The sequence below is a fragment of the Suncus etruscus genome, chromosome 11, assembly GCF_024139225.1.
Source record: "Suncus etruscus isolate mSunEtr1 chromosome 11, mSunEtr1.pri.cur, whole genome shotgun sequence".
Lineage (NCBI taxonomy): Eukaryota > Metazoa > Chordata > Mammalia > Eulipotyphla > Soricidae > Suncus > Suncus etruscus.
In genome coordinates, this window is record NC_064858.1 from 53,692,489 (window position 1) to 53,836,667 (window position 144,179).

Sequence of the window (144,179 nt, forward strand, 5' to 3'; positions counted from 1 at the left end):
GCAGCATCCCCCCCCCCCCCAAGGATTACTCCTGGTGGAATTCAGGGGATTATATGTAGCAATAGATAGATCTCGGCAGGATTCAAGAAACCTTATGTGGTGTTGGATCACTCCTGTGGTACTGGGGTTGAATCAGGATTGGTCACATGCAAGGCAAGTGTCCTACCCCCTGCACTATCACTCTGGCCTAGCAAAAAAAAAAAAAAAAAAAAAAAAAGGATTGCTTTATTCTAAGCTGCCTTCATCTCTGTTTCTTCAATAAATTTTCAATACAGTGTTCAGTGTTCTTCCAAAAGGGTTGTAAGGTCCTTTCTGCTTCCTCAAACAAATACAAAACCAACCTGACTAATGCAGACTCCCATCTATTACAGTCTGTGCCAGCACAAACAACTTATTCTTCCTATCTGCAGGGCCAGCGCAGTCCCTAGCATATATCACTTTTTCATGAATGCTGAAGTTCTGTGCGCTCTGGGAGATTCTCTTTTTTTCCACGTCAATGGGGAAGTTCTTTATACTCTTTTATGTTCAATAAAAAAAATCTGAACATGGGCCAGAGAGATAGCACAGTGGTAATGCTTTTGTCTTGTATGCAGCCGATCCAGGATGGACGGTGGTTTGAATCCCAGCATCCCATATAGTCCCCGGTGCATTCCAGGAGCGATTTCTAAGTGCAGAGCCAGGAGTAACCCCTGAAGGCAGCCAGGTGAGACCATCTCAGTCTTTTGTTTGTTTGTTTGTTTTTGGGCCACACCCGGTGACTCTCAGGAGTTACACCTGGCTATGCACTCAGAAATCACTCCTGGCAGGCTTAGGACCATTTGGATGCCACAAATCAAACCCAGGTCGTCCCAGGTCAGCCATGTTCATTACCATTGTGCTATCTATCCGGCCCCATGTCTCCATCTTGACCTTGATTTCTTCCTGTGTTGTCAGCTCTGATTGTCCTTCAGAGACAGCATATTACATGCTTGCTCATGATGTGCATGAAATGCCCAATATCTCAGATCTCAGTCATCCCAGAAACACTACCCTTGACTGCAGGCCCAGATGAAGAGTTGGAGCATCCTTTCTTGACTGTGCACCATCTCTGCACTGAGCTACAATGATGCCAAGTCTGGCTCATCCTGACAGTGTCATTGTCCCCAGGAACTCTGAACCTCAGGGCATATTATTCCTCTGCTCCTGGATCTCCACATCTTGTGGTGGGAAGGAAGAATTAATCATGGCCTCTCTGCCCTGGGTGAAAAACAAGAGTTCCAAGGAGATTTTACCTTATCTATATAAAACATAGTCGTGGCTAATGAAGAAAATGCTTGTGTAGTGAATAAATAAGTGAGAATTGATGGGATGGTGGACCTCCTGGGAATAATAAATTAAGATTATGAGCCACATGTTTCAGGATGGGAGTAATAGTGGGGTGGGGTGCTTGCCTTGCACACAATAGTCCTGGATTGGATTCCTAGCATCCTTTGTGGTCCCCACAAGAGTGACCCCTGAGTACAGAGCCTGAGCACTGGGGGTGGGGGGCATGAAAAAGAAATTTTCTAATTTATAAAGCATTTAGAAAGAGACTGGTCCACAGTCTCTCAGCCTTGTTCTCTAGCAGATTTAAGACTATTATTGGTGCAGAAACAGCACTCTCCATACAAATGGAAACAGAGATAACAGATGGGACTATATTAAGCTGAGAAGCTTCTGTACCTCAAAGAAAATAGTGTCTAGGATACAAAAGCCACCCACAAAATGGGAGAAACTATTCACCTAAAACCCATCAGACAAGGTGCTAATATCTAAGATATACAAGTTACTAAAGAAAAAAAATGTAGGGGCCCGGAGAGAAGCACAGTGGTGTTTGCCTTGCAAGCAACCGATCCAGGACCAAAGGTGGTTGGTTCGAATCCCGGTGTCCCATATGGTCTCCTGTGCCTGCCAGGCCCTATTTCTGAGCAAACAGCCAGGAGTAACCCCTGAGCACCACCGGGTATGACCCAAAAAAAAAGAAAGAAAGAAAAAGAAAAAAAAATCTAATCCCATCAGAAAATGGGGAGAAGAAATGAACAGACACTTTTCAAAGAAGAAATACAAATGGCCAAAAGGCACATGAAAAAATGTTTTCCACATCACTAATTATCAGGGAAATGCAAATCAAAACAACAATGAAGTTCAATCCATAGAGACTGGCGCACATCATAAAGAACAAGAACAATCAGTGCTGGTGGGGATGTGGAGAGAAAGAAACTCTCATTCACTGCTGGTGTGAATGCCATCTAGTCCAACCTTTATGGAAAACAGTATGGAGATTCCTCAAAAAACTGGAAATTGATCCAGTTATACCACTCCTAGGAATATACCTTAGGAACACAAAAATGCAATACAAAAACCCCTTCCTCACATCTATATTCATTGCAGCATTATTTACAATAGCCAGACTCTGGAAATAACCAAGATGTCCTTCAACAGATGAATGGCTAAAGAAACTGTGGTACATAGACACAATGGAATATTATGCAGCTGTCAGGAAAGATGAAGTCATGAAATGTTCCTATACATAGATGGATGGACATGGAAACTAATATGCTGAGTGAAGTAAGTCAGAGGGAGAGAGAGACACAGACACAAAATAGTCTCACTTATCTATGGGTTTTAAGAAAAATAAAAGACATTGTAATAAAGCCCAGAGATAAGGGCCAAAAGGACTGGCTCATGACATGAAGCTCACCTCAAAGAGAGGTGAATGCAGTTAGATAAATAATACACTAACAACTATCATGACAATGTTAATGAGTGAGAAAAGTCGAATGCTTGTCTTGAATATAGGCGGGGGTGTGGGAGGAAAGAGATGGTGGTCACTGGTGGTGGGAATGTTGCAGTGGCAAAGGGGGGGGGTGTTCTTTTTGTGACTGAAACCCAGTATCCTATATGGTCCTCTAGGAACCACTAGGAATTCCTGAGTGCAGAGCCAGGAGTAAGTCCTGAGCACCACTGGGTGTGGCCCCAAAACAAAACAAAAAACCTGAGGCAGAGGTGACAGTAATGTATCGATCAGCCTGCAAAGTCAATATGCCAACTGAAGATGTACCTCAATGATAGATACACAATACTTACCTTGCATGTGTGAAGTCCTGGGTTTAAGTTGCAGCACTATGATAAATGAAAAATTATCTAATTGTCAAAGTAAATTCACTTACATCAATAACTTGTTAAAATCCACAAAGGTGGCATAAAATTCAGAAAAGAGTGGACAGTCCAAGATATATAATTATTAGTCTCCTTTCTCTCTATTTTTAAAGTTTAGAGTCTGAATAAAATGGCTTGGAATTCTCTTCTTGTGTAGTCATAACCATGTGCTGTTGTTGTTGTTTTTTAATCTTGGACTATGGCCAGACTCTTTCATTGTGCTCAGCTGCATTTCCTTCCAAATCTATTGGTAAAATGATATTTGATTCTACTCACCATCTGAACACTGGCATCTCAGCATTGTTCTCTATCCTGCCCTCTAAGAAGCAGTTCTAGATTTTTGAAATAGTGAACTTAACTGGTGACCCCTTTCCAACTCTAGTAATGCTAAACTCAATGATGTTCTTGATATTCCTCTAAAAGTCTGAGTATTGCTAGTATTAATTGAATTATTCATAAGTCTTCATATAAGACTTACTTTCTCTAATCAATTATGAGAAAAGGCCAAAATGTCCTTTTAGATGAAAAAGAAAAAAATATGAGACTGAGAGTAAAAATCAATGATAAAGCAAATACTTTGCCTGTATGAGATCCACAAATCAACCCCTGGAACCATGGAGAACAAAGTAAAAATGTGCTATTTATTTATTATATTTTTATGATCAAATGTTGAAGGTAGTAGGCATCTGGAAAACTTGGGGGAAAAAAAATCTACCCCATAAAAAAAAGAATTTCCATTTTGTGACCTTCAAGGGACACAAGTCATGTTGATTTTATTTCTCAGAAACATTTCTGTATAATCCTTTCCATCAAAGCTAAAAATTGGAGTCACCACTCCCCCACTGTTACAGCACAGAGGAACAGAGATAGACTCTGTCCATCTGGAAAATAGAGGAGAGCTTTCATAGTTAACAAAGGCGAACGGAAACTCAGTAAAACTTCCCCCTGAGGCTGCTGCAGTACTATAAACCTTGATGCTATACAATTGTCATATTCAACTTTATGATTCCATAATGTTGAACATTTAAGAAACATATGAGTTTAAAAATAATTAAATTATTGACATCTTAAGCAAAATTATACTCTCAAAATTTAGAACTCAGCATGATACAATCAATTTATTCAGAATATTATTCTTCTATTACTGAGATAATAAAAATTGAATTGCTTTCACATTTTCAAGAATTTGAAGAAAGAAAATAATAACAAACTGCAGGGGAAATCACTTTAGTATATAATTTCTCACAAATTATTTTTATGATAATGAAAATGTTCCTATCCACTGTAGAGAAATTTTTTAAAAATTTAAAAATATAAACCTTTAGGAATCAAAGTGTTTATTGAAGTTTTTATAAAAGTTGCATAACACTTTTATTCCACAGGTCAATCTATAAATTCCTGTATAGGAGGACCAAGGAGAAGTACAAAACCACAGGTTTAATAAAGAAAAGACCCAAACCCCCCTCCCGCCCCCAAAAAAAAGAAAGAAAAGGTGTGTGTCAGCTCTCTCTGCCTTTTCCCAGGGGCGGGAGAGATAGCATGAAGGTAAGGCATTTGCATTTTATGCAGAAGGTCATCAGTTCGAATTCAGACATCCTATATGGTCCCCCGAGCCTGCCAGAGCAATTTCTGAGCGTGCTGCCAAGTGTGAACCCAAACCCCCCCCAAAAAAAAAAAAAAAAAAAAGAAAAGTGTGTCAGCTCCCTCCTTCTCTTCTTCTTTCCCCCCCTTTTTCTTCCTCCCCCTCACCCCTCTGTAAGTCACTGACTCTCAGTTGACACTGGTGCTTTCCAGTATGGCACAGCCCCAATGTCATAATTAGTGGCCTCTGACTTTGATCTGATTTATTTTGAACACATAATTACTACATTGAGGATTTGGAGGTAGGGTGTTTTATTCCTTATGGTTTAATTATGAACTGGACCACTTGTTCATAATGTGATGAAGAAGATAGGAGGCACTCTGTGCATGCCCAAGAGGGGACCATAAATTCTTTGATGACCTGTTGGATTACATCAAAGCCCTAAGCAGAAACAGTGACTGTTGACCGTTCCTATGACTATTTATTTCATTTGATAAAAGTGTTACTGCAATGATCAGTCAATTGGGGACATAAAAGTCATCAATGGAGATGACCTCTTAACTTTAACTTGAAGGAAAATGGAAGACAATATTGACACTGACAAAAACAATGCAGGTTTTACTTGTCCAAGCAGCATATTCGCAAAGATAGTCAAGTTTGTCAAACTTGCTGGTGAAGAGGACCCCTCACAGTATTGATTTACCCAACTATAAATTTGCTAGATTTGAAATTCCAGACAAGTTTTTCATGGGATCTGCCTTTAATTCTAATGAATACTTCAAGGAGTTAAATCATGTTTGTATCATTAGCAAAATAGAAAGGCCAAATACAAAGCCTAAGATGGAATAGTCCAGTTCAATATGGAAACCTGTAATTTCAGTGAAGACACCACTCAAATTAGCAAATGTTATAACTGTGGTCATCTATCTGCTTAGTTGAGTTTATTGCATGCTTTCTTCAATAATTGTATCTGTTTGGGATCTTGGAAATATCAGTTATTGCATTCCTGACTCTTTTATTTGCACTTATGACTCAGTTTTCTTTGGCTGGATTGCTGTTTGATTCATGAATGAATTATCTTTCAAGTGACACCACTACTGAATGGAACTATTGAAGTTGTATCTGCAAGAAATATTAAAAGAGAAGATATATTAGCTTTATAATTGATAGCTTTTTATATATTCAGGAAAGAACAGAAATGCATGATGACTGCTAATGATGCTACACAATGGTTGTTTAGTAAAGAAGCAGACAATTTGTTCAGTAATGATAAGCACCTTAGAGGAAGTGTTAAGGGCAGATAAAACATGCAGTCTGAAATTATTTTAGTTATGTTTTAATAATACTGTTATTTCCATTTATTCAAATTATTTCTGGTGATTTGTTAACAGTTGTCTTCTTCAATATCCAAATAAATAAATCCTAGAAACGAAAAGAAAGAAAGAAAGAAAGGAAAGAAAGAAAGAAAGAAAGAAAGAACGAAAGAAAGAAAGAAAAGAAAGAAAGAAAGAAAGAAAGAAAGAAAGAAAGAAAGAAAGAAAGGAAGAGGAAGGAAGGAAGGAAGGAAGGAAGGAAGGGAAGGAAGGAAGGAGGAAGGAAGGGAAGGAAGGAAGGAAGGAAGGAAGGAAGGAAGAAGGAAGAAGGAAGGAAGGAAGAAGGAAGAAGAAGAAGAAAGAAAGGAAAGAAAGAAAGAAAGAAAGAAAGAAAGAAAGAAAGAAAGAAAGAAAGAAAGAAAGAAAGGAAAGAAAGGGAAGGAAGGAAGGAAGGAAGGAAGGAAGGAAGGAAGGAAGGAAGGAAGGAAGGAAGGGAAGGAAGGAAGGGAAGGAAGGAAGGAAGGAAGGAAGGAAAGAAAAGAAAGAAAGAAGAGAAAGAAAGAAAGAAAGAAAGAAAGAAAGAAAGAAAGAAAGAAAGAAAGAAAGAAAGAAAGAAAGAAAGAAAGAAAGAAAGAAAGAAAGAAAGAAAGAGAAGAAAGAAAGAAAGAAAGAAAGAAAGAAAGAAAGGAAAGAAGAAAGGAGGGAGGGAGGGGGGAGGGAGGGAGGGAGGGAGGAAGGGAGGGAAGGAAGGAAGGAAGGAAGGAGGGAAGGGAAGGAAGGAAGGAAGGAAGGGGAAGGAAGGAAGGAGGGAAGGGAAGGAAGGGGAAGGAAGGAAGGAGGAAGGAAGGGTGAAGGAAGGGAAGGAAGGAAGGAAGGAAGGAAGGAAGGAAAGGAAGGATGGAGGAAGGAAGGAAGGAAAGGAAGGAAGGAAGGAAGGAAGGAAGGAAGGAAGGAAGAGAAAGAAGACAGATGTATCACCTTTTTTTGCTTCTCTAAAAGGCTAACTCCTAAATAAACTCTCAGATCTATGGACAGTTAATCTATGATAAAAGAGCTGAGTGCAGGCAGTAGAACAGAAAAGCCTCTTTAGTAAATAAATGGTTTGGGGAAAATTAAATAACCACATGAAAAAAGAAAAGAAAAGAAACTGGAACCACAAAAGTGAATTCAAAATGGATTCAATATCTCAAGATTAGACCCAAATCCATAAACTACACTCAAGTAAAAATAGAATTTTCTGAGATAAGGACCTCAGAGTTGTCAATCAGTGATTTGACCCCATGGCAAAGGTAACAAAAACTGAAATAAAAAAAAAAAGAAAGAAAGAAATGGAACTATATCAAATTTACCAAAAAATTTTGGCCAAATTAAAAAGACATCCTACTGAAAGGGAAACGATATCTACACACCATTCATCAGATAAAGAGTTAATACTCAAATACATAAAGTACTCACAAAACTCAACAACAGCAAAACAATAATACCATCAAAAAAATGGGGAGAGAAATGGATCTTTCTCTAAAGAGGATATTAGAATTTCCAGTAGGCATATAAAAAAGTGCTCATCATCACTGATGGTTAGGGAAATGCAAATAAGAATGATAATGGAATTCATCTGACACTAGTGAGAATTGCTTATGTCAAAAATATTGAAAACAAGGCCAAAGTGGTGGATTAGAGGTGAGGCGTTTGCCATGCATGCACTGACCTAGGACAGACCTCGATTAGATCCCCCCGCGTCCCGTATGGTCTCCCCAACCCAGGAGTGATTTCTGACCGCATAGCCAGAAGTAAGCCCTGAGCATCAAACGGGTGTGACCCAACAAAACAAAACAAAAAAAAAAAATATATTGAAAACAACCAAAGTGAGCAGAAAAAATGGTGAAAAGGAACCCTCTTCCCTGTTGGTTGGGAATGTCTCCTGGGTTAGTTTCTATATTGAAAACAGTTTGGAAAGTTCTCTAGAACATAAGAATAGAGCTTCCACATGGTCCAGTGATTCCACTTCTTGGCATCTACTTCCAAAGTACTAAGACATTAATCTAAAAAATATATATATATATATGTGTGTGTGTTTGTGTGTGTGTACATCTATGTTCACAGAAGAACATGATATGGAAACAACTCAAATCTCCAGGAACAGATAAATAAATAAGAGCATGGCATATGTATTCAATGAAATACTATGCAACATAAGAAAAGATTAGCTTGTGGTGTGACTGAAAATAGTATGGAACTAAGAGAGTACCATATTAAGTGAAATAAATTAGAGGGAGAAGACGAACGCCAGATTGTCACATTCATCCCTGGTATACAGAGGAACAAAACAAGAGAATAGACAATATCAAACATTGGCCCTTTGGCCAATAGGTTACAACCTTTGGCCCTAGGTTACAAAACTGACTGTGGCGAATGGGGGTGAGAGAATGAAGAGGTAGACTAGAATTGATATAAAGACAATGAAGGGTCGTAATGGACACTATGATGTTAGTGAGTTCAATGTACAATAAAAACATTTTTATTAACACTATTATAAAACTAGAACTTACACTACAATTTTACAATTATATATACATATTATATATACAATATAATATATTATACATATATACAATTATACATATATATTTGGTTTTTGGGCCACACCTGGTGGCACTCAGAAATTTTCCTGGCAGGCTCAGGAAACTATATGAGAATAAAAAATAATTTTAATTAAATAAATAAATATTTCCATCTTAATCTGTATGACTTAAATCTTAGTATTGAACTGTTTCTAACAGTCTGGAAGTTTCCTCGGAGCTTCTCTTATTTAAGTTTTTCAAGTTTTACAATTCGGTTTGTAGCATTAAATCAAAAACACAAACTTGAATACACATCTCCTTTCCTGGAGCCCTCCTGGAGAATGATCCTTACATTTATTTTAAGGAGACTGGTACCTCCTGGGGGCTCTTCCTCTTTTCCTCATGTGTGGCTATCCAGAAATGCGAAGCTTACACACACACACACACACACACACACACACCACCAGAGATGAGACTTGAAAAGTGGAATCTGGCAACTCCAGTGAGCACTGGGCTGAAGCAATTGCCAGGAGACTGACAAGAAAAACCACACCCCCACCTCTCCTCCAGCTGGGACTCAGAGCTTGAACCAGATTTGTCATCTGGAGTAGGAGCCAAACTGTGAGCCCAACAAAGCAATCAGGTTCCAAGAATTCTGCTGACCCAAGAATGGCTTGGGAAGGTGATTGAAAACCCACATAGCTAAGCTAAATTAGTTAGCTAAGCTAACTAAACCAGAGTACCAGTGTGAACATTCTCTGATAACAAATTAGCTTCTGATAACAAACCCAAGTGGTTCAAGTAAGTTATAACTCTATCCTTTCTTATATACTCAGGGCCTGAGCAATAGCACAGCAGGTAGGGCATTTGTCTTGCATGTGGCTGACCTGGGTTTGATCCCCAGCATCTTATATGGTCTCCCAAGCTTTCCGGGAGTAATTTCGGAATGCAGAGCCAAGAGTACCCTCTGAGCACTGCCAGGTCTGGCCCAAAAACAAACAAAAAAGAAATATTGGGAACTGATAGCTGATAGGGCACTTGCCTTGCATGTAGCCAAACCAGTTTTATCCCCAGCATCCCATATGGTCCCCCAAGCACTAGCAGGAGTAATTCCTAAGAACAGAGCCAAGAAATGATTCTTTTTTTTTTGTTTTGTTTTTTGAGTCACATCCGGCAGCACTCAGGGGTCACTCCTGGCTCTCTGCTCAGAAATCACTCCTGGCAGGCACGGGGAACCATATGGGATGCTGGGATTCAAACCACCATCCTTCAGCATGAAAAGCAAACGCCTTACCTCCATGCTATCTCTACGGCCCCAAGAAATGATTCTAAGCATTACTGGATGTGGCCAAAAAACAAAACAAAACAAAACAAAACAAAAAAATATTATATGTATTAAAATGTACCTTGGACTACTTTTATTTAAACATTTCTTCCTACAGCTGGATTTTTTTTGTTTTGGGGGGCCACACCCAATGGTTGAGAGCAGTCATTTCTGGTCCAAAAATTAGAGGACTGGCATACCCAGCAGTACTTGAGTGGCCATGTGACCCTGGGCTCCAAGACTTTGTGTAACCTCCTCAACTCCTACATAGAGATTTAAAAAAAAAATTATTTTTTTAAGAAAAATTTTAAGAAACAAAAATCAGTGCAAGGTGGCACTGATATCATGTGATCAATTGGCAGCACAACCCAAGCATGCAATCTTGGGTATCACAGCAACCTTGGCAAAGAGAAGGAAGATGGAGTGGGATTAAGTAAGATTCCTCTCTGGCTTATCCTCAACTGTAGCTCAGAGACCTAGCTCACAAATGATTTCCTGGAGTCTTGAACCATGCTTATATGTGAGTAAAAACAAATTCTCTTTTTTTTTTTTTTTTTTTTTTGGTGGTTTTTGGGTCACACCCGGCAGTGCTCAGGGGTTATTCCTGGCTCCAGGCTCAGAAATTGTTCCTGGCAGGCACAGGGGACCATATGGGATGCAGGATCCGAACCGATGACCTCCTGCATGAAAGGCAAACGCCTTACCTCCATGCTATCTCTCCGGCCCCGAAAAACAAATTCTTAACTGACTTAAGTAGCTGTTAACCAAGTTTTCAGTTTCTTGCAACCAAACAAATCCTGGAGATTTTAGGTTTTAGGAATTTTTGGAATTTAAGTTAAAATTCAAGGATAAGTGGAAATTCAAGAACATATTTAAACCCAGATGAGTGAGCCAAAACCATAGTACAATGGGAAAGGCACTTGCCTTGCACTCAGTAAGCCCAGGTTTGATCCTTAGCATCCCAAATACTGGGATACTTGGAGTTTGGCTCGGTTGGGCATCTGCAGAGATTAGTGGTTCAGAGATGAAGTTGGGCCATTGGTGAAGTAGCAACTGTAGGTGGTGAATCCAGTTGGTGAGGTTTCTGCAGGGCAGAACTTAGCCTGCCTCTCCTCCCGAGATTGCCCAATTTCATCTTCAAGATTCGTATACCCATGATTTTTCACAGCTTGATTTAAACCTCTTTCAAGAATAGAATGGGAGCTGGAGCAATAGCCCAGCAGGTAGAGTGTTGTTTTGCATGTAACCTACCCAGGTTCAATCTCCAACATCCCATGGTCCTTTAAGCCTGCCAGGAGTTATTCTAAGTGGAGAGCCAGGAGTAATCCCTGAGTGCGACTGCATGTGGCCAAAAAAAAGAAAGAAAGAAAAATACAAAATAATTGAGAGAACTGGCCAAATGCTTTGCCTATTAAAAAAAAAAAAAACAGAATTATGCTATGTATGCTCCTCTGTTAGGTTACACCTTATTTTACCTAAAACAAAGATCATCCCTGGTTCCTTTGTATGTTTGTTTACAACTTGGATTTACCCCAAACCAAAGATTGTCTTACTTGTAAACCTGGGTGGGACTGCCTCAGAATAGTCTGAGGTATCTATCCTTATTGCCCCACATAGGGGTGGTCTCTGTACTCAATAAAAAACAGCACTTCTGTCAGGGAGCTGGCTCTCTATAAGAGGTAGAAGACTGCCAAACTACATGTGTTTCACCCTCAGCCTGGTTTGGATTATTTCACATGCAACCCTAATTCAGACTCTTTCACCTGGGATTGAAGATACGGCACATAAGGTGATTTTACACTCCTCCATAACCTACCCTTCATTGTCTAATGAAACTCTTGAAACTTCTTTACATAAGCCAGTGCCAGGTTGAAATGTATTATAGACATCCCATTTACCAAGCTCTGAAGATTGCGTTTTTTTAGAGATGTTAACAACATCTATGACATATGTGATCTGGCCATTCTCCCTCAGGAAGTGGAGTCTAATTTCTGTACCATGGAATCTAGACTGATCTTGATGACTCACTTACAGAATAGATTATGGCAAAAGTGATTGACTATTGTGACTTCTGAGACAAGGTGAGGAAAGGCCATACAACCTCTCCAGTATCTAGAGCTATTTGCTTTCTCCGTGTTCTCTTCGCATCCACACACTGAGCTATGTCCTATCTGTCCTATGTCCATCTGGAGGTGAAATGTGAGAAGTAATATTTCCAGTAAAGCTCAGTCTTCAACTCTTCCCACTGAGTCTACAGATAGCACTCAATAGATGCAAACTACTACCACCACTTCCACTGGATTCCTTAGCCACCCAATCAGGAAGCATATGGAAATTATTACTTTATGCCCTGAGTCTTGATGATTGATTGTTCTATAGCAAAAGAAAAGCAGACCATGGGTCCAACCAATAACTAAGGTGTTACAGACTAAATGCTTATGTCTGTTAGATATGTGATGTTAGATAATCTCAAGCCCCAAAGTGACAGTATTCAGAAGTGGGACATTGGCATATAATTGGGTCATAAAAGTGTAGCTCCCACACCTCATACCTCTTATAGGTGAGGTTTAGATCCTTCTGCCAGATCAGGGCCAGAGAGATTTCTCCTAGCCAGTAAGCCGTGACACCAAATCACTACTGACACTGGATCAGTCACAGTCTTGATTTGTCTTCCCAATTTCCACAACCAAGTTGGTGAGTCTGTAATATTCTGTTGTAGCAGGAAAGAACAAAGGCATCGAGAAAATTAAAACAATGTTGTCTGACTAAAATTACTAGTTAGCAAAATAGATTCTGAAAAAAAACAGCTAATACAGAGGTTAGCCAGATATAAGGTCAGATAAGATCCCCAATATCACATATGATCCCCCAATCACCATTAGGAGCCAGCGTAGTCAGGAGTAAACCCTGAGTAGTATCAGGTGTGCCTCACCTCCCACCCAAAATAAAATATGTATAGTATAATGAAAATCAAATCCAATTGTAAAACATCTTAAGGGGCTGGGGAAAAACTTATACCTTGAATATATCTCTACTCCTGCCACTTCTCTTTATGTAATTTTGTTAGGTGTGGTTCCCTAGTATTAGACACTTTATTAAATATCAAAATCACATTAAGGGCCAGAGCGATAGCACAATGGTAAAGCATTTGCCTTGCATGCAGCCAACCAAAAACAGATCCTGGTTCAATTCCGGGATCCCATATGGTCCTCACAGCCTGCCAGGAGTGATTTCTGAATGGAGAGCCAGCAGTCACGCCTGAGTGCTGCTGGGTGTGACCGCCCCCCCCCCCCCCCGCAAATTTTTTTTTTCCAATGAGTGCTGGAGAGATAGCACAGTCAATGGCAGGGCGTTTGCCTTGCACATGGCTGACCTAAGAAGGACCCAAGTTTGATTCCTGGCATCCCATATGGTTCCCCAAGCCTGCAAGGAGCGATTTCTGAGCACAGAGCCAGGGGTAACCCCTGAGCACCACTGAGTCTGCCCCCCCAAAAAAAATTTCACCGAATTCACATGAACCTTTCATGAAATATATTCCATGTCCATTTAGAGATGATAGCTCTGAGGATAAGCAGTTAATCAGTGGAGCAGAGAGGCATGTGCCATCCCAATGTGCTGCCATTGACTGGAGCACCTGCAGAACAGCTCATGTGGCACAACCAGACCACATATCCACCAATCCCCTGGAAACAGAGAATATTCATGGCATCTATTTATGATCTGACTTATTCATGATCATTCTTTTTTTTTTTTTTTTTTTTGGTTTTTGGGCCACACAGGGTGACGCTCAAGTGTTACTCTGGCTATGTACTCAGAAGTTGCTCCTGGCTTGGGGGACCATATGGGACGCCGGGGGATTGAACCACTGTCCGTCCTAGGCTAGTGCTGGCAAGGCAGACACCTTACCTCTAGCGCCACCATGCCGGCAATCATTCTTTTCTTGATGTTATACTCACTCCAGCAATGACTCTGCCAACCTTCTGTTGAAAGAAATGTTTCTATGAGCATAAAATCTTGGGGTTTTTTTTCAATTCTTTATTTAAAGAAAATGTATCACATAGTTGACATAATTGATCATAATACATATTTTCAAGATAAGGAAAAGCAAAGTTATTGAAAAAATAGAAAGAAAACTAAAAAATGAAATGGAAGAGAAGAAAAAAGAAATAAGAAAACGTTCAGTTGCAAGTATTAAAATCTTGTTATTGGACAGAAATAAACACCAAAATCAGGTTCACACTGAAGTAGGACCACTAGGAGTGACTTCATCCATATAAAACATTAAGTAACACAAGCATCAAAGGATCCAAATTTTTTTTATCAACAGCAATCTAAGAACAAAAAAACTGTGCAATTGGGCCAAGAAAATAAGCCCTTCCCGGTACACAACAAGGAAGGGTTTTTATTTTGTTTGGCATCTACCTATCCATGCTCAGGACTTCTGCATTCAAGAATCAAACCCATGGTGTTACCCAGGGAACTATTTGGGATTTCAGGGATCAAACCCAGGTTGGCCTTGTGCAGGGCAAGAACCGTGCCTTTGCTATCACTCTGGCCACCAACTAAGGTTTTAAAGAGGGAAGTTGCATTCAACAGATGGAATGTACTAAGGACAGGGTGAAGACAGCAGAAATAGATGATGGCAAGACTTCATTTGCAATGCCCAGGAAACAGGCACTATGAGGCCAACTGCAGAGAAGAATCAAAGGTCACCTCTAAAAAAATCCCCCACAACCATCAAGACATCAGTCGTTTTTTGGGAAGGTGGGGGGGAGATGCTTTGGTCCCAAGACACTCACCCTCCCCTGTGGGCCTACACCTGCACATGTAAGGTCCAGGTTAGATCCACAAACATTTTTTTTATTGTATTTAAGGTGCTTACTTGTTACTCTTCCTCTGTTTCTATAGGACATCTTGTGCTGGAGCAAGGGGTCCCTGAGGATCCTGAATAAAGTGGGGGAAGGGTAGATATGAGTAGCCTCAGGTGGCACTTGTCCCAGGAAGGGTCTGGCAGCTGGGCCACTGTATAATGAAGTACTGAGGCTCAGGAATGCTTAGTACTTACTTCTGGCTCAAGAATCATTCTGGACAGATGAATCATGTGCAAGGCAAGCACCCACCCCATGTTCTTTTTCTCTAGCCCAATACATTACTGCTAGGTGCAAGAAAATGAAATTTATTAATATCACAAAGGGGATGGGAAATGAATCTTTCCCTATGTTCTACCAGGTCCTTACCAAATCTATACCTTGATATCAGCCTTAGTGGTAGTGAACAAAGGATTCAACTCACCAGATCTATATCTTGATATCAGCCTTACAAGGTTTGAATAAAGGATTTGACAAAAAAAAAATGCACTGGACTCCTGTGTCTCTGAACACAATAGGACAAGAATAGATCTTTTTAAACTGCTTCCTCTGTGGGAATTAGTTGCATGGCAACAGAACTAACTTGTCCATCATGCTCACTTCTGAGTGAGATGAGAATATTCACTTCACAGCACGGAAGAGGTCAGCTCGGTCTCCTGACAGCAGGAGAGGACTGTGCCTCCTTTGCCTTTCACAGATGCCATCTCATCTCCACCTCTCACTTGGAGATTTTTGTAAAGAGCTGAGGCAACCAATGACTACAGAGAATAGGAGATACTAGCTGAGGAGCCGCAGCTGTGGACAGACACAAGGCCTCAAGAGCCAATACAAGAGGGCCAAAGAGATAGGACAGGAGCTAGGGCCCTTGTCTTGCACGTGGCTGATGTGGGTTCCATCCAAGCATCACATAGCATCCCCTGAGCAGAACCAAATAAGCACCTGTAAATTGCTCTCCACTCCAAAAACCAAGCCAAACATAAAGGCTGCAGGGAGGTAACACAGGAATATAATATAAGTAGAGGATCTCAAGCATATGAATGAGGGAAGTGATCATATGTACCAAAACTATAATTGGTAACAAACAAATAATGTGGAGCTAGTTGAATGGAAGAACCGTTGGACTGGAGGTGACATGGGGAATGGAGAAAAGTCGTGGGTACTTCGATGTCAGGGATATGCAATGACTTGGAACATCAATACCAGAAACTTGAACACTATTATAATCATATTGCCTAAATTAACATATTGATGTTAATTTTTAAATAACGTTAACTTTTAGAATATTAATTCTTAATGAATCTAAAACATTTTTTAAATGAGTACCTTCATACTCTCTCCAGGGTCAGAAATAAATTTCTTGCCTTGTATGCAAGAAGCTCAGCTTCATTTCCTGGAACCATATGACCTCCTCTCTGTCATTGAGATTCATCCAAGCACAGGGGTAAACCCTGAGCACAGCTGAGTGAGGGAGGGAGGAAGGAAGGAAGGAAGGAAGGAAGGAAGGAAGGAAGGAAGGAAGGAAGGAAGGAAGGAAGGAAGGAAGGAAGGAAGGAAGGGAGGGAGGGAGGGAGGGAGGGAGGGAGGGAGGGAGGAAGGAAGGAAGGAAGGAAGGAAGGAAGGAAGGAAGGAAGGAAGGAAGGAAGGAAGGAAGGAAGGAAAGGAGGGAGGGGAGGGGAGGGGAGGGGAGGGGAAGGGAGAGAGGGGGAAGAAGAAGGGAGGGGAAGGGAGAGAGGGGGAAGAGGAAGGAAGGGGAAGGGAGAGAGGGAGGGAGAGGATGGAAGGGAGGGAAGGGGAGAAGGGAGGGAAAGGGAGGGAGAGAGAAGGGAGAGAGGGAGGTGAAAGGAGAGAGGGAGGGATGAAGAGGAAGGGAAGGAAGGAGAGAGAAGGGAGGGAGGAAAGGAGGGAGGTCTTTTTTTAAGTAATAGTCACTGTTTAGATTTATTTGTTGTCTTAGTTGGCTAGATTGGTTTTTTTTTTAATTATGACAACAATGGCTAGATTGTTTAATTCAGTTTTCTTCTTTACATCACATGACAATGGAGACTCTTCTGATGCTCACTGTACATAAAATACAATCATTCAGAACAATGCACAGGAATGTCGATGTTGAGATAACACACTGATCCAAGATGTGACTAACAGGAGAAAACAAGGTTGGACCAGGCATGTTGGGTGAAGGAACCAGAAGTCTCGTAATACACTAGACACACATCTGGTGTGGCAGATGCAGCACAGGCAGCTTTGTCAGTGGTGCCTCCAAGGGACTGGAATTACTTTACACCAACCAGTTCAAAATTAAACAGGTAACATCCCTAAGAAAGAGATAAAGTTGTCAGGGTGCTATGAACCATTTCTCCATGTCTAACTTTAGGAAACTGTTTTTTTTTTTCCTTGTACTGTCTTCAGAGTACTAATTTAGAAACAGATCAGATGAAAAAGTATCCACAACTCCAAAAATCTAAACTCTAATAAAACCCTGAACATTATGACAATGAAATGCAGCTTCTTTTGGGTTCCCCAAAGTGTATCTACACTGTGCTTCAAACTGGCTTCCTTTTCCGGTGTCAGAGTTTCCTTCACATCCTCTGAGATTCCATCTGTCTTCAGATGAAAGGCATGCTCAGGAAGACGTCACCTTTTATCCCATAGAGACCCTTAATCTCGGGGCCAGAGCCATAGCACAGGGTAGGGTGTTTACCTTGCATGTGGCTGCCTAGAACGGACCTGGGTTTGAGCCCCAGCGTCCATATGGTCCCCCGAACCAGGAGCAATTTCTGAGCACATAGCCAGGAGTAACCCCTGAGCCTCACCGGGTGTGGCCCAAAAAACGAAAAAAGAAAAGAAAACTTAATCATGGTGGAGTTGGACACACTCCCCTAAGATAAACTTCATCACACTTTCTGACAAATCTGCCCAGAGACCCCAATAACACGGGATGTGTCTATACAGCCTTTCAGTGGTCACCTCACATGCACTGCTAACCACTTTTTTGTGAAATTGTTTTCACTGTTCCTTATCTGCATCAGGGTGCAGATTCTTCAGGGCAAGCCCAGAAACTCTCCCTTCACTCTATTCCACACAGGTGCACTAAATTTTCCATGCTCCCCATTAACCCACCCATGTCAATTTAATGGGTGCACCCCCCAGCCTTTTCCCTCATGAGGTAACAAAACCGGGCTGAATCTAGATTGCAACCACTTCCAATAACATAGTTTTTGGAAAAACCACTTATCTTCCAAGCCACACTGGTCAAGACATCCACTGCACTGGAAACAACAAGTAACTTAAAATTTGGGCTGTATTTCACTTTAGAAAGGATGAATTGAAAATGTTCCCATTTCTCTGGACCAGATTCAGTCAGCTTTCTCCCTCTTGCTGGTGTACACTGGCAGTTATAATGACCAGCCTAAAGTTTGTTATCACACCATAGACTTTGCCAGAGACAATTTTTGGTGTTTTAAGGAAGAGGCTGCCATGTTGGTGATTCATCATCTCTCCTTTCCATTTGTCTTCCACATCAACAAGAGCAAGCTTATCTGCCATCTCCTTCATTAACATCCTGATGGTACAGGCCATGCCAACAGCACCAATTCCCACAAATTTACCCTTATTCTCAGGGGCATCGTCTGCCAGAGGTTATGAACAGCAAGCAGCCACGGTCGGGCAAGCAGCCAGGATTTGGACTTGTAGACCACAGTTCTGGTACTCTAGAATGGCTCTTAAACATAGGAATGTAGGCTCAATCTCCTTTATAATAAGAGAGATGCACATTCAAACTCCCAGACTGGCAGATAAAATTTCTGATAATACCATGTGGGTGAAGGTTAGAGAAACAGATGTTCTGGCATATTGCTAGTGGGAGTGTGAATTGATTCTGTCCCTGCAGAGAACAAGTTGACAATAGCTACCAAAATCTAAAGCACATATTTTGGCAGGCACCATTAGTTGTATACCCCAAAAAGTCATCCCTCCATATTCTTTGCTAACGGAATCCAGTTTCCGAGATGGCAATGTGCCAACTTCTAAGCTATGAATTTATGTATTGATTGTTTTATTTACCATTTACTTCATTGTAGATACAAATTCCAGTACTGGGAATGTAATAACAAAGAACATTGACCAAATTCTGGTCTTCATAATGATCTGGCATCTACTTGAGAGGGTTTCCAGAAAGAAAGGACAATGGTAGAATTTGGTTGTATATTCCAAATACTAGATGACCATATAATTTTTTATCCAACTTGGGCCATTTCTGAAAGTGAATGACATGTTATAAATAAAATACAAGTGAATAATAAGTGCCAACTGGAAGTGTCCTGAGCACACTGAAAAAATATTGGATGACCCTCTCATAATGGTGATATCAGAATTGGAAAGATAGTACAACAGGTAGGGGACTTGCTTTGTACTCAGCAGACTGAGGTTTGATCTCCATATGGTGCCCCCCACCCTCATCAGAGTGATCTATCAATGCAAAGCCAGTAGCCAGTAGTAGTAGCCCCAGACCTGAGCACTGCCCAGGGGGTTTCTTTGTGCCCAGGTGTGGCACATAAAACAACAAACCAAAAGGTCATAAAGGTGATATCAACATTGACTCAGTTGTAACTCTAAATAATGCTTTTTCATTCTAAAATGATCATAGCAAAAAAAATAATAAAAATAAAAATAAAATGATCATAGCAGGAAACTCTAAAAAACTATGACACAAACTAGCTTTGGAGATTATATAAATGACAGGACATATGAAATAAAGTTTTCAACCTCTTTGGGCCCGGAGAGATAGCACAGCGGTGTTTGCCTTGCAAGCAGCCGATCCAGGACCAAAGGTGGTTGGTTCGAATCCCGGTGTCCCATATGGTCCCCCGTGCCTGCCAGGAGCTATTTCTGAGCAGACAGCCAGAAGTAACCCCTGAGCACCGCCGGGTGTGGCCCAAAAACCAAAAAAAGAAAAAAAAAAAGTTTTCAACCTCTTTAAGGGGGAAAATTGGAGTACAATCAATAATAAAAAGGTGTTCAGTGCTCGCTTTGGCAGCAACCTATACTAAAAATTGGAATGATACAGAGAAGATTACTATCCTGTGAAAGGATGAGAACGTGATAAGAATTTCAATATAGTTTTGTACTTTAGTTTAATCAGAAGCCATAATGTTGTACATAGATCACTTTCGGAACATATTTTCTGGCATAAAACTGATTTTAAAATATTAGTTCTAGGGCCATTCCAGCATTGATCCCTGGTATCCCATAAAGTCCCCTGAGCCTGCCAGGAGTAATTTCTGAGAGCAGAGCCAGGAGTAACCCCTGAGCACTGCCAGGTGTGACAAAAAAAAGGAAAAAAATCAGTGCTAAATTAAGGAAAAACAATATTACATTAGTAGAATTCAGTTCTCTTTTTTGTTTGTTTTTGGTTTGGGGATCATACCTGGAAATGCTTAGGAGTTACTCCTGGTTCTGCTCCCAGGAATCACTCTCAGCAAGTAGGTGAATTATATGGGGTTCCAGGTATCCAACCTGGGTTGGCAGCTTGCAAGGCAAGTACAATACCTGCTGTAAAATCACGCTGGCCCCATAACTTTCAGCTCTTAAAAATGGCACAGAGAAGTAGAATACTAAAAATTGATTTGATAATTGCTACACATTTTCTACCGCTGGACATTCATTTTCCCAGCTTCCTTGGGACTCAGTAATATCTAAAGAAACGTGGGAAACCAAGTCTGGGTGACTCAGGGAAGACGATCTCCCTCTTAAAAGTATCAAAGTCAGGGGAACATATTTGAAAAGTACTTGCCTTGCATGTGTGAGGCCCTGGGTTCAATTCGTGGGATAGGAAAATTTAAAAGTGGTGATCAACAAAAGGAGTTTGGAACTAAAAAGCTCTGAAGTTCATGATAGAAGTCCAGGTTCAAACTTAAACACTGCATTTCCTTTCTTTATCCACCCCAGCATAGAACTGGAGCAGCCTGTGGCCCAAAGACCAAAATAAAATAAAATAAACAAGTTTACTGGAGCTACATCTTCCTTCTTCATTTTCTGGCCTTGAAAGTGGCCACGATTCTTATGATGCTTGAAACTGAAGCAACTATCTAATTACCAGAAAGTCACAATCAGAAAAAGACAACTTGTTAAGAGTTGCAGAAAAGCTCAAGAGGAAGAAGAAGAACAAGCCCAGCTGTTGGACATCACTTGAAAGCAGTAGCTGTGGTGTCAAAGCTGGGAGAAAAATCTATCCACAGTTATGTTGTAAGTCCCATACTGAGTTGTGTGCAGAAGCTCAGGAAAGTAGCAATATGTATGTCTCAAATAGCAAAGCATATCGCTAACATGTGCGTGACCCTGAGTTTGATCCCAGCAACACATAGCCCCCCAAGTATTATTCGGTATAGCCTTGGTGACTGCCAGTGCCCCTATATATAAACAAAGAAAATATAAAATATTCTGAGGTCACACAGATAATACAGCAGCCATAGATAATACAGTACCTGTGCAACACTTTTATGTCAATCCAGTAGTTTTGCAGGAAATGTGATAGAAAAGTTGTGTAGGAACCTACCAATCTTAGTGAAACTGAACAGTAAACAGAAGGCTCAACTATCACCAACCATAATCTAGTAAATTCTTAGACACTGACTTTAGTAACACCATGGAGAGATTAAACAATCATTTCAAATTTACCTGTTTTGATTTAAGTTTCAATAATTCCATTTGCCTTTGTGTTGTAACAAACAATATGAAGTAAATTTGTTTGTACCTGCATGGAGGCAGGCTTGGGTGGTGGGTGGGAAGTAAGGGACATTGGTGAAGGGAAGGTCACATTGGTGGGTTTGGTGTTTAAACATTTAATGCCTGACATGACTGTAGTGTTATGATAAAAATTAGAAAAAAATATGTTAAAATAAAGGTACTTGAGAAACAAGAAAGAAGCTCTGATCACGCCCTTTTAATTCCTGAAAGCAGGAGATAAGGTTTCCACACTTGGCCAGACATTTGCATGCACCAGGAGCGAAGAAATACCAGAGGCAAGGCAAGGAAACCAAGAGGACTCTGAATGCGCACATCTTGTTTTATCATCTTTTAGCCTCAGACTATTTGGATGCTATTCCACATTTGTGTCTCTCTTCTCCAAGTTGCCACGATCTTCGCTCACCTCTGCAGGCTGCCATGATCAGCTCAATTTCTGCAGCTTCTCATCTCTTAATTCCTCTTATGTATTTCAGTTCCCAAATTTAGTTTTCCCCACACTTACTCGGTAAACAGTAGTAGTGCCTAGGAGCTTTATCTAACCTTAAATCTTTAAATAAAAAAACTTTTTTCTTTTTCTTTTTTTATTTATTTATTGTAGTGGTGATGGTTTGGGACTCACACCCAGTGAGTGACTCTCAGAGATTACTCCTAGCTCTGCATTCAGGAATTATTCCTGGCAGTGCTCAGGGGACCATATGGGACACCGAGGATTGAACCTGTCCAAAGCAAGGGTACTACCAGCTGTTTATCTCACCAGCCCCTAAATTAAACAAAAAAAAATTCTTTGTCTATATGGGTTTAACTTGTTTTTGCATCTGCATTTGTCGAGATTCAAAATAAGAGAGAGAGAGAGAGAGAGAGAGAGAGAGAGAGAGAGAGAGAGAGAGAGAGAGAGAGAGAGAGAGAGAGAAGAGAGGAAGAGAGAAGAGCGAGGAGAGGGAGGGGGAGGGAGAGAATCTTCAGCATCAAGTCTCACGTTATGTTGATAAAACTCAAAAATGGCTGAAAGCCTTATCGGTGATCTAAAGTCTCTGTATGGGGATCCCTTCCACCTAGTTTATTTGCAGTTTATCAGAAACATTAGATTGATGTTGCAATTATACAACAAAATCTGCCTTCATTTTAAAACCCAGAAGCCTGTGCCAAAGGCTTTGAAAATGTTTTTTTCAGACTTTTAAAAATACTCAGATGCTTATTTTCATTTACGGAAAGAAAAATCGGCACCCACACCGCTATCGTTTCTAGATAAACTAAAGCAGCGGGCATATTAATGTAAAAATTCTTCTAAAACCGCCAGGCCTGGTGGCTGAAATGACTGTTAAGCTATGTGATCCTATTCCTCACTAGGACACCAGAGGGCGCGCGACCGGCCGGTACATGTTTTTCTTTAAATCCCGCGTGCGTCACCTTCGGTGCCGAGAACAACAGAAGCGTCTGAAACGCTGGGGCCCGGGAGACAAAGAGACTAGGCTCGGGGAAGAAAAGGCGCACGCCCAGTTTTACTGGCGTTTAAATTGTTCCCCGCCCCCTCAACTTCCCCGCCTTAAGGAATTAGAAAGCAGCCGTTTAAATCAAAACAAGTCCACTTGGATCTACAAGATGTGATACTGTAGGTCCAGAGATTATGGCAGTGAACCTTGAAACTGCCGGCTTTGTCGAATCATTGCATTAAAATGTTGGTGTTTTTTTTTTTTAATACAAGAATTTTTGCGCGTAGAAGCAAGAACAGAAAGGAACATACTTTGGTAAAACTAATTGTAATATTTTTGAGCAGTTCTTTCCAGACTTTTCTCAATATTGATAAGTGCACAGAATTGCTTTTCTTCTCATTTATTAAATCCAAATGATAAAATATAACAGAACATGAGTGAAAAAAGATAGGGGAATAAAATATGATCAAAAATCTACAGGCAGCTTTTTGTTGTTGTGCACTTGGCTAATGAAACTGGTGAAAACTAAAATGAAGGCAGAAATTATTTCACCCCACCCCAAATTTTCAGAATGAGTTTATCCTTCAAGGGAGAGTGATCACTTTTTTATCTTGGTTTGTTTGGGGGATTTTTCTGGGGGTAAGGGGAGATTTGTGGGAGGTTTTATTTGTTGCTAGTGGTGGTGGTGGTGGTGCTTTGGGATGGATTTTTTTCTTTTTCTTTTTCTTTTTTTTTTTTTGTCCACACCCTGCAGTGCTTCGGCTTGCTTCTCAGAGTCCCAGGGTGCTTAGGATCAAAGCCTGCATGCCAGGGCCTGGCTTATGTTGCACGCGGCTGAGTCAGGTTTGATCCCCAGCACCCCATTTGTTCCCAGAGCCCCAACAAAAGGGATTCCTGAATGCAGAGCCAGGAGTAAGCCCTGCACACCGCCGACTGTGACCCAAAAAACCAAATGCAAAAAGAGAAATATGCACACCATCCCTTGGCACCATCTCTTGGCGCCCAGAAAAACCTTCTGACCTGGGCGGGTCAGCAAGTGTTGAAAAGATTTCTCATAGAAGGAGGATGTTATGTCAGCACAAGGACAGAGAGCTCGGGGCAAGATGGTGCCCAGATCTGCTGGCCTGAAAGGTACAGTGGCATCTGAACTCTGATCCTAGAGTCCTCAGGGAGCTGCAGCAAAGAAGAAGAAAGGATGTTCTTGAATTTAGGGATTCCACAGGAGCTCACCAGGCCATATGCTCCTTACATTACTGGAAAAGTAATGTGGCCATCAGCTTCTCAAAGTCTTTAATACTAAATTATGTCAACTGTGTGTTAAAATGAGAGAGAGAGAGAGAGAGAGGAGAGAGGAGAGAGAGAGGAGAGAGAGAGAGAGAGAGAGAGAGAGAGAGAGGAGAGAGAGAGAGAGAGAGAGAGAGAGAGAGAGAGAGAGAGAGAGAGAGCGCAAAGTGGGGAAAGTGCTTGCCTTGCAGGCAGCCAATAGGGATTAGATTCCCCAGTCTGCCAGGAGTGATTACTGAGCACAGACGGGGTATGTGACCCAAAAAGCAAAGAAGAAGGCGAAAACTACTTTGCCTACTTCTACAACCCTGCCCTGCATATCTATTCTGCCCACTTACCCAATCCCCAGATACTCTTTCAACGTATCTGTGCTGCAGGCATCTTACGCCTCAGCATCTCTAGTGGGGAGCAAATCCTTCAAGGAGAGGAAAACGGTAACTCCTCCTCCTCCTCCTTTCATATGAAATATGAAATAATGAAACCACACAGAGAGTATGTGAGGTCAACACACCTTCTGGCAGAAGTGCGACAAGTTTAATTTTTTATTTTTTTTTTTTTTGGTTCTTTGGGCCACACCCGGTAACGCTCAGGGGTTACTCCTGGCTATGCGCTCAGAAGTTGCTCCTGGCTTGGGGGACCATATGGGACACCTGGGGATCGAACCGCAGTCCGTCCAAGGCTAGCGCAGGCAAGGCAGGCACCTTACCTTTAGCGCCACCGCCCGGCCCCCAAGTTTAATTTTTTGAGCAGGAGAATTTATAGGGGCAAAATTAGCCATAGGTGAAGAATAATTATAATCACAAAGCAGAGTACAACAGTAACAATACCTAAACTATGGGTGTGACTGTAAAAATTCTAGGATACAAAGGAGAAGGTTACAACTCAAGGCAACTCTTTGCAAATTTATTTTAAATGCAAAATTAGGATTAGGAGGGAATAAAAAATATTTAGGAACTTGATCTTTACTGGACTGGACTCGTAAAGGGAGGAGCCAAATCCCCAAAAGTGAGTTTCCCTATTTCTAAAGGAGAGTTAATAGTTTATAGCCAGGATCTGCATTCTGGTTAAGCCCTTGATTACCAGAAACTGCAGCTGCAAGGACATATTAGAAAAAGAAAAAAAAAAAAAAAAAAAAAAAAAAACATTGTCTTTGCTTTTAGGGCTAAATATTATCCAGAGAAGGGGTTCTCTTAGTAACCTTTGGTGCTGGAATTTCTGAGCCAAATTATTTGATAGAGGTCATAATTTTGCCTGATATTTACAAAGGAGAATACCCAAATACTGACTGAAAATGTGATGCCAAGCATCTCTTTGGAAATTATTCAACCATCCACGCAGCAGAAAAAGGCATCCACAGCAGGCCTTTTGAGGAACTCCATGGGAGTTATTTTATTTCTCCCCACCAGGAAAATCTGAGGATACATTTGGTGGACTGAGCACCCCCTAAAACTTTATGTATGTGTGGCATATCTGAGTCTTTGCTTTAGTGCCAGCTTGTTTTAAAGGCTCTGGAAAACATCTACTACACTCCAAGTTTCTCCATTGAAGTCCATCCATTCTTGCCTGTATTATCCCTGTAGTTTAAATGTACATCCATCACTTTCTACCTGTGGGCCCTTAGTCTTATGTGCCCCCATTTCTTCCTGTGTAAAAGGGGGAGAATGATTATGCCAACATAGGACTGTAATCAAATTAAATGTAACACATTTAACACAGCCCCTATAGCAGGGGTCTCAAACTCAATTTACCTGGGGGCTGCAGGAGGCAAAGTCAGGGTGAGGCAGGGCCGCATAAGGGATTTCACACACACACACAAAAGGGGGGGGACAGCGGGCAGGAGCAGCGGAAATGACATCTGCGCTACGCGCAAAGTATTCGCGATCATTCGCTTACCAAATATTCGCAATAAAAAATCGCATTAGTGGGCCCGGAGAGATAACACAGCGGTGTTTGCCTTACAATCAGCCGATCCAGGACCTAAGGTGGTTGGTTCGAATCCCGGTGTCCCATATGGTCCCCTGTGCCTGCCAGGAGCTATTTCTGAGTAGACAGCCAGAAGTAACCCCTGAGCACCGCCGGGGTGTGGCCCAAAAACAAAACAAAACAAAAAAAGAGAGAGAGAGAGAGAGAGAGAGAGAGAGAGAGAGAGAGAGAGAGAGAGAGAGAGAGAGAGAGAGAGAGAGAGAGAGAGAGAGAGAGAGAGAGAGAGAGAGAGCGAGAGAGAGAGAGAGAGAGAGAGAGAGAGAGAGAGAGAGAGAAGAGAGAGAGAGAGAGAGAGAGAGAGAGAGAGAGAGAAATCGCATTAGTAAAAAAAAAAATTGCATTAAACATTTGTATACCCCGAATGGAACTGCTCGGGATATGCGAATGTTTAATGCGATTTTTTTTTCTTACTAATGCGATTTTTATTGCGATTCAGTAAGCGAATAATCGCGAATACTGCGATATTTAAAGGCAGGCCACGGGCCACAAAATGTTGTACGGAGGGCCGCAAATGGCCCACGGGCCGCGAGTTTGAGACCCCTGCCCTATAGGGTCTCAACAAGGAGGAACTATGCCTCCTCCACCTTCCCACTTACAAACAGTAACCTGTGACCCTTCAAATTTGACTCCCTAGGAAAATAGGAGCTGCTTGAGAGCAGAGAGAGTCTTTGGTTTGATTTGGGAGCCACACTTTGCTGTGCTCCAGGCATACTCTTGGTTTTATGCTCAGGAAATACTCTTGCCAGGGCTCAGGGGACCATATGCAGTGTAGAGGATTGAACCTGGGTTGGCCATGTGCACGGCAAGTGTTTTAACCCCTGTATTACTTCTTTTATATGTTTACTTTATGGTGGTGGTGGTGGTGGTGGTGGTGGTGGTGGTGGTGGTGGTGGTGTTTTTCTTGCTGTTGTTTGGGGGGGGGGTCAGCCTCTGTGCTTTCTCTCCAGCCCTCACTTTTACTTTTTTTATTTCAATAGAGTTCAAGTTTTTTTTAATTGCCTCACCATGAAATACAGAATTAAAGTTGTGTATGCCTGAGTTTTAGTCATCCAATGTTCCAACACTCATACCTTCATCAGTGTTCATTTCCATCACCAATTTCCCCAGATTCCCTCCCTTTGCCCCCATCTACCTCTATGAGAGAGACCTATCTTTCTGTTTCTGTCTTTCTATCTCTTGCTCTCTTTTTCCTTTTTCCTTTTCTTTTTTGTTTGTTTGTTTGTTTTTGTTTTTGAGTTACACCCAGTGTCCTTAGGGGTTACTCCTGGCTCTGTACTCAGAAATTGCTCCTGGCAGGCTAGGGGACCTTATGAGATGTCAGGAATTAAACCAGGGTCCGTCCTGTGTTGGCCACATGCAAGGCAAACTCCCTACAGTTGTGCTATCTCTCCACCCCCCCCCCAAATATGGAACACTTCACAGCAGGGGCCATGCTAATCTTTTCTGTATCATTCCAATTTTAGTATATGTGCTGCCGAAGCAAGCACCCTTTTTCCTTTTAAACACAGTGGTCTGCAATACTGTTACTGAATGCATATTAATTTACATCCTTTCAACACCCAGTTCTTGCCCAGAGTGATTATTTCCAACAATTGTTGGCATAGTTTCTCTGCCCTAAATATGTTTCCCCTCTTCCTCTTTTCTATTGTCTTTGGGTATTATTCTCATATTATGTTTTTTGGGGGAGGGTTGTTTTTTTTGTTTGTTTGTTTTGGTTTTTGGGTCACACCCAGCAGCTCTCAGGTGTTACTCCTGGCTCTACGCTCAGAAATCGCTCCAGGCAGGCTCGGGGGACCATTATGGGATACTGGGATTCACACTACCATCCTTATGCATGCAAGGCATGCTTTCTCTCCGGCCCTTCATATTATGTTTTTTTTGACTATCCCACAAATTACTATTATCATTCTATATCTATCCCTATCTTTCTGACTCATTTCACTCAGCATAATACTCTCCATGTCTATCCATATAAAAGCAAAGTTCATTATTTCATTTTTTTCTAATAGCTGCATAGCATTACATGGTATAGATGTACCATAGTTTCTTTATCCACTCATCTATTCTCTAGTATTTGGGCTATTTCCAGGTTCTGGCAGTTGTTAATAGTGCTTCAATGAATATAGGTGTATAGATGTTTTTTCTGCATTGTGTTTTTGAACCCCTAGTGCATATTCCCAGGAGTAGTATTGTTGATTACATGGAAGCTAAATTTCTAGTTTTTTGAGGAACATTGTTCTCCAAAAGGGCTGGATCAGTCAACAATAAACCAAATTGTGTTCCCAATGCTAGGTACAAAGGATCATTTAATGAAGTTTTTTTTTTCAATAAGAAATAAGAGTGGAGGCTGGAGAGATAGCATGGAGGTAAGGCGTTTGCCTTTCATGCAGGAGGTCATCGGTTCTAATCCCGGCATCCCATATGGTCCCCCGTACCTGCCAGGAGCAATTTCTGGGCCTGGAGCCAGGAATAACCCCTGAGCACTGCCGGGTGTGACAAGAAAGAAAAGAAAGAAAGAAAAGAAAGAAAGAAAAGAAAGAAAGAAAGAAAGAAAGAAAGAAAGAAAGAAAGAAAGAAAGAAAGAAAGAAAGAAAGAAAGAAAGAAAGAAAGAAAGAAAGAAAGAAAGAAAGAAAGAAAGAAAGAAAGAAAGAAAGAAAGAAAGAAAGAAAGAAAGAAAGAGAAAGAAAGAAGAAGAAAGAAGGAAAGAAGGAAAGAAGGAAAGAAGGAAAGAAGGAAGGAAGGAAGGAAGGAAGGAAGGAAGGAAGGAAGGAAGGAAGGAAGGAAGGAAGGAAGGAAGGAAGGAAGGAAGGAAGGAAAGAAGGAAGGAAAGAAGGAAGGAAAGAAGGAAGGAAGAAAGGGAAAGAAAGAAAGAAAGAAAGAAAGAAAGAAAGAAAGAAAGAAAGAAAGAAAGAAAGAAAGAAAGAAAGAAAGAAAGAAAGAAAGAAAGAAAGAAAGAAGAAAGAAAGAAAGAAGAAAGAAAGAAAGAAAGAAAGAAAGAAAGAAAGAAAGAAAGAAAGAAAGAAAGAAAGAAAGAAAGAAAGAAAGAAAGAAAGAAAGAAAGAAAGAAAGAAAGAAAGAAAGAAAGAAAGAAAGAAAGAAAGAAAGAAAGAAAGAAAGAAAGAAAGAAAGAAAGAAAGAAAGAAAGAAAGAAAGAGAGTGAAGTATTGATTGGAAAGGTACTTATTTTGCCAGCTTTTTTTTTTTTTTTTGGGCCACACCCTGTGATGCTCAGGGGTTACTCCTGGCTATGCGCTCAGAAGTTGCTCCTGGCTTCTTGGGGGACCATATGGGACGCCGGGGGATCGAACCGCGGTCCGTCCTAGGCTAGCGCAGGCAAGGCAGGCACCTTACCTCCAGCGCCACCGCCCGGCCCTTTGCCAGCTTTTTAAATTAAATGATTGTTTAAATAAAACAGGTGGCAAAATAGTGAAGTATGAGCATCTTTAATAGCTCTTCTCCCATTAATATTCTAAACTTGTACCCACCTTAATAATCTAAACTTGTACTCAGGTTCAAATCATAAACAATAACTCTTAAATTTTAATGTTTATGGATAGCAAGTTTCCATATGTGTGTAAGAAGGTTTTACATTAGTTGAAAGTAGTTTTTGTGAATACATTGAATTATCCAGTCAAAAAGCTTTGCAGGAGCAACACAGGCACTTTTTTTTTCCAAAGAGGAGTAAAGGGAAGAAGGAAGGTTGGGTAGAAAGCTGATCCAAGTTCTTGATTACATTATATTCAAAGATTAAGTTAAGGACATGAAAATAATAGAGTTAATGTGAGGAAACCAAGAGACAGCTCATGTATACTCAAAATCTCTTAATGGTTTCCATTACTCTTAAAATATAAAGATTTATAAGATAGTTAGGGGGGGCCGGAGAGATAGCATGGAGGTAAGGTATTTACCTTTCATGCAGAAGGTCATTGGTATGGTATCCAGGCATCCCATATGGTCCCCCGAGCTGCCAGGAGCGATTTCTGAGCGTGGAGCCAGAAGTAACCCCTGAGCACTTCCGGGTGTGACCCAAAAAACAAAACAAAACAAAATAATAATAATAATAATAAAGATAGTTAGGGGAGTGTAGCTCCTAAGATATATTATCCGTGTGCTAATATATATATATATATATGTTATATATATATATATGTTAATATATTGAGATACACTCATCCTCCTTATACATGAGGGATACTTTTAAGACCCACAGTGTGTGTTTCAAACTTCTAGTAACACCAAATCTTATAAATACTAAATATTTTCCCATACCTACATATCTCTATTATGTTTTGTTTTGTTTTTAAGTTTGGAGCTGGCAGTGTCTTGGTGATAGAGAACATGGAAGTGAGACACATTCACAAAACTACATGTTATTTGGTTCTGTTGATATGACCTTGGAAGTGACATGCTAAATGAGCTTTAAAAATCACTACCTGTCTGAAACTTGAAAGAGGGGATTGACTTCCAGGGGCACAAAGAAACTATCATGTTGAAAATAACTTGAAAATAGCCAAATTTTATAAAATGATACACCTAAAAGGTGAATTTACTGTCTGCAAACTATATTTTAAGAACTGTATGAGATTTATCTAATAGTGATGAGGATTATCTAATAGTGAATTATGAATGAGTAATGAAGGAATGTTTAGTAACAAATAAGGAGAAAATTATCTTAACATACCCCTAAATGATTTTCCTCATTTTCTCTGTCACTTTATCCTTCTAAACTCACCGTTTTCCTCAATTTTTTTTTTTTTTTGTGGGTCACACCCGGCAGTGCTCAGGGGTTTTTCCTGGCTCCGCACTCAGAAATTGCTCCTGGCATGCACGGGGGACCATATGGGACGCCGGGATTCGAACCGATGACCTTCTGCATGAAAGGTAAATGCCTTGCCTCCATGCTATCTCTCCGGCCCCTTTCCTCAATTTCTTAAACCTTTGTACATCTAGCTAGATAGCTAGCTACCTCTACCTACCTAGAAATCTCTTCCCTCTACTATCTCTGCTGTCATCTTATTTTTTGTGTGTGTGATATTGTTCTTTCAGAAGCGATTTAGGTTGTAGCCATAAATGAAGGCTCCTTAAAATTATCTTCTTTTTTTTTCTTTTTTTTTTTTATTTAAACACCTTGATTACATACATGATTGTGTTTGGGTTTCAGTCATAAAAGGAACACCACCCATCACCAGTGCAACATTCCCATCACCCATGTCCCAAATCTCCCTCCTCCCCACCCGACCCCTGCCTGTACTCTAAACAGGCTCTGCATTTCCCTCATACATTCTCAATATTAGGACAGTTCAAAATGTAGTTTTTCTCTAACTAAACTCATCACTCTTTGTGGTGAGCTTCCTGAGGTGAGCTGGAACTTCCAGCTCTTTTCTCTTTTGTGTCTGAAATTTATTATTGCAAGAATGTCTTTCATTTTTCTTAAAACCCATAGATGAGTGAGACCATTCTGCGTTTTTCTCTCTCTCTCTGACTTATTTCACTCAGCATAATAGATTCTGTGTACATCCATGTATAGGAAAATTTCATGACTTCATCTCTCCTGACAGCTGCATAATATTCCATTGTGTATATGTACCACAGTTTCTTTAGCCATTCGTCTGTTGAAGGGCATCTTGGTTGTTTCCAGAGTCTTGCTATGGTAAATAGTGCTGCAATGAATATAGGTGTAAGGAAGGGATTTTTGTATTGTATTTTTGTGTTCTTAGGGTATATTCCTAGGAGTGGTATAGCTGGATCGTATGGGAGCTCGATTTCCAGTTTTTGGAGGAATCTCCATATTGCTTTCCATAAAGGTTGAACTAGACGGCATTCCCACCAGCAGTGGATAAGGGTTCCTTTCTCTCCACATCCCGCCAACACTGCTTGTTCTCATTCTTTGTGATGTGTGCCATTCTCTGTGGTGTGAGGTGGTATCTCATTGTTCTTTTGATTTGCATCTCCCTGATGATTAGTGATGTAAAATTATCTTCTATTTCCAGCATTGAGCACTGTCCTTGGCCTATCCAATGAGTATTCAACCATTGTGTGCACTTATCCTACATATCAACCTGAACACTGAAATGTTCAACCTCAGAACTGAAATGCTGATCAACTCCCAGAAGCTAAGCTGCCATGTTGCACCATGTCAAGGAGAGCCTTCCACAGAGCCTCAGTGTACATGGGGCCTAGCTCCTTCCCACCTCTACTGTTCCTGTGGATCAAGGGTCCTCAAACTAAGGCCACATGTGACCCCCAGAGAACATTTATCCAGCCCTGGATGTTTTTGCTGCTGCTGCCTGTCCTGCTTAGCAGCTAACTCATCCTAAGCCTGCAGTTGCACATGTGTGGGATGTGCACCACACTCTTCAACTCTCCTCCTTATCTGTCTTTCGACTCCTCAGTCTTGGGCATGAGTATTCAAATTACAGCCCATGGGCCACTATTGTTCATAGTTTTTTTTTTTAACTATAGTCCAACCCTCCAACAGTATGAAGCGCAAATGAACTGGCCCCCTGTTTAAAAAGTTTGAGGACCCCTGTTGGACTATCGGGTGGATAGTGCTGCATCATCATCATCATCATCATCTAATCATAATACATTTGTATTATTGATTCCCCTTCACTTGGTGGCAATTCTGTCCTTCAAGTGATGAAGGACAAAAATGCTAGAATTATCTTTGGTTCATCTTATACTCTGACACTTCATAGTTATTCTAGTAGGAAATGTCAACTTTGCTTCAAGACACATTAGCACCTCTTGCTTCTCCCACAGCCTGGACCACCATCAACTTCCACATAAATTATTCCAACCACTCTCGTTAGTCTCCCTGCATCTGCTCTTGAATCTACTCTCACCCCCCCCAAACTTCTTTTATAACATAAATCAAGGCTTTATACTCCTGTGTTTAAAGCAGACCTAAGGCAGCAGTGTATTTTCCTCAGAAAAAAATGCAAAGTTTTTCCTGTAACATCGGACCTTCCAAATAGCTGGATCACTACTTCCCTATGTTTTTCAAGTTTGCTCAATTATTTCTTCCTTAAAATGAGGTGTCCTTTAGTTACCCTATTTTATTGTCATTCCCCCAAGCCCTCTTACCAGACAATTTCTTGTGGGACCACACCAGGTAATGCTCATGGGTTATTTATGATGGTGCTCAAAGAACCATATGGGATGCCTGAAGATTGAGCCTGAGTTGGCCAAATGCAAGGCAGTCTACCTATCTGACCCTCTGACCCCTTATCATGCTCTTTTCTTCTATTTCCATTCTTGTCACCATTTAACTTTAGGTGTATAACATATGTATTATATTTATTCTTTATTGTCTATCTTATATTTGTTAAAATATAAGCTCCATATGATGAAAATTTATCTATGAAAACCATCCATTATCTAAAACTATGTCTGACATATGGTAGGTTCAATGGCGAATAAAATATAGGGTCTGCTAAATAATTAGAAGTTCATAAGGGAGCGGAGAGATAGCACAGCAGTAGGATGTTAGCCTTGCATGTGGCCGACCCAGGAAGGACACAGTTCGATTTCCGACATCCCATATGGTCCCCTAGTCTGCCAGGGGCAATTCTGCGTGCAGAGCCAGGAGTGAACCCTGAGCGCCAATAAATAAATAAATAGTTTAAAAACTTGATGTTCCTAAATATTAATACAAGAACAAACATGATGCATGTATTGGTACAAGTAATAAAACTCCTCTCTGTGACATATTATCTTTATGGGCTGTGCAGCAGAGTGAACATTGCACAAGATCTGCAATCAGGGCTGAAATAACTTCTGTCTCTTAGTACTTCTGACTTTAAGACAATTCACAAGAATCTCTATCTACCTGAAGAGTAGGGATAGGAACACTTGCCTTTGCTCTCCCAAGGCTGCTGAGAAGAGGAAACAAATGTGATACTTTCTTTGCAAATGGTGATAAGGTAGATAAGCAGTTCTTTAGGTAGATCGAGATTTGAAACTTTCAATCATATCGACTGCTATTCTGCTATATAACTCCGAAGAGTCCAGTGCCCTCTGCACAGTCTGACATTAACCTTTGCTTGTTCTAGTGCTGACCTCAAGAAACCACAGTTCCCTTAGCCTTGCATGTTTCTCACCCTCTCCTTTCAGTTCCATTTCAGGAGCATGGGAAGCAGGTGCTGAATACCTGCTCCCTGCTGGCACAGGTGGCTCCCGGAGTCCCTCCTTACGGACCCCAAGGAGCTAAAAGAAGCCCAGTCACCAAGTTCTGAACAGAGGCATTGCTCCACCAGAGCTTGGGTGGGGAGAATGGTGGACAAACATCTTTGAGGGGACAAAGATTAAGTCTCTTTTCCCATAGTGTCAAAACTGGGGGGTGGGGGGTGGGGGTTGTGTGAATGCATGCTCATCACCCTGCAGATTTACTGAGAGACCTGAGCAAAGTTCTCCAATAGTAGCCGAAATAAGACATGGGTACAGTTGTCTCCTGCTGCCTGAAGCTGGCCAGAGTTCTCAGAGTGTCAGAAGAGGACAGTTTTATTGAGATTTTTCATGTAGCTAAGAGTAGTGAAAAACATGCTTGCGCCAGAGAAACAGTATAGCTTGGCTTGTACACTGGTTCCTGGAGGCCACCAGGAGTGATCCCTAAGCACAGAGCCAATAGTAACCCTGAGCACCACTGGGTCTGCCCCTACCAAAAAAAAGTGTAAAGACACGTGCCAAAGAAGGCCTAAGAAATTGCCGTTTTTTAAAACACCTTCAATAGCATGTTATTCTTCCACAGATGGACGCTGATCTATCAATGCTAACTCATTGCAGCAGAACACTTTTTTGAGGCATTGACTTAGTTTTATATATTTTAATTACCAATAAGTCAGTCTCATTATATTGTAAATAAAATTGTGCATTAGGGAAGTCTTTTTTAGGAAAAAAGCTTGGATAAAAGCTATCTACAGTTTTTAAATACAAAATATATCCTAGTATAACTATATTTCATATATCATTCACACAACTCTAATACTGCTTGTGTTTTATTGTTAGATTAAGTTATAGCTGTGGGGAATGATTAGACTTTAGTTTATTTTTTAAACAATTAAAATGTGTTCATTCAAAGTACTCTCACAAAGATAATCCTTGACAAGGGTTAACTTTCATTTGTATAATGAAAGTTTTCTGTTTTGTGACGAAGATTATGCTTATTTTGAGAAAAATGTCACGGGTTTACCCATGAGACCCTCATCAACCTACAAAACAGCGGCTTCATACTGTGTGTGAGAAAGGAGAAGCTTGAGAGAAAGGGATTCTCGCTTTCCTGTGTTTAATCAGAAGCACGGCTTATTTATAATGCTTTAAATGCAGCATTTCACCACTTCGTACTTATTTGCACGAATTTTCAACTGCATTGTAGATTTTGCAGGAGAAACTGGCTCAAACATTTCTGTGCCTGCTGGAGATCGAATTTGCAAACCCTTTTGTGTCCTGAAAGGCAACAGATAATCAAAAGAGGCCGAGGAAAGCCGCCAGATGATGCCCTGAACCTCAATCACAGAACGAAAATAGCAACTTGGGCAGGTGCAGCTCCTATTCCCGCTCCGCTTTTGATGCGGCTGAAAGGGGAACAAAAATCTCCTGCCAGAACCATCATCATCGGGGAATCGGTGTTCGAAGAGTCACACCGCTGAAGCTAGAAGGACATTCTGTATCATTTATTCTAAACCCGCTTTTTCTCAGTAACCAGCCAGGGTTTAGGGAGCGCAGGGCAAAACAGGGGGCCCTGCAGACAGACCCAAAGGCCCACGTTTCACACTTGGCTACAGGGATCTCCGAAGGGAGCCATCCTTGGGTGTGATCTCTTTTGGTCTCATAGAGACATTGGAGAGAAAACGAGCAGCCAATTCCTCGTTAGTATAGTGGTTAGTATCCCCGCCTGTCACGCGGGAGACCGGGGTTCAATTCCCCGACGGGGAGATGACTATCTTTTGTTTTCTCCAACCAAAGAGGGATTCTTTTTTTATTTTCTCTGCACAAACCTGTTTACAAATAAAACCAGCTAAGATACCATTTTAAGACTCTTTTTAAAAGACTCTGAACCTCGGTGCACACCGCACACAAAGAAAGGCTCCGTGAAAGGCCCTGAGAGCTCATTGGCCGAGGGGAGGAGATTTGAAAACAAACACTTGCAAGGCCCTCCTCCCACCGGAGCTCCCGGCCCTGCGTTGGCAGAGACCCACGCATGCGCAGTGGCGCCCCGCCAAATCGCTCCTCCGGGTCACGAACTCCGCGCGGAGAGCCAATGGGGGAGGGGAGAGCGGAGGGGGGCGGGCTCTTCGCCCCGAGGGGTGGGGTGGGGGCAAGAGCGGAAGTGGCTGCCCAAGAGGAAGGAGCGGTTTCCTTTCCCCTTGGGGACCCAACTAAACTGGGAACGACATTCTCCCGCCTCCTCAGATTTCGTCCGATCCGAGTAGACGGCGGGCTATCAGGAACATCTGGCGCCCAAGGAAATGTCTCTCGTTCTGATCAGTGCCGGTGGAGGAGCGGAGAGGAAACCAAAGGGGCGGAGGCGGGCGGCCGGAAGAGGCGCCATGTTAGTCAGTCCTAAGGAACTGCGCGAGGCTCAGCCCAGCAGGACCTCGTGGCGCAACGGTAGCGCGTCTGACTCCAGATCAGAAGGCTGCGTGTTCGAATCACGTCGGGGTCAAAGTCTTTTGGCTTCAGGCATAGTTTTTGCTCAGCGCATTGTTTTCCCGCCACTTTTTTTTTTTTAAACTTTAAAGAATAAGAAGGCCGGGCTTATCTTCTGTGGAAGGGTCTTAAGACTGATGTTTTTTTTTTAAAAACTGATTATTTTTTAATAAAATCTTTATTTAAGCCCCATGATTATAAGCATGATTGAAGTTGGGTTTCAGTCATAAACTGAACACCCCCCTTCACCAGTGCAACATTCCCAACACCAATACCTTCCCTTCCTCCTTCCCAACACCTGCCTGTATTTGAGACAGGCATTCTACTTTTCTCACTCACTCTCACATTGTCATGCTAGTTGTTAGTGTAGTTATTTTCCTAACTACACTTACCACTCTTTGTGGTGAGCTTTATATTGTGAGCCTGTCCTTCCAGCCCTCATCTCTATTGTCTCTGGGCATTATTACAATAAAGTTCTTTATTTTTCTTTTTTTTTTCTTTTGAGTTTTTTAAAATTAATATCTTTAAACACCTTGATTACAAGTATGATTGTAGTTGGATTTCAGTCATATAAAGAGCACCCCCCTTCAGTGCAACATTCCCACCACCAATGTCCCAAATCTCCCTCCTCCCCACCCCATCCCACCCCTCCCTGTACTCTAGACAGGCTTTCTGCTTCTCTCATTCATTCACATTGTTCTCAATGTAGTTATTTCTCTAACTGCGCTCATCACTCTTTATGGTGAGCTTCATGTAGTGAGCTGGACCTTCCAGCCCTCCTCTCTTTTGTCTCTGAGAATTATTGTAAAAATGTCTTTCATTTTTCTTAAAACCCATAGATGAGTGAGACTTCTGCATCTTTCTCCTTCTGATTATTTCACTCAGCATAATAGATCCCATGTACATTCACGTATAGGAAAATTTCATGACTTCATCTCTCCTGACGGCTGCATAATATTCCATTGTGTATATGTACCACTGTTTCTTTAGCCATTCATCTGTTGAAAGGCATCTTGATTGTTTCTAGACTCTGGCAACGAAGCTGCAATGAATATAGGTGTAAAGGCATTTTTGTATTGTAATTTTGTGTTCCTAGGGTATATCCCTAGAAGTGGTATAGCTGGATCATATGGGAGCTCAATTTCCAATTTATTGAGGAATCTCCATATGTTTTCCATAAAGGCTGGACAAGACAGCATTTCCACTAGCAGTGAAAGAAAGTTCCTATCTTTCCACATCCCCACAAGCACTGATTGTTCTTGTTCTTTGTGATGTGTGCCAATTTCTGTGGCGTGAGATTGTACCTCATTGTTGTTTTGATTTGCATCTCCCTGATGATTAGTGATGGGGAGCATTTTTTCATGTGCCTTTTGGCTATTTGGATTTCTTTGAGGAACTGTTCATTTCTTCTCCCCATTTTTGATGGGGTTAGATTTTTTTTTCTTGTGAAGATCTGTCAGTACCTTATATATCTTTGATATCAGACCCTTATCTGATGGGTATTGGGTGAATAGTTTATCCCATTCTGTGGGTGGCTTTTGTATCCTAGGCACTATTTCCTTTGAGGTGCAGAAGTGTCTCACCTTAATAAAGTCACATCTGTTTATTTCTGCTTCCACTTGTTTGGAGAGTGCCGTTTCCTCCTTGAAGATGCCTTTAGTCTCAATAGCATGGAGTGTTTTTACCTATGTGTAATAGTTTGGCCTATTTTGAGAAGGTGGATGGTATTACTGAGAGTATTACTAGCCCACTGGCAATGTAATGTGTATGCACATACTTAAAAAAATTTTCTGCAAATTAGGTTTAGTCCCTTTTGCCTTTGAAAGCAAGTACCATGAAGTACACTTTTTTTGTTTTGTTTTGTTTTTGTTTTTTGTTTTTTTGTTTTTCGGGCCACACCCGTTTGATGCTCAGGGGTTACTCCTGGCTAAGCGCTAGAAATCACCACCCCCGCTTGAGGGGACCATATGGGACGCCAGGGATCGAACTTGGCTAGCACTTGCAAGGCAGACAGACACCTTACCTCTAGCGCCACCCCGCTGGCCCCTGAAGTGCACTTTCTAATGCTTACAGTATTCAAAACCCCTCTATATTATAGAAGTCCATATGCTTTAGACAGGCACTGAGCAATTTTGATACAGTTTATGTTTTCACCAATTCCTGCTTGGCCGTGACTAGTCTTAGCAGTTCTGACTTACCAGTTTTATAGTGGAGAATAAAACGTACTTAAATCACAGGCACCTTTAGTACCAAACTCTGCATTTTAGGTATGTGGCAAGTATTTGTTGACAAAAAAATTAGAAGCAATATTATGAAAAATTTATTTTATAGTTTATGGATTTGTTCCATCAAAGTCACTCATTTCTTCTGTTTGATGCTTTGAAAACAAACTAATTATTTTATTTAATTCAACCTAGTATGAAATATTAGGTTTTTCTGCCTTGTGAGGCAGAAAAAGCTGGTTATTTCATCTCATGAATCATTTTGTTATTTGGGACACTGATGATGGTAATGTTGCACTGGTGATGGGGGGGGGGGTGTTCTTTACATGACTGAAACCCAACCACAATCATGTTTGTAATCAGGGTGTTTAAATAAAATATTAAAAAATATTTTTATGACATTGTTATGATCCTGTATTTTTACTTTGTATAATTTTTCATTCCCTTTTTTATTGGGTTAGGATAAGTCATCCATTGCTAGGAAATGTATGTATTGCTGCCTAAAATGAGGCTGATGTTGTGCTAGGCATTGAGGATAAGGAAACATGAAGTAAAAAAAGTGAGTTTGTTGTTTGTTTTGAGCAGTAGGTTATAATTACAGTTTATTTACTGTTTTTTTTTAGTTTTTGGGTCACACCCGGCGATGCTCAGGGGTTACTCCTGGCTGTCTGCTCAGAAATAGCTCCTGGCAGGCATGGGGGACCATATGGGACACCGGGATTCGAACCAACCACCTTTGGTCCTGGATTGGCTGCTTGCAAGGCAAACGCCGCTGTGCTGTCTCTCCGGGCCCTTATTTACTGTTTTAAGTAATATTTAACATTACTCTATATGAAATTTAATATTATTTAAAATATTTACAATTATTTCCTTTGATAGTTCAAGAAGAGACTTTTTAATGATGGCCTCATAAAGAAGAATTTTGAAAAATAATGCCATGAGTTTAAAGCATATGTTAGTTGATATATGGGAATGTCTTCTGTTTCAAGCATATTCCTGCCTTTCCAGTTCTTCAGTGATGAAAGTAGATGAAAGTATCTCTGTTTGCTATGGCTGTCATAGAAAAATTCCATGAACTCCAGACAAGCAACAAAAATTTTCTCACGGTTTGGGAGGCCTGAAATCCAAAATCTGAGAACACTAGATTTGCTCTCTTCTTCTTCTTCTTCTTCTTCTTCTTCTTCTTCTTCTTCTTCTTCTTCTTCTTCTTCTTCTTCTTCTTCTTCCTCTTCCTCCTCCTCCTCCTCCTCCTCCTTCTCCTCCTCCTCCTCCTCCTTCTTCTTCTTCTTCTTCTGAAATCCAAAATCTGAGAACACTAGATTTGCTCTCTTCTTCTTCTTCTTCTTCTTCTTCTTCTTCTTCTTCTTCTTCTTCTTCTTCTTCTTCTTCCTCTTCCTCCTCCTCCTCCTCCTCCTCCTCCTCCTCCTCCTTCTTCGGAGGCCTGAAATCCAAAATCTGAGAACACTGGATTTGCTCTCTTCTTCTTCTTCTTCTTCTTCTTCTTCTTCTTCTTCTTCTTCTTCTTCTTCTTCTTCTTCTTCTTCTTCTTCTTCTTCTTCTTCTTCAGATTTGCTTTCTTCTTTTATTTGTGCTGGGTTTATAGGTGGCCACCTTCTCATGATGTCTCACATAGTCTGTTCTTTCTGTTGTGTAATCCTGGTCTTTCTCCATGTGTCCCAAAGTTTCCTTCTTTTAACTTCAGCCATGTTGAAAGAGGGTCAGATCTATTCACGACTTCATTATCAGTTTATACCTTTTACAAGGCCTTTAATCTTCAAATACACACATTGTGGCACTAGGGGTTGGACTTCAACATATAAATTTGAGGGGAAGGACACCATTCAGACCTTATCAGAAGCCATGTTCTTACACACACATTCATACTCACACTCAACCCCTGCATTCTGTACATATACTACACATGTCTATAACATTGCTTATTTGGACCAAGTTCACATTGGACCAAGTATGTTAGCTCATTTGTACAAAATCTTGTTGTGAGGCAGAAAAAGCTGGTTATTTCATCTCATAAATCATTTTGTTATGACAGTCTCAGCAAATGAATAGTGTCTCTGGAGAACTACTAGTACTCTATTATGGCTGGAGGTGGGGGGGGGGGGGATAAAGAGATAAATCTGTTAAGGCCAGCTTGAACTTTATAAAGAATGCCAAAAAGTTCTCTAGAGCTGTTGTTCCCAGACAAGCACCCTGGGAACATGTTAGAAGTACAGTTTCATGCCACAGACACTAGACTTAAAAACATTCTGGCAGTGGATTCTAAAATCCTGAGTTTTAACCAATTTGAGAACCACAGACAGACTATAAAGCAAAGTCAATTTGGAGGCGTTTTGTCACAGGTTCCTTAAGATTAAATAAAATAAAATTCATCAAAATGTTTTATATTGGGTCTGGAGACATAGTACAGATAAGACACTTGCCTGCATGCTTCCATGCTGCTGACTTGGTTTGATCCCAGCATCCAATATGGTCCACTGAGCATTTCCAGGAGTAATTTCAAAGTGCAAAGTCAGGAGTAAAACCTGAGCATTGCAAGGTATGATACTCTCCCAAATATAAGGTTTTGTGTGTTGTAAAGCAGTCTACATATATCATTAATAGAACTTCCAGCTTCTCTCTCAAAACTGGACATTTGTAACTACTTACAGTGGCCTAATGCTGACTTGCTTAACTTTGAAATAATATCAAATCTAATGCTGCATTTTAACTTGAACTTCTACAACCATTTCATGGCATCATGTATAATCAGAAGTCAGCTCTGGATATACAAATAGAACAATTAAATTCTATGCAAAACTAAGACCACACTCCACAGTGGGCTGTGCCACTCATCATAGCTCACTACTATTTTGTGGCCTACATTGTAAAAAAAAATAATAAATTCTTTTTTTTTTTTTTTTGTTTTTGGGCCACACCCGTTTGACGCTCAGGGGTTACTCCTGGCTATGCACTCAGAAATCGCCCCTGGCTTGGGGGGACATACGGGGATCGAACCGCTGTCCGTCCTACGCTAGCGCTTGCAAGGCAGACACCTTACCTCTAGTGCCACCTTCCCGGCCCCAAATAAATAAATTCTATGCAAAACTAATGGAACCCCAAAAGTTAACTATGTGTTTAAAGACATTAAGAACTTCAAAAAGGAAAGTATAAAGTAGATGCAGTTATTCAAATCATTTAGGAGGAATATGTTTGGAAGCATTTCTTTTCTTTCTTTTTTTGCTTTTTTTTTTTTTTTTGCTTTTTTGGGCCACACCTGCTGACACTCAGGGGTTACTTCTGGCTATGCACTCAGAAATTGCTCCTGACTTTCTGACTCGGGGGACCATATGGGACGCCAAGGAATTGAGCTACGGCCCATCCTAGGTTAGTGCGTGCAAGGCAAACATCCTACTGCTTGCGCCACCACTCTGGCCCCTGGAAGCATTTCTGACAAAGTTACAGCAACAATCAATTTTAGGTTGAAGTTTCACACAGAAGCATTTTTGTTTTTCAAGGTTTTAAGTAATAATGATAAAGCATATAAAGAATTTTAATTTGCCTCAAAATAAAATAAAATATTATTTTATTTGTCTTTTGGTGAAGTAATGTGGTTTTAATTGATATTTACTTAAAAAGATGTGAGGGGAAAGTGAGAAAGTGTGTGTTTAAAGGAGACCAGGGGGGTTAAGAGCAAACTGAAATAAAATTTTAGATATTGGACTTCATTCTAGAGTCACCCACAACCCAGTACCCTGGGCCATAATTTCTCTGCCTTTGCTTTCTAGAACTCTCTCCTTACAATACCTGAATAAAACTATCTACTTCATTATATGTAACACACAACACACATATGCATTTATAATAAGAATAGAACACAAAATCCCAAGCTATTTTGGAAGGAGCAGTAGGATCACACTTGATGGTTGTTGGAGGGGGGGTTACTCTGAACTGGAGAGAAGATTTTTTCCCCTTTGCACTAGGGAGTAGATGTTGTTGGAGATAAAACTTGGGTCAGCTTCAAATTTCAGGTTTTGTTTTGTTTTGTTATTTTGTTTTCAGTTTGGGGTCAGACATTAAGTGTTCAGGGTTGTTCTTGGTGGTACTTGGGGGACCAGGTGGTTCCAGGGATTGAACATAGGCCTCCAGCATGCCTTCATGCAAAGCATATAATTCAACAATTGAGCTATCTCTCCTGGCACGCGTGCGTGCGTGTGTGTGTGTGTGTGTGTGTGTGTGTGTGTGTGTGTGTGTTTCAGAGTCTTCATCCTTGTAGAGAAAATCAGATCCAGAAGACAAATGGTAAAATCCATTCTGAGAGGGAATATCTTCTATTAAAACAAGAGAGGCAGGGGCCGGAGCGGTGGCGCAAGCAGTAGGTCGTTTGCCTTGTGTGTGCTAACCTAGAACAGACTTCAGTTCGATCTCCTGGCGTCCCATATGGTACCCCAAGCCAGGAGCAATTTCTGAGCACATAGCCAAGGAGTAACCTGAACGTCACCGGGTGTGGCCCAAAAAACCAAACCCTCCCAAATAAGAGAGGCAAAAGAAAAGGCTTGGCCATCCCAGGCAGGTGGTTTGGCCAAATGTGAAGCAAGGTCATCCACTGAACATGGGAGAAAATGGGGGAAAGGGGTATGTTAAAAGAAGAGGGAAGCAAAGAAATGGATGGTAATTCCAGAAAATAAGTAGCTTGCTAATCAGTACTGAGTACTTGTGTGAGGTCTGAGGTAATGAATTAAAATCAGTCAATTCAACTGTATGATTTTTCTCCAACAATCTTTGCCTTTTGGGTGCAAGTAATGAATCTAACAGGATTCAGTCCAAGTGAGACTGAGGTTCTCCCAAATAAGAGAAATAAAGTCACCAGAGTAAGAAAAAGTGTCCAGTGAAAATTACAAGTATAAATAAAGCAAAGTTGAATAAGTGAACATGAACACATGACTACAGTAGCAAAATTAACTTTAAGTTGTTGGGGCTACAGAGTGATAGCACAGTGGGTAAGGCATTCGCCTTACATACGGCCAACCTGGGTTTGAACCCAGGCATTCCATATGGTCCCCCAGGCCTGCCAGGAGTGATATCTGAGTGCCAAATCAGGAGTAATGCCTGAGTGGCACCAGGTGTGGCCCCAAAACAACAAACAAAAACCTTCTAATTCATCAGTTAGTACCTTTTGGTAGATTTATATAGCATGTATTAACATTATTAAAAGCAATTCCATTTTGTCAGCATAGTTATGATGTTCTTACTGTCTCTTTAAAAAGCAGTTATTATCAGTAAAAGGATCAATGAATATTTTTTAAAAAGAAGTTGTTGGGGCTAAAGGATTGGAGGTCTCAAATAAGTCAGTGAGCGCACAATAAATTGACAACTGAAATGCTTGGAATTAAGACTTAGAAGGTAAAATACTAAGTTAAAGTTGAGTCTTAACAGTTGATAGATGAGATGGACTAGAATAAGTTACTGGAGATAAAGAAATCAGAGATCTAATAGGCTAAGTGTTGGTGTCACATGGCCCATTCATAAAAACGTTGAATTATGCAGGTGGAATGGTGAGAAAATGTCAAGCATGAAGGAAATCCATTATTTCTGAGGAATGTTGTTCAGGAGGTTAACCAAGGTTAATCAAGGATAGTGGAAGAGATCTTACAAGGGCATTTAACCAGACAATATGAATTTTACATGGTTTTGAAGGAGGATACAGTTTGGAAGCAGTAAACTGTACTTTAACTAAAAAGACATTCATTGAGTAACATAATCAGCCTGAAGGAACAGACAGAATGAGAAAAAAAAAATCATCCCTTAGCATAGAAGACAAAAAATGCCTTAATTAAAAAGTGTTGAGGACCGGAGCATCATACAGTGGAAAGAGTGTTTGCCTCGGGCCCGGAGAGATAGCACAGCGGCGTTTTCCTTGCAAGCAGCCAATCCAGTACCTAAGGTAGTTGGTTCGAATCCCAGTGTCCCATATGGTCCCCCGTGCCTGCCAGGAGCTGTTTCTGAGCAGACAGCCAGGAGTAACTCCTGAGCACCGCTGGGTGTGTTCCAAAAAAAAAAAAAAAAGAGTGTTTGCCTTATACACAGCCTACCTGGGTTGAATCCCCAGCATCTCATATCATCCCTCAAAAACAACCAAGAGTAATTCCTGAATGAAAAGCCAGGAATAAACCCTTTGGCACCACCAGGCATAGCCCCAAACTATGGGGCCAAAGTGATAACAAAGCAGTAGGCTTTTGTTTTGCATTCAGCAAACCCCAGTCAGACTCCAGTTCGACTCCCAGCATCCCATATGATCCTGAGCCTGCCAGGAGTAATCCTTGAGCATCACTGGGTGTGGCCAAAAAAAAAAAAAGAACAAAACAAAAAACTGTTGTGAGCAATACTTGGGCACACCTAGCAGGATTCTTTTTTTTTTTTTTTTTGGTTTTTGGGCCACACCCGGTAACGCTCAGGGGTTACTCCTGGCTATGTGCTCAGAAGTTTGCTCCTGGCTTGGGGGACCATATGGGACACCGGGGGATCGAACCGCGGTCCATCCAAGGTTAGCGCAGGCAAGGCAGGCAAGGCAGGCAAGGCAGGCACCTTACCTTTAGCGCCACCGCCCGGCCCCCACCTAGCAGGATTCTAAGGCCCAAATTGAAGATTCATGACTAAGTAGTAGATGTAGAGAGGCAATCTCAGTGTTGTAGCTTACAAAAGAATCTTCAAATAGGGGCCAGAGAGATAGCATGGAGATAAGGTGTTTGCCTTGCAAGCAGGAGGACAGTGGTTCGAATCCCAGCATTCCATGTGGTCCCCCAAACCTGTCAGGAGCGATTTCTGAGCGTAGAGCCAGGAGTAACCCTGAGCACGGCCAGGTATGACCTCAAAAATAACAAAACAAAACAAAATAATCTTCAAATATCCTTGTGTTGAGAGAGTCTAAAGATCTTTGTGTTTAGAGAGTCCAAGGGCTGGAGTGATAGCAGTAGCAGAAAGGTATTTGCTTTACATGCAGCTGACCCAGGATGGACTCCCTGCATCCCATATGGTCTCCCGAGATTGCCAGGGGCAATTTGCAGAGCCAGGAGTATCCCCTGAGTGCTGCTGGGTGTGACCCAAAAAGCAAAAAAAAAAAAAAAAAAGAAGAGAGAGAGAAATAGTGATAATTAAATGAAAAGTATGCTCATTTTGGCAGCACATATACTAAAATTGGAACAATACAAAGATTATCATGGCCCCTAAAAATAAACGAAACTAGGGCTTTGCTCAACGAACATTCATTTCTGCTATCTAGAATGCTTTTCTTCATGAGTCATATTAACGTTGACTTGTAAGACATAATACTGTTGTCTTTTTTTTTTTTTAATTTGTTTTTGGGCCACACCTGGTGATGCTCAGGGGTTACTCCTGGCTATGCACTCAGAAATCGTTCCTGGCTTGGGGGACCATATGGACTGCAGTCCATCCTAGGTGTGCTGGGTGTGCCCCCTCAATTTTCTGATGCAAAGCTCTATTTATTTACTTTGTTTTTTTTAGCCCAAACTAGGGTGTCCAGCAGTGCTCAGTAACATTCTGGGCCCCATTACTTCTTTAGCTTAGGTAATTATTTCAGAATTCCTGGAATAGTGGTTATTGTTTCCCAACTTAATGGAGCTAACCAACTTTGTTGAAGATCAGTGAGAAATCACACTGTCTCAGTAACCCTAGCTGACACACATGAAGGAACTACTCCCCCCAACCCCCAGAAATGGTCACTCTCCTTCATCTTCATCCGTGCAGAGGGGCCATCACATGATACTGAAGTGAGTAGAGGCTGTGCTGTTGGCCTCAGGCTGGTTCCCCCAACACCTGGCAAAGTCCTACTGTTGAAAAAAACAGAATTCCAGGACAGCATTAATCAGGTGACTCTGGAACTAGAGCATTACACTCTATTTACATCAAATTTATCTGCAAGACACAAGGATGTTTCCACTGAGTATTCACTTCAAGGAATTCGGAAACCAGGCTGGTAACATTGACCCTATACAGCACTGTTGGGAATGATTTTCTGAGAGGTAGAATACTACCCCACCCCCCACCCCCGTGTGGCCAAAAAACAAAGAAAGTTATTTTCACTTTAAAAGCCACAACCAAACTCTTCAGCAATGTAACAAAATAATTTGCTAATTCAGTATGGGCAGATCCAGCAACAGTGGCTTTACAGAGATAATGTTCAGAACTTCCTTGCCTAGTTCACTTGTGGGATTGCCTAGACACTACAAAATGTCTTTCAGTTTAGTTCCCCCTTCGAAGAATAAAATATCTTGACACCATGGAAACTGAGGACTAAAGAAGGTGGTGGGGAAATTAGGTAACTTTTTTTTTTTTTACCCTAAAAACTTAGAGTTTGCTAACTTGAAAGCTACAGTACTGAATTTACTGGCCCTACTTAAATACCGAGAATTTTAGGAAATAAAATTGACTCTAGGGAAAAAAATCATTGAAAGAATGGTCTCAATCTGAGCAACACAGAAGGACATACTTAACTCAGAGTAAACATTTTTAGTGAAGGTTTTTGTTTTGAAGGTACTCGAATTTAAACCAGCCTGCAGAAACCCGATAAACATTACGAAATTTTCTAACAGCTTATAAAGAACTTCGGAGGTCAGATCGTGAAAAACAAGCCACTCTAGAAGATCAGCGTTCCTTCCTTCCTTACGGTACAGCTTTTTTGAAATATAAACCGGCACCGGCATTCTCAAGGAACGTAATTTCTCGACACTAACGCTTATTTGAAGGCAAGGAGACACTGTAATTGATGCAAACTTCCCAGGTTTTCATTGGTATGTGATTAATGCCACTGTATATAATTTAGGAGTACAGGAAAATCATAGGTCACTAGGTTAATGTTAGAAATCCAGTATTGTGCCATCGCTGTAAAACGACTCCTTAGGAGTATTCGTAGGCGTTGTTTCATTTTGTTGTGTAGAAGCAGTTGGGGGTAAGTAAAGTCCCTGCAGGACGCTTTGGGGGGAAGAGGACTAGAAACCGTGCTATATATATATATATATATAATCTAGCTTGGCCACCCGAACTCCCAACTGTCCAAAATCGTTCTGAATTTCCTCAACTTTTAGAGGGCTCTATTTGACCATGCAAAGCAGTCGCAAAGCTCGGGGTTGGGGAGGATTTGCAAGCCTCCAGTCGACACACGTCTGGCTTTTCCAGGATCCCAGGAACAAAAGAAGCGCTTTCGAGCAGAGCAGGGTTTAGTTTAGCGGCCGCTCTCCCGTCCCAGGAGCCACAGAGGGACAGACACCCAAGCGCCGCTCAGCAAACACTCTGTGCTCCCCTTCCCCGTCTGGGTCTTGCTTTTGAGGAAAGAAAAGCTGCGCTTCTGCTCGGTGCAAATCAGGGTCCTACAATTAATTAATTGCTCGAGGCCCAGCCTCAGCTTCTCGCCAGTGGAGGTGCCGCCTCGGCCCAAGCACGGACCCCAGAGGGAAAGCAGAGAAGCTTCGTCTGGCAGCCGGGGCAAGGGGAAGGAGAGCCGCGCACGAAAAGCCTTGCGCAAGACAACGGGTCTCTTAACCAGTGAAAAGAAAGAAAGCAACAAACAACGGGCGGGGAGCCGAGACGCAGGGGCCGAGCTCCCGCGGCTCCCGCTCGAGCGCCTTTTAAACTGCGTTTCCACAGCCTCCCGCTCGGCGCCGCGGCTAATGGAACCCGCGCGAGCCGCCCCGCCAATCGCGGCCGCGCTTCCTCCCGCCGCCGGCCAATCGCGACGCGTGTTGTTGGGGCGTGCGCGAAACGGGCGGCTCGGCGCTGGGCCTGTGCTGTGCGTCTGTGTGTGCGCGCGTGTGGGCTGGGGTTGGTGCGGGCGCCCGGCTCGGCCTCCGTCGCGCGGGACTTAGGCTTGCTTGCTCGCGGGGGGCGCTTTGTGTCGGCTCCGGGCGCGGTTCGGGGGGTCTTGCCGGGGCCGGAGTCGGGCGAGCGGCGGCGGCGCGCAGCGTCTCCCTCGCTCCCTCGGGTGTTCCTCCCCGGCCCGAAGCAGGCGCGCGCCGGCGTGAGCGGCGGGAGGGCTTGCGGGGCCGGGCCGGGCCGCCACGATGCCGGAGTTCCTGGAAGACCCGTCGGTGCTGACCAAAGACAAGTTGAAGAGCGAGCTGGTGGCCAACAACGTGCCGCTGCCGGCCGGCGAGCAGCGCAAGGACGTGTACGTGCAGCTCTACCTGCAGCACCTCACGGCGCGCAACCGGCCGCCGCCCCCCGGCGCGGCCGCCAACAGCCGCGGGGGCGCCCCCGACTTCTCCAGCGACGAGGAGCGCGAGCCCACGCCGGTGCTCGGCTCCACCGGGGCCGCCGCGGGCCGAGGCCGGGCCTCCGTCGGCCGGGTAAGGGCGCCCACGAAGGCGGGCGTGGGGCGACGATCGGGCCGGCCTCCCCGAGATCGCGAGCGCCGGCGCGGTCGCCCCAACGGCGGGGCCTGGAATGGGAGGGAAAAGAGGAGGAGGTGGAGGAGGAGAGCGCCCCAACTTGGAGCGCACCCCCTCCTCCCCGGCTCGCCTTGCTAGCGACTCGGCTGTACAGGTGGAAGGGACCTCGGTGGGCCTTTGGCTGCGGGGTCCCCCGGCTCCGAGGGGCCACCGGGCTTGACCCTTGCCTGGCCGCGGCCCCGACGAGCGAGCAAGCTTTGCAAGCTTTGCAAGCTTTTCCCGCTTTCTTAGCCGCCCCGTCTCGGAGTCTCAGAGCGCTCCCTGGAGGGCGGTCGGTGGCATCATCGCCTGGAAGCAAAATTTGAAATCCAGACCTTCCCGCCCTTTTTTTTTTTTTTTAAATGCTTTCTGCAAAAGCGAGGGCTTTTCGAAACAACGGTTGTGGTCTCGGCCTGTTCCTGCCACGGTCGTAGATCGTCTGTGGCGGTGGGTGGGCACACGCGCCCCCATTCCCTGGAAACGAGCGCTTTGGAGGAAAGATTGCAGCCTAATCAAAACGTTAAGAAACGGCTTCAGGGTTTAGGTTTTACTTTTTCTCCCCCTTTTTTCTCTTTTTCGCCCCAGTTGACCCGAGGACGTCTTGATGCGTCAGTTGTGCCACTTAACATAGTTCATCATCCCGGGTGGAGCTCGCTCGGATCAGCTCCAGCAAGATTCATCTTTTTGTTTATCTGAGAGTAGTTTGGTGGGTTTTTGTTGTTGTGCTGTAGGCTTTTAGGTGTTATTTTGTTGGCTTGACTTTTGCTGCTTATCCAGACCTGGTCCGAGAATGTAGTGATTTGGTTATAACTACTATAGTGTGGTCTGTAAAATAGACCTGAATCGTGGGGTTCTGCCATCTGGCTACTAACTCGCATTCCGTGAAAAGCCACGCTTCTCTTTCAAGAGAAACAGCTTTTGGGGAGCCAGACCGATAGTATCGCAAGTAAGGCGCTTGCCTCAATCCCCAGTATCCCTTAAGGTCCGCCGAATTTGCCTTTAGTAAGTAAACCTTCAGCCCCTTCCTGTGTAGCCCCAGCACCAAAGTAGACAGCTCTATGATTTATTTTAATCAATTTGATGTACGTTTTGAATTACCCAGGACATGGAAGCGGGTGTGTGTGTAATACACATGTGAATTAGGGTCAATTCTTGCTTTAGAGAAATTTACAATCTTAATGTCTTGCATGTTTCTGTGTTAATCGGATAGGAGTGCCAAGTAAATATTTCCTTCACAAATAATAACTTACAGTCTTGTGGGTTTGAAGAAAGCCTGTTTACCTAACGAATTTACTTAGGAACTACAGCTATTTCCCTTACCAGTTTCTCCACCTCCAAAGAATATTTCAACGATTTTGGTATAGAAATGTTTTCAAATTAAATCAGCAGCATTTAAAAAATGTTTGTTTAGACACCTGTGTGCAAATATTTTTGACCATACTGATTTTTATAAGGTTAGCAGTTTTGTAATAAGCATCAGGGATTGAACATGGCTTGTCACATACAAAGCACTCCAGTAATTTTTTGGTTTTGAGCCATACCTGGTGGCACTTGGGTTGTTATTCCTAGTTGTTATTCCTGGCTCTGGGCTCAGAAATCACGCCTGGCAGACTCAGTGGGCCACATGGGATGCTGGGAATCGAACTCAGGTTCGTCCAGGGTCGGATGCTTGCCTTACCGCTGTGCTATCTCTCTGGCCCCATTCCAGCAACTTTTGGTTTTTGGGCCACACTGGGTGATGTTCAGGGGTTACTCTTGGCTGTGCACTCAGAAATCGCTCCTGGCTTGGGGGATCGAACCCAGTCTGTCCTAGGTTAGGACATGCAAGGCAAACACTCTACTGCTTGTGCCACTGCTCTGGCCCCATTCCAGCAGTCCGTCCGTCCGTCCCCGTCCCTGTCCCCCCCCCCCCGTGTCGCTCAACAGTTTTTAACCTGAGTTCATTTATCCAAAATATTTGAATTCCTATCATTGCTCTCAATAAAATGTTGAATATCAACCAGTCTGAAAGCCCCAGTCACCCACCATAATTATTTTATGGGTGGAGAGTTTACCTGGTAGTGCTCAGAGCTTACACTTGACTTTGGGGTGTGTGGGGGTGCTAGCAATCCAATGTAGGTCAACAGTGTGTAAGATTAGAGCCTTAACCTCTGTGCCTCTCCCCACCACAGTGATTATTTAATATTTTGGATTTCCTTGTATAGGTAATTGATTGCTAATTACTCAATTTTAGCACATTTCCCATTTAATCCAAGTTGGACAGCACCATGAAATTAGTTCAGAGAAAAGAATCAACATTTTGAGAAATGGGGATACCATATTTTAGTTATTGAAATGACTTACATTATCAGTACCAAGATAAACATTGACAAAGTTAGCATTCTAGGCTTTTAGTGTATCTATTTGGAATTCAGTAAAGTACATATTATTGATTGGTCTAATCTGATAGATTATGAATCCTTAACAGGAAATGTTTAAAGAAGTAGATTGGTAGGGGGCCAGAGCAATAATACAGCAGTAGGTAGGATGTTTGTCTTGCATGCAGCCATCCTAAGTTCCATCCCTGGCACCTCTGGGTGTGGTCCAAAAACTGGGCTGGGGGGGGGGAATAGTAGATGGATTCGTGTCAGTTTTAATTAAATCATAGAATTAACATGCATTAGACTTTGTACAGAATTCCTTTTTTTTTTTTTTTGGTTTTTGGTTTTTGGGTCACACCCGGCGGTGCTCAGGGGTTACTCCTGGCTGTCTGCTCAGAAATAGCTCCTGACAGGCACGGGGGACCATATGGGACCCCGGGATTCGAACCAACCACCTTTGGTCCTGGATCGGCTGCTTGCAAGGCAAACGCCACTGTGCTATCTCTCTGGGCCCTGTACAGAATTCTTTTTTTTTTTTTTTGTTTTTTGTTTTTGGGTCATACCCGGCGGTGCTCACTCCTGGCTGTCTGCTCAGAAAAAGCTCCTGGCAGGCACGGGGGACCATGTGGGAAACCGGGATTCGAACCAATCACCTTTGGTCTTGGATCTGCTGCTTGCAAGGCAAATGCCGCTGTGCTATCTCTCCGGGCCCCTGTACAGAATTCTTAAGCAGGTAGATAATTGAAACATTAAAATATCAGGGACCAGATGATAGTACAGTAGGTAGGGCCTTTGCTCATGGCCAATCCAGGTTTAATTCCCAGCAACCATACGATTCTCTACTCTAAACCCACCAGGAGTGATTCCTACTGCAGAGACAGGAGTAAACCCCTGAGCACCACTGGATGCAGCCCCCAACAAACAAGTAAATAAATAAAACACTATATATGCCATTTAATTTAGATGACCTTGAATAGTAAAGATTGCTTATCAGACTCAGTTTTAACCTGGAACGTCAGAATAATTTAATAATTTAGGTTGAGGATTATATGTGAAATTGTTCAGTTCTGAGCAGCTGACACCTGTTACAGTATGTGATTCAGAACTTAGTTTTTTTTGGGGGGGAGTTTGGGCCACACCAGTTTGATGCTCAGGGGTTACTCCTGGCTAAGCGCTCAGAAATTGCCCCTGGCCTGGGGGGACCATATGGGACGCCAGGGGATCGAACCAAGGTCCTTCCTTGGCCAGCACTTGCAAGGCAGAGACACCTTACCTCTAGCGCCACCTCACTGGCCCCAGAACTTAAATTTTTAATACCAGAGAATGCAATGTTACAAATGCTGTCAGAGTTGCATTAGAGCAATTTTGTAGCAGTGTTGTGCAAGTGTTACTGTTTAGCACAGTAGGCAGATAGCCTCTGCTCAATTAACTATACTACCTTTTACTGTCATCCCGTAATATGGGAACATTAATTGTCTCAGAACTTCTAGGATTTAATAAATACATTTAAGGCACTTCAAATACAACTTGGTATTTGCTAGTTTCACAATAGAAATGTTGTATGTTTATTACTATAAAGCATTAATTTGCTATTGTGACAACATTGGTTTATAAGTTTTGTGGGATTTTTTGTTGTTGTGGGGCCATACTCAGCAGAGCTCAGTGGTCATTTCTGGTGGGACCATAATGAACTTTGGAGATCGAATCCCAGTTTGCCATAACAAGACAAAAACAAAAAAAACTGGAGTATCTTGGCGCTCAGAACCATAGAACAGTGACTACTGCACATTTGTCCTGCATGTGACCTACCCAGATAAGGTGCCCAGTATCCCGTATAGTCCCCCAAGCACTGCTACAAGTACTTTTTGAATGCAGAGCCATGAGTAACCCCAGAACACTACCTGGTGTGGCCCCAAACCAAAAGTATTTTTAAAAAATACAGGAGTAAACTTTTCAAAAAATTTTGAGGTTTTGATAACAAGTTAGATTTAGACATTACTGATTTAGACACTAGTGCTTAAGGATTTCATTATCTGAGGATTCAAGCATATCTATAAATAAAAAAAAGTAGGTGAATGAATTGTGGTAGCAGATTTTTTGAAACCTCAAACTATTGCAAGAAATTAAATTCCTGAATGTTTTAATGATGTGTAAATTTATTATGACAGGAAATATCCATAGGTAATGTATAATTGATTCCTTCCTATTTAAAATTAATTTAGTCTGTGATATGTAGAAATCTTAAATTTTGGGGATATGTTTTGACATCAAGTCAAGATGTAAGTTGCTTGCAGTGGTCCTCAAACTATGGCCCGCGGGCCACATACTGTATTTGTATCTGTTTTGTTTCTTCATTGCAAAATAAGATATATGCAGTGTGCATAAGAATTCGTTCATAAGTTTTGTTTTTACTATAGTCAGACCCTCCAGTGGTCTGAGGGACAGTGAACTGGCCCCCTGTTTAAAAAGTTTGAGGACCCCTGCAAGGTTTAAACTTGAGCCTGGGGGTGGGGGCAGAGCCATAGCACAGCTATGGCATTTTCCTTGCACTCGGCCAACCCTACACGGACTCAGGTTCAATTCCCAGCAACCCATATGGTTCCCCCGCGCCTGCCAGGAACGACTTCTGAGCGCAGAACCAGGAGTAACCCCTGAGCGCTGCCAGGTATAACCCCCCCCAACAAATATATATATATATATATATATATATATATATATATATATATATATATATATATATATATATATATATATAAATTTTTTAAAAATATATAAACTTGAGGCTTGGGATATACCTTAAAGGGGTGAGGAATATATGTACTATTAACAACTTTGGGGGTAGGATTACTCCTGGCTCTGCACTCAGGAAGTATCAGGTACTGGGTACCATGTGGGATGCTGGGGATAGAACCCAGATCTGCAGAGCTCCCTGCTTGCTTTATTAGGGTCTTAAGGGGGATGGGGCGGTGGTGGTACAAGCTAAGAGACACATCTTGTAAGCAAGATCCCTGTTGAAGGCCAAGCAAGTCTCTCGCCAACCTTCCATAACTATCTTTTTATTTACCATCTCTCCAGTTGGCAGCATGGCTCTTATTGTTTTTATTTGTTTGGGGGCCCACCCAACAAATGCTCAGGGGTTTACATCTGGCTCTGCACTCAGGCCAGGAATCATTCCTGGTAGGCTCAGGAGAACCATATGCCATATTTTGATCCTATGTTGGCCACATACAAGGCAAGCACCGTACCCAGTGTATTATTGCTCCCACCCCAGTAGTAATTATTTTTAAAATGTCTCAATCTTGCTCTAGAGTAATGTTTTGAATTTTTTTTTTTTTTTTTGGTTTTTGGGTCACACCTGGCAGTGCTCAGGGGTTATTCCTGGCTCCAGGCTCAGAAATTGCTCCTGGCAGGCACAGGGCGCCGGGATTCGAACCGATGACCTCCTGCATGAAAGGCAAACGCCTTACCTCCATGCTATCTCTCCGGCCCCATGTTTTGAATTTTTATCAAGCTAATAAATTGGTTTTTTCTTGGTTTGGGGGCCACATCAGCAGTACTCAGGGATTCCTGGAATAACTCAGAGAACCATACTTGGCACTAAGAACTAAAACCAGGCCAACTTTTTGCAAGGCAAATAAGTGCCCTATCTGCCGTACTCTCTTTTCCATCTCCATAAGCCAAAAAAAATTCTATGGAGCATGGCAATGACTTACAGGGCTGGAGTACAGACTTTGTGTGATGGAGCCCCAGGTTTGATCCCTGCCATGTACGTTCACCTCGACCCTTAATGGGTACAGTCTCAAACCAGATTAAATATATATATATAAACATAATGTATATGTATTTCTTTTCATGGGGGGGTCACACCTAGCCGCGCTCAAGGGTTACTCCTGGCTCTATGCTCAGAAATCGCTCCTGGCAGGCTGAGGGAACCATATAGGATGCCGGGATTCAAACCACTGACCTGCATGCAAGGCAAATGCCTTGCCTCCATGCTCTCTCTTCTGCCCAACATGTATATGTGAACAAATTCTAATGCATGGTCAAATCCTGGTTTTCCCCACCTTCAATGCTTGTAAGTAATTCAGAGAGCTTTTTGATTTTCACCATTTTATACAAAAGTTATAGGGTGCTTCATTGATTCTTCTACTATTTTGGGTTTTTTTTTGTTTGTTTTTTTGTTTTGTTTTTTTTTGGGGGGGGCCACACCCGTTTGATGCTCAGGGATTACTCCTGGCTAAGAGCTCAGAAATTGCACCTGGCTTGAGGGGACCATATGGGACGCGGGGTGGGGTGGGGTGGGGGATTGAACCGCAGTCCTTCCTTGGCTAGTGCTTGCAAGGCAGACACCTTACCTCTAGCACCACCTCCTGGCCCCTGATTCTTCTACTTTTAAGTGGTCTTTTGGGCCAGAATGACTGGTGTTTCTAACTCCTATCACTAGCTCCTCTTCACTTAAGGCGGTAATGTAATGTGCCACTGGTGTTTTGCAGTTATAGAGTCTTTCCTGGGTTAAATCAGATATTAGTTACTGTGTTACAGGAAGTATGTTTCAGTGTCTGGATAAATCATGGTTGGCCAGCGTGGGTCCTGGTATTCTGTACGGATTGGTTTACAATTTAATGCATAACTTAAGTATAAATATTTATGGTAAAGTCTTACTATTTTCTCAATTAAATATTTTTTTTGCTTTTCGGGCCACACCCGTTTGATGCTCAGGGGTTACTCCTGGCTAAGTGCTCAGAAATTGCACCTGGATTGTGGGGACCATATGGGACGCCGGGGGATCGAATTGCAGTTGCGATCTTTCCTTGGCTACCTTCCTCTAGTGCCACCTCGCTGGCCCATCAATTACATTTTTAAGGATAATTGAAAGAGCACAGTTATACAATTTGGGTGGGGGGGAGGCAAACCCAGTGACGCTCAGGGTCTTCTTGCTATGTGCTCAGAAATTGCTCCTGGCTTGGGGACCATATGGGACGCCGGGGGATCGAATCGCGTTCATCCTAGGTCAGCCATGGGCATGCAAGCTGCTGTGCCACACTCGGGCCCCAATATAAATTTTTTTATTCATATTCTGTTTGCTCTTGAATTTTTGGTACCATCTTAAAATAAATGAATCAGAATGGATACTTTCAATGACCATGTCTTTTAAATTAAGTTATAAACATGGCAGTTAGGGTTTATGTACCGTATTTTCCGGCGTGTAAGACGACTTTTGAAACAAAAAAAGTCAACCGAAAATCGGGTCATCTTATACGCCGAGTATATCACGAAAAATGTTTCAATATGCCGCTAATTCAGAAAATTGTCTGAATACTGCCACAAAACGAATTTTCCAACTCAATCCTGCACCAATCACTGCCAGGCTGCTCGGACCGCCTGTCTAACTCAGCCAATCCAAGCAGGCTTTTTATGCATGCAAATTAGACAGTGTTCTGGACCTGAATCTACACTGTAAAAAGCCTGCTCAGATTGGCCAGAGTCAGAGAGGAAGTCTATTACAGTATAACCTTTGGACCTTTGCTTGTTGTGATTGGCTCACTGTGGTACATACAGTTGCAGCACAGGAACGTTCTGTCTGATACAGCGAATATAGGCCTAAACCTATGTTTTAACTGCAAAATTAGGGGATTGTCTTATACGCCCAGTCATCTTATATACCGGAAAATTCGGTAATTATGATTGAACTTAGAAATGCACCCAAATAATGAGTTGGTTTTTAATTTAATCAAATTGCTGTGACCTAACACAATCATTAATCAATATGTAGGAACAGGGAGGTAGATCAAAAAGGGTGAGTGCATGTGAGAGTGCTATGTGTGATCTCCGAGACATCCCTATATCCCCAAGCAATGTGCTGGAAATAGCTCCCCCAGAATAGCAAACCAGATAATGTGTGTGTGTGTGTGTGTGTATGTTTCAGAAATTGCTCCTGGCAGGCATGGGGGACCATATGGGACGCTGGGATTTGAACCAATGACCTCTGCATGAAAGGCAAAACGCCTTACCTCCATGCTATCTCTCTGGCCCCATCATGTGGTGAATTTGCATGTTTATTATATCATGCACAGTAGATGAATTTTTTATTTATTTAGGGTTTTCTGGACCCAACTGTGTCTGGGGCTACTCCTTGCCTGGGCTTAGGAATCATTCCTGCTGGGTACAGGTGCTGTAGATCAAATCTGGGTCGGCCATGTGTGAGGCAATCACTCTACCTGCTGAACTCCTTCCAGTCCTAAGTGAAATTTTTTAATTGGACTTTGTTTTCAGAAAGCCACAAAAAAAACTGATAAACCCCGGCTGGAAGATAAAGTTGATCTGGATGTGACAGAGCTCACTAATGAAGATCTTCTAGATCAGCTTGTGAAATATGGAGTGAATCCTGGTCCTATTGTGGGTAAGATGATGAGATCTATAATGTCTTTTCTATGAATCTGTAGTATAGGATGATGGTAATTCGGTAATAATCTTTTCAGTGAGGGACATTCTTGGCATTGGCGCTCAGCAGAGCATATGTGGTACCAGGGATGGAACTGATGTGTCCTATAAGGCACAAGCCTTAACTCCCTTAGTATGTCTCTGGCTCATCATTTGGAATTTGGGGGGGGGGGCACACTTGGCAGCGTTCAGGGGTTACTCCTGGCAGGCTCAGGGGGCCATGTGGGATGCCGAGAATGGAACCCAGGTCAGTAGCTGGGTCTGCAAATGCCCTGCTCTGGCCCCTAAGTTAAGATTTAAAATGAATCAGGTGTCAATTAGATACTAAGAGGCCACTTGGCAGCGTTCAGGGGTTACTCCTGGCAGGCTCAGGGGGCCATGTGGGATGCCGAGAATGGAACCCAGGTCAGTAGCTGGGTCTGCAAATGCCCTGCTCTGGCCCCTAAGTTAAGATTTAAAATGAATCAGGTGTCAATTAGATACTAAGAGGCTTATTAATGTAGCATTATATAAAATAAAATATTGACTAGGTAAAAGTAAAATGCAGGGACTGGAGAGAACGTGGAGGTAAGGCATTGGCCTTGCATGCAGAAGGATGGTGGTTTGAATCCTGGTATCCCATATGGTCCCCCAAATGAGCCTGCCAGGAGCGATTTCTGAACATAGAGACAGGAGTAACCCCTGAGCGCTGGCCGGGTGTGACCCAAACAAAACAAAACAAAAAGTAAAATGCAATTTGCAGCTGTGTGAGTACAAGAGGCTGTCATTTGAGCAAAGTCAGCAAGAAGTAGAGGAACAAACAGAATGATCTCTCATAATTGGGATATTAAGCATAGTAAGAGGAAAAAAAGAGGCCCGGAGAGATAGCACAGCGGCATTTGCCTTGCAAGCAGCCGATCCAGGACCAAAGGTGGTTGGTTCGAATCCCGGTGTCCCACATGGTCCCCTGTGCCTGCCAGGAGCTATTTCTGAGCAGACAGCCAGGAGTAACCCCTGAGCACCGCCGGGTGTGGCCCAAAAACCAAAAAAAGAAAAAAATAAGAGAGGCACAAATGGCTCAGAGCAACAGTATCTGTGAACTGTTGTACAGGACTGAGCTAGTATGGTGGGGAAGTGGGAGAGGCAGGGACAGGGTGGGAGGACCCTGAGACAATGGAAGGAAACAACTCTGGTGGAGGTTATGGTGTTGGAATGTTATATGCAGGAAACCTTATTACTGAAAATACTGTAAATCACAATGAGTAAAATAAACTTAAAAAAAAAAGTAGGGGCCGTAAGGACCGGAGAGATAGCATGGAGGTAGGGCATTTGCCTTACATGCAGAAGGACGGTGATTCGAATCTCAGCATCCCATATGGTCCCCTGAGCCTGCCAGGTGCGATTTCTGAGCATAGAGCCAGGAGTAACTCCTGAGAGCTGCCGGGTGTGACCCAAAAACCAAAAAAAAAGTATGTTCTTGTAACTACCCTTATAAGGAAATAAAAATCCCTAGTCTTCACTGTTTTTAAGTTTTATATAACATACACGATCAGCATTCAAAGTTGAGACATAATCAGCCTTATAGAAGCACCAGTAATCACTAATGATAGAAATTCACTGTATATTTTCTTTATTTTAGAGTTTGTTTTAGTTTTGTATTTTGAGCTATACGAAAAAATTATGTTTGGGGCTGGAGAGATAGCATTGGAGTGGAGCGTTTGCCTTGCATGTAGGACGATGGTTTGAATCCCGGCACCCCATATGGTCCCCCAAGCCTGCCAGGGGTGATTTCTGAGCGTAGAGCAAGGAGTAACCCCTGGCACTGCCAGGTGTGACCCAAAAACCAAAAAGGAAAAAAAATGATGCTTGGGTTATTCCTGGCTCTGCACTGAGGAATCACTCTGGCAGTATCAGGAGACCATCTGGGGTGCTAGATAGAATTCAGGTTAGCAAAATATGAGGCAAGCGCCCTACCCACTGTATTGTAATTCCAGCCACTGGAGTATGATTTTTGAATTCCAAACAAAACAAGATTTTAAAAAGAATTATTTTGAGCCACACCCAGCAGTTCTCAGGGCTTACTCCTGGCTCTACGCTCAGAAATCGCTCCTGGCAGTTTCGGGGGACCATATGGAATGCTGGGATTCGAACTGCTGTCCCTCTGCATGCAAGGCAAATGCCCTACCTCCATACTATCTCTCAGGCCCCACAAAACAAGATTTTTTTTTTTTTTTGGTTTTTGGGCCACACCCGTTTGACGCTTAGGGGTTACTCCTGGCTATGTGCTCAGAAATCGCCCCTGGCTTGGGGGGACCATATGGGACGCCGGGGGATCGAACCGAGGTCCTTCCTTGGCTAGCGCTTGCAAGGCAGACACCTTACCTCCAGCGCCACCTACCCGGCCCCACAAAACAAGATTTTAAATAGAATTATTTTGAGCCACACCCAGCAGTTCTCAGGGCTTACTCCCTGTTCTGCACTCAGGATTCACTTCTGGTGGGCTCAAGAGACCATATGGAATGCCAAGGATTGAACCTGGGTTAACTGTGCTCTATTATCACTCTGGCCCCTAAAAGAATATTGTTAATGTTAACTAAAAATGGGAATTATTTTAGAAGTTATATTAACAATCTACCAGTAATTAATGTGGATGAATTTGTGACCTTGGCTTTCCCTCATTACCTTGTAAGACTCTTAATTTCAGCAGGTAATGTGATGTGATTATTGATAGACTGGTCCTTATAATCCAAACTAATAAGAGAACAAGAAACTGTTTATAAAAAAAGAATTATACACAGTCCCCTGGGTACTGCCATGTGTGACATAATTTTATTTAGCATACAGATTAGGGAAAGATGGCTACTTACAAAACAAAGTAAAAGCTATTCTTGTTTTTAGGTTGTTGATATTGAAATGTGCTAAAAGTTATGATCAGTTTTACTTTGCTGAGTATAATACATAATTTACAACAAAATTTTCATAAAAGTTCTTTTAAAATTTTTGACCTCTCAAGTGGTGGTTGAGGTGTTCAAGGGCCACTCCTAGCAATACTCAGTCAGCCAGCTGGACTTGTGGTTCATTGTTGAGGCCTAAGGATATAGTGCTGCTTGGGCCCTTTGGTGCCACCAGGGCCACGTTTAGTGATGCTCATGAGGCCTTGTGGTGCCATATATCTTGGAATTGTCTGTGCCTTAATCCTTACCTTCCAATCCCCTTTTATGTTTATTTGTGGGACCTACCTGGCCCTATGCTCAGTTGTCTTGTGCACAGGGGATCATATAGTACCCAGGATTCAATCCCAGATATCCTCCTTGCATTTAACCCACTGATCTTTTTCCAGCTCCTTCAAGACTTTTGGCTTGGTTTGGGGCCAAACCCAACTGTGCTTAGGACTTAGTCCTGACTCTGTGCCCAGGGATCACTCTTGGCAGGAATTCAGTGACCTAGGTGGTATTGGGGTTTGAATCTGTCTGCTAAATGCAAAGCAATCAGCTTGCTCATTGTATTCTCTCTGGTTCCAAAATGACTTTTGTTTTATTTTTATTTTGGGGCTACACCCGACAGTGCTCAGGTTTTACTTCTGGCTCTGCGCTCAGAAATCACTCCTGGCAGGTTCAGCAATGTAAGAGATCAAATCCAGGTCAATCACATGCAAGGCAAAAAGCCCTCCTTGTGTGTTATCTCTCTGGCCCCACCAAAACATCTTTTTAATTGTAAAGTATTTATATATACATGTGATTTGTTTTGTTTTGTTTTTGGGCCACACCCGTTTGATGCTCAGGGGTTACTCCTGGCTATGCGCTCAGAAGTCACTCCTGGCTTGGGGGGACCATATGGGACGCTGGGGGATCGAACCGCGGTCCATCCTACACTAGCGCTTGCAAGGCAGACACCTTACCTCTAGCGCCACCTTCTCGGCCCCATACATGTGATTTGTAACTCCTCTCTTCACACTATAACAGCTTTGATAGGTATAATACTTTAGAAGAGAATGTTATATTTTGATGTTGTTGAAAATATAGCTTTTAAGTATCTTAAGTAAGACAATACAAGTTCTAAATCAAATTCTACTTTAATACAGGAACAACCAGAAAGCTATATGAGAAAAAGCTATTAAAATTGAGAGAGCAAGGGACAGAGTCGAGATCATCCACTCCTCTCCCAACAATTTCTTCTTCAGCGGAAAATACAAGACAGAATGGAAGTAATGACTCAGACAGATACAGTGACAACGATGAAGGTAAAAATTTAAATGTAAAATCAAAACTTTGTAATTTTTAGACATCAGTAGAGTAACCATGAAGAAAATTTATTAAAGATGTGACCTGTGGGGCCGGAGAGATAGCATGGAGGTAAGGATGGTGATTCAAATCCCGGCATCCCATATGGTCCCCCAAGACTGCCAGGAGCGATTTCTGAGCATAGAGCCAGGAGTAACTCCTGCTGCCCGGTGTGACCCAAAACCAAAAAAACAAAAAAGATGTAACTTGTTCACATTATTATATTATTCTTCCAGTTTAACCTAATAATTATTTTAAATTTAAGGAATAGAAACTTATAAATGTCTAATTTTGTTACCTAAAACTTGCATGTAAAATTTTTTGCTTCGAATTTCATCTTCTATAAAAAGAATAAAGGCAAAGTTGTAATATTTATCCCTTTCCAGTATGTCTGCATAGGTAGTCCCTGTCAAAATTTGATGCTGGAATTTTCCCATCCATGCTTAAATACTATTTAATACATAGTTATTTTATACTTTAAATAAGAGGCAGGGAGAAACCTATGGGTTGGAGAGATAATACGGCTAGAAGGCCTTTTTTTAGGCTTTTATTCAGCCAACCCAGTGCTATACCTAGCACCCCTTATGGTATCCAGAGTTCCACAGGAGTAAATCCTGAGCACTACTGGTTATGCTTCCCCGCCCCCAGAAAACAATGGAAAAAAGACATTGCATGATTCTGGTGATATGCATTAATTTACCTTGCATGTGAGAACTGATCAGGTTCAAATCTCCAATACTACTTAGTCTCCTGAAATTCATAGGTAATGGCAGTGTTTATTGGCGAGTTTTCTCCCCTGTTGATAGGCATTTAAATTTTTAGTTATTGATAATCAAATTTTGACATTTAAAATTTGTTAAAGAATTGGACTGTGGCATTTAAAACTTGGAGAATAATCCATGAAATTACCTTTCAAAAATGTATTATAATCATAGGGGTGTCAGAGAGACTTTACAGGGGTACTTTGCCTCGCATGCTGCCAACCTGAGTTTGATCCTTGACATTATTCATGGTCCTCTGTGCAACCAGGTGTGGCCCAAAAACCATAAATAAATTGTATTATAAAAACAACTTTGTATTTGTAAGTTTTTAATTTTTCTTTTTTTTTTTTTTTTTGGTTTTTCGGGCCACACCCATTTGATGCTCAGGGGTTACTCCTGGCTAAGTGCTCAGAAATTGCCCCAGGCTTGTGGGGACCATATGGGACACCAGGGGATCGAACTGCAGTCATGATCTTTCCTTGGCTAGCGCTCGCAAGGCAGACACCTTACCTTTAGTGCCACCTTGCCAGCCCCAGCTTTTAATTTTTCTGATTTGCTAGCTTCGTGATAATTTAATTTGACTGTATTGCTGTAAGGACTGCCTCCAGGGGCACATTCTGACACATTCAGAATATGCAGTGAAGTCAGTCCTTTTTCTTCAATAGCGCTATATTAGCGAAGAGGCAAAGAGTAAAATCAGCTTGACCACAAGTAATGCTTAAAATTCATGCCTCTTTTGCCTCTACAGGAAAGAAGAAAGAACACAAGAAAGCGAAGTCCACTAGGGATTTTGTTCCTTTTTCTGAACTTCCAACTACTCCCTGTGGTGGATTTTTTCAGGGTATTTCTTTTCCTGAAATCTCCACTCGTCCTCCTTTGGGCAGGACTGAACTACAGGCAGCTAAGAAAAGATATACTTCTAAGGGAGACCCACCTAGGGACTCTTTTATTGCCACAACCTTGCCTGGCAGAGACCATTTGCAGAATTTAGCATCAGGCAGGAATTTGTGTATTTCCTCCAATCCTAGCCAGGATAGGGGTTTAGAGAAAAGTTCTTCAACATCTTCTCAGCATGAACTCACTGCCATGTTGGTCTCTGCTACAGCCTCTCCTTCACGGATTAAAGAAACCACTACTACTTGCTATAAAGACATAGTAGAACATATTTTTCATGGAGAGAAAAGGGGAATTCCACCAATATGTACTGAAAGATCCCATGTTTCAGAATCTGAGAGGTCTCAAGTAATCTCCCCACCACTTGCTGAGGCAATTAGAGATTATGTTAACACTCTGTTGATCCAGGGAGGGATCAGGAGTTTGCCTGGGTCTTCCTCTGTACCTCCACTGGATTTAGAAACTACACACAAGAGAATTAACCTTTCAAGTTTTCAAGAAACTGAATCCCTATCTCCTCCACAAAAATTCCCTAGAATTAGTGAGAAGTCTGTAGAGGAACAGGATTCAGGTTCCTTAACACCAATGCCAGATAAGTCCAGATCTGAGCTGATGTCTCCCTTGGCCAAAACTGTTGTGTCTCATTCTCTCTCTACGTTAGGTATAGAAATGTCTGAGCAACCACAGCATGCTAGAGCAGATGAGCCAGAGCTATCTTTTCCCTTCCATGAATCTATTTTTAAAGTAATTGAAGAAGAGTGGCAGCAAATTGATAGGCAGCCGCCTTCACTGGCATGCAAGTATCCGGTTTCTTCGACGGAGGCACCACGGATACTATCAGTTCCAAAAGTTGATGATGAAATTCTGGGGCTAATTTCTGAGGCTGCGCCATCAGCTCGTATTCAGGCAGCTTCAACAGCGTCTTGTGCTTGTGATCAACAGTTGGATATGGCACTTGGTAGAGTATATGAAGCTGCAGCAGCATCATTACAAGTTGCAACCCATACTGCCTTTGTAGCTCGAGCAATGCAGGCAGACATTAGTCAGGCTGTACAGATCCTGAGTTCAGATCCTAGTCAGGCGCAAGAGATTCTGAGGAAAACATACGATGCAGCCTCTTATCTTTGTGATGCTGCATTTGATGAAGTAAAGCTGGCTGCCCATACCATGGGCTCTAGTACTTTAGGTCGTCGGCATCTCTGGCTGAAGGACTGCAAAATTAATCCGGCTTCTAAGAATAAGCTGACAGTTTCTCCCTTTAAGGGTGGAAATGTATTTGGCGGAGAAGTATCTAAAGTAGTTAAGAAACGTGGGAAAAAATAACTTCTCCGAACTTTTAAGTTTTTCTTGCCATAATCATAGTCCCATAGTTAGCTTATTTTAGAGTTTCAGATTTCTGCCTATCAGTTTATAGCATGAAAAGTAATTGTGTAGAAACAGTCTCACTTTTCTTTTGGAGGTCATATAGTACCCAGGGAACTATGTGGTTTAAGGGCTCAAGACCAAGCCACCTAAACAGACAGCTTACATTCCCAACATTTGAGTTTTCTTGCTAGCCCAGCACCTCTTTTTAAGTTATATAGATTTGATTTTTATTGAAGCTTACTTAGATCTGAAAGAAAGAGGAGAAATGTAAATTCAAGAAATTCAAGAGTGAACAGTCAGCAAAGAAACAAGCAAGCAAAGATAATGTGTTCAAGAGAGAACAGGTCGCATTTTTCTTTCACATTGTTGACTCTTCGCTATTTATACCTTTTTTATCTATTCAAAACTTAAAATTCTATGAAGATTAAAGTCTTTACTATCTTATGGTAATGTTCTTTTCATTTTCTAGAGGTTACTACATTTCTTAATTTTTCAGTTTGTTTTTTAGTTATGTCTGCAGTATCACTCATAGTATAATTAAACATACTGATCACAGATGGATACTGGTTATTTGGTAAGATAAGCACACAGACTTTTAAATCCACATACAGTTTTTGGATTAATGGTAGGACTTATTTTTATAACAGTTTATTGATAGAAAAAACTACTTGCATTCTGGTGTAGGACTTTGTTTCTTCATGGACTGGTAGCAAATATTGTTCATAAACAGCCATACTTTGAGAAACACTAATATGAAATTGTGCATCCTTACCATCACTAGTTCTTCAGATGAATACTGAAAGCTGGCTAGTAATTTTTGCTTAGTACTTCTAAAATATATTTAGTTCATAGATGACTATGCTAAAGCTTAATTCTAAACTTTAAAAGGAAATTTTAATTGCTAGTTTTAAGAAGTTGTTAGAAATCAAACTACAAATTTCTTGTCTCTGTCAGCATAAAGGCAGTATGTCACCCTGATTTTGTTTTTATGGACATAAGATGAGAGAGTCTAATTTTCAAGGAACTTGCTAATTGAATTTCTTTGTATTTTTATGGGCAGCAGTACTATTAAGCATAAGGAAATGATAGTGCTTCTAGCCACTATTACTATGCTTTTAAGACTAGCTTTGTCTCTTTAGTTTTTCAGTTTTCTTTGTTACTTGTCTTGTGAAATGTACATGTATACATGTACCTACTAAGTGCTGTGATTTTTTAAAAAAAATGTATTTGTATAGAATGCTTCTGAAAATTCAATAAAGCTGTTAAATTTGAAATTTTGTGTGGTCTCTAGAAACTTATGTGTGTTTTATTTTCTGAGTTGCAACAAGTTAGATATTTGTGAACAGTTCCTTTTCCATTCATCATTGAAATTCACTTGGTATTTCAGTTATATTGTTTTTTGTTTCTGTAAGAAGGATATTTTTATTGGTTGTTAAAAATTCAATTTGTGAGGGGAATTTTAATATGTAACAAAATGTCGATTTCTGCTTAACATCTATTGGATTTTCTATTTTTTTCTAATTCTTAGATTCTGTGTAAACAGTACCTAAGATTTTATAAAAAAATTTTTTAAGTGTTCCAAACACAGATATTTTCATACATCCACTATTGGTTTCAGAAACTGGTAGGAGCTTGATATTTACTTAAATAAAGATTAAACTATTTTAACTAAATTGATGTTTTTAAGTCTTTTTGATACCTTCAGATAGATTCTGAACTAGTATTGGATTATATAATTAGCAAGACAAGTAGCCTACCTTTACCACTTTTTTTTTTTTTTTGGCTTTTGGGTCACACCCGGCGGTGCTCAGGGGTTACTCCTGGCTATCTGCTCAGAAATAGCTCCTGGCAGGCACATGGGACCATATGGGACATCGGGATTCAAACCAACCACCTTTGGTCCTGGATCGGCTGCTTGCAAGGCAAACGCCGCTATGCTATCTCTCCAGGCCCCCTTTACCACTTCTTAATACAATTAGCTTACACTGAATTTATGCAAAACTGAGATATTTAGAATTGTCTTGTTTTTCATTGCTGGAAAGTAACATGTCTTTGGTTTTCAGCAATAGCCATTTTAGAAATTAAAATTGATAATAGATGCTTTAGAGGTAACTGATAGAAACCTTGCTATATGAGGCTAGAGCAGTAGCACAGCAATTGGGGCATTTGTCTTGCTTTTGGCCAACCCCCCTAGTTGTTCAATCTCTGGCATCCCATATGGTCCCCCAAGCCTGTCAGGAGTGATTTTCTGAGCACAGAGCCAGGAGTAATCCTGAGCACTACCCTGATTCTATGTTAACAATGTTAACATGTACCTAAAATACTACTGTGAAAGATATGTAAGCCATTATGATAAAAATAAAAATTCAAAAAAAATGGTTATATGAGGGTAGATGACTACACAGTTAAGGAAATGAAAACTTTCATAAATCTAATTCAAGTAAAATGATAAAGAAAATAAAGCATATAAAAGGGTATATAATTCTTTAGGTTGATAAACATGGGAGATAAGCCTCATAGTATATGCACTAGCTTCTCTTCAAAGAAACATTTAAGGGCAAGAGAAGTGAACACTAACTGTGTTTTCTACAATTATGATTACTCCTTACCTCCTCAGTTGTATTAATTTTTTTTTTTTGAAAGCACATAGAAGGGACAAGACTTATAAACTGCACTTGGGTTGTTATTGTACTTAACATTTATTTGAGACTTAAAGGATTTTTTTTTTTATTAAAATAGCCTATAGCTTTCCCTTTCATGTTCAAATTTTAATTTAATAAACTCATCTTTATATACTAGTAATACATGGTATGACCAAAAGAATAGTTAATAATTATATATTTCAGTGTCCTTTAACCCTCCATCAAATTGTATTTTTTTTCCACACCCCACCCCAGCCCTTTTTTTTTTTAAATCAAATTGTATTTTAGTAAAAAAAAAAAAAACCTATTTAGGAGGCCGGAGAGGTAGCACCGCAGTAGCAGCCAACCAGGGATGGACCCAGGTTCAATTCCCAGCATCCCATATGGATCCTCGGAGCCTACCAGGAATGATTTCTGATCATTGCCGGGTGTAGCCCCCCCCCCCCCCAAGAAAAACCTATATAGGAGCAATTTAAATTTACAGTAATGGCTTAGTCTAAGGGAAATAAATAGGAAAAGGTGATCAGATTAAAAGATGTTGAACTAGATAAATTGAATAAAATAACAATATAAAGAGCTTTACAGGAGGAATTTTTGTCCATGAACACTATAACTAGTCAAACTTGTTTCACAAGAATGTACCTAAACCAGGTATCCATAATAATGTTGGGGCGATGGTTTATTTTGTTTAAAGAATAATGGTGTTTCCGATGTTATTTCCAGACTCTAAAATAGAGCTCAAGCTTGAGAAGAGGGAACCACTAAAGGGCAGAGCAAAGACTCCAGTAACACTCAAGCAAAGAAGAATTGAGCACAATCAGGTATCATTACCTCTCTAGTTCTGTGTTCAGATGTACTCTCTGGGCAACTGTATAATCTGTGTTTTCATCGTTGGCTAATAGTTGACACCTAGATTCTAGTACACTCCAATGTTCATTTCATTCCTCGTTTACTAATATGTTATGAGAAATTTAAATATAGCATTTTGGTCAGTAGGGTTGTGGCCTGTGATTAATGCAGAATATTTCTTTTTTGTGTGTGATTTTTGATTCTGTACTAAGCATGGTTCAAAGCTAGTCACACTGTAAGATCTTTCTGAAAGGTCAAGATGGATCATGGCCTTTTTTTTTTCAGTTTGGTTTTGTTTGGGGGCCACAACTGATGGTACTCAGGGCTTATTACTGGCTCTGCACACAGGGATCATTCTGGTGGGGCTTGGGGTCTCTAAGGGGTGCCAGGCAATGAACCTGGGTCAGCTACATGGAAGGCAAGTGCCCTGCCTGCTGTACTGTCTATAGATTCATGCCCCTACCTCAATTTTTTTTTTTTTTTTGGTTTTTGGGCCACACCCGGTAACGCTCAGGGGTTACTCCTGGCTATGCGCTCAGAAGTCGCTCCTGGCTTGGGGGACCATATGGGACGCCGGGGGATCGAACCGCGGTCCGTCTCCTAGGCTAGCGCAGGTAAGGCAGGCACCTTACCTCCAGCGCCACCGCCCGGCCCCCCCTACCTCAATTTTTTCTTAAAAAATAACACGGAAAATTAGAGTGAAAAGTTTAATGACCTACCCATCACAGACACTCAATGGTCAGTAATATGTTTTCTCTTTTTTTTTTTTCTTTTAAATTGGGGCCATACCCAGAGGACTTTAGTTGTATGGATTGAACCGGGTCCTCCTCCATACAATACTTAATTTCAGCCTTTAAGCCCTTTCCCCAGTTGTCAGTATTTTATCAACACTTCCAAATTTTTACATTCCTTTGTTTTTATTATTTTACTTTTCTGAAGCCTTAAAATATGTTACATATTATAATGACAGCTATAATTATAATATCAGTATTATGTTCGTATTTTAATATCTAAAGTTATAGGAACTGTTTTTGCATGTACATATATAAAATGCTGCCATAATTCCATCTAAATAAAGTAATTTTTTTATAGCTAATGTCTTTAAATTCCTCTAGTATTAGAAATGCCTTTTATGGGGCTGTCGAGGTGGCGCTAGAGGTAAGGTGTCTGCCTTGCAAGCGCTAGTCAAGGAAGGACCATGGTTTGATCCTCCGATGTCCCCTATGGTCCCCCCAAGCCACGGGCAGTTACTGAGCCCTTAGCCAGGAGTAACCCCTGAGCATCAAATGGGTGTGGCCCGAAAAAAAAGGAAAGAAATGCCTTTTATGGTTAAATTAATTATTTAACTTAGTCTTTAAACAAGATTTTTCTGCAGCTCTTGTGACATTATTGTTTTGTTTTTGGGTCACACCCGGTTCAGTGGTTACTCCTGGCTCTGCACTCAGAAATCGCTCCTGGCAGATTCAGGGAACCAAACACCTTACTGCTGTGCTATTGCTCCAGCCCCAGCTCTTGTCACTTTAACAGTTTGTCTACCATTTATTTGGTGAAGAAACCAAGTCAATTCTCTTGTAGAAAAATTTTCACATTCTGGATCTGGCCAATTGCTTTATTGTCATTTACTCTTTTATACCCTGTTTTTCTTTTAGACTGAGAGTTAGATTGATGGTAGCATTGTTTAGGCTTTTGTTTGTTTAGGGCCATAGCAAACCTGGCAGTACATAGGGGATCAGATGCAGGGATGGGGATCAAACCTTTAATTCAGTGCAAGGCAAGCACCCTAACCTCTGTACAGTCTCTCTGCCCCAAGACCATCAATAGGAGTTCTTTCCTGTGATGAAATTATTTCATACCTGCTTTCCATTGTGGTAGAATTGCATGGGACTATTTAAATGTGATGTAAACATTTGTCAAACAGAATTTTTTATTTAAATTGTAAGAGCTATATAGAGCTGGTAACTTCCATGTTACATAGTACAGATCTAGATGTCAATTCAATTCAGTCTCTTTGACAAGAATACTTTGTGTCCAGAGCCACAGCACAGCAGGTAGGGCAATTTTGCCTTGTACTCAGCCATCCTGGGATCATCTTCAGCATCCCATATGCTGCGGGGTGTGGCCTAAAAACAAACCCCCCAAAAAAGAGTACTTTGTTGTATTCAAACAATGTTGTGATCTATAATTATATCTATGATTATTTCATTTTAAGAAGCATATTAAATCCTTTTACTAATGCTCTAAATTAATAGATTCAGATATTGAAAGCTTGGTCCATTCATTTTAAGTTTTTTATTTAATGACAATAGCTACAATTGGTGATTTATCTCCTAGATCCATTATTTAATTTGATATTTCAAGGTGGTTTTTTAAATTCTCTTTTTAAGCAATCTATTACTGAAGTTTGGGCAGCATGGTTCCAATAAATCGTAATTTTTAAATTAACTTTTACATATAACTGCTTAGTTTACTTGAAATAAATAAGTGTTTTCTTGCTTTATGACAATTTTCACATTAAAATATTTCAGTGATTTTTGTTTTGTTTGTACTTTGGGGCCCCCACCTGGAGGCTCAGGGTGTGATTCTTGCCCTGTGCTCAAGAATTATTCCCGATGCTATTTCTTCAGCCCCCAGTAAACTTTTTGTTTTTGTTTTTTCTTTTTCTTGGTTTTTGGGCCATACCCGGGGGACCATATGGGACACCAGGATTCGACCAACCACCTTTGGTCCTGGATCAGCTGCTTGCAAGGCAAACGCCGTTGTGCTATCTCTCCGGGCCCCCCAGTAAACTTTTTAAAACTCATTATCATCTCAGGTTTTTTCTTCCCTTTTTTTTTTTTTTCAGATTCAAATTGTGCCCTTTTGGGGGTGGGGGGAGTTTTGGGCTATGCACTCAGAAATCACTCCTGGCTCGGGGACCTTATGAGATGCCGGGTATTGAACTGAGGTCCGTCCTGGGTCAGCTACATGCAAGGCAAACATCCTACCACTGCACTATCGCCCTGGCCCACAAATTGTGCCATTTTTAACCAGTGGGTATTATTGAATCGATCGTATATATTTATTAAACCTGTTTATTCTTTTTTTTTGTTGTTCTTTTTGGTTTTTGGGTCACACTAGGCAGCACTTGATTTACTACTGGCTCTGTACTCATAAATTGCCCCTGACAGGCACAGGGGACCATATGGGATGCCAAGATTTGAACCACCATCCATCCTGGATAGGCTGCATGCAAGGCAGACGCTCTACCTCTGTACTATCACTCCAGCCTCCTCTTTGTTTTTTAATAGTTTCCTGGCACTCTTAAAATTTTTTATTAGCAAATTTTTATTTTAGCAATCTTATTTTTTTTAATAATTTTTATTGTGACCAGCATGAATTACAAATCTTTCACAGTAGGGGCCAGAGAGATAGCATGGAGGTAGGGTGTTTGCCTTACAAGTGGAAGAACGGTGGTTCGAATCCTGGCATACCATATGGTCCTCCAAACCTGCCAGGAGTAACCCCTGAGTGTGGCCGGGTGTGACCCAAAAACAAACAAAAAAAATCTTTCACAGTAATATTTGCAGTACATAGTGGCATTGAGTTGGGGGTATTTCCACTGCCAGTGTTGTCCTCCCTCCGTCTCAGTTCCCAGCATTCCCCTCTTTAGGCCCCGACTAGCAGTCTTATTTTTTTATTAGCAAAACAGCAATTTTTTTTCCAAAAGAAATCTAATCCGGCCCGGAGAGATAGCACAGCGGCGTTTGTCTTGCAAGCAGCCAATCCAGGACCAAAGGTGGTTGGTTTGAATCCTGGTGTCCCATATGGTCCCCCGTGCCTGCCAGGAGCTATTTCTGAGCTGACAGCCAGGAGTAACCCCTGAGCACTGCTGGGTGTGGCCCAAAAACCAAAAAAAAAAAAAAAAAAAAAGAAATCTAATCCTAATAATGAAAAAATAGTTACTTGGGTACAATCTGGATATAATTAGTATGTATTGGGTTGTTGTTACTGTTATGCCTTTTCTGTTAGCTTTTTCAAAAATGATAAATCATGGGGGCTGGAGCAGTGGCGCAAGTGGTAAGGCGTTTGTTTGCCTTACTCGTGCTAACCTAGGATGGACCGCAGTTCGATATCCCAGCATCCCATATGGTCCCCCAAGCCAGGAGCGATTTTTGAGCACATAGCCAGGAGCAACCCTTGAGTGTCACCAGGTGTGGCCCAACTCCTCCCCCCAAAGATAAATCATGATGGTCAAATTTATAAATATATATATATTTTTTGGTTTTGGGGCCACACTCAGAAGTGCTCCTGGCTCTGCACTCAGAAATTGTTCCTGGGTCAACTGCGTGCAAGGCAAACACCCTATTGCTGTGTTATCTCTCCAGCCCCCGTGAATGTATATTAATGTCCATATTAGACCTGTCTTTTTTTATATGTGTGTCTAAATATCACAATACTGCTACTAGAAGTACTGTGCTATTTTTGGTTTTGTGGAAACACTTTTTTGGAGTATAAAAATCAAACCATGATTTCTTGAGTAGAAAAAATTTATATTGATTTTTAATTGTTTAGAAAAAAATTTTAAACTTCAGATTGGTTGGTTTCTGGGCCACACCCAGCAATGCTCAGAGGTCACTCCTGGCTCTGCACTCAGAAATTGTCCCTGGTAGGCTGGGGACCATAGCAGATACCAGGTCCCTCCTGAGGCGGCTGCATGTAAGGCAAGAAAAACAACACCCTACCCCTGTGGTAATTTTCAGGCCCCGGGAAAAAATTTTAACTTAGATAAAATAGAAGTCTAATGATTTCTATTTTAGTTCCTTTCACCTAAAAGTAACCATTTTTTATTAAGTTTTAGTTTATATATTATTTATATATATATATATTTATTTTTATTTATTTATTTATTTTTGGTTTTTGGGTCACACTGTGCAGTTTTCTTTTTTGTGGGGGGCATACCCAGTGGCGCTCAGGGATTTACTCCTGGTTCTGCTCAGAAATTGTTCCTTCCTGGCAGGCTCTGGGGACCATATCGGGTACCAAACCAGGTATTAAACCAGGGTCTGTCTTCAGTCCGCTGCATGCAAGGCAAATGTCCTACTACTGACCTATTGCTCTGGTCCCAATAATTTACATTTTTAGTGTAAGGAAATATGTCAATTATTTTTTTTTTTTTTTTTTTTTTTTTTGGTTTTTGGGCCACACCTGTTTGACGCTCAGGGGTTACTCCTGGCTATGTGCTCAGAAATCGCCCCTGGCTTGGGGGGACCATATGGGACGCCGGGGGATCGAACCGCGGTCCGTTCTTTGGCTAGCGCTTGTAAGGCAGACACCTTACCTCTAGCGCCACCTTCCCGGCCCCAATTATTTTTCTACTCTTTTTTTCATCAAAGGTAGTCTGCACATTATTTATTGGGGAGGTTCACCCATCAGTCTTAGTGACCCTTAGCACCCCTCCCATTGGTGTGCTGGGGTGGGGAAGAACCTGGACTTCTAGGATTTGAACCCAAACTCATATACAAGGCATTTTATCACTTGAGCCTCATTCCTTCTATTTTTTTTTTTTTCTTTTTTGGTTTTTGGGCCACATCCGTTTGACGCTCAGGGGTTACTCCTGGCTATGTGCTCAGAAATCGGCCCTGGCTTGGGGGGACCATATGGGACGCCGGGGGATCGAACCGCAGTCCGTTCCTTGGCTAGCACTTGTAAGGCAGACACCTTACCTCTAGCGCCACCTTCCCGGTCCCAACATTCCTTCTATTAAAGTATGTTCCTAAAGATCACTCCATGTCAGAATTAGGAGAGCCATCTTCTGCAGTACTTTGACAGTTGCAGTGTGTTTTGTGGGTTTGGAGGGGAGACCACATCCACACCCAGCTGTGCCAGACAATGAGCCTGGATCACTGACTTTCCAGGTAGATCTTTACCTGCTGTAACTTTCTCTTCATTCCTAGGGTATGTGTTTTGGATATTTTGGAAAGTAATCAGACACTTTCATTTTGGTTAAATGTTTTTCCATATTGAGTAATGCAAACATGAACCAGTGAATAGCCTTATATTATAGTGTCAGTTCATATTTCAGCCATTTTATATTTCTAAAAGCTAACAATTTGTCAGGTAATTTTGTTAGATGTTACTGTTACTATGGCAACATGAAGGATAAATGATAAATATCATGATAAATTCAAGACTGTAAATATCTAAAAAAAAAAAGACTGTAAACATCTCACTGATCCTTTTCCTGGGCCTGCTGGCTGTCTTTCTGTGGGGAGGGTGTAGGGGATACCTTCTGCTGTGCTTTAATTTTTGGAGGGGAGAAACTAGTTGGGCTTTCTCTTGGGTTCTAGAATTTAGACAAGTTTAGGCATAGTGATGTTTTTTTTTGCCTCAAGGAATAAGAAAGCTGCTGTGGATTTGCATAGGATTAGAGATGGAGGTTGAGGTTTGAGCACAACTGGATTCTGCAAGACTTCACCCCTCCTGGTCCAGGGCTGCTTCTGAGGGGAAGGAGAGGCTGCTCACTTAGGATCTCCTCATCTCTGCCTTGAAACTTCCAAGTTCTTTTTCTGCTTGTGCTCTCTAGAAAGTTCTTAGCCACTATAGGAAACAAGTCCTGATTATTTACACCCCCCACACACACATGTTGGCAATTTATCTTGTTGAGTGAAGGTTATCAATCCTTATCTATAAAGATAGCTAATGCTAAATTAATGGTAGGAAAATTATAACTGTGGCAGTACTTTGTAGCAGAAACCTCATGTCCCAGTCCCGATTGAGGATTGAGGAACACGAGTCTGGAAGCAGAAGCAACACAGGAAATAATCTACACAAGGTTTGGATTTCCAAAACAGGTTCAGGAAACATCCACCGCAAGGTTTCCCATCACTGGCAAAAGATAACAGCAGGCAGATAGACTAGTTGTGGAAACCCAAACTGCAAGCAGCTTCTGTGACCCAGGAAGAGAAGGACCCCACCCCATGAGTAAAGATCAGGTAAGGGTAGGGGACTAAGAAAGAAGTAGTATCCTGAATAGAGTGAAAACCAGTAATTCCAATTATCCTTAAACAAGTAATTTAATAAATACTAATAGATCAAAGTATACCTATATACTTGAGTATAAGCCGAACGTCCCTCCCAATTTTACCCTAAAAACTGGGAAAACTTAGTGACTCGAGTATTAAACCAAGGTGGAAAATGCAGCAGGTGGTAAATTTCAAAAATAAAAATATATACCCAAAACAATTACTATAATTGAGGAATCAGTAAATAAGTAAATAAATACATGATTACATTTATAATACATGATTGATATACTGTATACCATTAACATACCACATTAACCCATAGTATTCAATGGCAACTTTAATAAAGTGTATAAACCATGTAAGCATGTGGCCAGAGAGATAGCATGGGGATAGGGCATTTGCCTTGCATGCAGAAGGACGGTGGTTAGAGTCCCGGCATCCTATATGGTTCCCCGAGCCTACCAGGAGCATTCTGAGCATAGAGCCAGGAGTAACCACTGAGCGCTGCTGGATGTGACACCCCTCCCCCCCAAAAAAAGACAGTAAAGCATTGTAAATAAATGGTTAAAAATTCTGAATCCTAGGGCTGGAGAGATAGCATGGAGGTAGGGCATTTGCCTTTCATGCAGAAAGTCGGTGGTTTGAATCCCGGCACCCCATATGATCCCCTGAGCCTGCCAGGAGTGGTTTCTGAGCATAGAGACAGGAGTAACCCTTGAACGCTGCCGGATGTGACCCAAAAACCAAAAAAAAAAAAAAAAAATCCTGAATCCTAAGGCCAGAATGACTCAAGCAGTAGTGTGTTCTCCTTGCTTGGGCTAACCTTAGACAGTCATGGTTCGATCCCCTGGAGTCCCATATGGTCCCCCAAGCCAGGAGTGATTTCTGAGCGCATAGCCAGGAATAACCCCTGAGTGTCACCGGGTGTGGCTCCCCCCAAATTCTTTTTTTAAAAGCCTGAATCCTTATACTCCAAAACCCCTGATTATAATCATGATTTATAAACATTTATTTATACAATTTTACTGCCTTAAATGGGTTTTTTACTTAATGTGTCATTGAATATTGTGGGTTAAATATTTCAGTGGCATACAATTCAGTTCACCCACCTACCTCTTCAGCTCTGCCTCAACTTGTGGGCTGAACTGAAGCACCGCCCCCTCCAGCAGATGGCAGAAGACAACTGGAGACTACATGCATTTGATTTGGTGCGCGTGCACCGAATCAAATAATCATATGACCCAAGTGTATACGATAAATGGTTTATAGTGAAAAGGTTTGTTACTTTTGTTATTCCCATGGGCAGCTACAAATGCAAACTTCGGGAGGGGTTGATGCCAAGGATCAAACCCAGGTTGGCCACATGCAAGGCAAATGCCCTACCTAAATTGAAACCATTGTGATTTAGAAAGTTCTTCATAGTTAGGTTAATTTTGGTTGTTAGAGTTTGGGCCTCATGATTTAAATGTAAGTGTTTTTTTTAACCATCGTGATGTGGGTAGATACTGTAAAGATGTAAAATTGCGACAAAAAATTATCAAGAAATTATTTCAGTTATTTAATCAAAATAATGCATGAACAGTGGGTTTGATAAATAACCAGATTTTAGGAGAAACAGCTGTTTTCCTCTGGGTCACCCTCTATCCGATTGCCTTTGGTTGGAGTCTCTACCAGCCTTTCTTAGCCAGCCAGCCCAGCCAGCCTGGAGGATTTATTAAAGAGCTTCAGAGGGCCTGACAGTTCTAGGTTGGTGGATGGGACACAAATAACTAATGGACACCCTGTAGTGCTCGGATGGGGTACAAGGTACAGGAGATTGAAGGCATGTGCCTCTGTGAACTATCCTCCTTTATCCCCTGGCCTCTGTTGAAGAATTTTGGTATTTGATGTTACTTGTTTGCTTATTTTTAAGGCTTTGGTTTTGGTCCAAACCTGTCCATGTTTAGGGGTTAGTTACTCCTGGCTTTGTACTCAGGAGTTAGTCCTAGTAGTGCTTAGGGGGGCATATGGGTCTGTACTATCTCTCCAACCCCTTGTTTTATTTGTGTTCTTTCGGTTTGGGGACATAAGCAGTACTCGGAATATTTTTTTAGTTTGAAATTATTTTTTGTAACTGAGTAATTGGTTGTTAAAGTGGAAGCAGTTATGAATAGTTGTTGTTTTTAAAGGAACTTGATTGGAACAGGTGTACCTTACCTGAACACTGCCAGGTATGACCCCAAAAGCAAAAAAAATGAATCTTTAAGGTGTCATAACTCAGATTATCTTAAACTATTTGTTTTTAACCTTGGCTAGATTGAGAATTACCTTAGGAACTATGCTTAGACCATTCTTGGAGTTTCTGATTTAATTGGAACAGGGATCATTTTATAAAATAGTCCAAGATATGATACACTGCCTTCATAAATGAGTCTTAGGTTAAAGCCATTGTTAGCATGTGAGTGCAATTTGTTTTGAGTGCAAATCTGTCATTTAACTTTTTTCGTATTAAACAAATACTTCAGGATGAGGACTTTAGAGATTCAGCTTTGAGTCAAAGGGAATCCAATATTCCTTGCAAATATAGATAAATGCAACATCTTGCATACGAGACAAAATATCTTACTTTGTAGAAGTTTTGTAGTGATACCTCTAGTCAGATAAGCAACTTATTGGTGATTCCTTGCTGTAGGATAGGGTGTATATATATATATATATATATATATATATATATATATATATATATATATATATATATATATATATATATATATATATATATATATATATCATGGAGCTGTCTTAGTAGATACTAATTTGGAATTAAAAGCATCAATTTAAAAACATCTTAACTGGAAGACATGTGACACAGATTGGCAGTCTAGCCTAGTAATTGATGTTGTTTTTTTTGTTTGTTTGTTTGTTTTTTGTTTTTTTGGTTTGGGGTTTTTGGATCACACCTGGCAGCGCTCAGGAGTTACTCCTGGCTCTACATTTAGAAATCGCTCCTGGCAGGCTCAGGAGACCATATGTAATGCTGGGATTCGAACCAACAACCTTCTGCATCCAAGGCAAACTCCTTACCTCCATGCTATCTCTCCGACCCCTAGCCTAGTAATTGTTTATATATGTTCTCTAGTTGAGAGAATTTAAAGGGTCAGAGTGACTTCAGAATTAAATAATACCTGGTTTGTTTGGGAGTTTCAGGATCTGCATCCTCATCCCAGAGATACTTGGATAATGATTAGCATTTTAACAAAAGGTCCAGGTGATTGATATTTTTAATATTAGGATAAGTCAGCTTGTCCAGGAGAGGAATCAGGAACTAGAAGGTATGGTGTTCTGACATTCCTTTCTGTCTGCACTGAGTGGTCAGCACCAAGGTTTCAGCATTTGACTTTTAGGCTTGCCTCTTTCTTCTCATACCTGTCTCTAAAGAATTTGACACGTGAAAAATTTTGTTCAGATAACTTGTATGGCTTTAATCGAAGCTGACTCGCGCCATATGAAAAGAATGTTTGATCTTTGCTAACAGTACAAAATTTTGTATTTTGTATTATAAGGAAACTTGTTAGAGTATATTACTTGTATGTCATAATCAGCCTGCTTTTGGTTTAAATGTCAAGAGATGCAGTTGCAATATTAGAGCCGAACAGCAAACTGCAAGACCCAAAATGAGAATCAATTGATGTGTTTTTCTCTCATTTATAATTTGTGTTTCAAAGATGGGCTCCTTGGTGTATTTTTATTTTGTTTTATTTATTTGTTTATTTATTTTGGTTTTGGGGGCCACACCCGGTGATGCTCAGGGGTTATACCTGGCTATGCACTCATATGGGGGACCATATGGGATGCCGGGGGATCGAATCACGGTCCATCCTAGGTCAACTGTGCAAGGCAGATGCCATACCACTTGCGCCACCGCTAAAGTGTTTTGTGATGCCTATATATTTGTGTGTGGGGTTTTATTTTGGGGGGGGGTTTGTTTTTTTTGGGCCATGCCTGGCAGTACTCAGGGGTCACTCCTGGCTGTCTGCTCAGAAATAGCTTCTGGCAGGCACGGGGGACGATATGGGACACCGGGATTCGAACCAACCACCTTTGGTCCTGGATTGGCTGCTTGCAAGGCAAACGCACTATGCTATCTCTCCGGGCCCACCTACATATTTGTTAGTTCAGCCAATACATTTAGAAGTACTTTGATTTAGCACTGCTTGTGAATATTAGTGTTTGTAGACTTTCTGTGGCTTCTCAATACTCATATGGCCATTGTTAAGGTGTTTAATTTTAGAATATGACTTTTTAATGTGTTGATACTTGAATAGAGCTATTCTCAAGCTGGAATAACTGAGCCTGAATGGACAAGTGGATCTTCAAAAGGCGGACCTCTGCAGGCATTAACTAGGGAACCTACCAGAGGGGCCCGAAGAACTCCAAGGAAAAGGGTGATGCAAGGCTTATTGCTTAGAATTGGGTTTTCAAATTGGTAGGGTTTTAGTGATTACTTTATATTTATTGTTTTTGTTTTATTTTTCAAACTAACAGGTGGAAACTTCAGAGCATTTTCGTGTAGATGGTGCAGTTTTTTCAGAAAGTACTCCCATAGCTGAAACTATAAAGGCTTCAAGCAACGAAACTTTAGTAAATATGTTTCATAAACTATAATAGTATTTGTAAATTACCCTTTATTTAGAATTGGGGAGGTGGTGAATTTTGATAAGTTGTAAATTTGTTTTTAAACATTTTTAACTTGATTTTCCCCATATAATTCTGAACCATTATAGCCAAAGTTTCATATTATAAATTTACTGTGTGAGAATTCAGGGAAAATTTTTTGACTATTACAGAAATAGGAATATTTTTTCTACTTACATGTCTTTATGTTTGGATAATTCTGAGTATGAATAATTTGAATCTTGGCAGGTTGTCAATAGGGTGACTGGAAATTTCAAGCATGCAGCTCCCATTCTTCCAATCACTGAGTTCTCAGACATACCCAGAAGAACACCAAAGAAACCATTGACAAGAGCTGAAGTAAATGAATAAAATTTAGATCCATGCTATCACTGATCTTTCCTTGGGAGGGAGCAAAAACTTTCCTTTTTGGAGGGTGGGGGGTTGTAACAAGTGTGTGCACGCGTAAACCTCCTTCTATATGTGAAAATGCTAAGAAACTAACAAGTAGCTAAGCTAATGAATCTTTACCTTGCTCTTGTATGCTGCTTACATTACCAGTTTCAGTGTAATGGTCATTTATATACGTTGCTTGAAATTTGCTCTCTTCGATGTGGGAATTAGTTTGATATGGAGCTGGGCTGTGAGAGAAGCCATCTGCATTGTTACTTCAGTCATGGGACTTTAGCGTGACTTTCTATGGTGCTTGAATTAATTTCTGCATATTTAAGCTTTAAAATACTAACTGCATGATGCATTATAATTTTATCGAATATTCACAAAACCTGATTATGATCTGGGCAGTTAGAATGTAAACAACCCCTCCACCCAAAGCAAAAGACACAAAGGATTTTTTTGTGTGTTTTAAGATTAGATTAATTTAGACATTTTCTGAAAAATGATCGTTTTAATTTATTTTTCTATTTGGTTATTTAATAATTTTTTATATTTTTATGCTTTTGTTTAATGATATATATTATTTCAGTTAATAAAATTCTTGGGGGCCGGAGAGAGAGTACAGCGGTAGTGCTTTTGCCTTGCACATGGCCAACCCAGGATAGACCCTGATTAGATACCTGGCATCCCATATGGTCCCCCGAGCCTGCCAGGAGCAATTTCTGAGTGCAAAAGCCAGGAGTAACCCCTGAGCGCTGCCGGTTGTGACTGCCTTCCTACCCCCCCAAAATAAGAATAAAATTCTTAAGGGGAAGAAGCAATGAATTTTTAGTGATTTACTAATGAATTACAAAAGAAGTTTACTGGGGCCGGAGAGATAGCATGGAGTTATGGCGTTTGCCTTTCATGCAGAAGGTCATCGGTTCGAATCCCGGTTCGAATCCCGTCCCAGTGTCCCATATGGTCCCCGTGCCTGCCAGGAGCAATTTCTGAGCATTGAGCCAGGAATAACCCCTGAGCACTGCCGGGTGTGACCCAAAAACAAAAAAAAAAAGTTTACTGAGTGAACTAGAGCTGCTTCACTAGCTAAACTGAAAGGTCTCTTTCTAAGGCTTATTTGCATATGTGGCGAGTTTTCCCACCAGTTGCTATATTAACATCTTCATCACATTGATGTAAAGAGGAAGCCTTTGAAATATGTGAATACGTAAAACAATAATGAATTTAGAAGTGGCAGTCATAGAAAACATTTTTAATATGAATAGGTTGGTTTAGCTGATAAATACTAAATGCCAGTTGTTAAAGTTAGGGTAGAATTAAGTACATTCTTTTCTCTGAAATTTCTGTTTTAAATTGTCTTAATTATATTTTACATTTACACTAAATGTTAACTTTCTGTTCTTATTAGGTGGGAGAGAAAACAGAGGAAAGAAGAATAGAAAGGGATATTCTTAAAGAAATGTTTCCATTTGAAGCATCTACACCAACAGGAATTAGGTACTTAGATGCATTGAAGCCTATTTTTAATAGAAAATGTTTTATTTTTATTTACTTAATTCATTTATTTCGTGCATGAGGTATAAGAGGCATAAAATTATATATACTTAGAATTTAAAACATGATAGTTTATTATATATAAAATATTAAACTTTTTACAAAGCTATTGTACCACTTTTCTTTTGAGAGAAGTTTAATTTTTGTAAGCACCTGGTTTATATTCTTTAAAGTTGAAAGTTGAGTATCCCCCCTCCCCCGCTCCCTCCTCTCCTCTTACCTTTCTTCTTGGTTTTGAACCACACTTCGCAGTTCGGGGCTCTGTACTCAAGAATTACTCCTGTCAGTGCTCAGGGAACCAACCATATGGGATGTCAAGAATGCGCTCAGGCTTGCTGCTTGCAAGGCAAATGTTCTACCTGATGTCTTCTTGCTCCAGTCCCTCTCCTTTTCCTTTTCCACTTAATATTTTACCTCCTCTGCCCAGCAGAGTTTGGGGACTATTCCCAACCTGTTCTTGGTGTCTATGCTGTGTTCAAGATTGAACTAGGAATGCTGCATATACATCAAGCACCTTAACCCCTTAGTCATTTTCAGTTAATTTTGTTAAACTGGAGAATTCTAAGACATTTACCTGTTCTTTTAATTAATACCTTAAAGCCTAAACGGAAACACAATGAGAACTGTTGAGTTTCTCTGTTCTGATTGAAAAGATTTTTTAGATGTTTATTTTATATTCCAAGGAATTACAATCAAAAGCTGACTTTTTTTTTATTTGGGGGGCTACTTCTAGCTCTGCTCAGAAGTGACCCCAGGCAGTGCTCAAGAAACCATGCTTGATGCCAAGGATCAGACTGGGTCAGCTGCATGCACTATAAGTGCCTTACTCTCCTGTACTCAAACCCCTTAGACCCCCTTATATGTTGTTTTTGGAGGGGCATACTATAGGGGCGTACTTGTTGGTTTTTGCCATACTTGTTGGTACTCTGGCTCCGTGCTCAGGTTTCAATCCTGGCAATACTCTGAGGGCCAGAATTCAAGGAAAGCATGCCATTACTGTCTTTTAGGTCTGGTTATTATTTTCTGATAAAACTCATGCATCTCACTTTTAAAATGAATATATGTATATAGCATTATATTACAAAGTTTATAGTCTTATATTTAAAATTTTATTGATGCATTGCTTATACATAGTGATTTTCTACTCTTACCTCAAGGTAAATCTTTGGAATTAGTGATATTGACGTGATTTGTCTAAATTATGAGTTTATCTGAAATTAATTTTTCTCTTCCCTCTTTTACTCCCAACAGTGCTAGTTGCCGCAGACCAATTAAAGGGGCTGCGGGCCGACCATTAGAACTCAGTGATTTCAGGATGGAGGAATCTTTTTCATCTAAGTATGTTCCTAAGTATGTTCCCATGACAGATGTCAAGTCGGAAAAGACAAAAAAGGGACATTCCGTTCCCATGTGGATAAAAATTTTGCTATTTGTTGTTGTGGCTGGTTTTTTGTTCTTTGTCTATCAAGCTATGGAAACCAACCAAGTAAATCCATTCAGGAAATTTATTTCTGATAATTCTCTAACTTCCGACTGAATGATAGTTCTTTGGCACACTAAACACTCAACGGTCTCCTGTTTTTAATAACTGTAAAAAAAATTGTGTATACTTATTGACTGGAGAACTAAAAATAATGTGATTTCACCTCAGTAAATGTATTCCATTGCAAAGCAAACAGGATATAAAAATGGACTTCATTAATTGTCTTGGACTTTGGACTAGCAGGAGATCACTGCGTGCCATATGAATACTCTTTTTTTTTAGCTCTGGAACTTTTTTGTAGGCTTTATTTTTTTAATATGGACATCTTATTTTGTTTTTGAGAAAAATGTATATGGTTTTGTGTATCTGGGAAATACGAAGGGCAAAACGTAGAGAATGTGAAACTTCACATTTAAATACTCTGAATTCTTACAGAAAAGATTTTAAGAACTCTACTGAATAAAAAACTTACAAGCTGTGTGTGTGTGTGAGTGTGTGTGTGTGTGAAACATGAAATTCAGTAAGAGAAAAGTAATTTGGGGTTGTGCTTTTTTAATAAAGTTTGTGTTTCTGGGGAAAGTACAGCAATAATTTCTGTAACTTTTATTAATAGTATTGTTAACTGTTGTAGCCCTATTGTACTCACTTTGTAAGAGATTTTTAGTATGAATGTCCTACTGCAGTAAGACCCTTTAAATACAGTAGATTCTCAGCTGGGATCTTTCAGGGTGAGGTGCACGTCTCCAGAAAGCCTCTAGCTATGCGGATTTTAAGAGCTGTGTAGCTTCCTCTCTAAGGCTATGATTAGAAGCTTGCACATTTTATTTAAAGCAACACATTATTCTGTCAGCCCAATTTGCTACCAAAATATTTTTTTAGATAAATGAATGTGTATCTGTGTCTGTAGAAATTAGAAATTTTTAATCACCGGTCTGATGTTCCTATTTGAATTTATTATTACATTGTCTTCTGTTACCAAAACCAAATTTTGCCAACTTTTTTCTTACCCTGTATTTCCCAATATGATTTGATTTAAAGTGCTTTTCAAATTAGTAAACTTTTCTTGGATATGCCAGTTAATATATAAATTTGTATACTTTGAATATGAAATAGACAAGTAGAAATTTTGTGTACTCTTAACTTTGTGGTTTGCTGTTTTGGGGGGTTTTCTTTTAGGTTTTTTTGTTTGTTTTTGTAGCTGAAATTTACATCATGTATAAAACTTGGTTTAACAAAAGTTGCAGGTAACTAATATTTCAGTAGAATCAAGTAAAACAAAAAAACTAAGCACATTCATTTGAGTTTTGACTTTACAGTCGTTGACCAAAAGGCACACTAAAAGTGTAGGTTACTTTTAAATACCATAAATTGATATAAAACGATAACTTTGAATTTAAAAGGTGGGTGGGGATGAAAATGAACTTTCAGGCCATTTTTTAAATTTTTATTTTAGTTTGTTCTCCTATCCTGATACTGAGATTTTGGATAGTTTCTCACATTTTTTTTGGTGTGTGATTTGGAATTTACAGGAAACAATAAACCTGGTTTTGCTGAGGGGTGGGAAACTTTTTCTGAGATCAAAATGCTTCCCTCTGAGTAAAAGTGTTTCTTTGAGATGAGCCACCGAGGGGGCACATTTTACTCAATTTATCCACTGCTTGGATTTTCTTTGTTTTTTAACTTTGTTTCCCATATTGTTTTTATTTTGTTAATGCTTTGAAATGCCAGAAAACAAATCAAACGTAGTATGTACATAAAAATAATTTAGTAATAAGTTGTGGTCCAAACAAATGTAGGACCAATTCAAAAGTAATCTTTTTTGTTTTGTTTTTGATTTTTTTTTAAATGTGTACTTAGTCTTTTGTCTGTGTCTGTTTTATTCCACTAAAATAAACATGTCCTTGGTGTAAATGCAACATATTTCTTGATTAAATTGTAGATGTAGACTTTATAATATAAGTAAATAATAAAAAAAAGTAATTAACCGCTCTAGTTTTGTCATTGCAATAAATGCTTTTCAGATAGCTCAAATAGTAAAATTTCTGGTTGTTGTTTTGTTTTTTTAATGATTTTGAGGCCTTTTCTGTGCTTGGGAATCACTTTCTGCTGGACTTGAGATAATGAATCAGAGCCTGCTTCATACAAAACAAGCAAGCACCTTGCCTATCTCAGGTCCTCCAGTTGACAATTTGTATGTGATGTTTGTGGTTTGTTGCATCTTAATTGTTATTTCAGTTTATTGTTTTTGTTTGGCTTCTAATCGTTGGAGTAATTGAGGTCCTTTGTTTATAGGTAAGGACTAGATTATTTATGGATAAGGAGTCACTGTAGAAGGCTGCTTTTAATCTCTTGCAGCCCACACTTCAGTTTTACTGTCTTTAAGATTTAATCTGTGACACTCAGATTATTACTTTAAAACTCAGCAAAAATAGTGCACCTTGGATATTGTTCACAAAGTGAAAGCCTTTCACTCAGAGGTTACTCCTGGCTTTTTTTTTTTTACACTCAGAAATCGCTCCTGGCAGGCTCAGGGGACCATATGTGATACCGGGATTCGAACCACTGTCCTGCATGCAAGGCAAATGCCTTACCTTCATGCTATCTCTCCGGCCCCTCTCCATAATTCTTGTATCCTTTAAAGGTGACTTTATTTTTAAGTTTGGATTCTCAAAATTTGTTTATTCAATAAATGCAGGTATATTCAGGAAATATTGCCGGTTCTGTTTTAGGCCACTGCAATGTGTGCGTCATAAAAGTGAAGTACATGAATTTTTTTTTTTTTTGTGCCCCTATAATAATTAGATTCAAAGACCAGAGAGATGATATAGCAGGTTGGGCACCTGTTTTCTATGTCACTGATCTAAGTTCAGTTCCCGGCAGCTAACACCGTTCCCTGAATACCACCAGGATTGAATTCTCAGTGCCAAGCCTGAAGTAACTCCTTAGCATTGTTGAGTATGACCAACAACTACAACAAAAATTAGAGAATTCATTTGTATTCTTGAAGTTTTAAAGACGGTTTGATTTAGATCTGGCTATGAAATTCCTAGATGGCACCATCCAATAAAAATGGATTTATTGGAGCCGGAGAGGTGGCGCTAGAGGTACGGTGCCTGCCTTGCAAGCGCTAGCCAAGGAAGGACCGTGGTTCGATTCCCCCAGCGTCCCATATGTTCCCCCCAAGCCAGGGGCAATTTCTGAGCCCTTAGCCAGGAGTAACCCCTGAGCATAAAATGGGTGTGGCCCCCTAAATAAAAAAAAAAGAAAAAAAGGATTTATCTGCATTGAGAATCTGTTGTTGATTGTAACTTCCACCAAAATGTTACAACAGCACTTTTTTACCTTGCATTTTGTTATGGGGATTGTTTCCTCAAACTTGGGCTAATGTCTACTAGCATGATACTTTTGAAGCACCCTCACCTCACAGCATTAATAGAATTAGAGAGAAACAACTTGCTCTGAATTAGGCTTTGGCCTAAGAAACTGACCTTTTTTTTTGTTTGTTTGTTTTGTTTTGTTTGGGGGGGGGGTCATACCCAGCAGCACTCAGAAGGCTCGGTGACCATATGGTACGCCCCGATTCCAACTACCGTCCTTCTGTATGCAAGGCAAATGTACTACCTCCATGCCATATCTCCAGCCCTGAATCATTTATCTCCAGGCCACTAAAACAACATAATAGCAATATAGATTGTTACATTTGATGATTACTGTATGTGCTGAAGTAGCTTTTTTTTTTTTTTTTTTTTTTGTCATTGGGTTTGGGGTCACACCTGGCAGTATTAAGGGATAATTCTTAATGGTGTTCAGGTACTATTTAAGGTTCTGGGGCTAGAACCTGAGCTAGCTGCACCCAAGGCAAGCACCATATGCACAGTCCTCCCTCCAGCCCCTAGTATTTATAATTTTCTTGGGTTTTGGGTCACACCCGGCAGTCTCAAGGGCCACTCCTGGCTCCACGCTTAGAAATCGCCCCCAGCAGGCTCGGGACCATATGGGATGCCGGGATTCAAACCACCATCCTTCTGCATGCAAGGTAGAACACCTTACCTCCAACACCTTACCTCCAAGCTAACTCTCCGGCCCCTAGTATTTAATTTTCTTTAATAATTTTCCCTTTCCTACTAGAGGGAAAGTATGGGGGTAAGACATTTGCCTTGCAAGTGACTGATCCTGATTGTAATCAGGTTAAGGAGTGATGATGTACACAGCTAAAGTGACCCAAGCCTTTCCAACACTCAAGAAATTTCTGCATTGATAACTTGGCTGTTTGGCACAAAACCATTTGGTCTGTGTGGAGGTTCACCTTGCTTTTTTTTTCACTAAGTTGAAATATTTTCTATGTGTTGATTCATTGAAAGAGGCATGATTCTATTTCACATGGTGACAGAAAGGTTATTTAAATTCTGTATTCTGTCTTAGAAAATAGAAGCCCTAAGAGAAATCTGGGAACAGCAAAAGTCACAACACACATTTGTTTTGTCTTAGTTTTAGGCACCCCCCGAAATAATAACATTAAAGATCATTATTACCATAATAGATAAAGCATCTCACAAGTAAATTATTATTAAACCTTACAGTCAACTGAAATTTTGTCAATTAGTTTAGACTTAAGACAGCTTTTATTAGACTGCAGTTCTGATAGTTCAGCCTCACCTCATGCTCAGAGCTTGCTTCATGATTGTCCAGAGGTTACTCATGGTGGGGCCCTGCGCAGTGCTGGGGATTGAACTGGCATTGGCCACATGCAAGGTAAGTGTCTTTCCCCCTGTGTTAATTCAGGACCTGATCAAATCTTTTATAGTTTTTGTTCCTATAGTACCATTCAGGTGGTGGTAGGGAGTCACAGTCTTCTTTGGTTGAGAAAAAAGTTGGCGAAGTCATACCATCACTTCTGCTGTATTCTGATCATAATGCATCAGCTCTAATTAACAGTATGCAAGGATAGGAATCCTGAAGTGGGGGCCTTATTGGGTTGCAACTTCTAGTTTACTGCAACAGTCTTAATCTGAGGTTTGTTTAATAGTTAACTTTTTCGGGCCTAGAGAGATAGCACAGTGGTGTTTGCCTTGCAAGCAGCCGATCCAGGACCAAAGGTAGTTAGTTCAAATCCTGGTGTCCCATATGGTCCCCCGTGCCTCCAGGAGCTATTTCTGAGCAGACAGCCAGGAGTAACTCCTGAGCACCGCCGGGTGTGGCCCAAAAACCACAAAAAAATAAACTTCATGCATCACATTTGGAAAATATTGCTTTGGAATTCATGTAGGCACTGGATAGTGTTTACACTGATCTCAAAGTATGTAATCAAAATTAAGTACAAATCGCAGTGAAACTAAAGTTTTGAGTTACCTTTTAGAAATAGTAACTGAGGGGCCGGGTAGGTGGCGCTGGAGGTAAGGTGTCTGCCTTGCAAGCGCTAGCCAAGGAAGGACCGCGGTTCGATCCCCCGGCGTCCCATATGGTCCCCCCCAAGCCAGGGGCGATTTCTGAGCACATAGCCAGGAGTAACCCCTGAGCGTCAAACGGGTGTGGCCCAAAAAACCAAAAAAAAAAAAAAAAAGAAATAGTAACTGATTAGCCGGAGAGATAGCATGGAGGTAAGGCGTTTGCCTTTCATGCAGGAGGTCATCGGTTCGAATCCCGGCGCCCCATATGGTCCCCTGTGCCTGCCAGGAGCAATTTCTGAGCCTGGAGCCAGGAATAACCCCTGAGCACTGCCAGGTGTGACCCAAAAACCAAAAACCAAAAAAAAAAAAGAAATAGTAACTGATTAGGCTTCCGGTTTCAGTCATATGACAACCAGCACCCCAGCCAGCTGGAATCAATAAACAGGTTTGCTTTTGCATTCTCTGAAGAAAAAAAGAAATAGTAACTGATTGGATAGGAATAGCGATGAATAAGTAACCTGGAAGTTTAGGTTTTGTGGGATGGAGAGATAGCATGGAGGTAAGGCGTTTGCTTTGCATGCAGGTCGGTGGTTCGAATCCCGGCATACCATGTGGTCCCCTGAGCGCTGGAGGTTGTGACCCCCCCCCCAAAAAAAAAAGTTTAGGTTTTGTCCTTTTTAATAACCTAGAGGTTGAGCCCGGAGAGATAGCACAGTGGCGTTTGACTTGCAAGCAGCCGATTCAGGACCAAAGGTGGTTGGTTCGAATCCCGGTGTCCCATATGGTCCCCCGTGCCTGCCAGGAGCTATTTCTGAGCAGACAGCCAGGAGTAACCCCTGAGCACCGCTGGGTGTGGCCCAACAACCAAAAAAAAAATTATTTAATTGAAACCATTTTTAGGTTTTGTTTTGTTTTTTTGGCCTAGTGGAAAGGGATGCCAGTGATAATTCTAAAAAGTAAATTTAAGGTAACAAAGATTGGTTTGAGATTTGGGGAGGCATACCTGGTGATGCTCAAATGTTTTTGGCTCCTGACTTAACAGAATTATTCCTGGCAGGCTCAGAAGTGCTGGGGATTGACCCTGCATTGGGTGCATGCAAGGCAAACACCTTATCACCACTATCCCTCATATTCTCTCACCTCTGAAGTGTTTTTTTTTTTTATTGAAATACTGTATTGGGGCCAGAGAGATAGCATGGAGGTAAGGCATTTGCCTTTCATGCAGGAGGTCATCGGTTCGAATCCTGGCATCCCATATGGTCCCCCGTGCCTGCCAGGAGCAATTTCTGAGCCTGGAGCCAGGAATAACCCCTGAGCACTGCCAGGTGTGACCCCTCCAAAAAAAAAATACTGTATTCTAAGCTATAGGTGGACATCATTAGAGACTAACATGTATATTGTACATTAAATTCATTCCAGTTTAGCTTGATTATATTGATGTCTCAAATTCTCGCACTGAGCAATATTTAACACATGGTAAACTCAGATACTATGCCAGTAAGCCTAGATAGAGATTTATTGATTAGAAGAGGGAGTAGAAATAGTTGGGAGTCCTTAGCAAATGGATGAATTCTTAGTAATGAAAACAGGTACAGGTCCACTGAGAAGGAAGTGGGAAAAGAGCTGAGAATACACATTGGTATTGGAACATAATTGGATTATTAAATAATAGATAATGGAGGAAAATTACAAGAATGCAGTGTCACTGAAAAAATAATTGGTCAACAGGCAGTAGAATGTGCAGGAGAATGTCTACTAAATTGACACTTCTCTGGTGACAATGTCTTAATCACAATGGCAGAATTATAGACTAAAGACAGCAGCTGGAGAATGGGCTGCCGTAACAGGGCCTTGTTTCTAAAATGAGATCAAGTAACCAATAAATAGAACAACCTATCCCCTCTTAGAGGCTCTGGTCTCCTAGTATTTAAGATTTTTTTTATTTTGAAGAGTTGTTTGTTAAAGGGCTACAGTGTTCAAGGGCCACTTGGCTCAGTGCTTGGGGGGTCACTTCTGGTGCTTTGGGGATCATGTGATTCTGAGATCAGTCTTGGGCCTCCTGTTGCAAAACATGCAGTTTGTTGAGTTCTGTCTCTGGCCCAGAAGCATATTTTGTAATCCTTTGGCTTTAACATTGTGCCTGCAGAGCAAATCTAGGTAATTCAATATGGTGGTAGATTGTGTCCTCCCTGATTTCATTTTATGGATATAACAATTTAGCCACATAACTTTAAATGGGTATTTGACTATTATCTCTGCTGGGTGCATATATGTGTATGTATATATTATATGTTTACTTCTGTTGGGTTGTAGAGTCTATTTTAGGCTCCATGTGGCTTACAAACTGCGAATGACAGTTTTTCGTGCATGAAACATTGCAGCATCACACCCTCCAAGAGTTTTCTTATGTGCCAGTTGTTGGTTTGTATTAAGCATATGTGTTCTGATTACCATCCTACTGTGAGTTTAGTAGATTTCTAATCAGGAAGCATAAATGATGAGTTACTTGAAAGATAATTGAAAAAATTATTACCAATCTTGCAGTTATTAATAAATTGAAAGTGAGAAGGGAAAATGTAAGTATTCTAGAGAGAGCAGCTTCAGCTGCTACAAAACCTAAGACTAAGAACAGAGGTTGAAATTGTTCAAATCTCTGGGAAAGAACTTGTAGGGGAGAAGGGTTGGGGTGACTGTTCTGGGCTAAACATTCATGTACGTACACAAGACCCTGAATTCAATCCTCGGCATCACGCACACCCAAAATCAGACCACTCTAAAAAAAGTTACTCATAAATTACAACACAAAATTAATGAGGCCCAGGGGAAAAATCCAGGGCCTTAGAATTTCTGCCTAGCAACAGTGGGAGTGGATTCAAGCTCAAATGCCATTATGTGCCAAGCACAATCCTGGCGGTTCTGCTGTCTGATCCATGGTGCCACTGTGATTGCTGATTGTAGCATAGCAACTCTACAAATGAAATGCACAGGCCTGGGAGGACCAAAACTAAACCCTGCTGAGCGTGACTAAGACAGTATGGATCGGTAAGCACCAGGACCACTAAGGGTCACAACCCAACGTAACTCCTGTTGATCACATCTGTGCAGCACCGTCAGCAGCCATGAAGGTGGAAAGGGGGGGAAATGAATACCAGGTGGATCATTCACCTGAATGCAGAAGTAAAATCCACATTCTAGAACAAAACATGGGAGTCCAAAACCAAGAAGATGATCTAAATTTAAAAAAATCATTGAAAAGGAGAATATCCAAATATGTAAACATTTGAAAATGGCCATAGAGATAGTATTGTGATTAAAGTTGACCTAGTTTGATCCTAGATCAAGCATCACCAGGAGTGATTCCTGAGTACAGAGCACTGCCAGATGTGTGCACCCTAAGAAGAAAGAACTCAAAAACCAGTAACATCAGGTGGCGATAGCTCCCAACTTGGATCCAGAGTAGCCCCACATGACAGGCCAAGCCTAGAACTCAGACCTGTACAGTTAGGGAAATAGCACCAGTAGTGCTCCCCACCCTGGGTCCTGAGCACAACTGCACAGCAGAAACTTGACTTTTTTTTTGGGGGGGGGGGTACACCCGGCAGCACTCGGGTTACTCCTGGCTATCTGCTCAGAAATAGCTCCTGGCAGGCACGGGGGACCATATGGGACGCCAGGATTCGAACCAAGCACCTTAGGTCCTGGATAGGCTGCTTGCAAGGCAAACGCCGCTGTGCTATCTCTCCGGCTTGAAACTTGATATTTTTTGTGGGTTGAAAATTGCTCTATGATTTTACATTATAATTAGGCAAATCTGCCGGTGCCAAACGTCTCACAATGTGAGACCCTGGCTTTGATACCCAGCACCCTGCCCCTTTGAAGTTACCTCTGTTCCTTGAAGAGCAGTTCTTTCAGGTGTTAGCTGAGGAGGCATGGAGGCATCTGCCAAAAAATCACTTAACTAAGTGAATGTTCATAAATTTCATTACTCATAGTTTTTACCCATGATAGCTCCTGTTGGAAATAAGTAGCATGTTTAGCAACAGGAGAATAAATTATAGCACATAGATAATAAAGTAGAATTATATAACAATGCAGCAATAAGCAATTTACAGCTGCATGTAACACATGCACAAATTAGAGACAGTGTTGACTGAAACCAGTATTGGAAAAAAACATTTCGTTGCGAAGTATTAAAGAATTAAGCGGGCCCGGAGAGATAGCACAATGGCGTTTGCCTTGCAAGCAGCCAATCCAGAACCAAAGGTGGTTGGTTCGAATTTCGGTGTCCCATATGGTCTCCCGTGCCTGCCAGGAGCTATTTCTGAGCAGACAGCCAGGAGTAACCCCTGAGAATCGCCAGGTGTGGTCCAAAAACCAAAAAAAAATTAAAGTAATTCCTTTGAGGATCCCTAAATGTGAGAGATGGGGAGCTATAGTACAGTGGGTAAGGTGCTTGCATTGCACATGACATCCCATATAATCTGCCATGCACCACCAGGAGTAAACCTTGAGCATCGCTGATATTGTGGCCAAAAATAGAAACCAAAAACTAAATTTGGGCCAGATATACAGCAGGTGGCCTCAACATTGATCCGAATCTCTGGCACCACATGATCTTGTTACCACCAGGGGTCACTCCAGTACTGTTGGTTGTGGACCTACATTAAATTCCTAGGGACCTAAAGATAGATCAGCCAGTAGAGCGTTTGATTTGGTCATGGCATTGCATATGGTCCCTTGAGCCAGCCACTAGTGATTTCTGAATGCAGAGCCAGGAGTAACCCCTAAGCACTACCAAAATCCTATTTTGGCCCAAAAACCAAAATAACAAAATTTCTAAATTTGAAATACAGGTTAGGAAGGTCTATGGTGATTAGAGAAATATACATGCTTTGGAGGAAGAGGTGAATACCTGTAAGTGAGATATATCTTCATGGTGATAAAACATGGTAATTGTGATCTTTTTTTACTGAATACCAACTTGTAATTTTGCTCATTGTAAAGAATTGGAAAATTTGATTCTTTATGGCATCTAAGCTGTTTTTGATATGTGTAATCTCAAATATTGCTATTCCTGAATCATTCTTTGTATCTTTGTAGTGCATATAAATTGACCTGTACTGTCTTTTTTTCTTTTTAGCATTACTTTTCTGTTTTGTGGGGAGGGAGGTGTCACATCTGTCATGGTCAGTTATTCCTGCTGTGCTCAGGAGACAATATGCTGGCAATTGAATCTAGGTCTGCTGCATGCAAGACAAGCATCCTACCCATTGTCCTATTTCTCCCACCCTTAATCATTACTTTTCTTATCTGCTATGACAGGCACCAGAGTTGCACACCTCACCTTCATCGATTGTAAAAAGCTAGGAAACTAGGCAGAATAGATGGAACAACTTTGACATTGAATAGCAAGATGGTGCATGACTGATCCCCAGGAGAACAAGTGAATCATATAATTGCTATTTTACAGAACTTTTCAGCTGGTAATAAAAAAGGGGTTAGGGGTCGGAGAGATATCACAGCTGTAGGGAGTTTGCCTTGCACGTGGCCGACCCAGGATGGACCTGGGTTTTGTGGGGGGTTTTTTGTTTGTTTGTTTGTTGGTTTTTGGTTTTTGGGCCACACCCGGCAGTGCTCAGGGGTTACTCCTGGCTGTCTGCTCAGAAATAGCTCCTGGCAGGCACAGGGGACCATATGGGACACTGAGATTCGAACCAACCACCTTTGGTCCTGGATCGACTGCTTGCAAGGCAAACACCGCTGTGCTATCTCTCCGGGCCGGACCTGGGTTTGATCCCCAGCATCCCTTATGGTCCCCCAAGCTTGCCAGGGGTGATTTCTGAGCACAGAGCCAGGAGTAACCCCTGAGCACTGCTTAATGGGGCCCAAAAATAAAAGAAAGGGGTCAGGTCAAGCATATCTTTATAGTGACCAAAGATCAAAGTTCAAGGAGGGTGATACAGGTGGAATTAAAGCAAAGAAATACACAGTATTAGACTACAACAACTTGCAGAAATTTGCTTTGGGATTCTTTTGAATCAAATAGCCACCTCAGCTGCGTAGGAGAAAGAGCACCTACACAGAAGCTATGAGCCAAATATTCCTAAAGCTCCCACTGGGCTCAAGGACAAGTTACAAACAGCCTTGAGACCTTGTAAAATACCCAGAGCATTTAGTAGAGATCCCAGAAGGCAGCCCTGAGAAATGCTAAACAAGTTCTAGCATAAAAGCCAGAATCCATCCTAGGAGAACACAAAAACAAGGTTCAAAAGGATTGTGCTGACTTGGTATATGAAGTCTTCCAGAACTTAGGGCTGAACATGTCAAAGGCAGAGGGGAGAAATGCAGACTGATGAGTGTGACATTCACAATGTTCAGTGTCCACTTTAATGTTAAGCAGTTCTGCAAAGAAGCACAAACATGTGACCCACAATTTGAAGCACAATAAGGCAATAGGAGACTAAGAACGGGTTTTGGAAATGGACAGAAGTTTAAATAAACAAAGATTAGATCAATGTGAACTATTTAAAAAGGATTCAAGATACTGAGTACATGCCCTGAATGCTCAAGGCCCTGGCTTCCATCCTTTCCACCACTATAAAGAAAATAAAGTTTAAAAGGAAAAAGAGGTTGGGAAGTGACTTGTCTTGCAGTAAAGCACTTGTCTTGCATGTAAGAGGCCCTGAGTTAGATTTCCAGTACTGCAAATAATAACAGTAGTAATAATAAAAAGGGAAACCAAGTGAAACTTAAAGAGGTGAAAATACAATAAGAAATAAAATGTTATTTTGGGGCTACACCCAGCAGTGCTAAGGGTTACTCCTGGCTCTGCGTGCAGAGATCATTCCTGGCAGTGTTCTGTGAACCATATGGAATGCTGGGATTGAACAGGGGTTGGCTGTTTTGAAGGCAAACAGCTTGCCTGCTGTGTTATTATTATTCTGGTCTCACAATATGAACATTTTTATTGAATTTTGTTTGCAAAGATAGTATAGTGGTTAAGGCATTTGTCTTGCATGCGACTGACCCAGGGTCCATCCTAGGCGCCCCATATAGTCTTCTGAGCACAGAGATAAGGAGTAAACCTTGAATACTGCTTGGTATGACTCGAAAAAACAAAATTATTATTGGATGGACTTACTACAAAAGGTATCTGAGGAGGAGAGCAGAGCAAAAAATCAGTCAAACTGAATTACAAAGTAGACAAGCCTCAAGACCTAAGAGATGGCTCAGTGCGCTGAGCACATGCTTTACATGTTGGAGGCATGGGTTCCATTCCAGCTCTGCAGGGTCCCTCAAGCACTGCCATCTGAGCCTAGCTCCTTAGCACCACTGCTATGACTCCAAAAGCAAATAAAAAGGGGAAATTAAATTTAAATAAAAGATATACTGGGTCTAAGAAATACCACAGTAGGTAAGATGCTTGCCTTACATGATCTAGATCTAGATCTGATCTAGATCTGAATTCCTGGCACCATCTGTAATCCCTGGAGCACCTCTAGGAATGATCTTTGAAACAGAGTCAGGAATAAGCTGTGAATACCACCAGATGTGTCCCCCAACAAAGGCAAACAAATTGCACAATACCTGAAATTTTAAAAGATCAGTCTGCATGCACAATCCCCTTCATCCTATATGACTAAATTTCTGAGAGTATACTTGACAGTAGGTTTATATAGTGTGTGCTATTTGTGCAATACCGATGAGGATTTATATTCCTCAGTATAACAATATTGATTAGGAATTTGCTGTTAGACTGGAATCACTTTCAGTGGTGAAAATAACAATACAAGGAGAGTCCCTCCACCCTTTCCCACTATGAGTTCTCGTTCAGAAACTATGGCACCATTCCTTTGGCCATATTCATGCAGGCATACAAGAAAGGTGACACTGACAATAAAGGACAAAAGTCCTGGGCACTGCTGGAAAAGCAAGATCTCTAAATGCCTGTTTCCAGAGCAGAGCTGAAAGCGTCTAGTGTCAGCTGGCAGGGCAAGAACCATATAAGTAAACAAGGGAAGCAAAGGATTAGGCCAGGAGCATCTAGGTCCATGTTGAGTATATGAAGCCTCTTAAGAGTCCAGAGGCTGCTGAAATCTGATGAAGGCAAAGAACCAAGGAAAACAAGCCAAAGAGAGGGAGTCCCCTCCCAGCTCTGTGTGGGGACTGCTAGAACTACCACACCACCTCTTGGAATTCATGGCACAGAAATGAGTTTTATGGTTTTGGAGGAGAGGTGACTGGGTTTTGGGTCACATCAAGCTGCTTAGGGATCCCTCCTGGGGGACTTGGGGAACCATACAGGAAATCAAACCTAGGTAAGCTGCATGCAAAGCAAACTCTTTGTTGTTTTTTGGGGGGGTCACACCTGGCAGCACTCAGGGTCTGCTCCTGGCTCAGAAATCGCCCCCATCAGGCTCAGGGGGTCATATGGGATGCCGGGATTTGAACCACCATCCTGCATGCAAGGCAAATGCCTCTATGTGCTATATCTCCGGCCCCGCAAAGCAATCAATCTCTTGTTACATTATCACTTCAACCACTTTAAATATATATAGTGTACCTGGGAGCGATAGTGGTAGGGCATTTGCCTTGCACACAGCCAACCTGAGTTCAATTCCCAGCATCCCATATCAGTCTGCCAGGGGCGATTTCTGAACGCAGAACCAGGAGTGAGCCTGAGCGTCACTGGGTGTGGCCCCAAAATAAATAAACACATTAAATTAAAAAACATTTATATTTGGCATTCATACTCAACCATGCTTAGTGTTTACTCCCACCTGCACTCAGGATTCACTCCTGTCATGCTCAGGAACCGTATGGGATGCCTGGGATTGAACCCAGGCCAGTGCATGCAATGCCAATACCCTACTCACTGTATTCTCATTCCAGCCCCTTAAAAGATATCGAGGAGAAAAATATTAATAATTCAATGTGATTTGTTTGTTTGTTTTTGGGCCACACTCTCAGGGGTTACTCCTGGCTCTGTGCTCAGAAATGGCTCCTGGCAGGCTCGGGGGCCATATGGGATGCCGGGGGGGGGGGGGGGAATGAACCACGGTCCATCCTAGGTCAGCCACGTGCAAGGCAAATGCTCTACTGCTGCGCCACTGCTCCAGGCCCAATTCAATGTGTTTTGTTTTGTTTTGTTTTGTTAATATTTTGGTGGATAGGGAAGAGTTTGGGGCATGCCTGGCAATGCTTGGGCTATTCCTGGCTCTGCACTCGGGAATTATTTAGAAATTACTTCTGGCAGTGCTGGGGAGATTATATGGAGTACCAAGGATTGAACCTGGGTTGACTGCATACAGAATAAGTACCCTACACTGTACTATCTCTCTGCCCCCCACTTGTTGTTTTAATGATCAGAGCCACTCTTGGACAGTGCTCAGGGGCCACCCATGATGCTTTCTCAGTGATGCTCAAGGAAGCACACAAGTGCTGGAGAGAAGGTCCTTATTCCTGGGGGGATTGCTCTTTCAATTGAGCTCTCTCCCCTTCTCTTCCAATATAGATCTGAATGAAAAAGAAAGATTGGGAAGAATCAAGAATCTTTTAGATGTTATTTGAAACAAAAACACAAAATACGGGCCCGGAGAGATAGCACAGCAGCGTTTGCCTTGCAAGCAGCCGATCCAGGACCAAAGGTGGCTGGTTCGAATCCCCGTGTCCCATATGGTCCCCCATGCCTGCCAGGAGCTATTTCTGAGCAGACAGCCAGGAGTAACCCCTGAGCAACAACGGGTGTGGCTCAAAAAAAAAAAACAAAAAAAAAAAACCACACACACACACACACACACACACACACACACACAAAATACATGCTTTGCATTCAAGAAGCCCTGAATTCAATTCCTAGTGTGCTCTTCCCCCAAATAATAAAATATGAAAAGATTATATATAAATAATTTTGTTCTCTCATAAGAGCATTGATTTTGTTCAATCAAATTTGTGGGTACAGGTTGGGGAAGAGTTTCTTTGTATAATAGAAATGAACATGCAGAAAATGTCCCAGCTCCTCTATTAAACTTCAAGGGAAAATAACAGACGCTGACTTTTCCCAAGTTGTCTCATCTGGGCTGAAATCTCTGGGGCCTTCTCAGAAGGGGAGGGGGAGATTCCCCTTTCTGCCTGAAGACAGCAGCCCACCCACGGTCGCACCTGATACCCTCAGTTATTAAGAACCCAGCTCCACAATTTAACGTTACTAAACCTCCCAGCCACCGAAATCATTCCAGATTTATTATCCTGGACTGTACTGCTATAAGCAACCACGTGAAAACTCAAAATTTCATAGCAGTTTCAGCCCAATAGGATTAAAGGAAATCTGATAAGAAAGTTATATCAAAGACCACCAAGTTCAGTGAACCTAAACAGTAGCACAGAAGGCTCAACTAGCACCAACCAGAGCCCAGTAACACCATTAAGAGATATAACTGATTTCTTTTTGTTTGTTTGTTTGTGTTTTTTGGGCCACACCTGGCAGTGCTCAGGGGTTACTCCTGGCTGTCTGCTCAGAAATAGCTCCTGGCAGGCACGGGAGACCATATGGGACGCCGGGATTCAAACCAACCACCTTACGTCCTGGATCGGCTGCTTGCAAGGCAAACACCGCTGTGCTATCTCTCCGGCCCCAGAGATATAATTGATTTCAAATTGACCCTTATTAATCTAACTTTTGAGAATTTGTGTTGTGACAAATAATATTTGTTGGTGCCTGCAAGGGAGCAGGCTAAAGTGGTGGGTGTGAAACTGACATTGATGGAGGGAAAGTCACACTGGTGGTAGGATGGGTGTTGGGACATTTAATGACTGAAATATCTGTATTATGGATAACTTGGTAAATCACAGTGTTATAATAAAAATTGAAACTGCGGGCCGAAGAGATAGCATGGAGGTAAGGTGTTTGCCTTTCATGCAGGTCATCGGTTCGAATCCTGGCGTCCCATTTGGTCCCCCGTGCCTGCCAGGAGCAATTTCTGAGCATGGAGCCAGGAGTAAACCCTAAGCACTGCCGGGTGTGACCCAAAAAAGCCACACACACACAAATTGAAACTGCAAAAAAAAAAAAAAAAGTAAGGGCCAGAGAGATAGCACAGCGGTATGGAGTTTGTCTTGCATGCAGCTTATTCAGGACGAATGGTAGTTTAAATTCCGGCATACCATAAAGTCCCCTGTGCCTGCCAGGACCAATTTCTGAGCACAGAGCCAGGTGTAACCCCTGAGCGCCACAGGGTGTGGCTCAAAGACAAAAAAAAAAAAAAGAGAAAGTACAAGAGATGAATGTGAAACTGTTAGGAAAGAAGCACTGGAACAGAGCAGCCCCAAAGAGACTTTGGGAAAAGAAAAAAGAAAGACCAGGTTCCTTCATTTGTTCCCGAAGTAATTTGCAGCCCTTCAGCAGTCTTAGAATATCTTCTCAAGGGTACAGTGGGTAAAAAACAGTCCTGAGCACTGCCGGGTGTGTGGCCCAGAAAACAAAATTAGAGAGATATAGGTATATTTCTGTCAGGCTCTTGTCACCATATGTGTCTATATGCATCCTGTTGAGTGAAATTTAACGTGGCACTTGAATATACTGCGAGGAGAATTCAGAAAAAGTCAGTCTTTGGGGATGCTGGCTTTGAGGAGAAAAGGCAATCACAGAGTGTAAATTCTTGAGATTCAGAGAAATTTTCTAGGAGGATTTCAGACCGGAATTGATGGGGTCCAAACTGAGATCTCGCAGGGGTGAACAGTACAGCAAGTATCTGGGGTAGCTGAGATACGTAGAAAATGGAGAAAATGGGGCCGGGCGGTGGCGCTGGAGGTAAGGTGCCTGCCTTGCCTGCGCTAGCCTAGGACGGACGGCGGTTCGATCCCCCGGCGTCCCATATGGTCCCCCAAGAAGCCAGGAGCAACTTCTGAGCGCATAGCCAGGAGTAACCCCTGAGCATCACAGGGTGTGGCCCAAAAAAAAATTTAAAAAAAAAAAAAAAAAAAAAAAGAAAATGGAGAAAATGGCAGAAGGTATTAGAAAGACTGCAAAGGGGGGTAGAGGATCAGTGGTGACGTAGTTTTCATCTGCCCCCTCCTGGCCCTGAAGAACCCTCGTGACAATTCCTTGGTGCTATGCTGTGAACTTAGAACTGCAGAATCAGCATCCAGGGGCCTGGCTGCCCGCAGACTCAGGACACAAGCCCAGAGACTGTTCGCAAGAGCCTTTGTACCTGCCAACGTTGCTCTGGACTGCTGGGGTAGGTGGGTCATGCTGGCAGGTTAGGAAGGTCTGAGTCAGAGAAGATGTGGACAGTGTGGACTTGGCTACAGGTCAAACTATCAAACAATGATTCAGTGGCCCTGGGTTGAATTGAGTTCACATAGCTTCTCTGTTGAAAAGGTTCTGTACACGGCCTCAGCTGCCCTCAGAGCACTGTGGGAAGAGTCTGTCCTCTGTCGGGGTCCTCAGAGCCAGGCCAACACTGTCAGGCCTACTGGGCCCAGGGCCTAAGCATCTCGGCCAACTTCAAAACTGCCTGTATTCTCCTCCACCTTCTCATCCTCCTCCAAGTCCTCCACATCTGCCTCCACATCTTCCACTTCCTTATCTCATAAAAACAAAATCTACAATAATCTAATATACTTTGTAAAACAATAGGAACTAAATAAACAGTTATTAGCCAGTTGTTTTAGGAGCCAAATAAGGATGTTTACTGTCAGCATTACTTTCTCATCTCTTGGAAACAGCTCATCTTTCATTTCGAAACTAAGAAAAAAAAAAACAAAATACAAACCAGAGAGATAGTATGGTGGGAAGAGCACTTGCTTTCTATATAGCAAATCCAGATTTGATCTCTAGTGTCTCCTATGGCAGCGTTTTTCAACCACCCTGCCTTGGCACACTAATGTGCTGTGAGATATTGTCTGATGTGCTGTGGGAAAAATTCCAATTTCATCCGTAACATGCGACTTCGGCATGATTGGTCTATTTGTGAGCCGAAGCATATGTTATGGACTATAAAAACTAAAGACAGAGAGACTGAGAGCTGTTGACGGAGAGCTACATGTGTGTCTTTCTTCGATTCCTGCCAGAATATCAGCTTTGTGTTAGCCAAACAGGTCCAGGTTTCCCACTAAGCAAGTAAACAAAAATATGAACAATTATAAAATACTTTATGATTTCATAATAAAGTAATGTTTTGTATTTATTTGATTCCTATTCAAGAGAATTACTTTATATATAGTCAATATAGACACAGGTTTGTTTTTTTTTACATTTTCTAATGGTGGTGTGGACGTGATTTTTCTTTTGGGGGGTCACACCCGGCAGTGCTCAGGGGTTTCTCCTGGCTCTATGCTCAGAAATCGCTCCTGGCAGGCTTGGGGGACCATATGGGATGCCAGAACTCAAACCACCCGTTTTTCTGCATGCAAGGCAAACACCCCCTACCTCCATACTATCTCTCCGGCCCCCCTCATGATTTTTTTCATGAAAAAAGTATGCCTTTACACAAAAAGGTTAAAGAAGCACTATCCTATGGTCCCTGGAGCACTGCCAGGAGTTATCCCTGAACACAAAGTCAGGAGTAAATACTGAGCATTGCCAGATGTGACCAAAAAATAAGTAAAAACTGGTTAATTTTCTTGAGGCACACAAATGAAAATTTTAATCTAGTTCTGTTTTAACCCTGATCTGACTATAGACTTACTATTTTAACTGTGATCATGAACAAGAATGTCAAAGCAGAACAATTAAGTTACCCCTAATATTGAGACTCTTCTTAGTTACATGGACATGTACTGACTAGCTTTGATTAGAAAAATGAGGGTTGTCATCATCAAAGCATGTAAGTCCATTTTTCTCTTTAGGAGCCTAATTTCAAATGAGATTTATTCACTAAAATTGGATTGGAATTATAATACTAAATGGTTTTGGCTTCAGGTATCAGAGTACCAATAACAGTTATCCCAAGACTAGATACTATAGAGAGATATAGATATTCCAAAACTAGCTATTATAGGGAAAAAATTAAATGACACTAGTAAGTGCTTTCTAGTGGCTTATTTTTACTTTGTAAATCAATGACTTTGAAGATCTTTGAGCATTTTTACCACACTAAAGCATCTGTTAGTCCTTAAGTATATACCTATTAGACTTTTATTAATTCAGAATGTCTCTGATATTTTCACTCAAGATATTTCTCATTTACCAGTATTCTTGTTAACTGTCAACAAGAGAAAACAGTTAATGGCAAACTGAAATGTGTATATTTGCAAAAAGTAGAGAGTTGCAGTTTGGAGATAAACTTAGGCATACTTAGGCAGACAAGCAAAAAAAAAATCTACCAAGGAGGGATCTGGGTTTAGGAGCTTATAGAAAGGAAAAGAATGAGTTGATGGAAGCCCAGGTAACAGGTGAGAATACAATTAGGTGAGAATTTATAAGATATGAGCAATCAGGTAAAGAGACCATTCTTGTTAGCTTCTAGGGATGTTCACTGTTTGACCCTGTGCAAGGGTCAGATCCTATATAGAAATCAGTAAAAATGTATTTCTGCCATGGCCGTCTCAAATTCTATTTTATTTATAATTTAATTTTGATGATTTCATGTGGCTCTGGGGATCGGACTCACGGGTTCACACAGAACAAGGCCTGTGCTCTGCTGCCGAACTGCATCCCTGATCCTCCATCACTATGTATTTGGGATGGATGGTGCAGGAGACCCAGGCCTTTCCTGGAGTTTTTCAGCCAACCAGCCAGTAGAACATTATTTAAGAGCTCAGTAGTGACCTTCGTCTTTTACCACCCTTTTGTGGTGATGGGGATTAGAATCATGGTCAGTAACTGCCTTTGTCTCTCCAGAGCCACACCATTTTTGTTTTAACAATAGCTTGAGTTGGGCCGGAGAGATAGCATGGAGGTAAGGCATTTGCCTTGCATGCAGAAGGTTGGTGCTTCAAATTCCAGCATCCCATATGGTCCCCTGAGCCTGGCAGGAATGATTTCTGAGCATAGAGTCAGGAGTAACCCCTAAGCACTGCCGGGTGTGACCCAAAAGCCAAAACAAAAGAAAAACAATAGCTTGAGTTAAGCAGTGTATAATTGAAGAGTTCTTAACAGTTAAAAAGTTTACAAATGGATGGAAATGGAGAGATTGTAAAGTAGGTAGAGCCTTGTACAGTCAGACCTGGGTTTGATCTCTGGCACCCCAGACGATCTCCTGGCCTCCAGCAGAAGCAAACCCTTAGCACAGAGCCAGGAGTAACTCCCTCCCAGAACCACTGTGTGTGCCTCCCTAAAAAGAGTGATCAAATGTAAATAATTTTAGACTAGTGTCAACTGCTGTCGTAAAATTGTAACCCAGCTAAACCCAACCAATCAATACCACATTCTGTACAGTAACTGACAAGAAAGTATAATAGTGACCAGGGATGCTGTGGAAGGAGGGTACTTGCCTTGCATGTGTAAGAATCTGGGTCTAGGGGCCCGCCGGTGGCGCTAAAAGGTAAGGTGCCTGCCTTACCTGCGCTAGCCTAGGACGGACCGCGGTTCGATCCCCCGGCGTCCCATATGGTCCCCCAAGCCAGGAGCGACTTCTGAGCGCATAGCCAGGAGTAACCCCTGAGCGTCACCGGGTGTGGCCCAAAAACCAAAAAAAAAAAAAAAAAGAATCTGGGTCTAACCCTGGCACACAAGTAAAGTAACAATAAAGTGATGGCAGGGTTAAATTATTTTTTTAAATAATGAGTTATAGGAGCCCGGCCAGTAGCACAGTGGGCAGGGCGTTTGTTTTGCACGCAGCTAAACTGGGTTTGATCCTCGCATCCTATATGATCCCGTAATACTGCCAGGAGTGATTTCTGAGCACAGAGCCAGGAGTAACTCCTGACTGCCACCAGGTATGGCTTAGCCTCTCCACCTAATCAAAAAATACAACAGTTTATAAATTGGGTAGAATTTTGTTGTTCTTTTGCTTAAAATTATTTGCTTTAGGATATAAAAATGATTAAACCTAGGAAGTAACTCAGGAACAAAGTATAAACATTGAAAGCTTGAGACTGGGTTTTATCCCTGGTAAAACAAGGAGCCATAAACAGTGCAGCAGCAGCAGCAGCTTATTAACGCGCTTGCCTGTCATCCTGCCAACCCAGACTTGATTCTCTGATGGTCCCCATACACCTCCCGCCCCAGCTCAACAGGAGTCATCCCCGAGCACAAAGCCAGGAATAACAGCTAAGAATCGCCCAATGTGGCCAAATAAACAAACAAAACATAAATGTTAGCATTATTGTAACCTGTTAGTCGGGAGGGGATTGGAATCTAACGATTTTATCAAAATAGTACACTAGATGTCGCTGTGGAGGTCACTGCAGATTACAGTCTTTTTATTCTTTAAATTTTTTCTCGTGTGTGTGTGTGTGTGTGTGTGTGTGTGTGTGTGTGTGTGTGTGTGTGTGTGTGACATCCTGCAATTCTCAGGGATTGGTTCTGGCTTTGAACTCGGAGATCACTCCTGGTGGAGCTCAAGGATCATATGGGAACCCAGGTTGGCCACATACTAACATCCTACCCACTCCTGAGCACCAGTAGGAGTGATTCTTGAGAACAGAGCTAAAAGTAAGCTATGAGCATCATCAGGTGTAGCCCAAAAAGAAAAAAATTAATGGGGCCAAATAGATACAGTGGGTAAGGAACTTGTCTTGCACTTGGCATCCTAAATAGTCCTCTAATCCAGGAGTAATTTTTTTTTTTTTTTTTTTTTTGGGTTTTTGGGCCATACCCGGCGGTGCTCAGGGGTTACTCCTGGCTGTCTGTTCAGAAATAGCTCCTGGCAGGCACGGGGGACCATATGGGACACCGGGATTCGAACCAACCACCTTAGTTCCTGGATCGGCTGCTTGCAAGGCAAACACCGCTGTGCTATCTCTCCGGGCCCAGGAGTAATTTTTGAGTGCATAGTCAGGCGTAACACCTAAGATGCTAGCTGTGGCTCAAAAACAAAAAGAAAAAGGAAGTAAGAAAAATATAAAAGTTAGTTTAGGATCATTTATTTTCAGTGGACAACTAATAAAAGCAGTAGTGAGGAGTAATCCTTGAGCATCAGCATGTGTAGCCCCAAAACAAAAATAAAATGAACACAAAAACTAAATCTTGGTAATTGGAGATACTGGTAAGTAACTGTGTCTTCTCAGAGGTTTTGATTCCACAAATCATGATAGATTATAAGAAACCTGATTCTACTTTTGCTGTTTATTATTTTTATTGGGGGGGGGCATATGTGGCTATGCTGGAAGATTCCTAGCAGGGTGCTCAGGAGACTGTGCAGTGCCAGAACTGGCCCAGAGCTCCAGCACCCAAAACACGTGTTCCAGTCTTAAAGACAGACCTTCTGCTCTATCAATGGGGTGTGTTCATTTTCCCTAATAGAATGATGTAATCCAGGTTTGTCAAGGTAAGTAAGCACAAACTACCTTACCTTCATTTTGGTTTGGAGGGCTTCCAAATAATATTTCAGAGGCCTTGGGACTACTTAACTAATAAATCAGATGTGGTTCTGTTCTGAATCAGTGATGTCTGATTACCATGGAATGCTAGTAATCAACTCAGGTTCCAATAAATGCCTTGCATGAGGCACTGATCACCTTGGCCCACCACCATTCATGGTGAATGAACCCTCCAGACTTTCTAGAACATTTTTTGAGGGAGTTTTGGGTCACACCCGGCAACGCTCATAGGTCACTCCTGGCTTCAGGCTTAGAAATTGCTCCTGGTAGGCACGGGGGACCATATGGTATGCCAGGATTCGAACCAATGACCTTCTGCATGAAAGGCAAACACCTTACCTTCATGCTATCTCTCCGGCCCCATTTCTAGAACATTGTTATTGCCCCATTCTAGGTAAAAATCCTTCTTTTTAAAACCAGCAATTTAGGGGCCGGAGAGATCGCATGGAGGTAAGGTGTTTGCCTCTCATGCAGAAGATCAGTGGTTCGAATCTCGGCATCCCATATGGTCCCCTGGGCCTGCCAGCGGTGATTTCTGAGCATAGAGCCAGGAGTAACCCCTGAGCGCTGCCGGGTGTGACCCAAAAACAACAACAACAAAACATTTTAAACCAGGAATTTAGAAAACAAGACCTTTTTATTAAAAAAAAAAAAGTTGGAAGTTGTAGAATTAAGCATGGATTCTTGGGGCCGGGAAGGTGGCGCTAGAGGTAAGGTGTCTGCCTTGCAAGCGCTAGCGTAGGACGGACCATGGTTCGATCCCCCGGCGTCCCATATGGTCCCCCCAAGCCAGGGGCGATTTCTGAGCACATAGCCAGGAGTAACCACTGAGTGTCAAACGGGTGTGGCCCAAAAACAAAACAAAAAAATAAAACAAAAGCATGGATTCTTAAAACATTTGGGAGGGGGGGGGCGAAGACGTGGTGCTAGAGGTAAGGTGCCTGGCTTGCAAGTGCTAGCCAAGGAAGGACCGAGGTTCGACCCCCGGCGTTCCCCCATATGGTTCTCCCAAGCCAGGGGCGATTTCTGAGTGTTTAGCCAGGAGTAACCCCTGAACATCAAACGGGTGTGGCCCCCCCAAAAAAAACAAAAACATTTTGGGGGGATTGATTTTGAGTCACAGCAATGTTAAGGATTTATTCCTGGCTGTGTTCAGTAATCACTCCTGGAAGTCTCAGGAGATCATCTGGGGTGTCAGGGATCAAACCTAGCTCAATCACATGCAAGGAAAGCTCCTATTAGTCTGGCCCAGGCTCCTAAAACTTGTAATAGCAGATGAAACATAAGGTAAAGTGAAGGGCACAGAAGTCTGTGTTAAGCCATGAATCTATAACATAGAGTCTATAAAATACATAAATGCTGAGAACGTAACCACTCCTCAGTGACCCTTGAACTTAGGGTTGGAATCACATGTCAAATAAGTGTTTCTAAGGCAGCATGACAGCAAAAAAAAAAAAAAATGAAGGTGTGGTAAAGCACATGACTTATGTGAGCAAAGTCCTGGTTTGATCCCAGCATTATCTGAGTAGCCCCTGATCAACACCTGGAGTGACCCTCTCCCCCAAAATTCAAACTCCCACCAGGAATGATTCTTTTTTTGTTTGTTTGTTTTTGTTTTTGTTTTTGGGTCACACCCGGCAGTGCTCAGGGGTTACTCCTGGCTTTATGCTCAGAAATCGCTCCTGGCAGGCACGGGGGACCATATGGGACGCCAGGATTTGAACCACGGACCTTCTGCATGAAAGGCAAACGCCTTAACCTCCATGCTATCTCTCTGGCCCCAGGAGTGATTCTTGAGCCCTGTCAAGAGCAAGTCCTGAGAATGGCCAGAGGTAACCTACAGAAAAAAAAAAAAACACGGAAAAAATCCATCTGAGGATTTTTATCCATCCAGAGAGATAGCAAAGTGGTAGGGCATTTGCCTTGCACACAGCTGACCCAGACCCAGGACAGACAGTGGTTTGAATCCCGGCATTCCATATGGTCCCCTAAGCCTACCAGGAGTGATTTCTGAGAGCAGAGCCAGGAGTAACCGCAAATGCTGTCGGGTGTGACCCAAAATTAAAAAAAAAAAAGTCCATCTAGGCTGGAGAGACAGCTCAATGGGCTGAAAAAAATGTCTTGCAAATGGGAGATATAGGTGGTTTGAACACTCCATGGTCCACCAGGAGGGATCTCTGAGCTCAGAGACAGTACATTTCAAGCATTGTGTCCATCACAATACCATAATCTAGGTACATTAAAGGAAAGACTAAACTTCTGGACTTGGAATGCCCATTACAGAACATGACCCAGCCCACCCCTAACTAGTACAAGGAGGCCTTCAGACAGTTAATCCACAACCTCAGTCCTATCTATTACTTCGACTTTGCCAACATACTTGGCAGTGCTGGAAGCCACTTCCAGCTCAGGTGACCATGCATTGTGGTGGATGGAACCTGGGCCTGCCCCCTATGTAACACAATTTCCAGCCCTTTGAATTATCTCCATGACATCATACTTTATAGATAAGAATTGCATCTTTATGCAACTAAGTTTTATACATAGGAGATTTGTTCCTGCTTTCCTGCTCGAGCCCATTGTTGTCTTTCAAGAATGCTTATCAGGAAGCTATGGAGAGATGAATTGGATTCCAGGCCCACATGCTAGGTGAGGACAGACTGTTGGTGATGCCCATATATGGCACAGGGGACCATAGAGGATACCAGTATTTGAACCACCGTCCTTCTATGTCTAAGGCAAATGCCTTACTGCTGTGCTATCTCTCCAGCCCCTTATTTTTCTTAAATCCCACAGATGAGGGGCCAGAACAATGGCACAGCGGGTAGGGAATTTGGCTTGCATGCAGTTGACCCAGATTCAATCCTTGATCCCATATGGTCCCCTGAGCCTGACGGGAGTAATTTTTTAGCTCAGAGCCAGGAGTAACTCCTGAGCACTGCCAGGTGTGTCCCCCAAAAAAACAAAAACAAATCCCACAGATGAGTGAGACTATTCTGTGTCTATCTCTCTCCCTCTGACTCATTTCACTCAGTATAATAGTCTTCATGTCATGTCTAGGCCAATTTTATGACTTCACTTCTTTTCTAACAGTTGCATAGTATTCCATTGCAGGAAACCACAGTTTTCTTAGCCACTCATCTGTTGTGGGACATCTGAGTTGAGAAACAAATTATTCTGACCCATAAGACTGCCCTGGGAAATAGAATAGACAGTTGGCAAAACTCTGATTTTACCCCCTACTTTATAATTTAAATAGGGGAATGACTTAAATGTTGTCAAAGTAAAAATATCTGAAATCAAAGGAAGAAATTTTTTTCTTTTTCACATTTCAAAGAAGAGCAGACTGCAGAAATGCATATATTAACTAAGGTCATGTATCCTGTTTCCCCAAAAATAAGACATTGTCGTATATTAATTTTTGCTCCCAAAGATGTCCTAGGTCTTATTTTCAGGGATGCCTTATTTTTCCATAAGAAGTATATGGTACACATTTATTGTTAAGTGAAAATAAAGGAAATTTATTATCTGTATAGGTCACAACATCAGGACTCCAAGTAATGTCACTGATTGCTAAACTCGTTGGGGGTGGCCCCTGCAACCAGTTTACGGTAAATTAATTTTCATTGCAAGACAGAGCCTGGGGTGTCCTTATTTTCAGGTGTATGCCTTATATTTCACCTAGAAGAAAACTGTTGTAGGTCTTATTTGGGGGGGAATGTTTTATTTGGGGGAAACATTGTAAATGTGATTTAATGTGTGTAAATGTGTAATGTGTGTAAATGAGTAAAATGTGATTGTGAATTGATCAACAATATTCATTTGGGAACATCAGTTCATTAATTTTAGTGATAATGGAAGTGTTTACTTGCTAAAGGATCTATTTGAGAGGGTGCTCACTTTTCTTGAGTGCATGTTGTCATGGCCCACTTGGTCCAGACACTAAGGGAATTCTAGAGGTCCCTGTTCTGGAAGGTGGGTGCATGAAGTCTTCAGTGGGATCAGAGATTCAGACACTCAGAAATGATGTTGCATCTTGTCTCTTTATTCGTGTCCCTATCTGGTCATGAGCAGAACACTTATAGTAAATTTCTTGGCAAGGTATAACAATTGCAGGCATAACCATTAGTTCTCACACCAGACAAAATGCAAGCTGCGCAGGGCAAGTTGTATGTTTATTTTTACTGATCAAGGACATGGCATAGCTTTCAGCTGTGTTCTTCCAGCAAGGTCAGTGCCCAGATACTTACTATTGTTTTGGCCTTGTTTCAGTTCATGTATTCTAAGATGAGGCTTGAAATATTAACCATTAATAGAACTGCACTTAAGCTAACAGCAAAGCTTATAATTTTGTAAGACTGTAAATAAAGAATTGTTTAAGCAATTCAAAACTGTTCATGATGGGGGGTTACAGAAACCTTAGTGGTCTTTCAGAGAGGTTCAAAGAAAGGTCCTTAGGATGCTAGTGAAGTTATGTCTCAAATAATATTTATTCTATGCCCCCTATTAGTTTTTTCATTTCCCTGAGTGCCTCCTGGCAATTGTGGGTACAGGAAGCCAAGGTGTCTCAAACCTGGTGCCTTCCCTGTGGGTACAGGAAGCAAAAACCTCTTGAACCTGGTGCCCTCCTTTAGCTATGGCCTCTGGGTCAGAGTTCCTTACACAGGGGTAACCATGGCAGCATGTCATTTCTCTCTCAATTTTCTTCCTAAAGAAACTATCTTTAAGACCAAAGGATGAAAAAGGTTTGTTTTATCTTTTTTCAATCTTTTTTCAAATTCAATATATATTTGATTTCCTAAAGCTATTTCTGCTCAGTTGACTTCCAAATTCAGATACTAGACTAGCTTGTTGCCACCCCCCCACCCCCCAATACTCATGGCTCAGTCCTGAATCTATGCTTAGGGATCTTTTATGTGGTGATGTTAGGGATTTAGCCCAGGTCAGTCATGTGTAAAAGGCAGATTCTTCATGTTGTACTATCTCTCTGGCCAGCCCTAGTAATTTTTCATTATGTTTATAAATTTTTATTTAATTTAGGGCTGATTGCAATGACATTGTCCTCATTTATGAGTAGATTCCTGAGTCTTGACAGCAGAAATGTCACAAATGTTCTGTTTGAAGTAAAATAAAATTATATTTATTGGTTCATAATAACCCAGGGCATAAGCAAAAACTCAGGCACCTTCAAATTTCCTGTAGTCTAGGCCTTATACACTGAACATTGGTATACATATTTTGCTTAGGCCTCAGAAGAATGGGCATTGCCCATACACCCCTGAACAATGGATACCATCTATGGAAACAACCACAATTGTCTATAACATTACCAGGATGCAAACCTCTACCATGGAAGACCCACCACTGCTCTGGCATTGACTTACTCCAAAGAGTGCTCTCAACACCCAGATGACTTAGCAATAACCTGCTTGCAGGGCAGATCGCTCTGCATCTAATGGTGTGCTGAAACTAGAGGATGCTCCACATCAGCCTGACTTCGATGAGAGAAATGCATAGAATCCAGAATCTTTAAATGTAGGAACCTGATACCAACAACAGCTAAAGTGTGAAAAAGTTCCACCGGGACCACGGAGAATGACTCGGGTTGGACAGACTGGTATGCCTGGAGCCCAGAGTCAGCCTTATACCAATAAACTTCTGGGGTGAGGCCTTCTTGTAATCAGGCCAAGGATTTTTCTCCCGTTTTCCCATATTTTTTGGGCCTAAGCAAACAACGGCGATTGCCACTGTCACACCTTTACTATTGTATTATTTTTTTTAACACTTAGCCTTTAAGAAAAAAAAAAGAAACAGTTTACTGAACTTAAAAACAAATAACTGGGGCCCGGAGAGATAGCACAGCGGTGTTTGCCTTGCAAGCAGCCGATCCAGGACCTAAGGTGGTTGGTTCGAATCCCGGTGTCCCATATGGTCCCCTGTGCTATTTCTGAGTAGACAGCCAGGAGTAACCCCTGAGCACCGCCGGGTGTGGCCCCCCCAAAACAAAACAAAACAAATAACTGTAGTAGAATGCCTGTCTTGAATACAGGCAGGGGATAGGAAGGAGGGAGGGGGACATTGGGAGGGGGAATGTTACACTGGTGAAGGGGGATGTTCTGTTTGTGACTGTAACCCAACTATAATTATGTTTGTAATCATGGGTGCTTAAATTAAAAAAAAATTTCCTGTAGTCTGTGTGTACCTGTTCATCTATTTTTTTTGTTTGTTTGTTTGTTTTGTGGACACATCTGGCTATGCTCAGGGGTTACTCTTCCTGGTTCTGCACTTAGAAATCACTCCGGATTTCTCAGGAAACTTATGGGGTACCAGGTATCAAACTCTGATAACTGCATGCAAGACAAACTCCCTCCCCGCTGTACTATATATGACTCAGTTGGTCATCTTTGAGAGGCTGATAATCCCCTTCTTTTCACCTCTCTTGGGAGGGAGCCCATTTTGCTTGCACTGCTGATGGGATGCAGGACAGCCTTTTCCTGTTCTTGCTAATGAAAGAACAAGTGAGTGTCGGTTTGAAGCAATCCAGGTCAGCTGGGATTCCTCTCTAGTAACAAAGCCTTAGCCATTGCACTCCAGGAAATGCAGGCTGTTTCCTCAGTTTACACAGAGAAACTCATGTCAGGTGTGTTCTCTTGGTTCATAAGCATCTCTGAATTAGATCATTGATTCCTAAGCTTAGCTAAGAAGAAGAATCATCTGGGGCAGGGGTCTCAAACTCAATTTACCTGCGGGCCGCAGAAGGCAAAGTCGGGGTGATCCTTGAGTGTAAAGTCAGTAGTAAGCCTTGAACATTGGGGGGTGTGACCCAAACAACTAAAACAAAACAAAACAAAAATAGATTCCTTTAGGGCAGGGCCACAAAATGTTGTATGAAGGGCCTTTTGCTGCCCATGTGCCGCGACTTTGAGACCCCTGATGGGGGCTGAGACTGGGGCTCACTGATAATCTGAAACTTTGCACGTCTGAGACCCTGTGTTTGATCATACGAGCACAAAAAGGATTAAAAAAAAAAAAAAGAGGAGGATCACCTGGTGATCTCTTAAATAAAAAGATTCTGGAATTTCTTTTGTGTGTGTGTGGGGGGGGGTCACACCCGGCTGTGCTCAGGGATTACTCCTGACTCTACACTCAGAAATCAGTCCTGTCAGGCTCAACGGACCATATGGGATGCCGGGATTTGAACCAATGGCCTGATGCATGCAAGGCAAACACCTTACCTCCGAGCTATCTCTCCAGCCCCAGATTCTGGAATTTCTTATCAGGTTTAGAAAATCTAATCCTCTGAGGACCAGGAACATGTGTCTAAACACCTCAAATGCTATTCTGCTTCCTCTTCCTCCATATCCTCTTTTCCTACCCTTCCTCCTCCTCTTCCTCTTCCTCCTCTTTCTTCTTCCTTTTTGAAAAATTTTGTTTTGATTTTTGGGCCACACCTGGCAGTGCTCAGGTGCTACTCTTGGCAGTGCACTCAGAAGTCGCTTGGGGGACCATAAGGGATGCTGGGAATTGAACCGGGGTCCATCCAGGGTTGGCTTCGTTCAAGGCAAATACCCTACTGCTGTGCTATTGCACCAGCCCCAAACTTTTTAAAAATTTAATTGACTTTATTTAAAGAGCATGTATTACATAGTAAATAGTTGTAATACATTTGTTTCCAGTTAATGAGAACAAAAGTATTTAAAATAGAAAAAAATAAAAAGGAAGAGAAGAAAAAAGAAAGCACAGTGACAAGCAAATTTGTGAAAATTATTGTATCTCCAATGAGGTTATTAAGTCATTGTCAGAGGTTTAGTAAGATCTTATTGTTAACTGACCAATCTCTTACTTCATATGTTTCTGAACATTAAATGATTTCAGCTACACATTAACATTGGTGTGTTTTTTATGAGGGTGACAGTATGAATCAAAAATTGAAGTTGTCTCACGTTTCTGCACAGGGACTATAGATGGTATTCAGCTATGTGGCTCCTCTCTGTGCCAAATAAGGATGTTGCAAATTCCCAAGAAATTAGAATGGATAAAAGGATTTGCACATCTTTACTTCCTATTGAATAGTCTGCATCTGGTTCCCACAACTAGGCTGCTCTTCTGGAATGGACTTTGGTAAAGGATCAGCTTAGTCTTACCAAGGTGCTTTAGCTCAGCCTTGCCCTATTGCAGAGGCAGCATTGTGGATGGTGCCCACAAACACCAGCACCGTGGCTCCTGCAGGTGTCACTGCACCATCGAGACTGTGGGTAGAAAAAAATCACATGTGTGCGCTCCAGTTTTTCTCCACTGACCCCCAGAACTCCATTGTGTTCAGCTCTCCAGCCTGTCAGCGCTGTTGATGCATGGCAGTTTCAGTTTCAGTCCCAGAGGCAGGCCACCTCTCTAGCTCCCATAATATAAACTCTACTCTGTATAATAAATTGCAGCCACCAGTGACTGCTGCAGCTTTTTGAATGCCAAGGCCAGCTTGGAGGGCTTGAAAAACACTTGTGATCCTTAGCACAACCACTTTTAGCTTGCCCCTTTGGGGGTGTGCAGAGACCTCTGGAGAAGTGCTGGGCTACTAGGAACTCGACTGCTGCTGTTGTTGGAGAAAAAAACAAGCTTCCTGGCATCCCTGCACCACTCTCTAGCTAGTGAGCCAATTTCCCTCCTGACTTATCAAGAATGACCTTCAGAAACAGCTTGTTTGCAGAGTGAGAGCCAGCACAGGCCTTCATTGCCCTTCTTCAGAGCTAAGTCACCTCAGCCCTAATCAGAGCTAGAGGACTTCGCTCAGGAATCGATGGTAAAGTCCAGTGATCTGTGACAAATGTCTTTATCCCTTTAGAAGGGAAAGTCAAGTTGCTGTACTTGGCCCTCCTACTACTAAGGAAGTGACATAATGATGATTTGAAATGAATACATTGGTGCTTATATTAATTTTTGTTTGTTTTCTTTTCCTGCCCTTCCCATTGTTACTATTAATCAATAAGATGCCCTGGATTCGTCTTGTCTTGTCTTTGATTTAGTTATTATTTGGGATGAGGGCATTGGGCCTCACCAGGTGGTGCTCAGATCTTACACCAACTTCCAGGAGTAAGTTAGTCATTGTTCTGACGTTATGGGGACAATAATTGGTTGTGGGGATCAAACCAGGATTGACCACATGCAAGGCAAGCACTTTACTAACTTGTATCATCTTTCCAGTCCTGTCTGTTTATTTTCTAACCTATAGATATGGGAGTGAGATTCAGTTGGAAAAGAGTAATCACCTAGAATGAGCTCACCTAAAGGATAAAGGGGTGTTGTGCCCTCTTTGGGGCCAGTTCAAGCATTTAGGGTGTAGAAAGGAGACCTCCATTCTACTAAGTGGAAAATGCTACTTGTCTCTGATTGAGAGTGCTAAATACAATTTAAAGAGGTTTGCAACAATGCCATGTTAATAAACAACAGAGCTAAAGTGCTTTTTTACTGTATCAGTTTATCTAAATTGTACCAATCTTTCCCAGAGTTCCTTTCATTTGTGGCACTGGGGCATTTTTGTATATGATTTTAAAGCAGAAGTGAAACCGTCCCGATTATACTCTGTAGGTCATAATTTATTGAATGAAGTGGGAGATAGTCCTGCAGTTCCTTCAGTTGCCTTTAGTTCCTGGATCTCTCCCAATCTCTGAGTAGGGGCCAGGTACCCGTGCAGCTGTACGTGAAGGATACCATTGCTCCAGCAAATGTTTAGGACCAGTTAGTACAACAAGATGAACACATGCTTTGCATACTGGAGGCCTGGGTTTGAGACCTTGGTTTAGAGAGGCAAGAGTAGCTCCTGGTTACCACCAAGTGTGACCCAAGACAATCAAAAACATTGAGCATCTTTTAAAAAAGGAATAAAAGTGACTATCTGGGGGGAGGGGTCTGGAAGGATTCACTAAAATCACATTTTTTGTTCATTTAGTTCTGGTTTTGAACCCTGCAATGCTCCAGGGATCATGGGTACTCAGCATCAAACTCAAGATTTCTCATGCAAATCACATACGCAGCCTTTTGAGGTGTCTCCCTATTCCCCTAAAGTTACATTTTTTTTTGTTTTGTTTTTTGTTTTTTCGGGTCACACCCGGCGTTGCTCAGGGGTTACTCCTGGCTGTCTGCTCAGAAATAGCTCCTGGCAGGCACGGGGGACCATATGGGACACCGGGATTCGAACCAACCACCTTTGGTCCTGGATCGGCTGCTTGCAAGGCAAACACCACTGTGCTATCTCTCCGGGCCCTAAAGTTACATTTTTGTATAGATGCTTCTTTCTAATTAAGATAAGGCTCTGTCTGAAATGTGAGTTTGTTCAAACAGATGTGAGAGCACATTTTTTTTTAGCTTTATCTGCCTCTTCTCTTCCCTCATCTTGTATTCAGAATTCTTCCTCTGCTTTTTCCTTCCTTCCTTTAGTGTGTAAAGTGTATTTCTTGTTTTGGAAAGACTCACACCCACCCACACTTCTAAATGTCCAAATCATACCTGTGGCACAATCTAGTCTAGAGATATTGCTGTCATAGACAACTGAGGTCTCACAATTATTTGATGTTGAAACCAGGGTCAAAAGAGGAAATGAGTTCTTTGAAGTTTTTTTTCTGGAAACCTTGTAAAATGTCAAATAAAATTATAACTGTTACCTTCCCCCAACTTCCTGCTATCTTATCTGGATAGTGAGACCCTCCCTCAGCTGGGAGGGGTCTGTGATTGGTAATTAAAGTGGCCTGGGGGAGGGGTGAGAGCTTCAGCAAGGAAGATGCATTAGGTAGAGAATAGACACAGGAGGAATGCAGGGCCTCTGTTGGAGGCTTCTGAATAAAGCTTAACTTAGAAGCCACACATGGTGGTTAGAGCCTTGTAATAAAGCTGATGTCTCTTGAAACTTCATCTGACTGCTCTGTGCGTCATTTCCTCTCTGTTATCCTGATACCTACAGACCTGCCAGGCCATAGGGGCTGCAGGCACGGCGTTGGGTCAAGAAAGGCCTCACCACCCATCCACTGCTAGACTTTATAATTAATATTTAATACAACATATTGGCACCTGGAAAAGGACTTGAACCCTGGAACCAGAAGACCTCAATGATGGTGAGATTCCTGGTCTTGTGGTTAATTTTAGCTCTTTTCAGCTGGAGTGAGAATAAAGAGCCCAGAATGTTGGACCACATGGCACCTGATCTAAACATGGTGGCAGAGCAGGTAGTTTTGAAAATGGGACAGTTGAAAGCTTGGAGCAGCACCCCAAAGGCCCAGGCACCCGACTTTTCTTCTATGAAAAGTGTTTTTTTCCAAGGACCTTGCCCTCCCAATCTGCAGAAACTTATAGAGGCCACTGATTGAAAAAAGACAAGAAAAAAGACTTTACTGATGGTGGACTAACATCTGGATGACCTTCAGCCCCCAACACGATTCTGGCTTTGGCTAAAACGGATTTTCAGTCTCAAACTATCTTACGTGCTTTAAACACCCAGATGGCAGCAACACTGGTGGCATCCAGAGGCAACCGAGCACTTCCTTCACTAGATACAACTGGAATGCTCCCTCCCTGCTAGCAGGTAAGTGGAGCCCCGCAGCTGGTTCCAGACCCAGACCAAAGCCACGTGGTGTGGCGATTCCACGCACCTTGGGGAGTAGCCCAGAGCTTATCCTCATCTGGACAGCTTGGTGATGGTGATGGGAAAAAAAAAAAAGAAAAGTTAAGAGAACAGTCTTTAAAACCTGCATTTGAACTACTTCAGGTTACCTCTTAAACCTAGTTGCATCATTGTCTTGCTGGTTAAAATTGTTTTATAGTTTTTTCTAATTAATATTTCCTAATTGTTATGGTTTATTGTGTATCTTAATGTAGTAGCCTGTTTTCAAACTATTTTCTGCAGAAATGTTTTATTTTATTTAATTTTTAATTTTTGGGTCCTGGCTCTATGCTCAGAAATCGCCCTGGCAGGCATAGGGGACCATATGGTGTGCCGGGATTCGAACCACCGACCTTCTGCATGAGCGGCAAACGCCTTATCTCCATGCTATCTCTCCAGCCCCAGAAATGTTCTTATAATTTTGTTTAGGGAAGTTTAATGAAAGGAATTAAGGATGTTCCAGTATAAAAGTGCTTGTTTAAATAGCATTGAGAATTTTAAACTACAAATGTATTTGCAGAAAAGTTCTGTTTATGGAAAAGGCTGATATCTTAATTATACACTTTAAATTTTGTTGCTTTGGGGAATATTAGGTTTCCTGCCTTCAGTAGGTGGAAGTCAGAAAAACAAGATAACCTTTCCTCTTTTTTTTTTTTTTTTTTTGGTCATACCTGGCAGAGCTGAGGGGTTACTCCTGATTCTATACTCAGAAATTGCTCCTGGCAGGCTTGGGGGACCATATGCTATTCCAGGATTCCAACCTTCTGCATGCAAGGCAAATGCCCTACCTCCATGCTATCTCTCTAGCCCCTCCTCTTTTGTTTTTTAAGGAAGGTGGAGATGCCCTCCATTTGGGAGTGGTCTGTGGTTGGTAATTAAAGTGGCCTGGGGGAGAAATGAGAGAGACTGAGCAGCAGGTAGAGAAGAGACACAGTTTGGTTGGAGAGACGCTGCTTAGCTTAGAAGCCTTGTGAGATATGCACATGGCAGTTAAGGTCTTGTAATAAATAAAGCTGATGACACCTGAAACTTCATCTGACTGCTGTGGGTTATTTCTTTGCTGTTATTCTGAACCCTCAGACCCATGGGCTGAAGAGGCTGCAGAGGCCATGCCAGGCCAAGAAAGACTCCATTCATCCATTCGATCCACCACTTATATTTAATAATTATATTATATATCTTATATTTAATAATTAATACAACAATAATCTCCTAAAGGCTTCCTCATCTTCATTACATTTGTGCATTTTATTGGAATCTTACTTACATAAATGCTCTGCCTATAGACCAGTTATGGCATTAGTCTCAATTCTTGAAGCAGATTAAATGGGTGAGGTTCTAATTTTTGCCTGAATAACGAGTTTGGGAGTAGAGTGTCTGTCAAGTGGGGCTAGAAAAGGACTCATGGTTTGATTGTGGAAAGCATGTGCCTTATCTACCACTGTGCTATATCCCTAATAGCAAGAAAGCTAATCTTTTTTCTATTGTTACTATTTTTTGTGTTTTGGGAGACACCTGGCAGTACTCAGCGGTTAATCCTGGCTCCGCACTCAGAAATTGCTCCTGGAAGGCTCTGGGGACCATATGGTATGTCGGGGGAATTGAAGTTGGCAGGTCCTGTGTTGGCTGCTTGCAAGGTAAATGCTCTGCCGCTGTGCTGTTGCTCCGGCCCTATTTTTTCTAATTTTTATGACAATACCATGATTTACCATGTTGTTCATTACATTATACAGCCATTTCAGGCAACTAAATGTTCAAACACCAATCCCACTACCAGTGAGACACCTTCCCTTCACCAGTCTCCTCAATTTTCCTTCCACCACAGTATCCTGCTTCCATGTAGGTACAAACAAATTTACTTCATAAGGTTCGTTACAACAGAAAGGCAAATAGAATTATCAAAACTTAAATGAAGGGCTGAAGTGATGGCACAGTGGTAGGATCTTGTAAGCGGCTGACCCAGGATGGACCGCAGTTCAATCTCCTGGAGTTCCATACGGTCCCCCAAGGCAGGAGTGATTTCTGAGCTCATAGCCTGAGCGTCACCAGGTGTGTCCCAAAAATAATAATTAAAAAAAATAACTTAAATCAAGAAGGGTCAATTTTAAATGATTCTAATATCCCTCCATTATGTTATTAAAGTCAGTGTGGGCTATGGTTGGTGATAGTTGAGTCTTTTGTGTTAAAGTTTCAGGTCACTGAGCTTGATATATTACTATGTAACTTTCCCATCAGATTTTCTGCGATACTACTGGCCTGACACTATTGTAAAATCCACAGTTGTCCAGGATTTATAGATCTGAAACAAATGTGGTGGCTAAAAAGCTTACAGAGCTGGGCTCTTTCTATTGGAGGGTAGAGAGTAGAGTTGGGCTGCTGTAGTTCATCCAGAAAGGGGTGTCTGCCCACCCTCTTTCTGAGACTGCCACAGAAGTATCAATATAGAGGAGAACAGCTAATTCTTTTTTTTTTTTTTTTTTTTTTTGGTTTTTGGGCCACACCTGGTGAAGCTCAGGGGTTACTCCTTTGTTATGTGCTCAGAAATCGCTACTGGTTATTTAAGTACTGGTTCTCTGTTATACTGAATCAAGGAAAGACTTTTTCAATTCATCAAACACAAAATTTGTTGCCTATTTTTTCTCACCCTCTACATCCCTGTACCTCCTTGTATAAAAGCACCTAATGACTGTTTTAAGGTTATGAAAATTATTGGCATGCAGCAAACTGCTTTGGCTGTCTAAGAGTTCTTTTACCTTTCTTTCAGTGTGCAAGAAATTGTAGACATCTCTATATGTAATGTCGATGGGTGAAATCAATAGGAGACCCTAAAAGGCAGAATTTGTGACAAATGACTGCAGGGACATTCTCACTAGCATTCGAGTAATAGCATTATCATCAAGCATGCGCTGTCCTGTTTGTAATTAGTAATATATTAGTACTGAGAAAGTGTTAACTTCGAAGCCGGTGGCGTCAAGGAGAGATCTGAAGGTGAAGGGAGGCAGAGGAGGTGACCCACGCGAGGCCCACACCTCCAGCATTCCCTCAGCCCAGCCCGCACCTGCGCAGAACGAATCCTCCTGCGCAGAAGCCGGGCCGGAAGTGCGGGGACGGGCGAGAGGCGGGCCCAGCGTTGCTAGGAGAACGTGAGGACGTCGGCGCCGGGGCCGCTCTTCTCCGCCAATGGGCGGCGCGCTTTGCGGTGACGTCACGCGGACGACACGCGAAGGGCACAGATCTAAGGGCCGGGAGGACATTTCGGCCTCTGTGCGCCGCTGCCTTTCCGCCGAGGAGGTCGTGATTTCGCCATCTTAGGGAGAGTGAGTGTGGCCCGGCCTGCCCGCCCGCCCTCCCCGCGAGGCGGTGGCGGGAGCCAAGCGCGAAGCCCCCGTGGGGCGCTAGTTTGGCCGCGAGCCCGGCCGAGGGCGGCGGCCTCTGGGGAGAGCGCGTGACCTCGTCAAGGGCGCGCGGGCGGCGGGGAGGCCCGGCTCGGGCCGGCGGGGTCCCGGGCGGGAGGTGGCTGGGCCCCGGGTGCCCCTGGCTTCCCGCTCACCGCCGCCCCGCTCTGCCCCCAGGAAGATGTTCTCGTCCGTGGCGCACCTGGCGCGGGCGAACCCCTTCCACGCGCCCCACCTGCAGCTGGTGCAGGAGGGCAGCGCCGCCCCGCCGCCGCCCCGCCGCTCCCGGAGCCTGGCCGCCGCCGCCGTGGAAGGTGAGGCGGGACCCGCCGCGGGCGTGGGGGGGCGGCCCGGGCTCCTGGCTCTGCGGGCCCCTGGGCCCTCCTCCCTGGGCGGGGAGGGCAGGCCTGCAAGGGTCGCTTTGCCCGTGACCTCGGCGTCCTCCAGGAAGCAGCGAAGCAGCGGAGGCCGGGACCGTGCCCGGCGCCCTATCGATAGGCCGGCCCCTCTGCGGGTCAGCAGATCGGGGGGCGGGAAGTCCGGCTCGCCCAGCCCTGCCGCATCCCTCGGCCTTTGCCTTTAGCGCTACACCCCCCCACACCCCCGAAAACACCCCACTTGTAAGCGTTTCACCGCCTTGGATTCTTTGGCACCAGCTGTGAAACACCGTAATCACCGTGGGTGGAGGGCGCCCTTGGGTGTTCCCGGGATGTGCGGTTGGTTGGTTGGTTGGTCGGTCGGAGCCAGCTTTCACTTCATGCTCTAAGATCATTTTTTTTTTTGTTTGTTTGTTTTGGTTTTGGTTTTTGGTTTTTGGGTCTCACCCGCAGCGCTCAGGGGTGATCCTGACTCTACACTCAGAAATCACTCCTGGCAGGCTCGGGGGACCATATGGTATGCCGGGATTCGAACCATCGTCCTTCTGCATGCAAGGCAAACACCTTCCCTCTATGATCTCTCTCCGACCCCTCATGCTGTAAAATCTTAAATTCCCATTAAGAGTTTGTGCCGAAAAAATCCTAAAACCGAATTGTAGGACTAGCAAGGGAAACAAGTGTCATCCCCTTGTGGCCTTTTCTTTATTTAGTTTCTGGTCATATCTTTGATGTGGGTAAGAAGACATATTCTACCTACACAGTCCTCCGGGGGGGGGGAAAAAGTCAAAGATAAAAAAAATGTCACGTTTGGGCTCTTACTGTGTTCACAGGAATTTGTTTACCCTTTACGCTAATGATGATGGTAAGCTTTGACAGGTACTGGGTTTTGTGTGCTTCGAAATGTCTTATCAGCAGCTCAATAATTTGAAACTTGACATTTAAGTGGAAGAGCTATTTAATGTAGAAAAACTTTACTAATGGGGCACATAGATACTGCTGTCCCACAGACAGAAATTTTCATCTTTTATTTTTTTTTTTTTTTTTTTTTTTTTTTTTTTGGTTTTTGGGCCACACCCAGTAACGCTCAGGGGTTACTCCTGGCTATGTGCTCAGAAGTTGCTCCTGGCTTGGGGGACCATATGGGACACCGGGGGATCGAACCGCGGTCCGTCCAAGGTTAGCGCAGGCAAGGCAGGCACCTTACCTTTAGCGCCACCGCCCGGCCCCAGAAATTTTCATCTTTTAAAAAAAATAATGCTGTAAGGTTTGGCATGGAATTTCTTACGTGCACTCAAAGGAAATGACATTTTTAGCAGTGTAAAAGGTGGCCACAGTTGTAATGCTGCGGCAGTGCTGTTTCCAGGGAAGCATTCTTCTCTAACCCGCAGCCTTTATCAAAGCCTCTGAAGAAATAATTAATTGATTTTCTTTTCTTAATCAAACAGAGCAGTATAGCTGTGACTATGGATCTAACAGATTCTTTATCCTTTGTGGAATTGGAGGAATTATTAGCTGTGGCACTACACATACAGCATTGGTTCCTCTAGATCTGATTAAGTGCAGAATGCAGGTTCGTTTTGCATGCTGAGTTAACTGAAGCATTTGTTGAAGCATGGCATTTGAATTGCAAGGTGTAGTCATGTACTAACAAACTGTGGAAACCTGTCTAGGAGGTAAGTTTATACCAGTAACTTGAGTTTTGTACTAAGATGCATGGTGTGTCTTGTCTTATTACAGAGTACAGTTGTGAATATGGCTCCATGAAGTTTTATGCACTGTGTGGCTTTGGTGGGGTTTTAAGTTGTGGTCTGACACACACAGCTGTCGTTCCTCTGGATTTAGTGAAATGCCGCATGCAGGTTTGTATGAGATGACAACATTGAATGTATCTTTTCACATATGAGTCCATCCAGAGAATTTAGAAAGACTTCATAAATGAGACTAATCAGCTGTTAAAGACTCACTTTAAGGGGGAAAAGAGGGACAGGGTGGTTTTTTTTTTTTATATTTTTAACTTGTGGACATTTTTTTGGTGACCTTTAATTTGGTTTCTTGTTTTGGGCCCACACTTGGTGTGGTGCTTAGGTTAACCATGCTTTGCACTCAGGAATTAGTCCTGGTAGTCATTTATAGTCCATATTAGATGTGGAGAAAAATAGCACCATTTGCTTATATGCAAGGCAAGTCCCCAACTTGCTGGTTACTTAATTTTAATTGTTTTAAATTCAAGAAATCTTTGATTTAGAGGATGTTAAAATGGTTAGACTTTAGACTCTTGCTATAAATTTGTTTTGGGGATTGGGGGGTCTTCTGGGCTCAATCCTTTTCTCTTTAAGTCTCAATGATTCCTGATAACTTTGAATAGTAAATTTATAGTTAGATATTAGAGTGTAATAGGATTTCTCTCCCTTTCACTCTCTCTCTCTCTCACTCTCTCTCACTCTCCCTCACTCTCCCCAACTCTCCCCCTCCCCTCTCTCTGCTTGCTTGCTTTTGGGCCACAATTGGTGCTCAGATATTCCTGGCAGTCTCGGGACCATACAGGATGCCAGGGATCAAACCTGGGTCAGCCATGTTAAAGCCCTGCCCACTGTGGTATCGCACTGGTCCCTCAGTCATCTTTTTTTTTTTTTTTTTTTTTTTTTTTTTTGGTTTTTGGGCCACACCCTGTGACGCTCAGGGGTTACTCCTGGCTATGCGCTCAGAAGTTGCTCCTGGCAACATATGGGGACCATATGGGACGCCGGGGGATCGAACCGCGGTCCGGTCCGTCCTAGGCTAGCGCAGGCAAGGCAGGCACCTTACCTCCAGCGCCACCGCCCGGCCCCCCTCAGTCATCTTTTAATGTAGATTTAAAAAATTAATTAGTCTTATTTTCGGGGGCCATACCTGGCAATGTTCAAGGGACCATAGAGGTGCCTGGGATCAAACCCTAGTCATTTGAGTACAAGGCAAGTGCCTTACCTACTTCACTCTCTCCACCTAGTTATTTTAGTTTTGAAATAGTGATTAGGATTAAATTTTTGTGCACATAACTTCATATACTTGCATTTACTGTTTTACAATAGATTTAGAATTACTGAAGTAAAAATACACGTCAACTATTTATTTGTCCCAAACAGGATTAGAAGTCTACTTACCTAAAAGAGAAAGGAAGGTGAAATACTATCAGGGAGAGGAAGGTGACGTATACCAGCCCCACTTTCTAATTGACAGGACTAAGGAGATAAATTTTTTTCCTATTAAGAAATATAGACCTTAGCTAAAATATGCATTTTTCTTGAGATGATTTTAATATCTAGTCATAGAATATTCTTACGTTGATTGCCTTTTATTTTTGTTCTCTTGGGCTACATGTGGCAGTGATCAGGGCTTACTCCTTGGTGGGCTTGGTGGGGGACCATATGGGATGCTGGGAATTAAACCCAGTTTGACCACATAAAAGGAAATGTCCTGTCTGTTATACTACCAGCCCTAATTTGTTTTTAAATTTGGGTTTTTGTCTTAAGTTCAGTCTTTAATTAAGACTTAATACTTAAAGTCATATTATCAATCACTTACAGGGCTAGCATATAAAGATAAGATTTAAGATTTAATGTTTTTGGCAGTGACTCTAGGGGTTTTTTTTTTGTTTGTTTTTGGTTTTTGGGCCACACCCGGAGGTGCTCAGGGGTTACTCCTGGCTGTCTGCTCAGAAATAGCTCCTGGCAGGCACAGGGGACCATATGGGACACCGGGATTCGAACCAACCACCTTTGGTCCTGGATCGGCTGCTTGCAAGGCAAACGCCGCTGTGCTATCTCTCCGCCCCCCCCCCTTATTTTTTTTGAGAAGGTGGCACATGTGGTACTCAGGGGATATCATGCATGCAACGCAAATGCTCTACCTGCTGCACTATCTCCAGTCTCCCCCCTTTAAGTGGTAGCTTTAGGTGGAGTAAAAGATAAAAATTCTCATTAAGCAGTATCTTTTCTCATGTATTTTAATCATTTTTATCCTAACATTTGAGAATCTTGTTAGAAAAATAGACCTGAATGTAAGATTTATAAAGAACATTATAGATAGTAAGTTAATGTGCAGTGAACTTCTCTTTCCTACCTTTACTTACTACTCGTTTATTTATTTTTATTTTTATTTTTTTGGTTTTTGGGTCACACCCGGCAGTGCTCAGGGGTTATTCCTGGCTCCAGGCTCAGAAATTGCTCCTGGCAGGCACAGGGGACCATATGGGGTGCCGGGATTCTAATCGATGACCTCTTGCATGAAAGGCAAACGCCTTACCTCCATGCTATCTCTCCGGCCCCGCTACTACTCGTTTATTTTAGAACCAAAAGAAAAAACTGTTAACAAACTCAAGTATTTGTGGGAAGTTTTAGCTTTTTGACATATGTAATTATTTTCTTTTAAATAAAGGTGGACCCCCAAAAGTACAAGGGCATATTCAATGGATTCTCGGTTACACTCAAAGAGGATGGTGTTCGTGGTTTGGCTAAAGGATGGGCTCCCACTTTCATCGGCTACTCCATGCAGGGCCTCTGCAAGTTTGGCTTTTATGAAGTCTTCAAGGTGTTATATAGCAACATGCTAGGAGAGGTATGTATTGTATTTTGATTGGTTTTCCTTGTTTTGTTTTTTTTTTTGGGCCACACCTGTCGTGCTTAGGGTTTACTTTCTGTCTCTGAGTATCAACCTCCGTCAGCCACATTGAAGGCAAATGCCCTCCCATGCTCTGGCCTCTAATTTAGTTACTGAAAGTCCTAAATGATTAAAAGTTGAAGATTCAAAAGTACATTGAGTTTTTGTCTGATCCATTTTGTTTTAGAACTGAGAAAATGATTCTAGAAAGGGTGGGTGGGCAACATGTTTTAAAACTTAAGGCTGTTTTGGCAGAATGAGAAGGAAATGCATTTCACTTGATTTCAGTGCTTTTTTCTTCTTTCAAACAAGTTTTAAGTTTTTTGAGTGCCCTGGAGTTTCCTTGTAGTTTCACGTAAAAATTACTTATTGAAAGCTAGTTGTTGAGGCATGTGAGATTTCATTCAGTTTATTCATGTATAATTCCCTGGATATTATAATAAACACTTAAGAAATGTCTGAGATTTGGGGCCGGAGAAATAACACAGCGGCATTTGCCTTGCAAGTAGTCAATGCAGGACCTAAGGTGGTTGGTTCGAATCCTGGCATCCCATATGGTCCTCCGTGCCTGCCAGGAGCTATTTCTAAGCAGATAGCCAGGAGTAACCCCTGAGCACTGCCGGTGTGACCCAAAAACCAAAAACCAAAAAAAAAAAAAAAAGAAAAAAGAAATGCCTGAGATTTAACTTGCTCAAACTTCTTGTTTGTTTATTTTATTTTGGGCCACAACTGGCAGATGGTTGTTACTCTTGGCAGGCTCAGGATCTTATGGGATGCCGGGAATCAAATCCGGTTCATCCTGGGTTTGGTCGTGTGCAAGGCAAATGCCCTACTGCTGTTTTCCAAGGTTTTTTTAAGTTAAATTGAAAACAGCTTTTAGAATGGCAATTGATGTTTTGTTTTGTGTTTTTCAATTAGGAAAATACCTACCTCTGGCGTACATCACTATATTTGGCTTCCTCTGCCAGTGCTGAATTCTTTGCTGACATTGCCCTGGCTCCTATGGAAGCTGCTAAGGTTCGAATTCAAACCCAACCTGGATATGCCAACACTTTGAGAGAAGCAGCTCCCAAAATGTATAGGGAAGAAGGCTTAAATGCGTAAGTAAATAGTTAGCTACATTTTAATGTAAAATGTGAAAAATACTTATTTGAGAGAATTACATTTGCTAACATTAAGTCTACCTATATTTTGGTGGTATTTTTCTCGTTTTTTGTTTGTTTGATTGCTTGTTTGCTTTTATTTGGGCCACATTTAGCAATGCTCAGTATACTTCTAACTCTGCATTAATAAATCACTCCTGGCAGGATCGGGTAACTAAATGGATGCTGAGGATCAAACTAGATTCAGCTGCATGCAAGACAAATGCCCTATTTGCTATGCGATCACTCTGGCTCCTGATAGTTGTTTCTTACATAGAACGTCTGTGCTCTGTGGACAGATAGCTGTATAGATATTGCTATGAGCTCTTACTGTTTGATTTTTGTATGTTAAGGGCCATTTATTCTTTCAAATGACTTGGTATTTAATCTAAAATTGACTTATCTTTTGGGACAAGAGTTTGCTGTAGAAATTCTTGTCATCTGTGTAGAGAGCTTGCTAGAAATCATCTGTTTATGTTCACTTTTTTTTTATTTTGGGCCATACCCACCAGCGCTCGGGTTACTCCTGGCTCTGCACGCAGAAATTGCTCTTGCCAAACTTGGCATACCATATGGGATGCCAGGGATTAAAACCTGGGTCAGTCCCAAGTCATGCACATGCAAGACAAATGCCCTACAGCTATGCTATATGACCCCCTATGTTCACATTTTAAAATTTTCTTGTATAAATAGGGTGTGAGCCAATGTTAGAGCATGCTTTCCATGTGTCACACCCAGGGTTCAACCCCCCCTCCACACATCTCAAAGGATATATTGCATATATTCAGGCACAACATGCTTCCTTAGATCCACCTTTGTGGATGTCAATCTTGAACTGAGTTCTGCTTGTAAACATGGGTTTCTTGTAGTTCCAGTGAAAGAAACATCCAGCAACTTTCTTGGTTGTATAGTCAAAGGTGCTTGAGTCATTGGCATGTGAGATCAATATACCTGCATATTAGTCTTAGGTTCTGATAGAAATGACATGCAGTCATGCTGGCATTCTTGACTATCAGGACATGACTGGTATGCGGACATTTCTTATAATGATGAAAGTTCCTGCTAATGATGAAATGTTACAATTGAGTAAAATGGGTCTCCTGGTTTCTTAGCTTCTACAAGGGAGTTGCTCCTCTATGGATGAGACAGATACCATACACCATGATGAAGTTCGCCTGCTTTGAACGCACTGTTGAATTACTGTACAAGTTTGTGGTTCCCAAGCCCCGTGATGAGTGTACAAAGGCAGAGCAGCTGGTTGTAACATTTGTTGCAGGTTACATAGGTATGAATTATTTAGATTATATTTGTTTGAATTTGCAGAAAAAAATTACTTGCATTACTGGCCTTTTTTTTTTTTTTGGTTTTTGGGCCACACCTGGCGGTGCTCAGGGGTTACTCCTGGCTGTCTGCTCAGAAATAGCTCCTGGCAGGCACAGGGGACCATATGGGACACCGGGATTCGAACCAGCCACCTTTGGTCCTGGATCGGCTGCTTGCAAGGCAAACGCCACTGTGCTATCTGGGCCCATTACTGGCCTCTTTTAAGGAAAAAAATTTAAAGGAATTTTATCTTCAGGGTTAATACATGTGTGTTAGTTCCTAACTCTTTTATGATTCAGCTTGAGTGTATTGATTTTACTGATGCAGTTATGCCCTTTATGGGTGGGGTGGTGGGCAGGCCACTCCTGTCAGAGGTCAGGGGACCGTATGTGGGTGCAAAGGATCAAGTCCAGGTTAGTCACATGCAAGGCAAGCATGTTCTGCTGTACTCTAATTCTGGTCCCTCTTTATAGTCTTCCAAGGACAACTCCTCCCATGTGTTTTGGTGTGTGTATGGAGCAACACCTGGCAGGGCTCGGGGTCCATATGTGATGCCAAGTATAGAATCAGGTTTACCATGTTCGAGGCAGTGCCTTACTTGCTGTATTATTTCTTCAGTCCTACATTTTAATATAAGAGGAACTAATTGGTTAAAGAAAAAAAGGCTGATAAGTACTTTTGAAGAACTACTTTGTTTAACATTGTAACTTTGCCAATCTCTAAATCATGTTTAGAATGATTATGGAAAAATTGTGGACCATGATTTTTAATAATTGATGCAATACTTGACTGTTTATCTTAACTTTTTTCAGCTGGAGTCTTTTGTGCAATTGTTTCTCACCCTGCTGATTCTGTGGTGTCTGTGTTGAACAAAGAGAAAGGAAGCACTGCCTCTCAGGTCCTTCAGAGACTTGGATTTAGAGGTAGGGCTGTGTTTGTCTTTGGTTTCTCTTTGAGGAGTAGCTATGAGAATTAAACTATGCTTGTATATATTGTATTTTCACTCATTTTATTTTTCACCTAGGTGTGTGGAAGGGACTCTTTGCCCGTATCATCATGATTGGCACGCTGACTGCCCTTCAGTGGTTCATCTATGACTCTGTGAAGGTCTACTTCAGGCTCCCCCGCCCTCCTCCTCCTGAGATGCCAGAATCTTTGAAGAAGAAACTCGGGTTGACTCAGTAGATTGATCAAACTAAATGTGGACTGAATCTGTCTGTTGATCAGTGTTGAGGAAAGTGCAAAAGGAACTTTTATATATTTGAGAGTGTAGAAAATTGTCTTCCTGAGAAAAATTACTGTAGTACTCTTGCATAAGGCAAGGGTTTCAAACTTAACTATATTGAAATAAATTCATCTGCTCATAATTTGCCTATGACTTGATTTTTTTTTAATTACTTTAAAACTTTACAATTATTTGTAAAATCATAGAGGGATCACAACATGCTTCCTTAGATCCACCTTTGTGGATGTCAATCTTGAACTGAGTTCTGCTTGTAAACGTGGGTTTCTTGTAGTTCCAGTGAAAGAAACATCCAGCAACTTTCTTGGTTGTATAGTCAAAGGTGCTTGAGTCATTGGCATGTGAGATCAATATACTTGCATGTCAGTCTTAGGTTCTGATAGAAATGGCATGCAGTCATGCCACCATACTCGACTATCAGGACATGACTGGCATGCGAACACTTAAATGATGGAGATTTTTACTGGGGAAACGGCTTACAACTGAGTTATTATCTCCGGGTTGTTTGAATATAAAGGAAAAATTTAGTGACAGTTTAAAACCTTGAGGAGCAAAATGCTAACTTAACACCCTTTAGTCTCCAATTCTGTCACTGAAGAGTTTCTATTTTTAGGAAATAACCTAAAATTAAAAAATACCTGTTACATTTTGAAAAGCAAATTTTGGCATATGACATGACTTTGCAATATTCACTATACTCTTTCAAGTTCTTTTTGTTTGTTTTTAGGCCATACTTGGCATTGCTCAGGTGTTACTTCTGGCTCTGCTCAGAACTTGCCTCTCTCGGGCTTGGACTATATGGGATGCTGGGAATTGAACCTGGGTCCGCCCCAGGTTGCCTGTGTGCAAGGCAAATGCTCTACTGCTGTGCTATCTCTCCGGTCCTACTCAAGTTCTTTTTTTGGGGGGGGGTTTGGGGCCACATCTGGTGATGCTCAGGGGGTTACTCCTGGCTTTGGGGGACCATTTAGGACACTGGGGATTGAACGAGGTTCATCCTGGATCAGCCCCTGAAAGGCAAATGCCTTGCCACTGCGCTGTCGCTCCAGCCCTCTTTCCAGTTCTTAATACTGCTTGCTTGGTCTTTTGGTTTTTGAATTTGGGTCTGTACCTGGTGGTGCTCGGATTATTCCTGGCAGGAATTAACTCTTGAGACCTGACACCATATTGGGGATTGAACTTAGTTTGGCCTGTGCAAGGCAAGTGTCTTATTTACAGTTTATTGCTCCAGCCCCTAATATTGCTCATTTTGAGGTTATTTAAGTTAGGCTGTTTAAACTTTCTAGATCAGTATTTTAAATTTGATTGTATTACTTTTGGGGTAAAAGTGGGGGGAGGGTTGGGTCATACCTGGTGGTGGTAAGAGCTTACTCCTGAAAGCTCAGGGATCACTCTTGGTGGTACTCTGGTCAATACTGTGTGCTGGTGATTCAACCCATGTGACTACATCTAAGCAAGTGTGTCACACTCATTACTATATTACTCTGGCCTGAGTGCTACCAGTTTTTTGTTGTTGTTTTTTTTTTTAGAATTTTGTTGTGCTTAGGGAGGGGGGAAGGGGGTTGGTCACCCCGAGCAGTGCTGAGGTTGTGCAGTCTTCTGCATGCAAAGTACAAATTCAGCCTTTTGAATTCTCTCCAGCCATATTTTTTTTTAATTTGTTTTGGTTTTTCAGCCATTCCCGTTGACGCTCAGGGGTTACTCCTGGCTAAGTGCTCATAAATCCCTCCTGGCTTAGGGGACCATATGGGATGTTGGGGGTTTTGAACTGCAGTCCATTCTAGGCTAGCACATGCAAGGCAGACGACTTACTGCTTAGCATCACCGCACCAGCCCCCTAAATAGTTTTTCAAAGGAACAAAGCAGTTTGTATCTTTAGAAACCATTTTGGTTGACCTATTTTTCATAATCTAATATTTACCTGAGTTGTAGAGAAAGGAAGGTCCCAAGTGTAGAATTGAGTCAATAGATGGAGGGCAGTGGTGGGAATACTAGTACACGTTTTTTTTCTTTGTTTTTTGGTGGCTGCTACTCTGTAGCAAATCATTGAAATTGAGTGGCATGCAAAGGTCTTTTTAACCAGACCTAGGGTCGGGGTGCGGGACTTGGGTCACCCCAGTACCCCTCTACCTCCTTCCTCCTGGAGCTCCAGGGCTTCCCCTGGGCCACATGCCTGGGCAAGCCAGCAAGGTGGGTTCCTTGGAGGAGCTTACCAGTACCCTAGGCTTTCCCCACTCCCAAGCCTGCTCTAGAGGGAGGCTTAGGGTGTGGGCTTTGAACTTCCGGCCTTCAGGCTGGGGAAGGATCTCCTTCCTTCCTGGGAGCCGGGAGTCTGCCAGCATGGGTTTCAGCAGACCTCCGTTGTGCCAAAGGCTTTTTTACACTTGGAGGAGCTTAACTGAGGGTGGCTGATAGTTGCTCAGCTGTACTAAGGCAGTCACTGGTAATTTCATACCAGTCTACATGTTCCAATATAAATAGTACTCCATATCCTTAAGATATGTTTTTATGTATGCAGAATGTCCATTTTGTATTCTACTCTTTATCACATCCCTACAAAACTCATTCTTACTCTTTAACTCTCTCACCCCGAACCATCATTACCCCACATTTACCCTTTTTTTTTTTAATTTTTTTTTTTAATTATGATAACAAAGATGCAGAGAAAGAGGACAAGGTAAAGTTACAGTGGAAGGACAATCACCCATACCATAATTCTCAGAAGTCCCCTTGCTGATATCTTAACTTTGAAACTTTCAGCCAAAGAACATTAAGATAAAAAAAAAGACAGAATCCATGTACAACTACTTTGTCCCTCAAGTCCCCAGATTGTAATACATTATAATATTTCTTAGCAGCACACAAGGCAATCTAAAGCCATAAAACTTATGTAACTCCTTAAACATTAGAGGCATAGTATTTTTTTTTACATTTCCATGTACATGCATATTTAAGTTAACCTCAAAAGATTAAGTGGGTTTCTTTTAAGGATTAGATTCAAAGGAGCACAGTAAAATGGTATTAGAGTGGCAATTGTTTGCATAGGCCCACCAAAATATGAGGGGCATGGATAGGAATAACCTTGGCCTAAATACAAAGAGACCCTACCCCTGAAGTTTCCTGGCATAAGACCAACTCTAGGCTCCAGGCAAGCTTGATCATCCAATCCAAGACATTCTCTAGTGCCAATACACTTTTCACACCGTCTCTGTTGTTGGTATGTTTCTGTATTAAAGATCCTGGAATCTGCATATCCTACATTGAACTCAGGATGTGGAGCGTCCTCTCGTTTCACCTCACAATTAAAGGGCAATGCAGAGAGCCCTGTCCTGTAAGCAGGTCGTTGTTAAGTCTTCTCTGTGTTAAGGGAAGTCTCTTAAGCAGGTCGATGTCTGAGCAGTGGTAGGGTCTTCCATGGTAGAGGATTGCTTCCAGGTGATGTTATAGACAATCTTGGATGTTTCTTGGATGGCTTCCCTGGTTCAGGGGTGAATGGAAAATGCCCATTCTTCTGAGGCCTGTGCCAGGTCGTTATGTCAATGTTCAAGGTGTAAGGTCCCTTTGCACTACAAGATTTGTGTGTTCCAATCTATTAGATAAGATCTGCTTTGTATGTATAGTATTTTCCCATTTTAATATGCCTGTACAAAAAAGGAACAATGCCACGTGGCGTTATTGGCGCATATGGGGGCCATAAGAACAAGGCCAACAATCCCCATGACGTGGTTCATTCTAAAACATTAAACTGGGGGACTCTCACCAAAATTCCTTATTGAACGCTCATAAAGAGAAGATAAAAAGTGGTTAGAATCGTCGCTGTATAAGAGAATATTTAGTAAGACTTATAGCTGTCAGAGAAAAAATATTCAAAAGAAATACATGTCCATTTTATGTCATTTGAAATAGTTGGAGGTTACACTGCATGACTTTGGTCTGTGATTAGTATTGTGCAGTACTGAAGTTAAAAAGAGTAATGTGGGTTAGTGATGTTTTTGGGGGGGTGAGAGTTAAGGAGTAAAAATGAGCTTTGTAGGGGTGTGGGTAAAGGCAGAATACAAAATGGACATTCTGGATATGCAAAACATAGCATAAGGATAGGGAATACTCTTAATACATGCAGTGCGCGCCGGGGTGCTAGCCCCCACTCGGTTTTCAACATGTAGATTGGTCAGAAATTGCCAGTAACAAACAGTGCAACTGAGCAAATCTCAGCACACCCTAAGTTAGGACCCACCATTTCTGGACGCCTGGGCTGCCACCCCAGGAAGGCCTGGAGGCCGGGGGCAGAAGAGGGGATGGCTGGGGGCCTATTAAGGCTCCCAGCGCACCCAAGTTAGGGTGAAGGCCTTCCACATGGGGCCTCCCCAAACCCCATGCTGGCTAGAGCTAGCCTCTAGCTCAAGAAAGAATCACATTTACCCTTTTTAACTTCGGTACTGCACCATACAAAATCACAGACCAACATGGTGCACTGGATTTAACACCCACCCAACTATTTAAAAAGCATAAAACACAAGTATGCCTTTTGAATACTTTTTTTTTTTTTTGTGGTTTTTGGGTCACACCCGGCAGTGCTCAGGGGTTATTCCTGGCTCCAGGCTCAGAAATTGCTCCTGGCAGGCACGGGGGACCATATGGGGCGCTAGGATTCGAACCGATGACCTCCTGCATGAAAGGCAAACGCCTTACCTCCATGCTATCTCTCCAGCCCCCTTTTGAATACTTTATATCTATTTTCTTTGACAACTATATCTCTTACTAAATATTCTGTTATATAGTGACAATTTCCCCTACTTTTTATCTTTTCTCTTTGTGAACTGATCAATAAGGAATTTGGTGAAAGATTCACTCAGTTTATCGCTTATATATGAACCAAGTCACGGGGATTGTTGGACTTGTTGCAGCCCCCATATGTACCAATAATGCCACGTGGCATTATTCCTTGTTTGCATAAGCACATTAAAATGGTGAAATTCTATACATACAAATAAGTTCTTATCTAATAGAGATGGGAACACACAAAACTTGTAGTTTAATTGGACCTTATACCCTGAACATTGACATAATGACCTGGCACAGGCCTCAGAAGAATGGGCATTCTCCATTCACCCCTGAACTAGGGAAGCCACCTATGAAATATCCAGCATTGTCTATAACATCACCTGGAAGCAATCCTCTACCAGGGAAGACCCTACCGCTGCTTTGACATCGACCTACTCAAAAGACTTCCCTTAACACTGAGAAGACTTAATAACAATAATGTCCTGCTTACAGGACAGGGCTCTCTGCATTGCCCTTTAATTGTGAGGTGAAACTAGAGGACACTTGACACCAATGACTTCAATGTAGGATATGCAAATTCCAGGATCTTTTGCCAACAACAGAAACTGAAAAATAAAACTATTGGCACTACAGACAAGGACTTGGATTAGACAAACTATTTTGCCGGAGCCTAGAGCTGGTCTTATGCCAGGAAACTTCAGGGGTTGGGTCTCCTTGTATTTAGGCCAAGGCTTTTCCTTTCCATGTCATCCATATTTTGGTGGGCCTATGCAAACAATAATTGCTACTCTAACACTTTTAACTTTCCTTCTTTGACTCTAAATCTTTTTTTTTTTTTTTTTTTTTTTTTGGTTTTTGGGCCACACCTGGCGGTGCTCAGGGGTTACTCCTGGCTGTCTGCTCAGAAGTAGCTCCTGGCAGGCACGGGGGACCATATGGGACACCGGGATTCGAACCAACCACCTTTGGTCCTGGATTGGCTGCTTGCAAGGCATACGCCGCTGTGCTATCTCTCCGGGCCCGACTCTAAATCTTAAATAAAAAACCTACTTAAACTTTTGAGGTTAACATAAAGTAATGCATATGCATGGAAATGTAAAAAATACTATGCCTTCAATGTTTAAGGAGTTACACAAATATGGTTTTAAATTGCTTTGTGTACCACTAAGAAATGTTATAATGTACATCTGGAGACTTGAGGGACAAAGTAATTGTATATGGGTTCTGTTTTATTTCTTCTTTTTTTTTTTTTTTTTTTTTTTTTGGTTTTTGGGCCACACCCGGTGTTGCTCAGGGGTTACTCCTGGCTGTCTGCTCAGAATAGCTCCTGGCAGGCACGGGGGCATATGGGACACCAGGATTCGAACCAACCACTTTGGTCCTGGATTGGCTGCTTGCAAGGCAAATGCCGCTGTGCTATCTCTCCAGGCCCAATGAGAAGTCCCTATTTCTTCTTAATGTTCCTTGACTGTATGTTCAAAATTAAGGTGTCAGCACCAGGATTTCTTCTGAGAACTCTTGTTTATTGGTAATTGTCCTTCCACGGTAACTTTACCTTGTCCTCTTCCTTTGCATCATTGTTCTCATAATTAAAAAAAAAAAAAAAAAGAAATTGAGTGGCATGCCTGGGCAACCTAATTTCAAGGTCAGGAACTCAAAGGTATCACTGCTAACATCAGGGCTATGAGTCTCATGAGGTTACACTGGGGGTTTTAGACAACTCTTGCAACAAACCAATTTCTCACATGTCCTTATCGGTTTAATATATAACTTTACAAGGGCTGTCTAGAGCTGGGTTTACATTATTTCTGGGTTCCAGGCAAAAGCTCCAGATCTTACCTTTGAAAATCACAAGGCATTGTTCCCAATATATATATTGGTTACTGAAATCCTAGACTTACTCATTTCTAGGTTTGGAGAAAAGAAACTACATTTTCTGGGGCTGGAGCAATAACACAGCAGGCAGGACTATTGGATAGGTCCCCTAAGCTTGTCAGGAGTGATTTCTGAGCACTGCTAGCTGTTGGCCCCAAACCAGAAAATCTGATATGCCTTGCATGCAGCCAACCTGCATTTTATACCTGGAACGCCACCAGATGTGGCCCAAAACCAGAGGAAAAAGACCACTCCATTTTCTGGGGAAAGCATTCCTTTGAAACAGGATTATGCATGCATATGGGGCCAATTTAAAGGGGATCTGTGTTGGGGCCGGAGCATAGCACAGCGGGAGAGCTTTTGCCTTGCACACGGCTCACCCAGGACAGATCTGGGTTCAATCATCGGTATCCCATATGGTTCCCCAAGGAGTGATTTCTGAACGTATAGCCCATATTGTTTTCCATAAAGGCTGGACTAGCTGGCATTCCCACCAGCAGTGAATGAGTTCCTTTCCACATTCTCACCATCACTGATTGTTCTTGTTCTTTGTGATGTGTACCAGTCTCTGTAGTGTGAGATGGTACCTCATCACCTCATCGTTGTATTAAGGGCTCTAAGTTTCTTAAACCATCCTCTGCACTGCATTTAAACATGAGTTTGGAGTCACATTTAGAGGTGCCCAGCACCTAGCTTCAAAACATGCAGTGCCAGGGCGAGGACCTGGCCCACCTCCACATGAATCATGATGCTTAGCTCTAAAGTGTGCTGAACTTCGGGGCCACCCTTTTGGATGTTGGCTGCTTGAATCCAGCAGTGCTGTACATTGAGCTCAGAACCTCTCATGCAGACACGTACTCTCCCTCTTCCATTTAACTTTAGGACAAGCATTACATAATTTCCAGTGGAATCATACATCCAAATTACCAATAAGGGCAATTGAAAATCTGACATGCAGGGCCTGGAGAGATAGCACAGCGGTGTTTGCCTTGCAAGCAGCCGATCCAGGACCAAAGGTGGTTGGTTCGAATCACGGTGTCCCATATGGTCCCCTGTGCCTGCCAGGAGCTATTTCTGAGCAGACAGCCAGGAGTCATCCCTGAGCACCGCTGGGTGTGGCTCAAAAACCAAAAAAAAAAAAAATTCTGACATGCAGGACAGAAACAATAACAGCAAGAGGGCTTTTGCCTCAATGCTGCTGAGCCGGGTTTGATTCTCAGCATCCTATATGGTCCCCCAAGCCTGTCAGGAAAGATTTCTGAGCGCAGAGCCAGGAGTACCCTGAGTATCACTAAGTGTGGCCAAAACAAAACTAATATGCATAGCTTTACAGTATGTGAGGCCAAGTTAGCTGAGACTCCTTTGAAAATTTTATGAAACATTTTAATGCAGTACTCTGACATCATTTGGAGGGGTACATAGAAGTATCAACGATGTTTATACAGTTTGATAGGTGGCAGTTACATGCAGCTGAGTTAGCTATTTTGATATTTAAGTCAAGATAAATTGTTGAAAACTACAATGCCATATTGGGTAAGAAACAACTTCTGACTAAAGACTTCACAAATGGGGCTGGAGAAGTAGAATGGAGGTAGAGTGTTTGCCTTGCATGCAGAAGGACGGTGGTTCAAATCCCGGCATCCCATATGGTCCCCTGAGCCTGCCAGGAGAGAAGTCTGAGCGTAGAGCCAGTCTGAGCACTGCCAGGTGTGACCCAAAAACAAAACAAACAAACAAACAAAAAAAAAAGACTTGACAAATGACTTCACAACTGGATGTAGGACCTGCAAGAGAGAGTAACAGCTTGAAAATTGCTTGCCTTGTATGTTCTTTGTTTTTGTTTTTGGGCCACACCCGGCGGTGCTCAGGAGCTACTCCTGGCTGTCTGCTCAGAAATAGCACCTGGCAGGCACGGTGGACCATATGGGACACTGGGATTCGAACCAACCACCTTTGGTCCTGGATCGGCTGCTTGCAAGGCAAACGCCGCTGTGCTATCTCTCCAGGCCGCCTTGTATGTTCTGACCATAGTTTGATCCTCAGCATCCTATATGGTCCCCAAACCCACCAGGAATGATCCCAGAGTGTTAGAGCTAGGAGTAGGTAGGTCCTAAGCTTATCTGAGTTCTGAACATTTCTTTTTGGAGTGAGGAGGGGTCACACCTGGCAGCGCTCAGAGATTACTTCTGGCTCTACGCTCAGAAATTGCTCCTGGCAGGGTTGGGAGACCAGATGGGACGCTGAGATTCAAAACACTGTTCTGCATGCAAGGCAAACATCCTTCCTCATTGCTATCTCTGAACATTCTTTTGTTTGTTTGTTTTTGGGCAGTGCTCAGGGGTTACTCCTGGTTATCTGCTCAGAAATATCTCCTGGCAGGCACGAGGGACCATATGGGACACTGGGATTCGAACCAACCACCTTAGGTCCTGGATCGGCTACTTGCAAGGCAAACACCGCTGTGCTATCTCTCCAGCCCCTCTGAACATTTTTTTTTTTTTTGGTATTTCAGGCCACACCCATTTGATGCTCCGGGGTTACTCCTGGCTAAGTGCACAGAAATTGCCCCTGGCTTGGGGGACCATATGGGATGCCGGGGGATCCAACCATGGTCCTTTCCTTGGCTAGTGCTTGCAAGTCAGACACCTTACCTCTACCGCCACCTCGCTGGCCCCTCTGAACATTTCTTTTTTTGTTGTTTGTTTTGTTTTTGGGCCACACCCAGCGGTGCTCAGGGGTTACTCCTGGCTGTCAGCTAGAAATAGCTCCTGGCAGGCACGGGGGACCATATGGGACACCGGGATTCAAACCAGCCACCTTTGGTCCTTTGGTTAACTGCCTCTGGCCTCCAGTTTATACATCTTGTTTTTTTTTGTTGTTGTTGTTGTTAATAGTTGAGACCAATGTGAATTACAAGTCTTTTACAGTTATATTTAAGGCTCATACTGACTGAAACAGGGCAATTCCCTTCACCAGTGTTGACCTCCCTCAGTGACTTTCCACTATGCATCCCATTCCTCCACCCATAGCCCCTGAACTGCTAATGTAACAGGCCCCTTTTGTGTATAGCTTATTGTCGTTTGGGTCTTTTGATTCTATTGTCATTGACTTTGGATTGAGCATTTAGGTCTTATTTTTTATTTTTAGTCAATCCTCATGAGACTGCCCCTAGTAGCACCCACTTTTTTTCCTCTCGATTTGTAGGAAGACGAAATTTTTTTTGACATTTTTTGTTTTTAGTTTTTGTTTTTTGGGTCACACCCGGCAGTGCTCAGGGGTTACTCCTGGCCCTATACTCAGATACCGCTCCTGGCAGGCTTGGGGACCATACAGGATGCCAGGATTTGAACCATCGTCCTGCATGCAAGCAAACGCCCTACCTTCATGCTATCTCTCCAGCCCCTTGTATGTTTTTTGTAATTGCTGGGTTTTTTTGTTCTTTTGTTTGTTTGGCTACATTTTTCTTTTTCTTCTAAATTGATATAACACCTAGACAGACTCACAATTTTTTTTCCTTTCCTTTTTATCTCCAACAGAACCACATAACTTGAATAATCTTATTCAGCTTCATAAGTTGAAGGGGGTGGGGAATGGATGGTACCAGGACAGACAGTCATATGAACATTTAGTGGATATAAAAGATGATCAGACTTGAACACCAAAACAAAAGTCAATGACAACAGAATTGATACCCAAATCTACATCAATCTGTACAAGTAGGGACCAGTTACACTAGCATGGGGGTTGGGGGGATATAAAGGAGGGAGATATGGGATACATGCTAGGAACGGGTGGAGGGAGGACAACACTGGTTGTGGGAATGCCCCTCATTCATTGTCACTATGTACCTTAAATATTACTGTAAAAGAATGGTAATTCATACTCTGGTTTCTCTTCAGATCGTATCGCCTTTTACTAAAGATTTCCATGGAGAGGAACAATTCTGAGTCCTTATTAATTTTTTGAGGCTTTGCATTTGCAGGGCAAAAAAAAAAAAGATTGGTAATTCACTTGGCCACAATTAAAAAAAAAAGAATAAACAAGATAGAAAAACCAAAAAAATTTGAGGCAGAACAAGATGATTCATGTTCTATGGTTCTGTTGAAAAAAACAAACAAAAAGCGGGCAGGAGCCCCTGTCTAGAAGCTATATAAGTTTAAAAGAAGAAAAAAAGAAAAAGAAAATAAAAATGTGAGAGTAATCCCTGAGTGCTGCCAGGTGTGACCCAAAAACAAAAAAACAAAAAAAAATAATCATAAATTGCCAGGATTAAGACATGAACATGTGGGGAAGCTACTATTCTAGCCACAAAGTTTCAATTGTCTAATCAATCCAATCATGAGAAGAAATGATCAGAAGGATAAAGTGAATCTTTACTATTGACACAGAGTCTTTTCTGTTTTCAATAACAATCCAAATCCCCTCAAATAATCCAATTCCCTATTTCCATAAGGGTTTAAATAAACAAGATCTAAAGATTTTAAAAATTAATTTCAAATATTCTATTCTGACATACAAGAGAAATAACCCTGAAAACAAAACTAGTTTTATAGATGAAATGATTTCCTTCCTTTTCTAGATCACCCATGCCTTAAAAAGACCTAGGGAGGAAAAAAAAAAAAGTGTGTGTGTGTGGGACTGGCGTGGCAAGGTGTTTTTTTTTTTCTTTTCCCGTAAGCATAGTAAATATTGCGGAAATTAGAGAGGAAATTCTCTTGACCTAAGAGATAGAATGTATTGAAGTATACTGCCATCAGATGAATCTTGGTTATTAACTTGATATTCCTAGAAAGCAATCCAAAACGTGCCATGCACACACAATTAAATTCTGTTCTTTGTAGATTTGCTAATTCGGCTTTGGTAATTATTCTATTTCTTTCTTTTTTTTTTTTTTTTTGGTTTTGGGCCACACCCGGTGATGCTCAGGGGTTACTCCTGGCTATGTGCTCGGAAATCACTCCTGGCTTGGGGGACCATATGGGATGCCCAGTGATCAAATCTAGGTCCGTCCTAGGCTTAGTGTGGGCAAGGCAGAGATGCCTTATCGCTTGTGCCACCGCTCGAGCCCCTGATTCCATTTCTTTTAAAAGAGAATAGAAATAAAAACAAATTCCCTTGGTGGGCTGGGAGTGGGTCACATCCAGGCTTCCTTCTGGCTCTTTTCAGGGATCACCCCTGGCTATGCTTATGTGGGACAGGGGAATAGAACCCAGATTGTACTAGATAAGTTCCTTATCTGTTCTATGACCTGGCCTCATCCTGATAAAATTTGGAGATAAGAGTATATGGGTAGTTTTTATTTTTTCGTGTGTGTGTGTGTGTGTGTGTGTGTGTGTGTGTGTGTGAAGAACTATACCTGGCAGTGCTCAGGCTTTACTTCTTTCTGGCTCTGTTTTGAGGGATCACTTGTAGCAGGGTTGGGCTATTCTATGGAGTGCTAAGGATGGAGTTTGGATCAGAAGAGTACAAGTGCCCTGCCAGCTGTACTATTGTTCCAGTCCCTATGGCTAGTTCTTTCATGACAAAACGCCTAGAAATTTTGGGAATGAGCCAATCATTCCCAAATCCACTAGAAATTTTGGGTATGCCACGGGTGCATATGGGGGTAGAAATAACAAGATAAACAATCTCCATAATCTGGTTCTAATCTAAACTCATCCCAAGAGATACTTATCTACTAGTTTCCTACTAAGCAGATCCAAAGGGATGGGAATAGCTACCTCTACCTACGGAAATATACACTATACACTGTTAAGGAAACACATCTAGGGGCCGGAGCAATAGCTCAGTGATAGGGCATTTGTTTTGCATGCAGCTGACCCAGGATGGACCTGGGTTCGATCCCCAGCATCCCATATGGTCCCACAAGCCAGGAGCAATTTTTGAGCGCATAGCCAGGAGTAACCCTTGAGCGTCAATGGGTGTGGCCCCAAAACAAAACAATGAAAGAAAATGCATCTAACAATACACAAAGGAAATATAAATATCCCCTTTAAGTCTTTTGAAATAGTTGGGGGGGATAAAATCTAAAGTACATTTTCTTTTTTTCTTTAGTTTTTGGGTCATACCCAGCGGTGCTCAGGGGTTACTCCTGGCTGTCTGCTCAGAAATAGCTCCTGGCAGGCACAGGGGACCATATGGGACACTGGGATTCGAACCAACCACCTTTGGTCCTAGATCGGCTGCTTGCAAGGCAAACGCCGCTGTGCTATCTCTCCGGGCCCTAAAGTACATTTTCATACTGCATGGTGGTCTTATGGAATCTTAAAAAATGGTTTGCAGAAGTCAGGGATTAGGTAGTGTTAAGTTGAGGGTCTCTCCGTGGCTGAATCCAGTTGTGAGCAACAAATAGTCCACAGTGAGGGTGGGTAGGGTAAAAGGAACCATGTACGATGATGAGTCAGTAGGAGCGGTGGTGGCAGCTTCCTGGGCTGTGCAGGTTGGGAGGCTGTAATTTTGCTTTGGAAGTTGGCTGGCAGCTTAGCAACTTTTAAATATGCATTGTAATTTGCCACCTAGCTATACACCATACCCCAATAACACCATATTATATATCATACCCCAGTAACACTTTTTGTTTTTAATTTTGGGGCCACAACTGAGCAGAGCTGGGAGTTAGCACCTGGTTCTGCTCAGGGACTACTGGAGGTTATTTGGAGGAC

The 144,179-nt window shown here is 41.9% G+C and overlaps 2 protein-coding genes, 6 non-coding genes and 4 pseudogenes across 10 annotated transcripts; 10 read left to right on the top strand and 2 right to left on the bottom strand.

Moving 5' to 3' along the window:
• The first annotated feature begins 5,039 nt into the window (after positions 1-5,039).
• On the top strand, positions 5,040-5,608 carry LOC126022081 (hypoxanthine-guanine phosphoribosyltransferase-like; annotated as a pseudogene).
• Positions 5,609-15,451: 9,843 nt separating this feature from the next.
• Positions 15,452-18,437, bottom strand: LOC126022082 (L-lactate dehydrogenase A chain-like; annotated as a pseudogene).
• A 1,404-nt stretch (positions 18,438-19,841) lies between these two features.
• LOC126023768 (U6 spliceosomal RNA) lies at positions 19,842-19,944 on the top strand. The gene has a single exon (XR_007500832.1). It is a non-coding gene; the product is annotated as a U6 spliceosomal RNA (small nuclear RNA).
• A 7,719-nt stretch (positions 19,945-27,663) lies between these two features.
• On the bottom strand, positions 27,664-27,750 carry LOC126023736 (uncharacterized; annotated as a pseudogene).
• An 8,375-nt stretch (positions 27,751-36,125) lies between these two features.
• Positions 36,126-36,197, top strand: TRNAD-GUC (transfer RNA aspartic acid (anticodon GUC)). The gene has a single exon. It is a non-coding gene; the product is annotated as a tRNA-Asp (tRNA).
• Positions 36,198-36,855: 658 nt separating this feature from the next.
• Positions 36,856-36,927, top strand: TRNAW-CCA (transfer RNA tryptophan (anticodon CCA)). The gene has a single exon. It is a non-coding gene; the product is annotated as a tRNA-Trp (tRNA).
• Positions 36,928-41,918: 4,991 nt separating this feature from the next.
• On the top strand, positions 41,919-42,014 carry LOC126023090 (small nucleolar RNA SNORA4). Its single transcript, XR_007500302.1, has one exon. It is a non-coding gene; the product is annotated as a small nucleolar RNA SNORA4 (small nucleolar RNA).
• Positions 42,015-49,185: 7,171 nt separating this feature from the next.
• TMPO (thymopoietin) lies at positions 49,186-84,682 on the top strand. Of its 2 annotated transcripts, XM_049782831.1 has the most exons (9): positions 49,186-49,485; positions 58,200-58,326; positions 62,428-62,586; positions 69,012-69,109; positions 80,446-80,565; positions 80,666-80,761; positions 81,044-81,154; positions 82,599-82,687; positions 83,996-84,682. In XM_049782831.1, exons 1-9 carry the CDS (start codon positions 49,201-49,203, stop codon positions 84,279-84,281), a joined length of 1,371 nt encoding a protein of 456 aa, XP_049638788.1. In that variant the 5' UTR covers positions 49,186-49,200; the 3' UTR covers positions 84,282-84,682. The 2 variants fall into 2 exon arrangements, with proteins under 2 accessions (XP_049638788.1, XP_049638789.1); XM_049782832.1 differs by lacking the exons at positions 80,446-80,565; positions 80,666-80,761; positions 81,044-81,154.
• Positions 84,683-121,971: 37,289 nt separating this feature from the next.
• Positions 121,972-130,995, top strand: SLC25A3 (solute carrier family 25 member 3). Of its 2 annotated transcripts, none has more exons than XM_049782842.1 (8): positions 121,972-122,060; positions 122,318-122,454; positions 123,963-124,087; positions 126,931-127,110; positions 128,071-128,252; positions 129,407-129,579; positions 130,430-130,540; positions 130,642-130,995. In XM_049782842.1, exons 2-8 carry the CDS (start codon positions 122,322-122,324, stop codon positions 130,800-130,802), a joined length of 1,065 nt encoding a protein of 354 aa, XP_049638799.1. In that variant the 5' UTR covers positions 121,972-122,060; positions 122,318-122,321; the 3' UTR covers positions 130,803-130,995. The 2 variants fall into 2 exon arrangements, with proteins under 2 accessions (XP_049638799.1, XP_049638796.1); XM_049782839.1 differs by lacking the exon at positions 123,963-124,087 and adding an exon at positions 124,255-124,376.
• On the top strand, positions 129,087-129,333 carry LOC126023275 (small nucleolar RNA SNORA53). The gene has a single exon (XR_007500453.1). It is a non-coding gene; the product is annotated as a small nucleolar RNA SNORA53 (small nucleolar RNA).
• Positions 130,996-131,057: 62 nt separating the features above from the next.
• On the top strand, positions 131,058-131,304 carry LOC126023278 (small nucleolar RNA SNORA53). The gene has a single exon (XR_007500455.1). It is a non-coding gene; the product is annotated as a small nucleolar RNA SNORA53 (small nucleolar RNA).
• Positions 131,305-141,396: 10,092 nt separating this feature from the next.
• On the top strand, positions 141,397-141,502 carry LOC126023392 (uncharacterized; annotated as a pseudogene).
• The last annotated feature ends 2,677 nt before the right edge of the window (positions 141,503-144,179 follow it).

Excerpts from the sequence above, each read along its gene's own strand:
- TMPO (XM_049782831.1), top strand. The coding sequence starts at position 49,201 with ATGCCGGAGTTCCTGGAAGACCCGTCGGTGCTGACCAAAGACAAGTTG. Across the intron at positions 49,486-58,199 it reads GCCGGGCCTCCGTCGGCCGG|AAAGCCACAAAAAAAACTGA; the intron begins GTAAGGGCGCCC and ends CTTTGTTTTCAG. Across the intron at positions 81,155-82,598 it reads AACCATTGACAAGAGCTGAA|GTGGGAGAGAAAACAGAGGA; the intron begins GTAAATGAATAA and ends TGTTCTTATTAG.
- SLC25A3 (XM_049782842.1), top strand. The coding sequence starts at position 122,322 with ATGTTCTCGTCCGTGGCGCACCTGGCGCGGGCGAACCCCTTCCACGCG. Across the intron at positions 129,580-130,429 it reads ATTTGTTGCAGGTTACATAG|CTGGAGTCTTTTGTGCAATT; the intron begins GTATGAATTATT and ends AACTTTTTTCAG. Across the intron at positions 130,541-130,641 it reads TCAGAGACTTGGATTTAGAG|GTGTGTGGAAGGGACTCTTT; the intron begins GTAGGGCTGTGT and ends TTTTTCACCTAG.